Consider the following 106,616-nt stretch of genomic DNA (forward strand, 5'->3'; position numbering starts at 1 on the left):
TCATTACTGCCTGTCTCTTTGATTGGCATATTGGGACTGGTGACAGAGCCTGGTCTTTTGGAAACTTCTGAGCTAGGACCTTCATCTCCAAACCACTGTAACATATTTGATAACAACAGAAGAGTGACCCTGGCCTCCTGAAACCTCCTCGATTGTACCAAAGGGAGACTTGGCCTAAGGATTCTCATGGTCATTGACATCTATGAAATAAGGATAGTAGCTATCAATTCTGAAATGATGAAAAATAACCTTGTAAAGGAGAGAGTTGGATCTAACACTGGCCAGTATGAGTCAGATATATTCACTTCATTAAAGTGCCCTGCAAGGGTGAGTTGGCTTTTTAGATTCTATGAGCCCATCAGAATTCTGTCTCCGCTTGGGACTCTCCGACTGGACGGTGTTGGTACCAAAGCCCACAAATATGGTTTATATAGAGAAATCGATGATGTTAAGAAAGCAATTTTTTTCTAAGAAACATTTCAGAGAGCAGTAACATAAAATGGTGAACATGCCAAAGATATGAAAAATAAAGACTATTATTACAAGATGCAATGGCTCTGGATGTTTGCTTTTATGTGACAGATGTTTTCAAGCAAAGTCCAACACTGGCAGCTAGGATACACTTCTGATTTTAATTTGTGTTCTATCCCCTTTCTATATTGATATCTGCTTGCAACATCTGCAAAGGCTCTGGAACCTGAATTTGACAAGGGGGAAAGTGAAGAGCCCACTTTTGGAAGGCTTCCATTAAGTCCACGTAACAGACTGTTAACAAAAATCTTAAATAGCTATTCTAATCATCAACAGCAATCTTACACAAATTAAATTAGACCCAAAGGGCCCCATTAACTTTAAAATGCCTTACAGGCATGTAACATAAATTGAATCCCCCCACCCCTTGGAATAGAAATAGAGGATTGTTCAGTGTGAGTCAGATGCACAGTTAAAAAGCAAAAAAAAAATGTTAGCCTGCATGTTGGATTCATACTGGCATGGAGACAGGGTTTCATTTTCTTTATCAGGAAACCACACTTCTGTGAGTAGAAATTCAGTTAGACCATGGCCAGGCCTACTTGTTTACATGCAAAGTGGCTTGCTTTGGGAGAGGCAGGGTTTTCACAGATGGGATAGATCCCCTAATAGGCTCAAGTAATTCGTATTATTTAAAGAAAGGAGCCATATGTAAACTGGCATTAACATTAAAATAATGCCATGGCAGAGGGAAAGTTTCAACTAGAATTCTCAATTCAAACCCATCCATCAAGAAATAAGTTAGATGCATGATTTAAAGTGTAATTATCCCATGAATCAAGGCAAGATGCTTTTACAAATGTCTGCCCTTCTCTGTTTTAAATCTCCAAAAGTCTGTCCAGATATATTTCTTGAATTTTCATTCATCCCAAATCCTGGCCAGCAGGTTCATTATCTCTTCATCTGCTATAGTCTCCAAGTCTCACATGTGTTTGGTAGTTTTTCTTAGGTAACTTCCCTCTAGCTGCTTGGAACATGTGATTTCAACTCAAATCAATAGCTGTAAATGAGAAACCCAATTCATACTAAAGAATAGAAACCATTAAAATCACCAAACTACATTTTGATGGGCTTATTAGTTTGAGGAACACATGTCCTTGCAACTTCTAAAAAAGTATTAGACACCCATCTTTGTCCACAGCTTGATGTTTGGGTGCCCTCACATAAGACACTTGCTCCTTTCTCCCACCAGCCCCAACAGTGTATTAGAGTTATGGGAGATGCTCATTGTCTGGACAGTATTCATTTGCACCTTACAGAACCAAAGCACTTTTGAGAAACTCCCTCTTATTCCACAGATCTCATCAAATCACCAAGGATAGAACTTGATTAGTTTAAGCCAAAGGCCAGTCTCAATTCACTGAGATTAGGACAAGGGTGGACACTTTATCAGAGATGATACAAACACAATAGGAAAGGTGGTGGAATGAGAAGGGCATCATTAGCCTAGTGTGCACATATGATTGCACAAATGGTGTGGTTCTACATCGGGTACAGTCAGAGAAATGAAAAGTTGTGCTCCATTTGTGTACAATGAATCAAAATGCATTCTAATGTCATGCATAGCTAATTAGAACAAGTTAAAAAAAAAAAGATTCAAGGGCTGAGGGTGTCGCTCAGTGGTAGAGCTCTTGCCTAGCATGCATGAGGCCCTGGGTTCAGTCCTCAGCACAGGAAAAATTAAAAAAGGAAGATTTATATTTCATGTAAACCAGGAAGGATGACGCTCCCATTGCTACTGGCAGTTACACTGGGAGCACAAGGAGATCTCTGGAGTCCAGTTTGTATATATAAAGATTTTTATTGCTGATATCAGCTTGAGTCAGGGATTTTGGTTCCTTGCAGATTTTGATTCCTAGCCAACTAATTTTAGTGATTTCACAAGAATGTGTATTCCAATGTCTCTGAATTTTCCCTCAAATTCAGCCATTCGTCCACAAGGACTAGCCCAGAACAGGCTCTCAGTAATGGACAACATATGCATATGTTCACTAGCGCTGGGGAACCATGATTGACCCAAGAACATGTGCTCCACTCTCTTAGAATGGGTTATTTTCCAAGAGAAGTCTAGCTTCATGCCACTTAACTTTGCCTATCAAATAGGCCCTGATGTGCCCTAAAGTACCAGGCTGGGGTCAAGCTAGAACCCAGATTCATGAAGAAATGTGCTTTTATTTGTGTTTAAGCAAGTCAATTTTTTAAAAATCCAGCTTAATCCCCCCCTCCTTTTTTTTTCAGGTGAAACCTAGAATGGGGATGTGACTTGACCAAGGAAAGAATGGACTGAAGACAGGGACAGGAAGAGCCCAAGATTCTATGCTCAGTCTACTGCCCTGGTCCACTGAGGCCACAGGCTCCATTGCAGTGCCCTCTCCCAGCAGGGTGTGAACATTATATAAGCATTATATTGGGAATTTGGAATTAACCTGTTACTATTCCATAGTTTAGAGTTATCACTACTATATTATCCATGGTTCCCTTATGTGTTTCTAACTATTTCATGTGTGTGGATCTTCTTAAACTGGAATTATAAGCTTTTTAAGAATAAGCAATACTATTTTTCTTTCTTTTATTCATTCTATGGAGCATTTTTGTGCAGCATGGAGATTCAAAGCTCCCTTATACATGCTTATCAATTGGTGAATAAAAATAACTGGAATACAGGTGAAAGGGGGCCCTTCCCTGCACCCCTGCCCTCCCCACGCCTTTGTTGCCACTGGGTACCACTTGCTACTCATATTGGATGGGCTCTGGAGGACTGAGCACTAGGCTTTCTTGGTCTCTTCCACGGCTTGCTTTCTGTCTTGCTGTAGCTTGAGAGCAGAACAGCAATGATCTTCATACTCATAGAGTGGGAAGATGGAATCTCAAACTTCAAAGCACATCCATGATGCTGTAATTCCCTTCTAGTTCCAAGTAGGATAGAACCTATACTGACTCAGCAGAATTCTTGTTCTCTCAAGTCCCCAGGCAGCGCCAAGCGTCTTGTGCACACAGTTAGTTTTAATGTCTAATCTAAATGTCTCTGGCTGCAGCTCAAGACTCTTCTCTTTATTACAACCCTGAGTGAAAACAAAAACTAGGGCTTTCTTTGCTGAAAATCATGTCCTCACCACACAACTGTTCTTTTAAAAATATATTGACCAGCGGCTGGGCATGTGGCTCAAGCGGTAGCGCGCTCGCCTGGCACGCGTGAGGCCCAGGTTTGATCCTCAGCACCACATACAAACAAAGATGTTGTGTCCACCGAAAACTAAAAAATAAATAAAATATTTTTAAAAAATGTATTGACCAGCTTGTTTTCTTTACCAAGTTAAAGATGTGGTGACATTTTTTATATCTGGTCTCAGTTTTAAAATAAATGGCCATCTGTGGTGCTGATTATAAAGAGGCCAGTCCTTTAAACCTTCAAACATACAGAACATACAGAGAAATTTTGTTATATTTGCTTTGAACATTTTATTTTTAAAAATAAAGATATTATAGGGCTGGAGATATAGCTCAATTGGTAGAGTGCTTGCCTTGCATACACAAGGCCCTGGGTTCAATCCCCAGAACCACAAATAAAAAGAAGATATTATAGATATAGGTGATTCTGCCCTGATACCATTGCATGTTCCTCCTCCTCAAAGATAATGACTATTCTGGTGAACCTAGGTGCATATTCTTCCTGGCTAGTTTTAAAATTACATGTGTACGCACACATTTATAATATACATCAATCATATACTCTTATGACATGTACATGTCTGTTCTTATTGACATGAATTGCTCAATGTTATCATATCAATAAGCTTTTTGATTATTAACATCATTGCTTATTACTTGTCTATACATGTGCATATGATTATGTATGTATATGATATATACATATATTATTCACAGACTATATATTCATATGTTCCACTTATACTATGTACTATTTTTGAATGTTCATATTCTTTTCTACTAAATATGTATCTCTCTAGAATTTACTTATGTGTTGGAGTCCTTGTGACTCACTGGAACAGAGTGCCCAGCCGTCTCTGCCTGATTCTGGACCAACAGGCTCATAAATTCACATAGAACTGCCATGCCAACCCCAACTGACTGTGTTTCCTCTCCATTGACAGTCTATGAAGATGTTCCTCTTGCTTGATAATGGGAGAGATGTGCCTTTTCAACTTTTATGTCACGTCTACAAACGTTGCTTGTGTGGATTAGTGTGGGTAGGCAATCTTGAGCTGGCATGTCCTTTGTTTTGAATTGCCAAGAGGGGATGAAAGGAATGGTCTAATTTAGTTCTTCATTTAACAACTAGTAGGAACTTGGGCATTGAAGATGGGAGAGTCAAAGAATGATTGCCTCATTAAGATGAGCTGAGAATTGGTGGAATATCAACAAAATCTTGATGGTCGGGGAATTCTTGCTTGAACTTCACAGAGTATTTTGAAGGTTCAAAACCTTTGAATAAAGTAATCTTTATAAGCAAAAATAAATAACTTTAATTATGCATAAATTTTCCTTTTATAATTATTCTGAAACAATTATTCTTGATACCTAGATTTCAAAAAATTATGTATGTTCTATGAACAAGAACATACTGAGCTTTGATTATGTGCCCGTCACAGTATAAGGAGAAAAAAGACAAGATAGTTAGGGTCCGGTCCTTGTGGAGCTTATAGAAATTAACTAAATACGTGATCACAGGGCAGCTTTGCACAGCTGGGATAAGTGTTCCTCAGACACTTCCTTCCATTTTTTCCAGTCACAGACCTTACAATGTCTTTTTCAAGTCTGTGGTTACGTTTTAGCTGATGCGGCATAATTTTATATTTAAAATTTTTCTGATGTACTCAAATTCACCAATCTTCTACAGCTTTTTTCTTTTTGAGTCTTGTTTTAAATTCACAAAAAAGCTATATATGTACCTCCTTCTTTCCCTGCAGGCTCTCACTGAACATGTCACATCCCTTGAGAACCTTCTCCCCAGCCGCCATCATTCTGTGGTTCAGAGCAGCATCCCAGTTCAGGATACTTACCACAATTATTTACTTTTAAAAGTCTATCATCCCAACTACACTACGAACTCTACAGGGAGCCTGTCTATTTTACTTTCTGTCTAGTCTTTGCTGTCCTCAGCCCCTATACAATGCCTTGCTCATAGCTGAAACTTAGCAAATACTTACTGAATGAATATGAATAAGTGAACTAATAAGGGAGGACTTAAAAGGGAGAAGGCGATGCAGAGGGACCAATCTGTGCCAAGACCTTGAGGGTGGGAGGGATGTGGCACAGTGACCAAGTGGCTGCAGGTATCTACTCTATTTGTGATGACTGAGAATGCCAAATTGAGGATTTCTTTTTCTTTTTTTTCTTTTCTTTTTCTTTTCTTCTTCTTCTTTTTTTTTTTTTTTTTTTTGTATCAGGAATTGAACCCAGAGGCACTTAACCACTGAGCCATATCCCCAACGCTTTTCATTTTTATCAGTGAGACAGGATGTCACTAAGTTGTGTAGGGCCTTGCTAAGTTGCTGAGGCTGGCTTTGAATTTGAGATCCTCCTACCTCAGCCTCCCAAGCTGCTGGGACAAATTGAAGATTTTTCAATTTTTAGTTGGAAGGTGGTTGGAAGCCTCTGAAGGGGTTAAAGCAAAGAAGTAACTCTCTCCGTTTTTCATATTTAAAATGTTGTCCAATATGGCAGCCACTAGTTCCATATGGGTATTCAAATTCAAATTAATTGAAAATAAACTAAAGTGAACAATTCCTTTCTTGGTCACCACCATGTACTTTGCAAGTGTTCAAAAGCTCCCAGGTGGCTAGTGGCTCCCTTACTAAGAGACAGCCCAGATACAGAGAATAATGGGGACTGAGGCTGTGTAGAAAGTGGGTTGAAAGGATGATTCAGTGTATTATATGTAACACTTAAAACCATCCAGTGGTAAATCTCAGAACGTTTTGCAGCAACAACAAAAAAATAAAATAAAAAATTTTAAAAAACCTTTAAAGCTGTAATCTAGCTGTAAATAAATGTTGAGTTTTGAAAGGGCAGTTTAACCGAAAGTACCTATTCTAGTATACTCGTAAAACTGTGCTGCTCTCAAACACTTCTTTCTAAATTATTTTATTTTATTTTTTTAGTTGCGGATGGACCTTTATTTATTTTATTTTATATGTGGTGCTGAGAATCGAACCCAGTGCCTCACACATGCTAGGCAAATGCTCTACCACTGAGCCACCACAGCAGCCCCTGCTCTCAAACATTTTTAAAAACTCTCATAACATTTTGAGATGCAGTTCTAAAATTTGCACTGTTTTCTAAAAGCAAATCTATCTAGAGACTGGTCTGCAGATAATGAAGAAAAATCTACTTGCAAATTTACTCATTAAGGTCATGTCAATGCTTTAATGAACACATCAAACATTTGTTTATTTGTAGTAAAATCTCTGGCTGACTACCATAAATATTGGCTGTCTGTCAGAAATGATGTACCCAGATTTCACATGTTTTACATTTTCTAATAGTGACCCAGCCCACATGATATCTTTATATAATGACAGCTGTCGTGAAAGTGGGATATCTTATAATACACATTGGATTTTGATTAATGAACTAATGGTGGTTCCCTGTTTAAAGTCATTAGCCCTTACATGGTTTTTAGCCAAAGCACACTCAGAGTTGACAATGATTTTGATTATATTATCCACGTGTTAGGGCGTAGCCAAAATGACCACATTGCTTGTGGCAATGCCTTTTAAACTGCAGATCACAACTCAATACTAGGTTGTGAAATCAATTTAGTTAGTTTTATTAACTATTTAATAGATTAGAACAGCCCCCAAAATACCAGACTACATTGAACACAATGTGTAGATTGTGGTGTGTGAAATCTCTGTTTTAATTCTGGGTCTGCCGGAAGATGTACATTTCATTGTGTTCTACAGTGAAAATATTTTGAGAAACCCTTTGGGTGTTTCGTTGAAACTAAAATATTTTTTTTTCCTCTTGGACACATAATGTTCAAAGTGATTTTTTTTTTCAATAAATGATTATGCTCCTTTGCCCCTCCCTAGTCAGCCCATGATGGGTCCCATTTTAGTCCCATTGATGGGTACTGGGTCCTCACTTCTCCAGGCTCACCTCTTGCTCATTCCACAGCCTCCTTAGCTGACCTTGAACATACAAGGAAAGCAGCACCCATGAGCCCTTGCACTTCCTCTTCCCTCTCTCAGAACCCCTTCCTTCTGACATTCACATGTCTGACTCTTTCCTTCCTTCATATCTTTGCTCAGATGTTACCTTCTGTTTGGGGCCCACACTGACCATGTTCACCATATTTAAAATTATAACCTTCCTCATACACATGAACCCCCCTCCATTTCCTGTTGTATTTTTTTGATTGCATACCACTAACCACCTTCCACCATGCTCCAGAATTTATGTATTGTATGGATTGTTTCTCTCTCTCTCTCTACTGGATGTAAAATCCTGGAGGGCAGGTATTGTGTTTAGTTTACTGACTTAACCCTAGCCATCAGAACAGTGTCTGGCACAGACTAGGTGCCAATTCAGATTGGCCTAAATCATGAGGGAGAGAAAAGAGAGAGGGGGAGAGATTGGGGGGAGGAGAGACACATAAGTATTAAATACAAATTTATGGAATGTTCATTTTGCATTCTTAGGGTGTTTCCTGTCTTTTATCAAAAACTTCAAACTCTTTTTGAAAGTAGCTCCTCTATATTGCACCTTTGTCCTTCCAGGGCCCAGTCTTCATCTGGTTGTGTAAGACTAGAGCAAGATCTTCAATCAGTTCCTCTTAGGAAACCATCCTAGAGGAGTATATTGAAAGTTAAAAAACTGAGCCTCTGGTTATAATTTATAGTCTTAATACAGTGAGCCTAGGCAAAATCAGCAAAACATGTGCCTCTGCTGAACTTATTTATCCAATATAGAAAAAGGAAATATTAAAGGAGTTCAGAAGATAAATCTTGGTTTGATTGGTTTACAACATGAAACTAAGGGAGAAAAGTAACAGAATCCATGTAATGGGCCTGGATTCTCCCCCTCACCCGCAGCCGGAGCCAACCAGTTTGGTGAATAAAGTAAGGAGTTGGGTTGGCTCTGCTCCTAAGGAGGAGGATCATGTGCTTGGACATCTCATTTATTTCCCACTTGAAAATTTCCACTTGTTTAGAGAGAGAAGCTGCTCCCTGAAACTAAACTAGTCTATAGTTGCTGAGGTTGGCCTTGAACTTGTGACCCTCCTGTCTCAATCTCCCTAGTTGCTGGGATTACAGGCATGTACCACCACACCTGGTTTAATGTCGTCTATAGTGACTTTGTGTGAGGCCTTCCCAAAAGGTAGCTTGGGCCAGACTTTGTTAGAAGGAGCACTATGAAGTAGTTTCTGGTTTTGAATGAGAATTAGATTATTACTAAATAAATCACTTCTGGAAAAATGGTAGAAAATCACTTTTGAGTTGTATGGCTGCTGAAGGAATGTCATTTGTAGGATGGATCGCGATACATCTGATGTTAGAAGTTGGGGGAAAAAAAGGAGGCAATTTCAAGTAGATGGATATCATATTAATGTCAAACAAATGGAAAGACTCACAGAAGCTCAGCAGGGATGTCTAAAGATGTAACCCTTCCTTTTAACAGTGCCTTAATCTATGCTCATTTATTTCACATACTGTTAGAATTACATGAAAAAGTGAAAGCAATATTTTTTCCTTTCTCCATAAATTTATACTTCCTTTCCCCCAGTCTGTGCTGATAGTCTGAGTAATTTGAACATAAACTCAACTGTAAGAAGTTCCCTTTAGCTCAGGGTTTAATTCTGAATATTGCACCACAATTTGCTCATAATTCTTCTTCCTCCTCCTCCTCTTCTCTTTTTCTTTCTTCTCCTTTTCAAATCTTGAGATGCATTTGAGAAACCTGCCTGATTGGGATCACAAAGAAGACAATAAAGAGTTTGTGTCATTAGAGGCCTGTCATTTTTTAGTTAATTGAGTCACAATTTAGTTTATTGTTGGCAAAGCTATGAAATAAATATCGTGCTGAAGTCCAGTGCAATTCTTCCACATTTTAACTATTAAATCATTTTGAAATCTCTTTGGTTTCTTCCCAACTCCAGCAACAAAGGATGCTTGATTTGTTACACATTCTTCACCTCTGGTATGATCTTAATAAGAAATACTTATGTTACTCATTTGCTCTGGGCTTGAAGTTTTGATAAAGACATAAAAAAGGTATGCTTCATGTTCATGCTAAAAAATAGAAAAATCATAAGAACTTTTAAGGATAATCCTTGTATTAATTTAATTACATTTACAAAGACTTAGAGCTATTTGATGAACTAATGAAGTTTTTTTAGGCTGGTCGCTCTTGCGTAATCAAATTACAAGAGTCAACACGAAATTGGCTATTATCCTGTAGAAGTCACAATAATTCCTCTTTAAATATTTAACCAATATTTCTTATTTTTGCTTTGAACAAGACATTGTGAAACTCTCATATTACTGGAAAATGTTTTCATTTTTGACACTACATTAGTCATATTTAACAATTATAATTCCTGTTCTCAGATGCTCTATTATAATGGGTTAATAAAATATTGTGTCTTACTAGTATTTGAAGAGTCTTTTAATTATAGGGAAGATGCGCAGACATGGGTGCTTCAATGTTACCAAGCATTTCTCTCCTTATGCCTCTTAATTGTAAAGAGCATTGGTAAAAGTGAACAGGATATGCCAAAAGAGAACCAGGATGTTATTGTCTAGGTTCATAGGAAGAAGCACAGAGTAAAATGAAACTAGGAATTAATACTATTTCCATTGTCAAATTAAATATTAATGGAACAATTTTAGAAAATATATCTCAAAGTAGAAAAATGATTGAAGAGGAACCGTGGTTATATTTTAGTTGACAGTCTTTTATTTTATTAACTTTTTCTTTTAAGCTGTGAGCATAGTCACTATGCAAATTTGCATCTGGCTTCTGAAAAATAGATATTTAAATGCAAAACAGCCAATATTTTTAGTAATTCTCAATTTATTAACTTGTTAGCATTGCTTGAAAAAAAACACAATTCCAATGTATTGTGCTGTAGAAAATATTAAGAGCATATATAAAAACAAACTAAGTGAAAATAACTAAAACATCAGGATATTAAGATTATATGAAGTATGTGGTGATTGCCTAGCCTACCGTGCAGCAAAACATGTAATTATCTAGTAATCCAATTGATTTGAGTTTGGTAGCCTACCTGTACATAGAGTTCAGGCACAAAAGTGTACTATGGAGTTTGAATTGTCTGAGTTTTCTAACTACCTTGATTTTATATGAACATATATGTATTGTGTCTATCTGTATACACACATAAACACATATGCACATGGAAAAGTGTAAGCATAGTGACATAAGCTAAAAAATCTCTTTTGGTAGAGCAAGTTTGGTTTGAAACTCACTGCAGCGAAGGAGCATGCACACTTACTGAATCCTAGGCATCTCAGAAAGACATTAGAAAGAAACTTTATAGGATTGAAGCTCTGATTGGGCAGTTTGAGGGAAGGTCTGAGGAAGCAGGGATTCACTCTAGATTGGATGCTGTTAGAAAGCAGAGTGGTCTGAGAGCATTTCGATGGCTCTTACCCATAGTGAGTGCCACCCCTCACTCTGGTGAGGACAAAGCTGTGATTAGTTAACAGACAGCAGTCCTCATGTGGGCCAAGAAATAGGTTGCTTGGAATTTTATGGGTAACACAGTGACCTTATTTTTAATCTGTGCTTAGAAAAACTTATGAAGTGAACCTGCTTGGTCTTATTTTTTCAAGGTCTCAGAGTAGCTTTATCAGAGGTAGGTATTCTGAAATGGCTGAAGTCTGAGAGGAGAACCTAGTCATGAAAGTGAAGCCTGCTTCTAACATCCAAGGGATGGTCTTCATTCTTTCTCAATAGCTTCATCCTTATTCTGTAACTGGCAGACTTCATGATTATTGTGTGTCCATGTGTTAAATTGCCTCTTTTACTACAAGTATAATTCAGCTTCAAGTAGGTGTGTTAGCTCTCCATTGCTATGAAAAAATACCTGAGATAATGACTTTAAAAAGAAAAAATATTTATTTTGGTTCACAGTTTTAGAGGTTTTGATCCATAGTTGTTTGGCCCCATTGCCTTTGGGTCTGTGGTGAAGCAGAACATCATGGCAGGAAATGGTTATCAGAGGAAAGTTGCTTACTTCATGGAAGCTGGGAAGAAAAGAGCAAAATGAGGTCCCAATATTTCCTTGAAGGGCTCATTTCTGGTGACTTACTTCCTTTCATTAGGCCCTACCTTCTAAAAGTTCCTCCATCTTCCAATAGTGCCATCAGCTTTGGGACCAAGCTTTGAATGCATGAGCCTTTGGTGGACATTTAAGATCCAAACCACAGCAGTTGAATTAGAAAAGAAAGAACATGAAGATGATATTCTCCCCAGAAAAACAATTATTACTTATTGGTCCCCTGGCTAAAGAGTTGCCTTTTGGAGGGCTGATCGGCTTTCCATCTCACGCTTTAGGATCATGTTTGTTTTTTCCATTGTCATTAGAGGAGCATTTAGTAACAGGACAAAAACAAGATAGCAACTTTTTTTTCCCAATAAATTGGATTTTTTAAAATCTTATTTTGAAAGAAGTATTAACTTTTCAATAATCTATAGAAGAAAAAAAATTCTTCTACTACCTTTAGTTCTATTTCTCTCTGATCACCAGTAAGCATTGCTAAAGGTCATTTGACAGTTAACTATTCCCCTGCCCACAGTTCCTTCCCCACTAAAAAATTTAATCTATTGTTCCCTTTTTAAAAATTAGTGAATTGTATTTATATGTAACAGCGGGATTCGTTTTGACATACTCATAAATGCATAAAACATAGTTTGCTCCAATTCAATCCCCAGTACTTCCTCTTTTCCTCCGTTCCCCTCTCCCCCAACCCCTCCCTCTATTCTATTGGTCTTCTATTTTTTTAAATTTGCTCATTATAGTTACATATAAAATTAGAATGCATTGTGATATATTCATATATTCACAAATTATAATTTAGTCAACTTCATTCACCAGTTCTTCCCCTTTCCTTCCCCCATCCTTTCCTTTGGTCCCCCATCCCCTGTGCTTCTACTTTACTGATGTAAAGTAGAAAGATCCAAGGTCATCTATTTTTGTGAAATCCCCCTTTTTAAGTTCCTTTTTTTCCAACTTCCACATGAGAGAAAACTTGACTTCCTGAGTCTTGCTTATTTCACTAAGCATGATATTCTCCAGTTTCATCCATTTACTTGCCAATGACATAATTTCATTCTTTTTTCTGGCTGAGTAGAATTCCATTGTGTACGTACATATACCACATTCTCTTAATCCACTAGTCTATTGATGAGCACCTAGGCTGGTTCCATAACTTGCTATTGTGGATTGTGGTGCCATCAACCTCGGTATGCATGCATTTCTATAATATATTGATTTTTTTTCGAATACATATCAAGGGGTAGGATAGCTGGGTCATATGGGCCCATTCCTAGTCTTTTGAGGAAATACTGCTTTCCAAAGTGGTTATACTCATTTGGGGTCTTATCAACAATGTATAAATGTTTGTTTTCCCAGTAATTATCATTATTTGTATTCTTGATGATTGCCATTCTGCCTGAGGTGATTTTCATCTTCCTGATTGCTAAGGATGTTTAACCTTTTTACTATGTGTTTGTTGGCCATTTGTATTTCTTCTTTTGACTAGTCCCTCTTAAGATATTTGCCCAATTATTGTGTATTGGGTTTTTTGGTGTTAAGTTTTTGAGTTTTTTCCTATATTCTGGTTATTAATCCCAGCATTCAGACACATGTGATTCTACTCAGAGATATTAAGATTGCTGCTCCCTCTTATTCTCTGAAGAGTGACTTACTAGTCTCTTTGTATGTTAGTGTGACTAGTACAGACTAGTATAAAAATTCATTAATGGAGTATTTTATCACATACTGGATATAATCAGCTTGATCTTTTTTATAAAATCTGGGAATACCACAAGTTATTGACCATTGTCATGACTGCCCATCTGCAGTCTGTTGGCATAGATATTTATTAAAATAATATTTGCCCACCACATATGTGTCCATAGACATTGGGACAACAGAGAGGGAGGAAGGGAGGTTAAAGGTCCAGTCTTAGCTCAGATACTTTTTTTTTTTTTTTTTAAGAGAGAGAGAGAGAGGGAATTTTTTAATATTTATTTTTTAGTTTTCAGTGAACACAACATCTTTATTTTATTTTTATGTGGTGCTGAGGATCGAATCCAGCGCCCCGTGCATTCCAGGCGAGCGCATTACCTCTTGAGCCACATCCCCAGCCCAGCTCAGGTACTTTTTAGGTGTCCTATCATAATTATCCATTTCTCTGAACTATGTCCTTTGTACAATGTGGGTGACCACAGTAATACTTGACCTTAGGGCTGTTTCAAGAGTTGAAATAGTCAGAGATTAGTGTAGGGCTTGGCAATGAGTATTCAAAGAGAACCACTGTAAATTTTTGGAAGATAAAGTGGTGAGTTACTAGATGCTCTCTTTCCTTCAAGGAAGTAAGGGGCTCTTACTACCTCATGAGATCAACAGGAAGACCAAGACTTCTCACTTATTCTTGGGGTCATTGTTAGCAGGAGGGGAGAGGGGATATGGAAAAGGCATTATCTAAGTGACACTTGATGGATAAGTTAAAGCCATCCCAGTGGTGATGCATGGTAAGGGAGAACTAGCAAAGAGGTTAGTGGAGAGCTGGGGCCCTCAGCATTGGGAACACAATGTCAAGTGCTGGGTGGGACAGAAGGCAGAAACATAGGCGGTTCTTTGTGGCAGAATGTGGATAGAAGAGGACTGAGGTATGTGGGATTGTGGCTGCAGAGTCCAGCAAGGACCAGATCTTAAGGGTTGTGTTCAAAGCTTAGTACCTTGAACTTTACCTTGAGGATGACAGGGACCTAGAGTCAGTACACACACTACTACTGGTCTCCCTTTCAAGAAGGTACTTGATATGTATTAAGTGTGGGGGGCACTTTCTTAAGTCTGTTTTGTGCTGCTATAAAAGAATACCCAAGACTGAGTAATTCATAATGAACAAAAACTTATTTGGCTCTGGGATTCAGGAAGTTCGAAGTACAAAATAGGGGCTCAGCATCTGGTGAGGGCCTTTAAGCCCTCGTGATGTAAACACTTCCATCAGTCCCACTTCCCAACACTTTAACATTGGGAAGTACGTTTCCAACACATTCTTTTGGGGGGCGGGGTGTATTCAAATCATAACAAGAGACAAAAGAAATTATTTAGAGAAGGTGCAGAGAGTTCACTGTACTCTTATACCACATGAATGTGGCCCATGTGAACCTGGACCTTCTTTTATTTGATTTCTTCTTCCCTTCTTTTTTTTGTCTCATTCACCTCCACTTTAAAGACACCCATTTTTATGTTTTACACATGGCCTTAAATATGCATGTATCCTTGTAAAACATATAGTACTGGTTTTATGTATGTTTTAAATTTACCTACATAGTACTTTGCTATAAATAATTTCCTGCATCTATTTTTCCCCCCTTTGCTATATATAAAGCATTCATATTGTATAGGTGCATCTAGTTTGTGGCCGGTACTAATTTTTCAATTAAAAACTAATTTTTCAATTTTAACCTCCATTTCATGATCACGATTTCTTAAACATAATTTTTTCAAACTACTGCATAGTCCATATTGAAACATTATTTATAGTAAGTTTGAGATAATCTTAATATTGTACACTAGAGAATGGCTAACTTTAGATTAGTAGGGTGAGATCACATGCCTCCGTTAATAATGACAGTGCTGGATACAATGCAAAACATTTTTATGACAATGTTAAGTGAGAAAAGCAGACGAAATTGTCTTTATACTGTGAAAACAACCACATAAAAATACATTCTCAAACAGCCAACGGCTGGAAAGGATGAGAGAAAAATGAAACCAGCTACACATGGTGGAGTGAGGGAACCACGGGTAGCATTTCTCCCTTAGCTGTTTTAGTAATCACCATGGGGATTTGGGTTTAATACTACAGTGTCAGGGAAGGTCACAGCAGTACTAATCTGCTGTCTGTTCCAGAATCTGCATTAGGATGCCGTTCCTTTCCACTGGTGTCCTGCAAGTCAATTTGAGCTGCGTTTGTCAGCCTGTGAGAAACAAGCTTAAAGTTAAAAATATTTTCAAATGACTCAGTTAGATCCAAGTATCTTCAGGATTAAACAAGAAAAGCAAAATACATAAGAGTTATGCATATTATTCTCCCATTTGTGCAAAAAATAAACATGAACTTGTATTGGCAAGAGAAAATTCTGGAAAAACAAGGAAATGTTGGAGATCTGCAAGTGGGGCACACAAATATTTACTGCTTTCTAAAAACCCTGTGTCGGGTACTAATTTTTCAATTAAAAGTTTAACCCCCATTTCATGGTCACGACTTCTTAAACATAATTTTTTCATAAAAAGTCATTTTTAACTCTGTACAAAGAGTTCTTTAAAATAAAAAAAATCATATTTTGAGCCCCAAACTCTGCATTTTTTTTTTTTTTTTTTTTTTTTTTTGTGGTGCTGGGGATTGAATCCAGGGCCTTGTGCATGGCACTTTTTTTTTTTTTTTTTTTTAAGTGATGAGTGCAAGCCCGATTTGAGGGCTGTGGGGTGCATTATAAACCACCACGCACACAACATTCTGACTTTAATTCCAAAGCAGACCGAACTGATGTCAAGACACGTTCAACCAAGACTTAGAGGCCAAGTCCTGTGGGTTACAACAAGATTCGGATGTGTCAACTGTTGTCCTTAGAGAGCTGTTGCTCTAGGAGTCTCCCGGTCCCCAAAATGCGGCGGGCGTCGTCATTTGTCCTCCAGGCCCAACATTGCAGGGACCCTGGCAGCTGCACCACCTCGCAAGAGCGCCCTGACAGTCGGGCTGTGCGACTCCGCCCGCCGCCACAGCGTCCCCGGGTCGCCGCCCTCTCCGCCGCGTCACTTGTCCCTGGGGGGCGCGGCGAGCACCTACCACTGGTGGAGAAGCGCAGGGGAGAGGCGAGCGTCTCTTCCCCGGCCTCGCGCCGCCGATCCGGGCGCCTCGGCCTGGCGCTAAATTTAAAAACGAAGCGCGAGCGAGCGCAGTTTGGTCCCGGAAACGAAACCGAATTCTACCCGTGGGTCGTCTCCTGGGCTCGGCCAGTCCCTTAGCGCGCCGCGCCACCCGGAGTCGACCCTCCTCCCGCCATTTCCGGCGGGGCGCGGGGGCTGGGGCCTGTGGCTACGGGTTTGTGGCCGCGCGCGCGTCCCGGAGGAGGCGGGCGCCATGGCTACGCGCGTGGACTGCGGGGACGGGGCTCGCGCCCGGCAGCACGTATTCCTGGTTCCAGGTAAATGAGGCCGCCCGGCGCGGCAGCGGGCGGGGAGGGCGCGGGGACGCGCTCCTACTGCGGAACGACGGCCCGCTGTGCGCAAACTCCGCGCGCCAACTCCCGCGGCTCCCAACCCTGCCCAGGGGGCCGGAAGGACTTCTCCCTGACACCCCGCATCGCGTCTTGGTCACGTGTTATAGCCAGCCGCGGTTTTCAAACGCGGGAGTGACCAGGGACCCGCTCTGATCCTCCTGGATCCAGTGAGCTGGCGGGAGCTGACCCGGCCTGCAGAGGGCCAGTGGGTTCCAAGTCACTGTGCCTGCGGTACCCTGGAGGTTCCTGCACGTGACCCCAGTTGAGCAGCTGGAATAGCATCTTCCATCCTAGTGCATCGGAGACAGGGATCCAGTACGCCCCGAGTGGCCTCAGATACTGCTGTTTTTACTGGGCCTCTTACCTCGAACTGGCCTGGCATGGCCGAGCAAGAGGGAAGCTGGTTGGGGGTAATGGTTAGGCCAAGGATGGTCATAGCTCTGCAGGATAATGACCACAGTAGTCCCAGAGCCAGGTCCTTAGTCCTCTCTGTGCACGGTGACCAGACATCCAGGGTATGCAGGGAAGTGGGTGGAGGAGGGATGGAAGGGTGGATAGTCGGTGCCACAGGAAGAGGGACCCTTTAAGCGGCAGAGTAAATGCTGCATACAAATGCCACATACGTATGATAGTATAACTTTGGAAAGAAGGAAAGTCCCCTGTTCATTATATTTAATGTCGAGATTTAGACTAGCAAATGCATTGTATTTTTGCAGTAAGTATACACTGATATGACACAGTTACCCACTAATCTAGATTTTTTCTAAAATTACATGGCAGTATGTCAATATATTTTGCATATATGCTTAATTCTCCCACCCCTTTGTAAATAGTTATAATGTACATGCAGTAAAATATAGGGATTTTAACTGTAATTCACCCAACCTTTCATCTGTTGTGCCCCAAGTTAAGAAGTAGAACTTCTCTAGGTGCCTCCTCTAGATATCCACAGTTGTCTCTGTGCTGACCTCTCTCACCAGAGATTAGTTTTGCCTATTTGGATACTAGCGTACCCTTCCGTTTTTTGGCTTCTTTCACTCACCATTGTATCTATCAGATGTGCCTGTGTTGTGGGTACCAGTGCATTAGTTCTTTGGTTGGTTGGTTGTTTTTTTTCATTGCTGTTTCTGGTTCATGGTATAAATACCCATGCTATTTGTCTCCTTTACTGAGGATGACATTTGGTTTGTTTCCAGTTTGTAACTTGTATAAGTTGTACTTCTAACACTATATTTGTAAGGCCCTTGGTGGACATGGAGACTCATTTTTCTAGGGTATATACTTTGGAGTGGAATGGCTGGATCTAGGTACTTGCATATTTATTTGGCTTTAGTAGTCACTGCCAAATGGTTTTCCAAAGTGGTTATACCGATCTGCACTCCCACCAGCAGAGCACCAAAGTTACTGCTGCAAAATTCAGGATTTTAACTGAGTCTAGCAAAGGGTTAGATGTATATACATGCTTTTCATTTAAAAAAAGAAAGACAAAAAATCCTACTTTCATTTCACTTTTGTCACATCAGTACAATTAGATGTTTAGGATAAGAACTCTAATCTTTCAGAATCAAGTGCATTGTTATTAGTATGACACATGCAATTGCTGATAATAATTCGAATTTCTTATTTTGTTGTCTGTTTACTGAGTATTGACATTTTCATTCTTACAGTGTATTTGTGCCTTCATTATATTGGACACCCCCCCCCCATAATTAAATATTGAATGTATCCCTGAAGGTTGAAGATTTAAAATATCTACTGGTGAAGAATTTTGTCTCAGTTCCTGTTCAAAGATAAGATGTACTGTCACCTTTTAAGCACTGGGGAAGCTGAGCAACCGTTAGGGAACTGATGGTGCTGTGTGGTCAGGTGGGAGGAGAGGAGGAAGGCCTGGTTTCTGGAGCACTTAAAACTTGAGCTCCCTCCCTTCCTTCTTCCAGCTGGCCTTTAGTGCCACCTTCAGGCGCTGAGGGTACAAACAGTTTGATAGCTACAACTTGCCACAGTGGTTCTCAAATTTGGGGGCATCAGTCACCTGGGGGCCAGGCCTCACCTCCAGAAGTGCTGGGGCCTGAGAATGTGCATTTCTAATAATTTCCCAGGTGCTATGGCTGGTGGTCCAGGGATCCCCGCTGAGAACCACTTCAGTGAGGTCCAGCCCTTGGGAGCTAGATGGAGATATAGGAGTTCGAGCCTCAAGCTTAGAGCTGGTTTTGCAATGGGCCAGAGTTTACATAGTCATCAAGTATGCAGAAGTTCAGTGTACCAGGCCTGTCTTCATGCTGTTTGTTTTTTCCAGGAGATGGGGGACAGTGCAGTTAGTTATGCATCCAGGAGCAGGAAACTGTATACCCTTTGCTGAATGAGCATCTTAGCTACAGTGAGGTTAGACCCTTAATAAGGTCTTATGAAAATTTTCAAAAATTTTGGTAGAGACTGTGTGTATTCAGTTGTAGAAAACTTCTGGGATCTGGAGAACCTTTATGTATTGAACAGTGAGCACATTATCTACCAGAACAACAGAACTTTTAAGGAATTTGTCCATGAGGCAATATAAAGCCACCTAACCTTGTGATGACACATGTCCAACAGTTAGTTTGTATTTTCTGAGTTGACTATTGTACTGTTATATCATGAAGGAGATATTAAAAGTTGGACCTACGTTTGTTAGGTCCCTAGACTGCTGGCTGCACCTTATAGAAGAGCAGCCTGGAAGATACTCTCTGTCAGTAAACCTTTGCTTGAACTCAGAGCTGTGTCTCTCATGGATATCTGGGCCAGCTACCCTAACATCGTTGGCCTCTAATTTGCAGTTTTGGTGGGCAAAACTCAAATATCCCAGATAAAAGCTGGAACTTGGGAGGGATACTTGTAAGATATTCAGACTTAGCACCTGCATTTTAATAGGCAGGTGGAGACAGAACTGCTTCTCATTTCAGCAAAGGTAAGCACTTCTTTTAGTTCAAGGTGTTCTTAATGTTTCTCTACAATTATCTAGGCACACTAGGTTATTGGCAGTTGTAGTTTCTCTAAGAGAACGTTAACATCTCTGCTTTTAAGAACGTGTTAGAAGTTTTGCCCCTCTCTGCTTCCCTCAGAGTTTTATATTTTTAGTGTTTTTCTTTAGCCCAAGTTTTGTACACTCGTCAGTTCTATTAAGCTGGAATGGCCCAGGGGTGAGGATCAACTGGGAACACACTGGCTGAGTGGGACAGACAAGTTTATTATTGCTATTGTGGCTGAATCATTAACAGGATTCACCTCCCATTAAGTATTAAAACATTTGGAAAAACCCAATGTTTTTATGAGGAAAAATGGGAAGAACAGAAATTATTTCAAGACAATTTTTAAAAGCCCAGAATTTGGGCTGGGGATATAGCTCAGTTGGTAGAGTGCTTGCCTCACATGCACAAGGCCTTGGGTTCAATCCCCAGCACCACCACCAAAAAGAAAAAAAGCTAGAACTCATCTGGGTCTACTTAGCCTGATTAAAATTTCTACATGAGTCCCCTGAGTAAAAGGTTTCCAGGCCAAAATGGACTTCAGATCGAATCTTCACTTACAGTATTACTTTTCATAATGCTAAAGGACTTTCCCCCTTTATTTCATGAAAATAAATGTTAAAAGTTATTTTAGGAAAGGTTGTATGGGTCATTTCTCTACAAGTGAGGACTAGTTTCTTGTGGGTGGAAGATGGGTAAGTCTTTGAGAGAAAAGAATCCCAAGCCTGCCTACCTTAGACATTTCAAGTACAATAAGAGCTTTTTAATTGGGCATCACGATAACACAAATAGCAGTATCAGAGTTGCCTCTCCAAATGGAAAGCAAGAACAGAAGTGAAAGTATTGTGTGAACTCACCCTTTAGAGCTGTGCCCTCTTCAAAGATTAAAAAATAAATCAACTTTAAAAGCAAAGGTTAATTTCTTATGTAATGATGGTTGAAATTTATACTAACGCTGCTGTCTCTGATGGTCAGTCTTGTAGCTTTTGGTAAGCCCTGGAGAGACACATGTCTTGTTAGGGATGAGGGGAGAAAGAAAGTAAAAGTTTGTATGACAACAGGTAAACTACCATAAACCTCCTTGACTTTTCTATGATATTACAAAACAAAAAAAAACTTTTTCTCCTCTATTGCCTAAGGGTGGGCATATGTTAGAAAAGTTGAATCAGGTTTTTTGCCCTTTGTCAAAACTGTTTGCATATATGCGTGCATGTATATATGTTTGTGTTTAGAAATATGCCTTGTGGGCCGGAAGTTGCCCTTCCCTTGGCAGAGGTAGGAACCTGGCTAGTGCCAGTGCCGACTTCAGACAGCCCCTGGCTTCTTGGAAGATATGTCATTTACTCTGTATGGGTGTTTGGGTTTTCCAGTATGGAGTGTGTTTAACATTTTCCACAGGGATTCTAAGTCTGCCTTTGCCTTTAAAAAAAACATTTTTTGATAGGGCTCATCTGACCTAACTCAGATGGCCAGTGGATCTGCTCCCCTGGCTATGAGCATGTTCTGAAATGGATGGACTAAATCAGTTGCCAGTTGGTGTAATCAGGCTGTTCCTGGAACCTGATCGTGTCTTCTTAGTATTGTTCCAAAAGACCTGGCAGAAGAACTCATGGTTCCCACATATTTATCCTCCATGAGGAAAAAATTTATTAAGAAAAGTAGGGCTGGGGATGTGGCTCAAGTGGTAGCGCGCTCGCCTGGCATGCGTGCGGCCCGGGTTCGATCCTCAGCACCACATACCAACTAAGATGTTGTGTCCGCCGAGAACTAAAAAATAAATATTAAAATTCTCTCTCTCTCTTAAAAAAAAAAGAAAAGAAAAGTAAGTAGTGGGACTTCAGGAGTTCTCCCACATCCTCTGAGCTTTAACTGTGATGTTAAAAGCAAACAACTCTGGTGCTGGGATGTAGCTCAGTGATAGAGCATTTAGCTAGTATGCTGGTGGCTCTGGGTTCCATCCCAGAAAAAAAGCACAAAAACAACTTAATGCTTTCTAAAGCCTGGCTATAATAAAAGACACCTACAAACTAAATTTGTGCTATTTGGTAGCTCTATGTCCTTGAACTAATTGCTTCCTTATTGTGAAGTGTCTATTCCTCATTACTGCAGTGGGGAGACCAGAACCAGTCTAATGCAGTAGTTGTCTGTGGCTCAATTTACACCCATGTCCTCTCCAACTGAACTGGGCCTGGGATACAGTAGGTATTTGATAGGTATTTTCTGGAAGAAGGTCTCTCCTTCTATTTCTTCCTGCAGTATCTTTGCTTACACTGACCTTCCCCCCCCCCCCTGCTTTCCACTTCTATCCAAATTCTACCCATTCTTTAAGGCTTGGTTCAACTTCAGTTTCCACAGAGCCAAGCCATTTGCTGGACCCCACCTTCTCTCTGAATACCCACGGTGTTCTGTCTCCACGGAGCCCTGCCTGCTCTTCTTCACTTTCTCTGCCTGTCAAATTTCTGCTTCCTTTAAACCCAGCTCAAGGGTCACCTCCACCAGAAGCCTTCCCACTGGGCCTGTCTTCCTGTTAGTGTACAGGTTAGTGCTACCTCTGGTCACCTAACATCATCATGATTATCCATTGTCATTTTGTTTAAATATGTATTGAACACCTAACACATGCCAGGAGCCGCGGAGGGTCCAGGCGCGTTCTCTCTGAGCAGCCAGAAGCTTCTCAGTGGTGGGCCCTTTGGCCTTCAGCTTCAGACCACAGTCATTCCTGGTGCCTGTAAAGAGCAGAGCATGCCACTTAAAACTTCTGGACTTTTGTTCAGAACCTCCTTTGTGATTTTCTCTTCTAGGGATGACTTTGTTAAGTGGAATGGGCCACTGATGAAAAGTCACGTAAGGGACTCAGATCTGTATGTCCTGGTGCCTCTTTCATTATCTTCCCCTGAAACCGCTAGGCTGGAGTCTGGCCGAGTGCCTCCCACCAGAGCGAACACCATGAGGGCCCAAGTTTGCCAGGGCTCTGCAGTGATTGTCAGATTTACCTTGTTTTTAAACTTTTTGTTGTTGTTCTTTAAATATCAGTTTTTGTCTCATTAACTCTAATTTAGACATTTTTATTTGCCTACTATTTTTTAATTAACTTTTAAAAAATTAGAATGGTAGTACCCAGGATGGAAATTTTAGTAATGCAAAGAAAAATAAAGAAGGAAATAATTTGTCAATCTGCCACCCAGAAATAAAATACCAGTTATTTGTATGGAGATGTTTATTTCCATTTTTTTTGTGTGTTATTTGTATTACAAAAGGGATTTCAGTGTTTTAATTTTTTAAAATTTTTCTATTTTGGCCTTTCTTTCATTTTTTACTCTATTTACCTACAACAATACTAAAACACTCAGTGGAGTTGGGATTCTAGAATAGTGCTATATGGCACTGTTTACTTCTACATAGAATTAGAGAAAGCAGTTGCACTGATTTAATGAAGAACTGAGGGGTTGAATATTTTTCTGTTAATGACCTGTCCCTAAGGTCCCAGCTACTTGGGAAGCTACGGTGGGAGGATCACTTGAGCCCAGGAGTTTGAAACTAGCCTAGGTAACATAGTGAGACCCCTGTCTCAACAACAACAGCAACAGCAACACACACACACACACACACACATACACACACAATATTAAAAAGAAAAAGAAAAACTTGTAATATGAACAAAGCTGACAAAGAGAATTTGTATATCATACTTTGAATATTGAAGAGGAATGAGTTTATGTTCACACAGTAGATGATATACATTTGGAATATATTATCTTTAAAAATGGATAAAGATTGAAAATACAAATGGGTGCAGGAGAGATGAAGATAAACTCAGAGCCCTAATGGATACAATGGCAAACTACGATGTTTTCAAAGCCACCAAAATGGGTTGAATTTTTGAGGACAGCCTCCTGCATACCTTGCTCTGTGCACTGGGCATAAGCTGGAGGACTGTTTGGATAGTGCCCGAATCTGTCTTATATGAACTTCGTACTGTTTCTCCCTGTGGGGTCAGTGCATCTGGGTTGCATATGGCAAAGCCTGACTTGAACTCCTCCAGGAGTTCCTGAGCAGGTTCCCATTTTCCTAGGAAAGGCCAGCTGTGTGCTGGGGCAGGGCAATGGAGTGTGGAACATGTGAGGACATCTGGAAACAGGGTGTCATGGCAGCAGGAGGCCCTGGGTTTCTGCCTGATTGGTAACTTCCTCTGCTCAAACTAGCTTCCTCCACAGAGTGGAAAACAGGCTGCACCCTGTACCCAGGCCTCAGGTCTCCTGATGTGAAACTTTTCAAGACAGCCTTTTGACTGGGCCCCCTGTGATCCAGACATCCCCATCCTCCACCCGCTGTTGAATGTGGCTAGGAGGGTAGATTCCACCACGGGCACAAGGTGGGAGAGGAAGACAAAGGGGACTTGAGAGTGAGGTGCTTTTCTGGAAGAAAAGGATGGAAGGACAGCTCAAGAACTAGCTGCTGCCTTCCTTACCAGTGGGACTCAGAAGCCTTAGCCAGCATTTGGAACATCTCAGTTGTTGGCCCTCTCTCTGACGGGCGTATGCCTACATAGATGGCAGAGGTTTATTTGTATAGAGAATGGTTATGGTGAATTGGAATCTGACTGCAGCTTTTACAGTTATCCCTTGGTATTCAAGGGTGATTGGTTCTGGGACCTCCAAGATAACCAAAATCTGAAAGTGTTCAAATCCCTTTATATAGAATGGTGTAGTATTTGCATATAACCTAGGCAGTCTCCTTTACCTAAAATACCTAATATAATGTAGATACTATGTAAATAATCAATGTATTGCTTAGGGAATAATGACAAGGAAAGAAGTCTCTGTTCAGTATAGATTTTTCCATCAGAATATTTTTGATCCAGTGTTAGTAGAGTCCATAATGTGGAATCTGTGGATATGGAGAGCTGATTTTACTTGCCTTCATTTCCCCAAGGTTTATGTAATTTTTAGGAAACATCTCTTGTCTTTGGATCTTATATCTCTTATAACTCTGTGGTACACTTTCGTGTATGTTATTATAGTTGACCCTCACAGTGACCTTGGGTAGCAGTTCAGGCAAGCTTTATGTCACTGTTTTATATTATACATCAGGAACAAAGACTCAGAAGTCAAAGTGTCTGTCCAGGAGGCAGTAGGATTTCAGTGACACATCAGCTCTCTCAGGTTCTGTAGGACTCCTGCTTTACTCCATGGGCCATCCTACTGCCTGCAAGGTGGCATCCCAGCACCATGGCAGAGTTTGGGGACACGGAAGGGCTGAGGCTCCCTTTGCTCTGGGTTTGATGACCTGGGCTCAGGCACACCTCCTCTTCTGGAGCTGGCCCTTGCTGCTGTCAGATACCCCAATCAGGTCTGTTCTTTCTGCCTCTCCAGAATTTTCCTCCTTCTTAGATATTTCAAGCCCCATCTCTGTAAGTTGTTGGCATTTGTTGTTCTGAGCTAATTGTGAAACTGAATTTTATCACCAGCTTTTTCTCCAGTGCATTCTCCAGGCCATTCCTAGAACCTGGCTGTCAATAGGGGGTAGCCCTGAAAGATTGGAGGTTTTGTTTTTCATGGTCTTGGTGAAGGCCAACTTTTACTTTTTTTTCCCTAAAGCTTCAAAAGAAAGTTATATTTTGAGGAACCTATCATTTGGAAATCATTTTCCTAGTGTCTGCCTCTGTCCCCCACCTCCACCTTCTTTCTCTCTCTTCCTCCTCCCTCTCCCTCCCTCCTTCTGGATTTGCCTCTGTAGCCTTTGAAGAAATAGAGCCTCAAAGCTCAGAAAATGACCCATATCTCTTTGATGGTGGTGCTAACATCTTGGAAAGGGAAAGGCATACACTTATTACTGAAATTAGCATTCCTAGAATCTGTAAAGAATTTGAAAAGTGGGCTGATTTGTCTTGCATGCATTATCTTTGTGTGCTAGCGAAGTGTTTCCAAGGAAGGCTCTCTGGCAACCAGGCAGGAGAGAACCAGGGGGTCTGAATATGTTCCAGTGGTTAAACTTGAGCCATTTAGGACTCATATTACAAGAGCATGGGAGTGATAATCTCATTTTTTTTTTTTTATATTGGATCTTCTTTAAAAAGCTGAATAGACCTGATACGGTATCTAAAAAATGGAGCCAATGGTGCTTTGGTGTCTCTCCTTTCTTCTCCGTGTAACATAGGTGTGGGTTTCTCAGAGCTTATCTCTTATGTGCCAAAAATGAGACAGGATCTTGAACAAATGTCCATTGCTTCCAAGTCATAAAAGCACTTGGCAAAAAGGTGATTCTCTCTCTCCAGTCTCGTGTCTTTGAACTTTAAATAATACGAAGAAACTTGTCTTAAACAAGAGAGGGATAAAAAAGAGCTTCCAAGTTTTAAAAACTGGTTGATGAATGGCTTCATATCAACTGTGCAGCAGCCCATGCTGTATGGTCTGTAGGTGAGAAAGAATGGACTGTTTGGGCTTGTGAGAAACTACGCGACTAACTTTTCAAAATGACAGAGTGATTGGAGCAGGATGATAAATAGGTGGAAGTCTGCTGCCAGTTAATGGTAACGAGTGGGGCGTAACTGGATCTTTCCAAAGTCCATGAGAAGAAAATACTGTGAAATCCGTTAGGTATAAGGAACCAGAGTGGCAGGCTTGAGATGATTATGGAATTTGAAATGGCTAGCAAGACTGATATGTGCTTCTGATCTGTCTAAATTTTTATTTCTTTCCTTTTTTAGCAAAAAATACTTCTTAAGCTATTTATTAAGCTTGAGGGTGTACATCATCTTAAATAAGGAGAGTCAAAAGGCCAAAGCTTACTCTTAAAAATAGTGTGAATTCTCATTTTTTTCAGTACAATTTGAAGGAAGTGTTTCACAAGAATAAATATTTCTACATAAGAAAAGTTTGATTCTATAAGTATCAAGATTTGCTTGTATTATTTCTTATTGAACTTTTTATAAAACTGAACACATTATAGTTTTCAAGCACATTTCATGTGCAAAGAGCTATTGGGTACTTAACTATACATTTTCTTGTATTTTGTTTTGTTTTGTTTTGTTTTTTTACACACACACAATGTACATTGTTCTGGCTTTTTAAGCAAGATATGCTGATTCTAGTTTAAACTTTTCTAGGAAGGCTAATTGTTAGACCTTTAGGAACTCTTTGCTTGGAATTTGTATTTAACTTTTGGTCTTCAATTCCCTACCTGTTCTTTACTTTTTCATATAGTTGAGGGAAGGGAAACTGATTCTTAATGAATAATCATTCCATGTTCTAGGCACTTTCACATACATTTCATTTCAATCTAACAAAAACCTATATACTAATTATGATTGTGCCCGTTTTATAATTGAAACAACTGAGGCACAACAAATGTTGAGTATCTTGCCTGTGGTCTCACTGCTGTGTAAGAAGAGGTGCTGGGGGGTTTGGAAATGGCTCTGTCTGATCCATGGATCATTTTGTGCTAAGATTGTTGAAGAAATAGTTGCCAGTTAAAAACAGGTTTATAGATTATGGCCCTCTTGATTGATAGTCCCTCTTTCTTACTTTTCTGATTCTCTCTCATAACTTTAAAAAACAGGATTTTTTCTTCCTAAGTAATTTAGCAGTTACTCATCTGTGCTAGGTGCAGGTGAGAGAAAAGACATTAAAAAAAAAAAAAAGAATGCAGCTTCACCTGGTGAGTGAGGACTAGCCCATATTTAATATTTAAATGAAAACTCTTTAACTTTGATAGAACCTTTGACCTGTAGTCACAAATAATTTTGCACGGCTAAAAATACCAGGTACAAACTAAGGACTTAAATCAAAGGTCTTATAGTAGTACAGTTCTTTTTTTTCATACTAAGCCTTTAAAATGCAGTGAGAGTAAACCAACACCTCCATAAAAGCAATGAAAATCCTGACAAGGAGAGTTCAAAATCAACTTTTTTAGAACTCTTAAAATTAGCCAAAGACTTCCAACAGTCTAACGAGTGTTTACTCAAGAAAAGCTGCTGAAACTCATTAGGAACAGCAAGCAGGGTTTGTGGCATTGTTACTTGAACTACTCCCATTTTTCTCTGCTCAGTTCTATAGTAGCCTGGAACTGAGCAGAGAAAAGTAGCAGTCTTGCAAACATGGTACTTGTAAAAGCTAGCAATCTTTTTTTTTTTAAATTTTTTTATTTGTTATTAGTTGTCAGTGGATCTTTTTATTTATTTATATGCAATGCTGAGAATGAAAGCTTCACACATGCTAGGCAAGTGCTCAACCCCAAAGCTAGCAATCTTTCAGCTGTTGGACAGGATAGACCTGGTTTGAAGCTCTTCAAAAAGTCCCATTCCTGGAGCATTGTCCCTATTTGACCTGTCTCACAGTTCCCTAGAAAAGTCCCATTTGCAGGGCACAATTATTTGGCCTGACTTGGAGTTCAGAGTCTGTTCTTTGGGAAAAGCCCTATCCCTAGGACATTTGTCAGAAACAATCAGTGGCAATTATATAACATTGTAGCTTCTGATGGGACTGTAACAGTTGAGCAAATAATAACCTGGCCAAAAACTTAAAGAGAGAATATAGGGAATAAGATGTTCATAAGGGGCTTGGAAATCTCTGCCACATTCCTAGGGACTTAGAAGGCTACACCTGTATGTAGGGCTGTAGGTATCTGAGTGGGAATTGAATTTCCAGAACTGTCACATTTACTGTATCTGATTCAACATGTCCAGTTTAAAAACTCTATGAGACACACACACAAAGAGGAAAATATGGTCTATAAACAGAGGGGTAAAGTAGTCAATAGAAACTTTCCCTGAAGGGCCTGAGATGTTGGATTTATTCTATAAAGATTTTAATCAGCCAGGCACTGTCGCACATGCCTGTAATCCCAGTGACTTGGGAGGCGGAGGCAGGAAGATTGGGAGTTCAAAGCCAGCCTCAGCAAAAGTGAGGCATTAAGCAACTCAGTGAGACCTTGTCTCTAAATAAACTACACAATAGGGCTGGGGTGTGACTCAGTGGTTGAGTGCCCTTGAGTTCAATCCCTGGTACCACCCCCCCCCAAAAAAAAAGACTTTAATTAGGTATTATAAATATATTCAAAGAACTAAAGCAAACCATGTCTAAAGAATGAAAGTATGATAATGGAATTTTACCAAATAGAGGATGTTAAAAGAGAAAGATTATAAAAGAATATGTCAATTCTGGAGTTGAAAAGTATAGTAACTAAAATGAAAAACTCACCAGTGCTTTCAGTAGCAGATTTGAGCTGGTAGAGAAAGGAATCAGAAAACTTGGACATAATTGAAATTATCCAGACTAAAGAATGGGGGTGGGTTGGGGGGAAGCATAACCGCATTATCCTAGGGACTTATAGGACACTATCAAGCATACCAGTATATGCTTAATGGAACCTGAGGTGAGTGGGGGGAATATTTGAAAAATTTATGACCAAACACTTTCCAAATTTGATTTAAAAAATCACTTGCTATCTAAATAGGATAAACTCAAGGAGCTCTAGGCCTACATGCATCATAGTGGGACTGTCAAAAGAGACAAAAGAAGAAAATGACTCATCAAGTTGAAGCTATCCTCAAACTAAGAGCTGACTTCTCATTGAAAACCAGAGTCGAGAAGTAAGTAGGGTGACATACTCAAGATGCTGAAAGGAAAAGATTCTCAACCAAGAATTCTATATCCGTCTAATCCTTCAAAAATGAGGAAGAAACTAAGTTGTTCCCCGATAAACAAAAATAAAAATTCATTACAAGCAGGCATGTCCTAATATAGCAGTGATTAAATATGAATGCATTATACATGTAAGAGGCATAAGAGAGAGAGAAAAACCATCCCACAAAGAATCAAGAGGAGTTCTTCAGATTGAATGGAAAAGACACCAGATGGTTACTTAGATTCACAGGAAGAGTGAAGAACACTGGTAAAGATAACTGTAAATGGGTACATACCATATGAAAATAGAATTTGTATAAAAGTATAAATGCATTTTTGTTTGTAACTCTTCCATCTAATAGACACCTATATAAAGCAATAAATACAGAACTGTGTCAATGGGTATACACTGTATGTATGATAATAATAGCTCAAAGCAGCAGGAAGGAAAAGGAATATATTTCAGGAACGTTTCTAAATACTGTTAAGCTAAATTAGTATTAATCTGAACTACATTGTTTTAAGTTAAAATGCTAATTAAGATTCCCAGAACAACCACTAAGAAAACAACTTTCCCCAAAATAAAGAAAGGAATTCAAATGGTGCCCTAGAAAGTATCTAATAAATATAAAAGAAGGCAGTAATTTAAGAGTAGAGGAACAATTACAGAATGTATAGAAACAAAAGAGATAGATGGCAGACATAAATCCTACTTTTTCAGTAATTATATTGAATGGGAATGCATTAAACACTCCTATTAAAAAGCAAAGATTTGTAGAATCAGGGGTGGGGGTCTATGCTCCAGCTGTATGCTATTTATAAGACACATGGTTTAGATTCAAACAGGTTGAAAGTAAAAGGATGAAAAAGATATTCCATGCAAACAGTAGCTCAAGGAGAGCTGGAATGGCCATACTAATATCAGAGGAAAAAGAGTTTAAGACAAAAAGAGATACATTGGGCAGGAGCTTGGTTTCCCAGCTAGCTGCCCAGTGCCTGACCTGGTAGCATAAAATTGGTAGAATAAGAAGGTCCAGTAAGAGGGTGCTGTTTCATGGCTCAGTGTTTGTTTTTTTTTTAGCACCTGATATTTACCCTGTCCTGCCATGAGTGTGAATGAGAAGGCAGTTTAGTGAGGGCAGGTGTGGCATTTGGTAATTGTCCAGTCATGAGGTTCAGGATGCTAACGGGTGTCAAGGAACCAGGGCATGGTAGTTGCCATCCATTCACGTGAGCTGCTTGTTGCCAGGGTATTTTGATTGTGCAAGGTGAAATTTTTATCTAATGACTTTTTTTTCCGTGTTTAGTGAAATATTTATATTTAAAACCTGCATTTTATGTAAAATCACTCAATTTTCAAAAATTGTTATTAAATCAAGTTTTAAAAAATGAGCATATCAAAGAAAACCAATCTCTCAGTCTAATGATTGTCTCTTTGTTGATTGTTTCCTTTGATACAGTGTCATTTGTCTGTTTTTGGTTTTGTTGCCTGTGCGTTTGGGTTCACATCCAAAATAATCTTTGATCAGAGCAAAAACTCTATTGTTTTCTTCTAGTAGTTTCATAGTTCAAGTCTTACATTTAAGTCTTTAATCCATTTTGAGTTGACCTTATATATTAAGAGATAGGGGTGGGTGTAGTTTCATTCTTTTGCCTGTGTATATCCAGTTTTCCCAACACCATTTATTGAAGATACTGTCCTTTTCCCAGCATATGTTCGTGACTCCTTTGTCAAAAATAGGTTGGCTGCATGTTCTCATTTATGTGGAAGCTAAAAAATATTGATCTCCTAGAAACAGAGAGTAGAATTGTGGTTCCCAGAAACTGAGGGGTGGGGTGGGTAAGGAGAGGTTTTTAGTGGGATGCATAATTACCATTAGATAAGATAAAGCATTTTTATAGCACAGTAAGGTGCCAACATTAACAATAATTTATTGTGTATTTTAAAATAGCTCAAAATATTTGAGGTGACAGGAATGCTAATTACCCTGATTTGATCGGCAAACATTGTATACATATATCAAAATATCATACTCTGTGTAGCCCATAAATATGTATAATTATTGAGTATCAATTAAAAAAAATTCTCTGCATTGGTTTTGGCCCAGGAGCTAGCTAAAGATTTAGTTGGTAAAGTGAATATATAATTCCCTTGACCCCTTAATTATAAAAGCAGAGAACTAAGCAATTCCAAGGCATAGGAAGCCTTGCCAGACCTCCCCATCTAGATCTTCTATCATAAGGTTTCATTTTCCTTGTATTTTTTTTTTCTTGGTTTCAGTGATTATTTGATTTTAAACCCGTTTCTTTCATGGGATTTGCATGAGCTCCATATGGATAGGGGCTGGGTCAATTTTTACTTGTCAATAATGGATGGATTAATAAGTGACATAAGGAACGTACTTTGAAATGTTTTCTCTAGTGAAGAGGGGCAAACCACCTGAGTACAGCATCTCAGAAACAGAAAAGCAAGTTGTTTTGTCTGCGCCATGTGAGAGAAGATCCCAAAGCATATTTCAGAGAACATTGGTATTTGCAGCATAATACATTAGTGTCCGTGTTTATTTGTAGTTAGTAATTTCAGAAGTTCTTATAGCTTTGCGTTTTAGGCTATAACTAATCCTCTGGTCTTACTGCTTTTCTTGGGAAAAATAAAGACACTACTACCCTTGGAGAATTGTTAGAAATACATTTTTTAGACTTTTAGTATTTAAATTTTTTGATTAGTGTAGGCTCTGGAGGAATGGGGAAAACTGAAGGAGAATGTGTCAGGTTCACTAGATCCAGTAACTTTGGAAAAAAAAAAAGAAACAGAAAGTCAACAATAATTCATCAAGTTAAAATTGAAAAGTCTATGTTATAGTGAAGCAAGATATATTGCTAACACAGAAAGAGGTCACCTGGATCTTAAGATATATATGAAGGTTCATGATGCTGGGGGTGAGTTGGATGAGAATCAGCAGGAGGGGAAGGAAGGAAAACTACTCTTTAGTTTTTTGGAAAAATATTAAACAGTGCTCTACTTTATCTGGAAATAAGTTACAGAAAGGAAAATCTTAAAAGATTCTTAAAATTAAATCTGTATGGTTCCATTTATATAATATTGTTAAAATGGCAAAATGAATAGAGAAAACAGATCAATGGTGGGGGGGGGGCGGACAGAGTAGAGTTTTTGCTTTGTGCATTTTGAAGCCTTGTATTGGGTGCATATTTAGAAGTGTTATGTCCTCTGAGCTAATCCCTTCTATCATTATAAACTGGCCTTCTTTATCCCTGGTAATAGTCTTCTGTTATCAATTTAGTCACTTTCCTTTGGTTGGTATTAGCATGATAAGCACAATATAATCTTCCTTTTACTTTTATTCTACTTGTGTCTGTGACTCAAGTGTGTTTCTTGCAAGCAGCATACAGTTTTATCTCACCTTTTTAAATCCAGGCTGACCGTATCTGCGTTTAGTTGGGATGTTTAGACCAGGCTCATTGAATGTGATTGTTGATATGGTTGGGGGTGAGTCTATCCTCCTGCTATTTGTTTCATCTGTTCTTTGTGCCTTTTACTCTTTTTCTACCTTCTTTTAGATTAAATATGTATTTTTTAAGTTCTATTTCATCTCCTTTGTTGTCTTATTAGTAATAGCATTTTTTGTTTTTGTTTTATGTTTGTGATTGCCTTTGAGTTTATTGTACACACATTTAAATCATCATATCTGCCTTCAAGTGATTTGATATTTGATATCAAGCGATATTCTACCACTTCACACATGGTATAAGAGGAGTATCCTTATGTTTCTTCCCTCCTGGCCTTGATACTATCGTTGTCAAAGATTTTATGCATACATATGTTATAAACCCCACAGTAAATTGTTCTTTTTGTTTAAAGAGTAATCTTTAAAGACTATTATTTATTTACCTCTGCAGTTACCATTACTCACTTTCCTGGTTTCTTTGTTTAGATTCTGATTTTCATCTGGTATCATAGTCTTTGCCAGAGGATTCTTTTAGCATTCCTTGTAGTGTGGGTATGTTGCTGATTTCCTTCAGGTCTTATACTCCTGAAAAAGTCTATTTTCTAACCTTGATTTTCAGGGGAGTTTTTATGGGATTGCGGTGTTTTATTTGAGTACTTTGCAGATGTTTCTCCATTGTCTTTAAGTTTGCATTGTTTTCATAAAAAAATTGCTGTCATTCCTTGTTTTGGTCTTCTGTACAAAATATGTCTTTTTTCCCTCTTTGACTGCTTTTAGGATTTTTCTTTTTATTGCTGTTTCAAACTACTAATTATGATGTATAGTTTTATTCTGGTTCTTTTGTGGTTGAAATCACTGAGCTTCTTGGATGTGTGTGGTTACAATTTTCATAATTTGGAAACATTTCAGGCATACTTTCTTCAAATATTTTTTTGTTCTCCTTTCTCCTCTCTTTTGAAAACTTTAATTAGGTGTAATTAGGTGTATATTAGCTGTTTATTATGATAAGTGCTTGAATTTGTCCCATAGGTCACTGATCCTCCTCTTTTAAAAATTTTCTTTGTGTGTTTTCATTTTAGACTTTGTTTCTCTGTCTTCAAATTCATTAATCTTCTGCCATTAATCCTATCTGATGTATTTTTCATCTCTAAAAAATCAGTTTGGTTTTTTAAAAAAATCTCCTATCTATACTTAACTTTTTGTGCATGAGAAATGCTGTTTCCAATGCCTTTGTAAATTCTCATTCGTGGTGTATAATATCAGTACCCCTCTTTCAATAATTGAGGTTTTTGTTCCACACCATCAGCCATATTTTTTTCACTTTGTTGAATGAATTTGATTCAGTGTCAGGCATTGTGAATTTTACCTTTTTCGGTTTCTATAAATACTCTTCCCAAACAGATAAATTAAAACTCCCCAAAATTCCACTGCAACTCCTGGAGAAACCAGTCATCAGCTTATAAGCGATAAATTAAGTTAAAATTTAGGAAGGAAAACAGTGAAGTAGGTAAAGTAAGAAGCAGATCAAGCATCTCTTAATTTGATGACCCCCATTTCTTTTCAGAATATTTAAAAGATGCTTCAAAGAAGACGAAAAGTGGCCTGATGTTTGTAAAATTGGTTAACCCTTGTTCAGGTGAGCTCTCCCTCCCTTCCTGTTCCTCAGATGCTGGTGTCCTGAATATCCTTCTCCCTGTGGCTGGTGTGACTGACGACTGGTGTGACTGACGATGAGTGCATGGACGCATTAGGTACTGGTGCGTCTTCTTCCCAAACAGCTTTTAAAGTTAAGATGGCATCATGAGGTCACAAAAGCAAGCTGATGACATTTCCTAGTTTTCCCAGATAATTTCCCCTCGACATTTTTTGAAAAATTTCTTCTTATAGCTTTAATCCACAGAACTTTAAGGTCATCAGAAATGTTGGCAAAACAAAAAAGTAGCATGTTTGAGTTCTTTCTGAAAACAGATGAATTTTCTTTGGGTTTCTTAAGCCAACTTTTCTTAGTAGTTATTCAATGTTAGCCTTCATTTATATTCATTTTATATTACAAAGTAAAATAAACAACCAAAGTAAAAAAGCAGAAGGCTTTTACTTGACATTCCAAGATTTTGATTAGTTTCATTTTTAACTGTACTTCCCTTATTTTATTCCTACCAAAAAGTAGTGCATTGTTTTTTCTCCTGTCAGGGATGATTTTCATTTTAATTAAAAGTATTGTATATTGAAGAGACTCATATTTTCTTGGATATCAGTTTTATTTTAACTTTACATTCAGCATATTTTCAGTTTTATCTTCTGATTTTTTAGGCAAAAATATTAAAATATTCTGTATGTATGTAGTATAGTGTTATTGGTGGTGCTTTTTTGAGTAGATACCTGATTCTTAGCAGATGAGAGCATTCTCCTGGTGCCCATAATGCTGGATAGTGAAATGAGGGAAAGCAAACGGGTAGTGCCTTATTGTTGGAGAGACGTGATCAATAGAAGCAACAAGAGAGGTGAAAAAATTCATGACTTCCTCCAATGTTCTTTTCCCTAAAATGAAATTGAATGTAATTGGTGTCATATTTAAGCCTAAGTTGAGGAGAGAAATGTTTGTTCAAGAAAAGTTTGGGGTAGCAGTACAAATTCTAAAGCATTTAACAAAAGCCAGATTTCTTCTAAAAATTTGGTTTTGTCTAATTATCATAGGAATAGAGGAACAAATGTTCTTATTTGCTACACTGGCAAGAAAAAATAAAGGCCAACATTTGATGAGCACATACCATATGCTAAGTACTGTGTTATTTATGTGTTCTGGGTTTATTTAAAAAACTGAGATAAGTGCAATATTGCCCCATTTTACAGATGTAGAAGGAGAGGCACAAAAAGGTTTATGTAATTTCCCTAAGAGCACATGCCCAGCTCTTGGTGGAGACAAGTTCAGGCTCAGGGTTCTTGACTCCAGAGATGGTACTCCAGTTGGAAAGATTTTTTTTTCTTCTTTTCATTAGTTGAAGAGATCAAACATGAATATATGAATGGGCTCCCACCCTCTTTTGAGAAATAAACGAAAATCCTTTCAGCTTCTCAGTTGAGTGGGGCTTTAATCACTCCCCATATCTTGAAGCATATCCTTGTCTTCCCTATTTGGATTGACTTGTGGGGTAAGAGAACTTGGTTCCTGTCTTGATCCCTGTGTGCCTGGGGTTGGGGGGAGCACATGTTGCCCTGGAGACAGGGACCCATGTAGCAGCTCAGACCATCTAGCTGAACTCTTAGGGTTTGCTAATTTAGTTATGGCTTTCCTTCTCTCTGATCTGATGCAGAAAGTCTTTGTAGTGGTTAAGATAAAAAACTTACACTTTTGCTTTTTTGGATTTAAGTTCAGTAAAGATTATAGAGCTGGAAAATAAGCACTTGCATATAAGAGCTCTAAGATTTTTCTGGGAGTCAGTGTGTATAGGATGTATCTATGTATGTTTACGCTCATATTAGCAGCAGTCCTCAGAACTGTAGGGCAATATTTTGATATGTGTATGAGTGGTGTGTGTGTGTGTGTGTGTGTGTGTGTGTGTGTGTGTGTGTAAGAGAGAGAGAGAGAGAGAGAGAGAGAGAGAGAGAAAACTTACATATAAAAACCAGATTTGTCTTATAGGGGAAGGAGCCATTTACTTGTTCAATATGTGTCTACACCAGCTGTTTGAAATCAAAGTTTTCAAGGAAAAGCACCACTCTTGGTTTATAAATCAGTCAGTTCAATCAGGTAAGTGACTAATGTGAATATTTTCCAGTAACTAAGTATGGACTCTTGTTTTTCCACTCTTCACACCTGGCTTTATGGGTCCATCCACCTGGTTGGGAGTCTGGTCAGTGGCATATCCTTCCTTGGCAGCAGAGTAGGGCTTAATCAAAGAGAAGGGAAAGATTATTAGTTGTGTCTTTTTATATATATATATTTTTAATGTTTTAGTTTTTAGTTGTAGGTGGACACAATATCTCTATTTCATTTTTATGTGGTGCTGAGGATTGAACCCAGTGCCTCACGTGTGCTAGGCAAGCGCTGTACACTGAGCCCCCAACCCCAGCCCCTATTACTTGTGTCTTTGATGCTAGGAAAGTTTAAACTAACCAGTGTTGTCTCCTAAAACACTACCATATCCTCAGGCAGAAGTTAGATTGCCTTTGTACCATGGAGTGCCTATCTCATTGACTGTAGACTTTCTTTTGAGGATCTTCAAATTTTTAACATAATTTCTTTGAAACTGGATACTGGTATAGCTTCTAGATACTAGAATATAGCTACCTTAAAAAAAATACTTTTCATATAAATTACTGTCCCCCTGTGTTACTCAGGTTTCCATTACTGTAATGAATACCTGAGATAATCAGCTCATAAAAAGAGAAGGTTTATTTTGGCTCGATTTTGGAAGTTTCCATCCATGATTGGTTGGCCCTGTTGCTTTGGGGCCTTTGACAAGGCAGAACATCATGGTAATAGCATGTGACAAAACTGCTCAGCTCATGGACAGAAACAAAAGAGAAACAAAACAGCTCCCTTTGAGGGAACACCCGCAATAACCCAAGACTGCCCACAAGTCCCCTGGAAGGCCCTGTGATTTCCCAGTAGTGGCACTCTGGGGATCAAGCCTTTAACACATGGCCTTTAGGGGACATTGCAGATTCAAACAATAGGATGCCCCTCCCCCCCCCACACACACACCTCACCACCAAGCTCTAGATTCAGAGGGAGAAAGGGTACCAAGAGAGCTGTGTTCTGACCCCTGTTCTGGGGCAGGTTGGGGTCCGGCAGTGGTTGGGTATATGAGACATTGTGCATTTCCTCTGCCCACTTTCATTGCTTTTTTTTTTTTTTTTTACCCCTAATTACTTATTTTTAGTTATACATGAAAATAGAATTTATTTTGACATAATTATAGAAGCATGAAATACAGTTTGTTCTAATTCAGTCCCCAGGCCTTCCGCTCCCTTCCTCCCCCATCTTGTTCACCTCCCTCTACTCCATTGATCTTTCTGCCTTTTACTTATAGTCTTTTTTTTTTTTCTTTTTTTAAACTAATGTCTTCGAAATTCACATGGTGAGATTCACTGTGGTGTATTCATATATGTACACAGGAAAGTTAGGTCAGAGTCATTCCACTGTCTTTCCCTATCCCATCCTTTCTCCCTTCCTTTCATTCTCATTTGTTGACTCCACTGATCTTTATTCTATTCTTTTTTTTTTTTTTAAATCCCTCTCAACTTATTTTGGATTAGCTTCCACATAGCAGAGAAAGCATTTGACCTTTAGGGACTGGCTTATTTCACTTAGCCTGATAGTCTCCAGTTCCATCCATTTACTGGCAAATGCCATAAAGTCATTTTTTTTTTATGGCTGACTAATACTCCATTGTATATATATACCATTTTCTTTATCCATTCATCTGTTAAAGGGCACTTAGGTTGGTTCCCTAGTTTGGCTGTTATGAATTGTGCTTCTGTAAAGATTGAAGTGGCTGTGTCACTGTTGTATGTTCATTTTAAATTTTTTAGATATAAACCAAGGAGTGGGATAGTGCATCTAATAGTGGTTCCATTCCTAGTTTTTTGAGGAATCTCCATACTGCTTTTCAGAGTAATTTGCACCAATTTGCAGTCCCACCAACAGTGTGTGAGTGTACCTTTTCCCCCACATGCTCACTAACATTTATTGTTACTTCTATTCTTGATAATGGCCATTCTGATTGGAGTGAGATGGAATCTCAGTGTAGTTTTAATTTGCATTGTTCTAATTTCTAGAGATATTGAACATTTTTTCATATATTTGTTGACCATTAGTATATCTCCTTTTGAGCAGTGTCTGTTTAGTTCCTTTGCCTATTTATTGATTGTGTTGGTTTTTTTTTTGTGTGTGTGTGTGTTAGTTTTTTTTTTAGTTCTTTGTATATCCTGGATATTAATGCTCTGAAGAGCAGGTAGCAAAGATTTTCTCCCATTCGAGCTTTCTCTGCACACTCTTGATTGCTGTGAAAAAGCTTTTTAATTTGATGCCATACCATTTACTGATTTACTTCTTGCACTTTAGTAGTCTTGTTAAGGAAGTCAGTTTCTGAGCTGACGTGTTAGAGTGTTAGGCCTGCATTTTCTTCTAGCAGGTCCAAGATACCTGGTCTAATTCCTAGGTGTTTGATCCAATTTGAATCGAATTTTTGTGCAGGGTAAGAGATGGGGTTAAATTTCATTGTGCTACATATGAATTTCCAGTTTTTCCAACACCATTTGTTAATAGGTTATTTTTTCACCAATGTATGTTTTTGGCACCTTTGTCTAGTATGAGATAACTGTATTTATGTGGGTTTGTCTCTGTCTTCTGGTCTGTTCCATTGCTCTTCGTGCCTGTTTGGGTACTCTGACTGCTTTTTAAGAGTGCTTTCTGTTGGCTCTGTGTTGCCACTGAGTGCTAGGATATACAGGCCATTTTTGTCCACCTTCTAAGACATTCCCAAAAAAGGATTTGTTGCTTTGGTTAGTTTTGCATACCTATTTCCATGAGGAAATTGAAGCAGTTTTTAATTGAGAAAATGCAATGGTAGTTATGTGTAGCCTAGAGGGTGGAAAGTACAACCTTTTCATTGTTGTTGTTGTGTATGTTCATCTGGCAGTATGTGAGAGTTAGGGTTTCTAATGTAACACACTTGCTGTCAAATGTAGGTGAGAGACACAAAACACAGGAAAATATTGGGCAGCAGTGATTGCTCATCTATCTTGGACTGTCTGAGTTGGTACTCACTTTTTTCTTTCTTTTATTTTTAATAGACTTTTTTTTTCTTTACAAAAAATTTATCTTCACATCAAAGGTACATGCATTTTTTTTTTTTTTTTACCATTGTCTTCTTTTTAAACTTAATTCTAAAGAAAAGAACTGTTTTTAAGAATAGCCACCAAGATGTTACTGTTTGATCTGGAAACCTGTTTCTAATTTCCTCATATAATGGATACCTCATATAAGGTTAGCTTAAAACTTATTATTTTCATGAGCTTTCACTTTTCAAAATAATTAAATAGTGTCATAATATAAAACTGCTTCTTTGAATTTTTTGTTCCGTATCATGAAAGGACATGGGGAAAATTTACTATGAATTTTTTTCCTTACTATGAAATGGATTCTCATATATATATATATATATATGTGTGTGCATGTGTGTAGATATATGTGTATGTATATATACATATATATAAATCCTTACCTTAAATTATAAATATGTATATTTATATATATTTTTGATCTAAACTATAAATATATATTCATGGTTTAGGATTAGGATTTCTTGTCTTTATAGGTAGGTTGCTCAATTAGAAAATAAATGTAAGTACATATGTTTCCTGAAACCAAAATAAAACACTTGGGCAGGGGTAAGTGAATCGTTTATTGTTTTGAATTTGTTTATTTTGATGAAAATACCTCCTCCAAAGCAGTTCTGTGGAAGGGCGGAGGGGGTTGTATGGGATCCTTGGAGGGGAGTTCAACAGAGGAAAGAGAAGCAGGAGCCTTTTTGGTGATTGCCTGTTTCCTTCAGCCAGAGAGTGGGATTTTGGGTTTGTTCAAGCCGATTGCTACCCTTTTTTCTTTTGCTTTGGGGGCAGGGTTATTGGATCTGGGTTAGTGAAGTGCCTGATGAGCTTTGAGCCCCCAGGCCCAGAAGAAGCTGTCCCAAGAGAATAACAGTGCTTTCCCAGGGCTTCCTTTTCAAAAGCACAGGAAATTACTTTTTACTGCAGCTTTATAGATAGACTTATATGAGTTTCCCCACGTTTGCCTGGTTTAGGTTCCCTCTGTGCTACCCCCACCTCTACTTTCTTTGGGGATGGAAGGCTTTATAAAATATGAATTCTGAAAAAGAAATGGAAAGTTAAAATCAGATTTCAGTGTCTTAGCTCCGTTCTTCACACAGGGATTTGCAACTTTTTGAAGTAAAATCTGGTGGAGCACATTCTGCCTTTTGAGACTGTTTGAACATGAAAGAAGCAAGATTTAAGGTAGAGATGTAAAGATGATAAGAAATTTGTGAAATCTGTGATTTGAAAAAAATGACAGCCTTCCAATTTGGGCATTTCTTGCCACTTGTGCACTAAGGCTTGGTAAGATGCGTGTTACTAGATCAGTAAATTTCTTTGACCTGTATAAGAAGACCTTTTGGATTGGGGATTTCACATGTATTTGTCAGTAAATGATTCTCACCTTGAGGTCAGCAGGAATTCACCAGCTTGCCTTCCTGAGCCCTACTGTTCTTTTAACCTCTAGGAGGTCTCCTGCACTTCACCACACCCATGGACCCCCTGTTTTTGCTCCTCCACTACCTCATACTGGCCAACAAACAGGTGAGTTTCTCAGTGGGGGTCATCTACAATGATCTCCATCTTCCTGCTCTCCTTTTCAAATGTAGATTCCCTGCACTTCCAATTTAATTTGGTAATTGTGGAGGGTGTATATCCTGTGTGCTAGGACAGGTCAGAGCACCCCCACACAGGCCTAGAAGCAGCGCTGCAATCCTGATCCAGTTTGATATTAGCTTGCCCATCACTTTTGCATTGTTAGCTCACAGTGCTATGTGCTTTACTGGTTGATAAAGCCTGACACTGAAAACATTTATCATTAAGTGCCCAGATACACATAAAAATTGACTACCAGCTTTAGGAGAAGAAATAGGAACATATCTAATAAAAGCTTATTGAGGAAGATATAGTTGAGACTTAAGAAATTCCAGATAGATAAAATTTACCCTTGTAATAGAAAGACGGAGGAAATATTAGTTTCAACCTAAAGTTCTGAAACATTTTGGTCTCATAATATGTTCACACTTATTAAGGGTTCCCCAAAGCTTATGTTTTTATGAGCTCTAATTATCAATATTTACTATATTAGGAATTAAAACTGACATAAATAACACATTTTTAATGAAACAAACAACAAAATTTAATAAGGCATGTGGCAGTGTTTTTAATGGCTGGTTAAAAGAAGATCACTGAATTCTCATATCTGTTTACACATTCAGCCTGTTTATGGTTTTGGTGGAAGTGTGTGAAGAATATGTGGCCTCACACAGAGATAAAATCAGAACAGGAAGGAAAGGGCATAGTAGCCTTTTAAGATAATTGTGGATATTTTTCTTTGATATTACTTCAAAAATCAATAAGGAGTAGTTTCTTTTTTTTTTTAAAGAGAGAGAATTTTTTTAATGTTTATTTTTTGGTTTTCAGTGGACACAACATCTTTATTTTATTTTTATGTGGTGCTGAGGATGGAACCCAGTGCCCCACGCATGCCAGGCGAGCGCGCTACCGCTTGAGCCACATCCCCAGCCCCAGGAGTAGTTTCTTAAAGGTTTGTCATAAAGTGGAATCTGAACCCTTGTCAGTGATCCTTCCATGCTGTCTTACATTAAAATCCACTGGTTTGTTTTTCACTTAGCATGGATCTTTTTTTATAACATCATGTTTTGGTTTATTTGAAAAATATTGGTTCATTGAGTTATATAAATCTTCCAAATGTTAATCCATCCCAGTTTATACATACCCACCCTTTGTAAATGTCTTACTTCAATTTGGTTGCTGTAACACCTGAAAGTGGATAATTTTATAAGCAAAAGAGGTTTACTTTGGTTTAGGGTTCTCAAGGCTGGGAATTCAAAGAACATGGCACAGGTCAAGGTCTTATGTTCCTTCAACTCATGGTGAAAATAGAAAGGCAAACATATTTGCAGAAGAAAGAACATGAGGGATAAACTTGCTCTTGTAATAACTAATCTAATCCTTTGAACTCACTCATGTGAGAAAGGATTAATCTGTTCATGAGGGCTCCACCCCCAAACAGCTCCCATGAGCCCCAATGGCAAGCAGATTCCATATTCATATCATATCAGTTACTACCATAAAAAAAAATCCTTGAAGTATTGAGAAGCTGTGATATGGGAGATACAAGTTTTCCACAGTTCTGATTTTTGCCTGAAAGTTCAAGTTTTATTATAGGCTACAAGTACTTTCTTTCCCTTGAAGTGATGAACTGCATCGCTCATGTTCTTCTGCTCAATACCTGAGTCCAAACTGACTTATAGTGGGTTTTCAAGTATAAGTAATATCCATGAGTAAATGGTTAGTTTTGTAATTAGTAAAGCTAAGAAGAATTAAACTTAACTGAGAAGAATAGTGGTCTGGATTCTTTGTGTGTGTGTGTGTGTGTGTGTGTGTGTGTGTGTGTTTTCTGGATTCTTAGGGTCTACAGTTTTCTTCTTTTGGTACCCAGGCTTTATGGACTTAACTAGCTGAGCCTGGCTTAGCCTGAGTGCACCTTCATTTACGTATCCCTCTAGCATTCTCTCTCTCTCTCTCTCTCTCTCTCTCTCATTCTTCTCTTAATTTGGAAGCATTATCTGACAGCACTAACAGGAGTGGATTTACTTTTGAATTTTTCTTTAAGTGGCTGGGTTTTCTTTCTTCAGCTGTGGAATGAGGATGGAGAGGCCGAGGAATGTTCTGGGCCCATCTGGGCTTGTTCCAGGCCTGTGTGATGGTCGGGACTCCTGCCCTGGGGCTCTTCTTCAAGTTGAGTGGTTGGACCAGCCCTGGGCAATCACTATTATCTTTGCAAGTTTCTGTGGCTTCACGCACTTTCCTAGAATTCTGTTCCTTGTTTCGTATGGTGACTGTACCCCTGGGGTAGGGTGCTTGCTGCTTGGAAACCAAGTGCTCAAAAGAGCTTCTTACAGGGAGCCCTGCATCAGTCCTAGAACCTGTCCCCATTTAGGGGTTTCTTAGATGGAACAGAGGCTCTGAACTAAGTTGAAGGGACAGACCATGAGATACGTCTTTTTCTCTTTTCGTGTGTGTTTTGGCTGGGATGCTTGCATTCTAACTGACCAAAGTATTTTTTCCAGGGAAAGTTTCAGCCTCTAGATCAGGTGGTGGTGGATGATGCATTTCCGAATTGTGTCTTGTTGCTGAAACTTCCTGAACTTGAGAAAGTACTTCACCACGTGACAGAGGAAAAAGGTATGGTATGTGGGCCTTGGAAGTCAGGCAGAAAGACTGGGCCTTTCTCAGAACATGTAGCTGCTTAAAGCCCCTAGCTGTAATGCCCATTCTGTGTCAGTGGAAGACAAAGTGTTACTCAGATGGGCTTCCAGTCGACAGTACCCCTCCTGGCTCCCATCGGATTGTTCATTCTCTGGAATTATGCCCACTGAAATCTTCTGGCCTCTTCCACAGTCAGGAATCACAAACATGGCTTTAGTCTCAGTTCTTTGAAGTAGCTTTGTGACTAAAGGCAAGTCAACTGCTTTCTGCTTCAGAGTTTTCATTTGTTAAATTATATAAAACGACTGTTAGTGATCCAAGGGTACTAATTTGAGTACCCAATGAGAAGCAAACGTTGAATATTAGTGCTGGGCTTTGGGGACAAATAAGACACTGTCCCTTCCCTGACTTTTCTTTGAATCTGATGGGGCAAGCAGCAAGCAGGGCAGTGACAGGACAGGTGATAGAAGTAACCGTGTATTTCCTGGGGATGCACAGGCCTGGTCTGGGTTGGGTGGGGTGCAGGTGGGTGAATACCGTGTTGCTTTCCAGGGGGAGGTGACCTAAGTGGAGTCCCGAGGAATGAGTCAGAGCAGCAGTAAAGCAAAGGCATGGATATATGGAAAAGGTTGTCCTGTTTAGGTGGTTCCATGAAATTCATCGCATCTGGGAGGGTTTGGAGCTGTAAGGAATGGGGCAGGAATGCTGGGCACGGGTTCAGATGGGAGGGAACGTTGTATGCATCTGGTGGTGGCCCATCTCTGAACTTTTCACCAAGATAGTGCTACCGTGTGGAGAATGTATTCAAGAAGCCAAGGCTAGGTCCACAGGGGCTGTTGCAGTGATCTAGACAGAATATCATGAGAGCCTGAGCTTAGGAGGAACTGCAATTTAGGGGGAAACCAGCCACATCAGGTGACTGAATGGTGGTCAGGGAAAAGAAAGAGTAAGAATGGCTTCTAGGTTTATGTCTTGACCCAGAGGATGTACAGTGCTGGCATCCTGGAGGCAGGGAACAGGGGCTGGAGGAGCAGGCGGGGGAACAAAGAGGTGAATTCTAGATATTACTCTTGAGTTTTGAGAAGAGGAGGTGAGGCATTGTGTGTCAGGTTAAACAAGTTTTGTGTTTTAATGGGTTAAAAAACACTATACACACTTAGCATCAGGGTTTCAAATAATCATCCATGTAGTTTCAGGGTTAATCTGGAAATATAACTTGAGAACCAGAACAACAGGCCAAGAGGCTGTGGCCATCTGGGGTCGTAGATGGTTTGTTAACAATGGCAGTTCTTCTGGGACCAAGAAAGTGGTGATTCCAAAAAGTGTAAGCTTACAGTGGGAAGGGGAAAGCCTCACTGGTTGCATTTCATGTTTGAGAGGCTACTGATTCTTACTTGGCCATGCTTGGGGATCCAGTTTGGATCTGAGGGCTGCTTGGAGCCAACATTTTATCAAAGCAGCCCCATCAAAGGCGTTCCTGATGCCGAGCTTGGCAGGGGACAGCATCTTTTTGTGGGTGACAAATGAAGTAGATCATAACCATTTTTGTAGACCATAAAGTAATAAAGAAAATAGAATTACAAGTCATTTTAATTTTTGTTACTTTAACATGAGTTGAAGATGCAGTGACGTTATTATCCAGGATTCTGCCATGGGCTGTGTAAAAGCAGTCAACTTAAAGCAATACCCAGAAACAAGATTCTGAAACAGTATCCATGCCTCTGCGTTTGTTCACGTTCTCCCAGCCTGGGCATTTGCTGCGTCGCTGTGTGGACTTATGTCCCAATCTCTGTCTCTTCTCAACTTTGCCTGACTTTTAAAAGATTAGCACTTCCATTTTCCAAAGTGGCCATATTATTAGCCTTTATATAAGTAAGTAAGTCAGATTTCTAAAGTCCCAGTCCTCAAGTTTTTCTTTCTTTGTTATTAAGTGATGGTAACGGAAAGCAAAATATTTTCAGATTAAATGTCCTACAGTAAAAGATACGTGCAGTGCCTTAGAGGTTTGGCAGTTTACTTATAATCCAATTCTACCTTTAATGAATTGCATTTTATAAATTTGAAATAATGGAAAGTTTAAAAGCAAAACCAAAATAAAATTTAAGAATAGGGAGGAAAAATTAAAAAGAAGTGAGATTCTTCATGCCTCATCCATCAGAATACTTGAGTATAAGCAACCCTACAACATTTGCTTCATCCCTTCATCCAAAATATAAATATATGAAATATTTTTCTTTATGTGAGGTCTGTGTACAGGTCAATGTACTCAGATGAATGTCTTTTTCCATGAAGATCAGCAGGGGAAAGCCCAGCATTCTGAGGTTTACCACTGGTTGTTATAGGCTGTCCACAGAGAGAAGGGTAGAGGATCTGCACTACAGCAGGAGGTGGGTGCTTATGGTTTTCCATATGTTACTTAATCATCGCAGTAAGGCCCTTTCATTGTTATTACAATCTGCATTTTTTAAAATGAGGAAACTGAGTGTTAGAGAGTTAAGTAACTTGCCTGACATCACAGAACATGAAGTAGCAGAAGCAGGATTAAAGAAAAGCTTATGTATGTATTAATAAATTAAAGAACTGACAGTGACACTTGCTGTTCTTTCTTAGAGCTGTGAAGTACTTCCAGGATACTCTATTAGTCTTTAGAGAGTGTCTCTTGTAAAAATAGAAAACACATTTTTCTTTTAAAATCTTTGTATCCCCTCTTAATGATTTTGCTTTGTATGGCAAAAAGATAAGAAAGGAGACAGAACTGGAATCGCTTAAGGAGCAGACAGTCCTCATCTTATTTTCACGCACTGTCCTCCAGGTCATCATAGTGATTGTATTGAGGACTGGCTGCTTAAAGATTGGATCTATTAGGTTTGTTTGTGTTCCCCCGGATAAATAAGCCCAGCCACTGCTGCTGGTGCTCTAAACGATGAAGGCCGTGACCTTAGCCTTGCCTGCTTCATTAGTAATGGAAAGGCTCTACTTGCTCGCTCTAGGGCCCAGAGCACGTTTCTTGCCAAAGAAGCTCACATTCAGTGGAGAGATGACACGGGAGAGGACTAATACGGGGTCATGGACTTTGCCTTGAACGTAACACTCTGCTTCATGTTGCAAGCCAGAGCTGCATTGCACTGTCTGATGCAATTAATGGGAAGAGCCAGGAAAACTTACCTGATTAAAATTCCCCAAGTGCAGTTGCCAAGTTTCTATCCCCAGAAGACAGAGGAGAAGAGGCGGGCTGAGTTTCTCAGTTATGGAAAACATTGAGAAAGCAGAAGTGAAAATCTGCTCTAGGCAGTTTTGTTCAACAATACATCAGGGAAATTCAGGTTTGTGAACTGATTACCCAATTGCTGAACATGTTATTTAATTGTAGAGTCATTTTTATTCCATCTTTATTTTGTAAACCCAGTATTTCCAGATGTTTGAGGCTTGTTTTATAAGCACCAGACACATAAGGGAAAAAACCCATCCAGTGTGTGCACATACTGTCCAGCTTTCTAACTCTCACAAATATTAAGTTTAGGACACAGATGAACATGCTATGCTATTTTTCATAATTATAGGCTGCCTTGGTCTTCATGAATATCTGAGATCTCCTTGTTTTTAGAAATTTATAAATTTCAAAATTAAGATGTAGTTTATACACTGGATCTGTGTAGTATTCTGGGACATAGTGATCATCTTAGGGAATATTTTATTTAGAAATAGATTTATAATTTAAAAACTTCTTGGAAAGAAAAATCCAGGTCTAGCTTCATTAATGAATTCTACTCTACTTTAAGAAAGAAATAATATTCAAAGATACAGTACTTGTTGAATACCTTTCAGGTGAGGAAGGAGTTTTATGAAATGCAAATTGTGATACAGAATAAAAATTGTTACAAAAAAGAAAATTGGACCAATATTCTTTGCCTTCACAGACTGAAAAATCCTTAACCAAAATACTAGAAAATCCAATATGTAAGACCCAAGTGAGTCTTATTACAAAAATGCAAAGTTGGTTGGGCATTAGAAAAATCAATTAGATAATTCACAAATTTACATATTACTAAAGAAAAGTGCATGGTCATCTCAATGGATGCAGAAAAGGTGTTTGACAAAATTCAGGCAGGAAGTAAATTCCCAGCGAATTAGGAATAGAAGGTACTTCCTTCACGTGGTCAAGGGCATCTGTGGCAGACTTCTGACATCATCACTGTGAAAAACTGAACCTGCCTTTCCCCTGGAACTGGAAAAAGGGAAAGGCACAGAGATGGGACAGTGAGTAGTAAAACTGTCCTTGTTCATGGACAATATCATCATGTAGGTAAGTCCATGGGAATCTACCAAAAACAAAAGTTCCTAGAACTTATTAAGCAAGGTTTCAGAATACAAGTTCAACATACAAACATCAGTTTTATTCTATGTATAGTCATTAATCACTTCACTGGGGGGTATGTTCTGAGAAATGTGCCATTAGCCTATTTCATTTTTGCATGAACATCGTAGAGCGCAAATTACATAAACAGGTGGTGTAGCCTGCTGTACACTTGGGCTACTGGTATACCCTGCTGATTCCAGGCTACAAATCTGTACACCATGTTACTGTAGTGACTGCTGTAAGCAGTAGTAACAGGATGTAAGTATTGGTATATAGAAATATAAATCAAGTACAGTAAAAATATAGTATAAATTTTTTAAAACTGTTAGACCTCTACCAGGCACTAACTCTGCATGGAACTTGCAGGCCTAGAGGGTGGTCTGGGTGAGTCAGTGAATCAGTGAATGGTGACTGAATGTGAAAACCTAGGACCTCCCTGTACATTGTTGAGACTTTACTGATATTGTGCACTTAGGCTACGCTAAATTTATTTTTAAATCATTTTATTTTTTCAATAATATATTAGTCTTAGCTTACTGTAACTACTTTATAAACTTCTTAATTTTTTAACTTTTTACTTATAATATCTTAAAATACAAACCTATCATATAGCCTCAAAAAAAAAAAAGGATCTTTCTTTGCATCCTTGTTCTGTGAACTTTCTTTAGTTGTTGTTCTTGTTCTTTTCTTCTTTTTTAATTATGTTAAAAAATTAAGATGCAGGCACACTAGCGTAGGCTTACTTAGGGTCATGATCATCGGTATCACTTTCTGCCACCTCTACATTTGGGCCCAGTGGAATTTCTTCAGGGGCATAACACAGATTGCCAATCTCCTGTGATAGCAGTCCTTTTGGAATCCCTCTAAAGGACTTGCCTGTGGCTATGTACAGTTAACTTTTTTTTTCTTTTTTAAAACAATCCAGAATACACTAAAATAACAATAAAACGGATGAATCTCACAGAAATTTTGTTGAGCAAAAGAAGATGAACACAAAAAAGTACACACTATATGATTCCATTTCTAAGAAGTTTCAGAATAAAGCAAGAATCAATCTATAAAGATAGCTCAGTGGTTCCCCAGTGGTCTGGGGAGGGCTGGGAGAATTGATTACATAAAGGTTCAAGGGAACTTATGGACATGATGAGTACATGACTGCATTTATTTCTCAACACGCGTCCTGTTGCTTAAAGTGGGTATGTTCATTATATAAATAAAGTTGATTTTTTAAAAAAATGTACTTACTAATCCAGCATTAGAAGCCAGGCCTCCTGATTTTTGATTCAGTAATTTTTTTTTCCTCCCCCATGTCAAGATAAGGTTGACTCCCTCATTCTCCACACTTCCCGTCGCCTTGGGATCAGGTGCTGTAGTGTGGGAGGCAAGCAGACTGGGCAGCCAGGAGGCTAGTTTGGGAAGATGACCAGTTTAGTTTCAGACATGTTGAGCCTTGGCTCAGGGCTTTATGTTTGCTATTTGCTAGCTGAGCTTGTTTAAAGTCTTGTTGAACTAGATATAAAGCCTCTCCAGGAGAACGGTGCAGTTGACCTTGGAGAAGGGCAAAGGAGAGCTGGAAAAAGATTTAGAGAAATCATCAGAGAAAACCAAAGGAAAGCAGTTTTGTGGCTACCCTTCTGGAGAGGTCTTTCCCACAGAGATTAGGGAGGACAGAAGTTCCTAGGGGAGCATGTAGACCTCATTGTCCTTGGTAAAATGAGCATCAGATCCATAGCTGAAAGGTCAGCTTGGATGGGAATGCAGTGCCGCTTCTTAATTGCTAGTGACTTTGGACAATTTACTTTAGGTCACTCAAACCTGGTTTTCTGCAATGAGTACAAATAAAGCTTTTCATTTGAAATCCATTCTGCCCATCAATGAGAAAATGTATGTGAAGAGCCTGAATAAATGTTAGTTTTCTGACACATAATTGACAAATATCAACTGTCATCATTTTTGCTTAGCTGATATCAACTATTTCCTATTTGGCAGACATGGTGCCATAGGATTTGTAGGGACTATTCCATTGCACATTCAAAATAACCCTTACTTTACACCTTGAGAAAGCAGGTTTTGAGAATGAAGTGGCTTCTCGAGGTAACAACATATGCTGGGGTTTGCATGAGCCCTGGAAGTATGTATGGCTTAGTCTGTATTCTTGATTTCTTCTGAGAGACCATTTCCAAGAGGGACAGGAGAGGTCTGCCTAGGTGATTCGGGGAATGTGAGCCAAGAACAAAAACTATGTAAGTGGTAGTTCTTTTAGCATTTTGGAGGTAGGTAAAGAGCAGAGACAGGTGGGATTTCTTAGGACAGACTTGAGCACTGAATTTTGTTACTGAGTCTTGATGCAGGTGGTGAATGGAACTTCTAAAGGCCATTCAACAGTGTACACTTATTGGGTGAGCTGTGTCCTGTTAAATTTCCCCTGATGTCCTGATGGGATACTGTCTCCAGGGAAACTGAATCCAGTCTTGCTTCTGCAGTGGGCTGTTTTTCTAGGCTGTCCTGACTCCAGGAGAGCAGAAATCCTCTTACTTCTGATGGAATGTCATTTGCAACTGTCCCTCCTTCAGTGACACATACTCAGGAGACAGGTGCAAAGGTTCAGCTCCCACTCCATCTTCATATTGACCACTACAGGCAGAAATGGGGAGGAAATGCACAGAGACTAGGGCAGGGGTCTTTCAGCCTTTCTTCCATTCAAACCATTTGGATTGCAGAAAACTACCCCTGAATAAGCAGTTTCCATTTCCCGTGATAGGGAGGGGAGGAAGGGGATGTGTCATGCTGTATAGCTCACAGATGGTGGGTCTGCACTGGCCTTAAGGTTTCTAGTAGCCATAAAAATGACTCCTATATGGTCATAAAGGAGGCTGGAGCGGAAGTGCTGCCCTGGGTAACCACACAGGAAGAAGAAATCCCACGGACTAAACGTGTAATGGAGGAAATCCTAGTTTAATGACATAGCGTATGAAGCTAGGTGGATTGTGAGGGGAAGTATAATTTCTAACAGTCAGAACTTTTATATCCATAAAGGGCCAAGTTGAGCCTACCATAAATCTAAATTCTCCTGAAATATCTATGACTATATTAGTAATACATTAAAAGATGGATATATCCATTGCTGCACCAATTCCACCAGGGCAGCACTGAGTAGTTAAGATGTTTTTGTTTCTTTTGCCCCTGAACATGGACCTTCACAGGCATCTGCCTGATTTTAGTGTTTTTATTCACCCCCCCCCCCCGCCCCCACAGGTTTTTTATTTTAGAAAGGAAAGTCTTTCTTTGAAAACATTGAGGTGAACTTAAAATTAATTCAGAAAAATTGAGATTATTTAGCATGTTAGATTGCTGCGTTTTAAAAATTTCCTTTTCTACAGTGTTGTTTGTATAACTTGAGGGTTTTAAAAGTTCATATTCATTCTGTGATGACATCACTTCTGAGGTACCTAAACTCTGGGAGTTTTTAAAAAAATGTCTCAAGTATGTTCTCCGGTTTATAGGTTGGGCTTTTTAACAATGTATTATGAAAAATTTTAAATTATTGTATATGATGTTACCTTGAGCTTTTTTGTTTGTTTGTTTTGTTTTTTAACTCACTGTACTAAGGTTTTTTTCCCCCCATTAATCCAGAAATAGGCAACAAGAAATATTACAAGTATAGCAAAGAGAAGACATTGAAGTGGCTGGAAAAAAAGGTATAGTACCTCTCTAGTGTCTTGTGATTAAAAAAAAAAAAACTTTATATAGGCAATAAAATTGAATCCAAAGACCATCCTATATGTGTAGTGAAAATGACAAAACTGTATAAAGATATCCAAGACTGAAAAGAAACTTGGTATTTTTTTTGACCTGAATCCTCATTTCTTCCTGGTCCTAAATGAAAGAGTTTCTTGCTGTTGATTAGTACAGGTTTGAATCTTCCAAGCCTGACAGTGCCAGGCCTGAGGCTCTTCACTGCTGTTAGCTGCACAGGTATCTCCAGGGTGGTGTTGCTCACATAACCAGGCAAGAGATGGCAGGAGAAAGCTGTTCAAACTTAGAGAAAGTTAGTCCACTCTAAGTGTCCAAATGTTGAAGAAGGATCATCTTCTAGGCAAACTGTATGTCTTAGTGATTTTGACCAAATATAAGGTCCAGGGCAGTATTTTTAAAATTGATTTAGAACATCACAACCAGTATTTCTCTTGGAATGGAGCAGGACAGAATGAATTAGGACAGGACAGAATGGGTTCATATATATATAGCCCAGAGTACGAGTAAATATTAAGGATGACTCTATGAAATGTATACTTGTATATGTGTTTGATCTTAAATTGCTGGATATTTCTTACTGTGGGTTGTAGTTAAAAAAAAAAAATCTCTGCCACTGGTCTAAGGAAAGTATCATTACTTTCACATGGATTAAGAATCTTAGTTTTTGCAAGATCAGTGCGTACCAGTAGTTGTAATTCTGTTTCCTGAGGTTCCCTTGGATCTTACATGTGAAAGCCATACTCGTTTGTCACACTATATCACTGAGCACATTGGAGTCTGGAAACATGCAAATGAACACTGTAGAATCAGTCAGGCTCCTATTGTACAAAGTAACAAAAATTTAGTAAGTGCCATCATGTTCCACTTGTCATGTGCTATATCATAGCATATTGTATATAGGTGAAAATGCTGAGCAAAATCTTAGCATTTCATTTTTGCTTTTAGCAAGTGATAATGATATGACCACAAAGTGAAGTTTATGCTTATTGGGAAATTTTATATTTTTTGTTCTGTTTAGAAATTGCTAATATAGAAACTTTGTACCGGGTTCTATTCTAAGGGTTCTACATGCATTAACTCACTCACAGCAGTCAAATGGGGTGGATATTCTTTTTGCCTATTGCACAGATAGAAGCACAGAGAGGTTGAGTGATTGGTCACAGAGCAAATCAAAGCAGCCTGTTTCCAGAGTCAGTGCTTCAGTCACCACCTTATGTTGCTTCTCATATTGCGTAGGCTCAGGAAGTCTACGTACTGAGATCATCCAGAAATGTATCTGCCCTCAGCCTCTCTCCAAGTGTGTAATATTTGGTGGAGATATTGCTAGGTTCTCAAATACTTATTCATAGATCTTAAGTGGATTGAGGGCCATCTGGAAAGTCATGCATTTCTAAAGTTCTGTTGAAGATTCCTCCAATTTCTGCCCTGTGTTTGCTTCCTAGGTTAAACAAACTGTGGCAGCATTAAAAACCAGTAATGTCACTGTCAGTGCTCGGGTGCAGTCATCTGCATTTTTCTCTGGTAACCAGGTTTTGAGTGACAAGGAAGGTAAGTAAACCACTTCATCAGAAATAATTTTTGTCTGAAAAAAATTTTTTTTTTGTCTGGAGTAAGTTGCTTATGTGCAAATGCATATCTGAGAATTTAAAAATCTTTAATGTCACTGAAGCATCATTCTTGCCAGTGTTTTTCATAGATTAGGGCAATTGTACATCCTATTTCAGAATCAAAGGCTGTTTCTAACAGATCAGTTCTCTCACTGAGTGGCACTTGAATCATTCATTCAGCAAATAAGTATTTTGCACCAACAGTAATAGCAACCCTGAGAAGCCTGGCTGTCATTTCTTAAGGGTATGTTAGGTGCCAGACCCTTGGCTAGGTTGCAGGATACAAACATTGTCTCCTGATCACCCCAGGAAGTCCCATGAGAATCAAGGTTCAGTCCACAGTTACCCACCAGCAAGCAAATGGCAAAACGGTGCTACTCGTGGAGCTTCTCTCACTCTCAAGCCCATGCTTTTACCATTTTTCTTGTACCTTTCCTCTGGCTCAGGGTTTCTAATGGGCTGCTTCTTTTTGCATCTTACTGCCATAAAGCATAATTCCTAAGGTAGCTTTAAATGTTTTGATTTTAGATGAAAATTGACTCACTTAGCAATTTTCTTAGGTTATTAAGGTACTACATTATTTTGCTTTTTCCAGTATAGTGTGTGTATGTGTGCATTGTTTAAAAATAAAAACAATTATATAGTGCAATTAACATTCTGAAAGGGTGAGACAGAAATTATTCTGACCTTCAGCTTCAGGATTCTGTGTTCCCTTGTTCTGGCTATACAATTTTCAATACCTGACTTTAGCCATTAAAAAAAAATTAATATGAGGAATAGGGACCTTTTTGTGATGGATTATTCAGACGGTCTTTGATATGCAGAAATCTGTTTTACAACTCATTACTTATTGACATAGCTGGCCACTGCCATTTTGGGGGTGGTGAACAGCATGCTTGCCATACCAAATTCATGAACTGTCAGTGTCTTTAATTGGCCTTAACAGAAGAGGAGGAAGTAGTGAATCACAAGGGGAGATGGATGGAGAGTTGACCAATGAAACCATATATATGTGGTTTATTTATTTTTCTTTTTTCTTTTTCTTTCTTCTTCTTCTTTTTTTTTTTTTTTTTTTTTTTTTTGTAGAAGAAGGGATATTAGAGAGTTTTATAGACAGGTCTTCTTACTTTAAAAATTGACAACTATAGTCTCAGAGAGATGGATGGTTTATTCTAGCTGATAAATAAGGTCTTGTGCTCTGAGTCCAGGGATTTCACCAAGACTCTACATCTAAGTTTCTTGGCATGGCTGTATTGCTGGTTAGTGTTCCAGCCATAAAGTTAGCTTTACATACTTTTAGATCTTTAGCTTGGGGTGTGGTACCAAAAGCAGAGAGAATGAATGACCTGTAAACTGACTTTCTTAAAATAGTTTTCTTTGTCTCTTCATGACTAACTGGATAAATTACTAGCCCAGAACCCTGAGCACATTTTAAGAAGGGTCCAATGATAACTTTGTGTTCTACATCAGCCATGAAAGTCTTCTACTAAAGATTTTCAAGATCAGGTAACTACCAGACTGCAGTCATTTACTAAGTAATACTGGGGTATATTGTTGCCTTATTTTGAAGGCAGAAAAGAAGGAAAGCAAGAAAGCAAGTAAACATCTCTGCAGCAGACCCGGCCTTTGCTTTTTGACAGTTCATCTCCCCCTGTGGTCATTCCATCTCCTGATTAAGTTTGATTGCCCCACATAATCTGCTCACAGTGCCGAATTAAAGAGTGGCATTTGGAAACAGATTTTATTGGCTGTTTTTAATCAATGGCAGAGCTGCATTTTAGTACTATGACTTCAGATACCCTGAACTAATATTATATTCTGCTGTGTGAGTTGTGTTTCAGGTTTTAAAAGGCATTTTCTTTGGAAGTATATAGTGTTCAAAGTATATGTAGTGTTCTTATGAAGCAAATACCTAATAGAGAAAAATCATGTTATTTTATTTACCTTAAATGAATATTATCACTACTATTCAATGATTATATTTGTTATTTGGAGCAGATTTAGAAGAGATTAGCCTTAGAAAAAAGAGACATTAATATTTAACATTATCACATCTGATTTTTAAATTTTATTTGTATTCAAAGGCTTCAACCAACAAAGCAACCCTGAGTTTTTGCTTTTCCTGTCCTTAATTTAGTACATGTCTACTATGTTATATTATCACATCTTTGGTATCATGCTATATCATATATCATCATCACATCTCTGCTCTGACACATCGTATTAGTATCGCTATTTACCAACAAGGAATCCGAGGCTAGAGCCTAATGAGTTTCCTAAATCTATATAGTCCAAGAATTTGAACTATGGTCAATTTGACTCTAAAATCACTGCAATTATTCCTAATTGTTTTATTTCACTCTCTTTCATTTATTTCAGAGGATTACATTCGTTATGCCCATGGTCTGATATCTGATTATATCCCTAAAGAATTAAGTGATGACTTATCCAAATATCTAAAGTAAGTGTTGGTATAGTCCTAATGAACAAGGACTTTGTGCTTCTTGGTTTCCCCAGCAATAGGTTTCTCTGTGGCATATGATATCACTGTGTGATAAGAGATTATTCTTGAGCTTTATCTTATACTGTATGCATTGGGGAGGATATTTTTGAAAATATTTTTTTAGTTGTCAGTGGACCTTTATTTTATTTATTGATACATGGTGCTGAGAATTGAACCCAGTGCCTCACACATGCTAGGCAAGCACTCTACCACTGAGCCACAACCCCAGCCCTGGAGAGGATTTTTAATAGACATTGAATGGAACAAATTGATTTGGTAGAAACTGATTGCAGCAACGAGTGAGTTTAGAGATTAGAATTTTTGTTTTTTGTATTAGAGGACAAATGTGTTTAAAGTTTTATCCCCAGTGAGACTTAACTAACTTGATTTTTGTGATCATTTAAAGAGAAAGAGATAGGAAAGGAAAGGGTAGATGGCATGGAGAATATTTTTGAAAATTGTATTTAAAAGTTTTATACCATTTCACTACCATTAAATGTTCACCAACTACCTTTATAATGCTGAGTACTTCAAATTGAAAGTCACGTGGAAAATAATCTCTGTCCTTCAGAGATGGAAGAACAGTTTTTAATATTTATTTTTTAGTTGTAGTTGGTTGGACACAATACCTTTATTTTATGTGGTGCTGAGGATTGAACCCAGGGCCTCGAACATGCTAGGCGAGCGCTCTACCACTGAGCCACAACCCCTAAAGATCTTTAATATAATATATAGACCATACTTTTGTTGAAAAGTATGTGCTTATTTTCAAGATTTTAGCCATTATTAAGAGCTTATGTTTATGATGATTTAATAGCTTTTCCCAATCCTTATTAAATCCTTTTGCTTCTTTAATCCATGAAAGGGAATAATATGGTTATTTTAAAAAAAAATCCATAATAGATAATAATAGATAGAGTTGTTGTTTTCAGCAAATTCCACAGATCCTGCTTTAAAAACAGTAGTGGAAATTGGTCCCTATAGTAGTTAAAGCATATTGAAAGCTTGTTTTAAATTGATAACCATCCTTCTGTTTAACATTTCCTTGGATTTCTTAGCTGCTTGTTTTGTATTCCATTATTTGTTTATTTTTTTTTTCTTTCCCTAAAATTTCAAGTTTGATTTAAAGACTTTGGAAGACAGAGCATGCCAGTTAAACTTCTTTTTAATGGGAGAAAAGTTTGTGTGGCTTTTGTCAACAGTTATAATGCTATTCACTTTTAAATAAATGGTAGCATCATAATTTATGAAGAAAAAACACTCCAGTGCCAAAACTCTAATCTGTGGAGGCCAACAAAAACCCACTGTGTTTCAACAAATGGGTTTAGTGTTTTTCTGTTTTTCTGTTTAAACAGTTTTAATATGAAGGATTAAGTAGCAAAATGAGGATGCATTAATTTAGAGAGATTCCATTCTTTACTTTGAGGGGATTGAACAGGAGGATCTATAGTGGCAAAGCTATATGAAAAGCAGGACTCTCTTAAGTCTTAAGTTGGCCCAGTTTCTATTTGCCTTTCAATGAAAACTCATGGCTGTGATCTTTCTTAACTTCTTTAGGCTTCCAGAACCTTCAGCTCCATTGCCAAACCCTCCATCAAAGGTAAGGAACTGGGACCATTTTTTTTTTTTTTTTAGTTTAATTTGTTCTATATATTAAAGCATACAAAATCCATCTCTCATGGAGTGGTGCAATATGGAATATATATTATTCTGGGTTCTCCATGAGTATTTTTAATTATTGTAGATTTTACCCAAAGTGAAAACCAAGTTCATTTTAGAAGGCACCTCTATAAAAATATTATAGATATATAATTAAAATGAAGCCTTCTTGAGTAGGCTAAGCCATTTAATTACTTTCATTAGTGACCCAGAACCATACAACTAAAACTCATTTTGCCAAATCTAATTAAAAATAGCCCAGAGGCACATCGAGCATGAGTTTTGTAACTCAAAGATGAATAAGGATGACCATGTTTCTATTCTGAATCTGAAATGATTAACAAAATTAGTTGTAGTTGCCATCTGTTATTGAGAATCCTCCTTTTCCAAACATCCTCAAACAGCTCTCCCTAGCTCCTCTATAGCTTGTGTTTATTTCCTAGATTCATAGGCTAGAAAAGCCAATCATAACCCATGCCTAAACTGTAGCATCCCTTAGTCTAGGCCAGATCTCAGATGAGTAAGTGTTGCTCTGAGGCAGGGGAATAAACACATGCACTGTTGTGGATGAGCTCATTCTCCAGCCAGCAGAGGACTTGAAGTTTTGAGCATGTGCAGTAGACACCTCACAGACACAAGACAGCTTTCCTTCCCCCCTGCATTCATTGCTTGGCCTTCAAGGTAGTCAGCGTGCTCAGGAATTTTCTCCTATCAAGTCCTATTTGGAGGTGGGGTTAGCAGTTTAAAAAGCTGCTTTTGTTGAGCTTTCTTTGATTTTTAGAAAAGGACTGAAAATTGAAAGTACATCAGTGTTCATTTGGGGTCACATTCAGCAGTTGTCAAAGAAGGTGCATCTTTTGCTTCCTTTGAAGAAGAGCACTGGGCAGAAGTCAGTTGCTGTAAGATCTAAGGACATCCTAGGTCAGACACATGCTTCTTCCAGTTACGTAGTTAATCTCTGACAGTATCCGGGGGATAAAGAGTAAAATAATAGGTGCTCTGAAAGTGTTTGTTTCTTATTTTTCTACCTCAAAAAGTAAAGCGTATTTCTTTCTCCCACATGTCTATCTTCCTTAGAAACTTAGATGTAATTCATGAATTGATATAAACTTAGCCTTGAAAGTGCTAGCCTTTGATATCTTTTAGAATAATATATCTCATAAGTTTATTCTTCTCCGTTCCAGTTTTCTGTTTTTTAATTTCCAAAATTTAAGTCATTTGTGGTCTTGTCATTTTTGATTTAGATCTAGGGTCAGCAAACTTTTTCTGTAAAGGATATATAATAAATGTTAGGCTCCCAGCATAGACAGTCTCTGTTACAGCACAGGGGCTGTGTTGTTGGAGGGCAGAAACAGCTATAGACAATACGCAAGTGATGAGTATGGCTAGGTTCCAATAAAATTTTATTTATGAAATCGAGGGCCAGCTGGATTTGGCCTGTGGGCCATAGTTTGCCAAACTCTGATTTGGATTTCTTCATCTTGTCCTTTCTGCACCTCAGCCTTATCTCCTAGATGAAGCATGCACATTACAAACTATACTGGATAATGTATCATAGTTGAAACAAGCATAGACTATATCTTCTACTAGCTTTCCCGTCGGGGCCAAGGGTTTGATTGATTTTTTTTATAGGAGTATATGTGATCATTTTCAGGAAATACCTCCCAGCAGCCACCAGGCATCCTTGTATCAGTTGTAATGCAAGCATGGAGTCTGCATCTAAATTTTTTTGGCCTCATTTTCCCTTACTGTCACATCTCTGCTTTTGTTGAGCTCAGCCCCCTACCCTCATCCCCTGCAATCTTTTGAATTTGTCACTATCAACTGACAAAGTTGGATGTAATCAGTGTGTGGAGATGTTCCCAAGTTCCCTTTTTGCACATTTTTTGTAATAGTGAGAAGACCAGGCCTAACATAAATCTTCACGTTAGTCTAGTGTTTGTTCCTCTCTTCCCAGAATTGTACCCATTTAGTCACATCCTTGGTACTGTCTTTCTGAGCTACTTTACCATTTCTGCTGAAGCATCTTCCCACTCCATAGTGATTTGGTCTTTTAAATAACAAAAATTTATCAATAAATTTTCCCCCCAATGTGTTCAACATGTGCTAGAAATAACATGTGCAGAGATGTACCACAATAATTTTTATTTTTTTATAAGAAGAACTTATAACCGGTATATTGTTTGGATGTGAGCTTTTAAAACACACAATTCAAATCATTTTGCTTATTAAATTAAATGTTTTATAATCAGATGGAAGTGAGGTAGGTAAATTGAGGGGTACAGAGAGTACTAAGTCTCAACAAAGGAATGCCTCTGAAACCACTGACATGTTATAGAACAAGCAACTCATGAGCAAAACTACCTGCATTCTGTCACCTTAAGCCCTCACCACCACTTACTGATTAGCCAATAAAACAACAGCTAAGACACCATGGCAGGATAGCTCCAATGCAGCCAGAGGAACACACAACTCCTTGTAGCGTGCACATCAGGAACTTTGACCAAGATGTGACCAGACCCTCTTCCCCAACCGCATCTCCCATTGTAATAGTAAAACCCAGATGGGAAGAGATATGAGTCTACTTGCATTTCCCACATTCCCTTATACCCACAGATATGTAATGATGGCTCAGTATGATAGTAATGTTGTCCTTATAAGCAGGAAGACTTTCCTCAGGCTCTCTGCAATCTCCTGTACTCCCATTCCTGTGTGTGTGTGTGTGTGTGTACTTTCCCTTTTTAATAAATCTTTTGTTTTGTTACCCACCAAATGCATCCTTAAGTTATTTTCTGTGACATTGTCGTGTAATCTGCAAGATCAAGGTAGAGGTCTCCTTCACTACTGGAGATCTCTTGGACCTCTGTGCAGTAAACATTGTTCTGGTAAGCCAGATAGGAGGTAAAATGACACAACCGACCCCTAGTGAGTGACCTGACATGCTTTTCTTGCAGTCTTAAAAAAGTTGAACTGATTTTTTTCTCATCCTGTTCCATTTTCATGAGCCACAGAACATAATCTCAACTTGCCTGATTGTGGCTCTCCTTTTCAGAACTAGTTCGTAATATGAAGCAGGTGCAAGGACCACGCAGGTGACTCCTAACACCAATCTTTGGGTTTAGGAAGTACCGTGCCAAGCTGAATGGGAGTTCTTTGGCACGTCTCTCTCTCTCTCTTTCTCTCTCTCTCTCTCTCTCTCTCTCTCTCTCTCTCTCTCTCTCGTTCTTTTTCTGCCTCTGAAATGTCTTCAGATTCCTTCCCTCTTTAGGGAAACATGAGTGTCAGATCATAAAGATGTCAAAGTTCACGTGGGGAGACACTCATAAGGGCCGATCACTCAGTGTCTTCAGCACCCTCACGTTTCATAAAACAAGTAAGTCACACCTGAGGCACAGCAGAGGAAATTGGCCTTGGCATGACAGCCTCAGAAGCAACCTCCAAAATCAACACAGTAATCCAAACCCTGCAGAACCTTACATAGTGCAGAGGATGGCAGGCAATCTCCCTTCCAGCCTTGCTCTTTATATTTCTTCTTTTTTTCCCCTTTGCTGTGGAAATCTTGGTTCCTGCATTGTTTCCAGGCACTGGTAAATTTCCTCTTTGGTGCTCTGCTGCCCTTTTACAGTGCCTCCATCACTGCTGCTTGCTGTGTTCATCTAGTACTAATTATCCTCTGTGTGATCTGGGATTTGAGCGACCCTCCTTTAAGGCCTTCTTTGATTCTTTTTCATAATCTTTCCAACTGCCAAACTCCTTTGTACCAGCAGTCCAGATGTTTTGTTCCCCCTTTGGTATAAGTGCAGATCCCAGAATCACTTGTTTTGGGATCATAATGTAAATGCTGTTCATATGCTCTGGGCTTATGGGAGAGATGTGGATTATGAGATTTGAAATTGCTCACAAGGATCCTATGGTCATTTTAAGCCTTATCCTTGATAGGGCTCATTGGGGGCAATAAAAGGAGAGTGGACCATTTTTCATCATTAAAGACATCCTCAGACCTCTGTAGACTTTTTTTTTTTTTTTGGGTACAGGATTAATCCCAGTGGTGCTCAGCTACTGAGCCACATTCACAGCCCATTTTATATATTTTTTAATTTGAGACAGGGTGTCCCTAAGTTGCTTTGAACTGGTGATCCTCTTGCCTCAGCCTCCTAAACCACTGGGATTACAGGCATGCAGACCCATACCTGGCCTCTGGAGTCCTTTCTGTCTCTTCTCATATAGGGCCTCAGGCAGGCTTGAAGAATCCGGGGGCTCCAGGGATAACTAGAAGCACAGGTGTCAGTTGGAGGCAAGAATGCCTAACTTTTCTGTTGTAAGACACCAGTTAAAATGACATAAGGTCATACCTGTGGACAGGACTTTGTTTATTTCAATTTCTCTTTTCTTTTTCCAGAACAGAGAGGCACATTCATCACTAAACAAGATAATGTCAGCTCTCCAAATGGATAATACCACATCTGTGCCCGCCAATTCTCCTTTGGGCTGCATCTTAAATAATTGGGATGCTTTTAAGGCTGACAGTCTAAATAAAAGCAGACTAACTTTTCTCTGCAACATGGCATGGCCTCAATACAAATTGGAAAGTAGGGAGATTTGGCCAGAAAATGGGACCTTAAAATTGAACACTATCTTGCAGCCAGATCTCTTTTGCAAACAAGAGGAAAAATGGACAGAAGTACCTTATGTCCAGGCCTTTATGGTCTTATACCGGGACCCAAAACTTAAGGGTCTCTGTAAAATACACAGTGACCATTTTCCTTTAACTAAAATCCAGGAAGAAAGTGCTCCCCTAGAGGATGCACTTTTGAGTGGTGGCCCTAATATGCCACGTGGGCCCTCCCCATTAAAAGCCTGCCACTCTCCCCAGACTGTGATCCCATGGGTTTCTCAGCCCAATCTGCCCCATCTGGTCTACCTGTCAGCCCACCTTCTCATCAACTCTCAAACCCCCCTCTATCCAAGGGGAGCGGCCCTACAGGGGAGTGCTGAGAACCTTATCCCTTCATGGGGGCCCCCAGCTCTCCAGTCTTCATCTACTTGAGGAAGTCTCAAATGGAGAAGGGGAAATCATGGGAGTATATGATCATTTTGTTCTGTCAAACTTGGCTCAATGCAAACAGAAGTTAGGAAGTTTTTCAGAGGATCCAAACCAATTTATAGAAGAATTTCAGGCCCTGACTTTAATCTCAGTTGGTCTGACCTACATGTAGTGTTGTCCACCTGCTGCACTCTTGAAGGAAAGGATAGTATTTTGTATGAAGCTCAGGCACATGCAGGTGGCCTGACTGTAACCAACCACTAGGGGATATAGCCATACCCCGTGAGGACCCTAACTGGAATCATCAACCAGAACACATCAGCCTTGTTAGGCGTAACCACATGATAACTTGTCTTATCGAAGGATGAAAAAGTATAAGGAAAAGGAAAAATGTGGTAATTTTGGAAGGTAAAACAGGAAAAAGATGAAAATCCTTTATTGTTTTTAAATCAGCTGAGGCCTTCCAGAAATATTCTTCTGTTGATCCTGACTCTGTGGATGGGCAAGTCGTATTAGGGATACTTTTCATCTACCAGTCAACCCCATACATCAAAAAAGAGATTCAAAAGAAGGCCTTGAACCAGTTCTTGTCCTTGAAGGAGCTGAAAGATTTGGCCCATCTGGCATTCCACAGAGAAAGAAAGGAAGAGTTTAGGAGGTCCCAGAGGGGATGGCAGCAGGCTAGAGAACAAGCCCAACTAATTGCATTTGGTATGAGAAGCACCTTGCAATCTCAAGGTGACCCTAGAGGCAGATGTAGCCCAAAGGGGAAAAACTGGAGACCTGACAGTTGTTTCAGTTATGGAGAATCTGGACGCTGGAGGAAAAATTGTCCTAAATGGTGACCGCTTCAACCTGGTTTTGTCCCCTGTGTCATGGGGGAAAAACAATGGAGTGAGACTGCCCTTGCCTCCAAAGGGAAGCGGGGATGGACATCCTCTCCTATGATGACTGCCCTTGAGGACTGAATGTATCCAAGGTTTCATATTGTCCCCATTGGCCAGCTGGATTTCCCTCAGGAAGAGTCTCAGGTGACTCTTGACATGGCAGGTAAAAAAAATATGGGATATGGGGACTTCATATTTTGCCTTACTTGAACCTCTTACACTACTTTATAATCAAACCTGTTTTGTGATTGGTCTTGACAGAATCTCTAAAAAAGATTTGTATCTCTGACTTACAGATTTGGAGAACTAATTATGACTCAAGCCTTCCTGGTTTTCCCAGAAAGCCCCACTCCCCTGTTAGGTTAGAAATTCTTAGGCTCCCTGTATGTAACTCTTCATTTAGCACCTAAACAGTCACCTCCCCCTTCATTGGGGCATTGATAACATTGAAATATCTAGAAAGAGATTGGAGTTCTGCCTGTGGATGCTTTGACTAAAATAATTCCTCAAGTTTGAGACATTCAGATATCAGGAAAGGCAATAAATGCCCAGACAATCTTAATTTTTCCAAAAGACCCCAAAACATAGCTCCGTAAACAATAGTTCTCTAGCAGCCTGAGGCCTGCCAAGGGTTCCAACCCCTTATCTCTATTTTAAGCATGGTATCTCAGAGCATGTCATACTCCGATTCTCTCAGTGTTAAACCTAACGGGGAATGTCGACTGGTGATTAGTATGCTACCAATTGGATATAGAGATTGAGAATAAGATGGCTAGCATCAAGTGGAACTCAGTGGTTGTGTGGCACTAACCTATGGGCCATGGCTTCCCCTTTGGTGGTTGGTTAGATGTACCCTAGGATATCCCTGGATCATAGATGTTGGATTAAAACCACAGGTGAGCCTACTAATCTCCCAGATTTTCATGAAAGATGGTCACAAATTGTTCTTTACTGATATGACCATTTAGCTTCCATCTTTGTACTCCAGATATGGCTGGAAGATGTAACGTGGCACATAGACGCCTTTAAATTTTACTCAAAGAACTTTCAATGACAGCGTGGTATCCCCATGTTGGATTAATCCTATTAAGTATTGAGGTAGCCTTAATGAGAAAAGCAGTGCTCCAGAATCATATGGCATTTGACATCTTAATAACTGCCCAATCAGGGGCCTATGCCATTATTAAAACCGATGTTGTGTATGTATCCCTAATAATTGAGGCAGCATTACTTTAGCCCTGCAAGCTCTGCATGCCCAGGTAAAGGTGATGGCTGAAGATTCTGCCCTTAGCCTAAATGCTTGGTTCTCTGGGCGGAATAAAGGAAATTGCTAGGAAAAATTATTAATATTCCTTATGACCCTCATAAGTGTTGGGTTGCTTTTGTGCCATGGATTATTTTGTTGCTTTGGGATACTACCTCAACTATCTACTTGTTTTCCTAGGCAGGTAGCCAGAATGATGGTGGTGAATGGATTTCGACATTTTCCAGCAACTGAGACTAGAGACTTTAGATCCCTGGATAGGTAGCGATGACATCCCATTCCAGCTTGAAGCAGCTATAGAAGATAGACCACCTTCCTTCTGCAACCCATTAAGAATAGGGATCTAAGTCTGGTGCAAGAGATAAGATAGGTAAATTGGGGAGTACAGAGAGTACTGAGTCTCAACAAAGGAATGCCTGTGAAACCATTGACTACAGAACAACAACTTGTGAGCAGACCTACCTGTGTTCTGTTGCCTTAAGCCCTCACCACCACTTACTAATTAGCCAATAAAACAGTGGCTATGACACCATGACTGGATAGCTCCTAGGCAGCCAGAGGAACACACAACTCCTTGTAGCATGCACATCTTTGACCAAGACGTGACCAGACCTCCCACTGTAGTAGTTTTAACCCACATGGGAGGAGATACGAGCTGCTAATCAAGTGACTGGTTTCTACTTGGACTTCCCACATTCCCTCCTATCCACAGATACGTGATGATCACTCAGCATATAATAGAGTAACGTTGGCAGCATAAGGAGGGAGGCTTGCCTCGGGCTCCCTTCCTGCACTTCCATTCCTGTGTGTGTACTTTCGCTTTTTAATAAATCTCTTGCGCTGTTATCTTACATCTGTTATGTTCTTAAATTATTTTCTGTAACATGGTCAAGAACCTGGAAGATGCAAGTAGAGATCTCTGCTCCTATAGATCTCAGATTCCTGTATGATGACAGAAGTACTTTTATTTATTTTAAGTTCTAGCCATGGATATTTTTTATTTGAATCATCAGAGAAGTGAATAATGTCCTAATGTTTATAATGACATCTGTGTTAGAAACATTGCACCACAGATAAGGAACACAAACATCCTCCTGACCTTGTGCTCTTTGAGTTTTGAAAATAATAACCTTCAGCATCGTGAGCCACAAGAAGACACCTTTCCAGTAAAAATATACATAGCCTGACCTCCCTTCACTGTCTCAATTTAAACAAACATGTATTAAGAAAGTTGCATGTATCCATGCGCTTTGTAGTGGTAGGTAGTTCATATGTGGTGAAGTAGCCTATTTTTTCCCCTCTGCAATATGTTTGGGGGGTAGCTTTGTAGAATGTGGCTTTCAGTGTGGCATATTTATACATGCACATAACATGATTTCATCATTTTCACCCACTCTTCACTCCTGTTCGCCCCGCCCCCGCATCTCCCCCACTCTTCACTCCTGTTCGCCCCGCCCCCCATCCCGTCTTTATCCCTATTGGCCTCTCTTCTACTTTCATGATGTTTCTTTGTTTTTCCTTTTTCCTTATTACCTTCTATACTTGAGAGAAAACATACAACCCTTGACTTTCTGAGTCTGGCTTATTTCACTCAATATGGTGCTTTTCCATTTCCATCCATTTTCCTGAAAATGACATAACTCCTTATGACTGAATAAATCACTGTTGTATATATAAACCACATATTCTTCATCCACTCCTCTGTTGATGGATACCTTGGCTGATTCCATAACGTGACAATTGTGGATTGTGCTGTGATAAACATGGGTATGCCTCTGTCTCTAAAGTATGCTGACTTTAATTCTTTTGGATAAATACCAAGAGTGTATCATAGTTCTATTTTTAGTTGGTTGAGGAACCTCCATACTGATTTTCTTGGTGGCTGTACTAGTGCACATTTCCCAGCTTCCTCGCTGGCATTTAATATAATTTGGATTCTTGATTATTACCATTCTGACTGGAATGAGATGGGATCTGGATAGTTTTGATTTGCATTTCCCAAATGACTAAAGATGTTCAACGTTTTTTTTTTCCATAGAATTGTTGGTCATTTGTACTTCTTTGGAGAAGTGTCTGTTCAATTAATTGGCCCAATTATTGACTGGGTTATTTGGTTTGGGGTGTTGAAGATTTTAGTTCTTTTTTTTCCTATTATTTATTTTATTTTTAATTACTTTTTAAAAAATTTACATGACAGCAGAATGCATTACAATTCTTATTACACATATAGAGCACAATTTTTTATATCTCTGGTTGTATACAAAGTATATTCACACCAATTCGTGTCTTCATACATGTACTTTGGATAATAATGTCCATCACATTCCACCATCATTTCTAACCCCATGCCCCCTGAATTTTTAAGTTATTTATGTATTCTATATTAGGTGTCTATTGGAAGAGTAGCTAGCAAAGATTTTCTCCCATTCTGTGGGTTGGTTTTCTTTGCTGTAGATGATGCCTTCCCACTTATTGATTCTTGCTATTACTTCCTGAGATATAGGAGTCCTATTGAGGGAGTTATTGCCTGTGCCTATATGTTGAAGTGTTTCTCCTGTTTTCTTGTAATGGTTGCACAGTTCCTACTCTTATACTTAGGTCTTTGGTTCATTTTGTGTTAACATTTATACAGAGCAAGAGAGAGGGATCTAGTTTCATTCTTCTGCATATGGATATCCAGTTTTTCTAGCACTTTCTGTTGAAAGAAGCTCTCTGTTCTTAAAAGTATGTTTTTGGAAACTTTGTCAAAGATCAAATGACTGTAGCCATGTATGTGGGTTTGTTTCTGTATCTTCTATTCTGACCCATTTGCCTATGTGCCTGTTTTATGCTGGTACTGTTGTTTTAGTTACTATGTCTCTGTAGTATAGTAACTACCCCCACTATCTTCTCATATGAGAGAAAAAACAACCAATTTTTTTTAATATTTATTTTTTAGTAGTAGTTGGACACAATACCTTTATTTTATTTTATTTTTATGTAGTGCTGAGGATTGAACTCAGGGCCGCTGAGCCACAGCCACAGCTCCAACACAACCAATTTTTCAACCACCATTTCAAAGCTATTTGAAATCTGATAATGTGATACCTCCCGCAATCTTTAAGATTGCATTGGCTATTATGGATCTTTTGCTTTTCCGTGTGAATATTAAAAATGGTTTGTCAAGGTCTGTGAAGTATATTGCTGGTATTTTTATGAGAAGTGCATTGAGTATGTAGATTACTTTTGAATAAGGACATTTTAATGTTACTAATTTTACCTATCCATGAATATGGGGAACATGGGAGGTCTTTCCATCTAATAGTGTTTTCTATTTTCATTGTTCTATGATTTTTATTGTAGAGGTCTTTCACCTTGTTAAATTTATGCCTAAGTGTTTGGGGGTTTTATTGTTGTTGTTGGTGGTGGTTTGTGTGTGTGTGTGTGTGTGTGTGTGTGTGTGTGTGTGTGTGTGTATGTGTGTGTGTGTGTATGTGTTAAGCTCTTGTGAATGGAATTGTTTTTCTGATTTTTTTTCTCAACAGATTCATTATTGGTATATAGAAAAGATATTGATTTTTTTTATGTTGATTTGTTTTATACTGATTCTTTGCTGAATTTGTTCATTAGCTAAAGAAGTCTTCTTGAACCTTTAGGGACTTCTTAGTATTGGATCATATCATCTGCAAATAGGGATAATCTGACTTCTTTCTTATTTGTGTCCCTTTTAGTTCAATTTCTTGCCTAATTTCTATGGCTAAAATTTCAAGTTCTATATTGAATAAGAGTGGTGAGAGTGTACATCAATGTCTTGTTCCTGACTTCAGAGGAAGTGCATTCTACAAAAAAAAAAAAAAGTTTTTTATGGTTTTTCCCCATTCAGAATGATATTGACTTTAGGTTTGTTACATGTAGCCTTTATGATGTTGAGCTAAGTTCCTTCTACCACTAGTTTTTTCAGGGTTTTTGTTATGAAGGAGTATTTAATTTTGTGGAAGGCTTATTCTGCGTCATCAAGATGATCGTGTGATTTTTGTCCTTGGTTGGTTCTATTTATATGGTTATTGGTGATGTTTATTGATTTGCAAAAGTTATAACAGATTTGCATCCAACTTGATCATAATGGATCGTCTTTTTGATGGATTATTGAATTCAATTTGCTCGTATAATAAAATGAATTCAGTTGGCTCATATAATAAAATGAATTCAGTTTGCTTGTATAATAAAATAAGTATTTTTGTGTCTATGTTCATCAAAGATATTGATCTGTAAATTTCTTTCTTTAATGTGTCCTGATCTGGTTTTGATATCTGGGTGAGAATAGCCTCAGGGAATGGGTTTTAAAGCATTTCCTCCCTTTCTATTCCATGAAATAATTTGAGGAGCATTGATGTTAGTTCTTTAAAGATCTGGTAAAAATTCAGTTGTGAATTCGTCTCATCCTGGGCTTTTCTTGTTGGGAGATATTTTATTACTGCCTCAAACTCATTGCTTGTTATTTTTTTTTTTTTTAAAGAGAGAATGAGAGAGGAGAGAGAGAGAGAGAGAGAGAATTTTTAATATTTATTTTTCAGTTCTCGGCGGACACAACATCTTTGTTTGTATGTGGTGCTGAGGATCGAACCCGGGCCGCATGCATGCCAGGCGAGCGCGCTACCGCTTGAGCCACATCCCCAGCCCTTTACATATCCTTTTGAGTCAACTCTTGTAGGTTGTGTTTCTCAAAATTTATTCATTTCTTCTAGAGTTTCTATTTTATTGGAACATAAGTTTTCAAAATAGTCCCTGACGATCCTCCGGATTTCAATTGTGTCTATTATAATATTCCCATTTTTGTCTCTAATTTTGTTAATTTGTCTCTTTGCTCTGTCTTTTAGTTAGTTTGGCTAAGGGCTTATCAGTCTTGTTTCTCCTTTCAAAGAATCAACCATGTTTTGTTGATTATTTGTATTGTTCTTTTAATCTCTATTTCATTAATTTCAGCTTAGATCTTTGTTATTTCTTTTCTTCTACTAGTTTATTCTTGTTTTCTAAGACCTTGAGTTGCATCATTAGGTTATTTAAGATCTCTCTCTCTCCCTCTCCCTCCCTCCCTCTCTCTCTCTCTAAATGTAGGCACTCATAACTATAAATTTCTCTCTTAGATCTGCCTTTAGTGTATCCCATAGATTCTGGTGTGTTGTGTTTTTATTTGCTTCTAAAGTTTTTTTAAAATTTCTCTCCTGATTTCTTCAATGACTCACTCATCATCCAAAAGTGCATTGTTCAGCTGAGTATGGTGTCACACACCTGTAATCCTAGTGATTTAAGAGGCTGAGACAGGAGGATTACAAGTTCAAAGCTAGCCTCAGCAATTTAGCAAGGCCTTCAACAATTTAGCAAGATCTTGTCTCAAAATAAAAAATGTTGTAAAAATGGGTATAGCTCAGTGGTTAAGCACCCCTGGGTTCAATCCCTGGTACCAAAAAGCCAAAAAACAAGAAACAACAACAAAAGTGCATTATTCATTCTCTCTGTATTTATGTAGTTCTGTATCTTTTCTGGCTATTAATTTATAATTGCATCCTATTATGATTTGAAAAGATACAGGGGATTACTTCATTCCTTTTGTATTTGCTCAGATCACTTAATGGCTTAATATACATATATATATATTATCAATTTTGGAGAAAGTTCTGAGTGAATGAAAAGAAAGTATATTCATTGTCATTGGATGGAATATTCAGTAGGGGTCTGTTAAGTCCATTTCATTTATAGAATAGTTTAAATCTATTGTGTTTTTACTCCTTTATCCCCCTGTCTGAATGACCTATTAGTAAGAATGGTATATTTGATGTTTGTTTTATGAAATAGGATGCACAAACATCTAAGGCTTAAATATTTATGATCATTATATCTTCTTGTTACAATTGTTCCCTTACCAATGTGTAATGACTTTCTTTCCTCTTCTCAATATTCAGCGTGAAGCCTGCTTTGTCTGATATGAGAGAGAGTAGCTACTTTTTTGCTTTTGAATTCTACTTGCATGGAATCTCATATTTCAGCCTTTCACTTTCAGTCTGTGAAGGATTTTGTCTGTGAGGTGTGTTTCTTGGAGATAACTTATATTTGAGTTTAACCCAATCTGCCAATCTGTCTTTTTTTTTTTTTAAGAGAGAGTGAGGAGAGAGAGAGAGAGAGAGAGAGAGAGAGAGAGAGAGAGAGAGAGAGAGAATTTTAATATTTTATTTCTTAGTTTTCGGCAGACACAATATCTTTGTTTGTATGTGGTGCTGAGGATTGAACCCGGGCCGCCGCATGCCAGACGGGCGCACTACCGCTTGAGCCATATCCCCAGCCCAGCCAATCTGTCTTTTAATCAGAATTAAGACCATTTACCTTCAGTATTATTATGGAGAAGTATGTGTAACTTCCTGTCATTTGCTTTATTTCTAATATTTGAATCATTCTTAATTCTCATTTGTTTATCTCTTCTGCTAGTGAAATATATTCTTTCCCAAGCTCTCTTGGTTATTTTTATCTTTATCTTCTATGTGTAGTATTCCTGTAAGCTGTTTCTGCGGTGCTGGCTTGATCATAGATTCCTTTAGTTTATGCTTATATTGGAAGGTTTTTATGTCTCCTTCAATTCTGAACAGTAGCTTTCCTGGATATAGTAGTCCAGGTTGGCAGTTATTGTCTTTTAGGACTTGAAATGTATAATTTCATATCCTTTTCAACCTTAGATTTTCTTCTGAGGAATCTGTTTTCTCATGGGTTTGACTTTATAAATGACTTGGTGCTTCTGTCTTGCAGCTCTTTTTTTTTTTTAATTGTACAAAGACACAATACTCTTATTTATTTATTTTTATGTGGTGCTGAAGATCAAACCTAGTTCCTCACACGTGCTAGCCAGGCACTCTACCACTGAGCTACAACCCCAGCCCTCTTTTGCAACTTTTGAGATTGATTCTTTGTTCTGAATTTTTTTTTACATTATAACTATGTTGTAGAGGGGTCCTTTTCTGTTCCTATATGGAGTTGTAAATGCTTTCAGTATCTGTGTGTCCATCTCATACCCAAAATTAGGACAATTTTCTGCTGTTATTTCACTGTATAAGTTTTCTATACCATTTGTCTGTCTCTACTTTCTTTAAGACCTATGAGTCTTTAAGTTCGGCCTTTTAACACTGTCCCAAAATTCTCATATATTCTATCTGTAGTTTTTCTTTTTTCTTTATTACTGTTTGAGTGTTCTAATTCATCTGCCTAGTCTTTGGGCCCTCATAGTCTTTCTTCTGCTTAGTCTTTTGTTAAGACTCACTATTGATATTTTTTTTTCTTTTTTGATTTGATTTATTGAGTTTTATTTGCAAGGTTTGTTCAGTTCTTTTTCAGAGTATCTATTGAAATGCATTTTTCTTTCCTATATTTACTTCCTTAGCTCATTCCTTAGTTCTTCTTTTAATTCTCTGATCATTTGTATAATGATCAGCTTTTTAAATTCTTTGTCTCTTTAACTTTTCATCAGTACTTTTTTCCCCCTCTGTTTAATTGTGAGCTGAATAGTTCAAGGACACTTATGCGTATTTGTCTCTTTTTTTCTCATTTCTAGCATTTTTTGAAGATGATTATTTTTCATGGCTCTATCTTTTCAGGGCTAGGATTTTTAATTAGTATATTTCAGTTTTGTTTTGTATTTTTCTATTTTTATTTAGTATGTTTTTTATTTTAGATATTTTTTTCTCTCACTTATCTATTTCCCATAATTTTCTTTCTCTTTTCTTCAGCTAACAGCCAACCTCTCTGGTTCTCTCTTTCACTCTTCCTTTAATTTTTAAATTCTATTTTCTCACCTCCTCTTTCAGAATCATGACATTCTACATCTCTTCTGTTCTCTCCCCACTCACCACTCAAAATTGTAAATCTTTTCACAAATTTACTGTTTTCATGTGGGCAATAACTGATCACATCATTTCTGTTTATTGTTACAGTTAACATTGTAGATGTCATAGTTTGAACTATTTGGTTTAATACTGTATATTTTTGGCTTTGGTTATTGTTATTATTTGCCTCCCCCTAAACTATGAGGTTCTAGAAACCTCCAGGGACACTATAAATCCACAGGGTAGAAACTCTACTACCTCGGATCCATACTTTTAGATGAGTAGACACACAAACAATATGAAAAAAACAAGGGACCAAATCACCTCATACAAACAAATAATTCAATAACAGAGTCCATTGACACCACAGTGGAAGAAATATCAGAGAAGGAGTTTAGAAAGGATGATGTAAGGAGCGAAATCAGAAAATATAGGATGAGGTAAGGAGCGAAATCAGAAAATATAGGAAGTGAAAGATCACTTCAATAAAGAGAAATTCTGGGGGGAAAAAATCAAATGGAAATCCTCAAAATGAAAAAAATCAATAAACCAAATAAAAAATTCAGTGGAAAGCATCACCAACAGACTAGATCACTTGGAAGATAGAATTTCAGGCAATGAAGACAAAATATATAATCTTGAAAATAAATGACCATGGAGAAAAGATATTAAAAGACCATGAACAGAACTTCCAAAAAATATGGGATAACATGAAAAGACCAAATATAAGATTTATCAGGATAGGTGAAGGCTCAGAGATGCAGACCAAAGGAATGCACAATCTTTTCAATAAAATAATATCTGAATGTTTCCCAAGACTTAAGAATGAAATGTAAAAATCAATAAAGGAGGCTTACAGAGCCCAAAATACACAAAATTACACCAGACCCATACCAAGGCACATTATTATGAAGATGCCTAATATACAAAATAAAGACAGAATATTAAAGGCTAAAAGAAAAAAAAACAGGTTACATTAAGAGGTAAATGAGTCCATTTTTTAGCTGATTTCTCAACCCAGAATCTAGAAGCTAGGAAGTCTTAGAATAATATATACTAAGCTCTGAAAGAAATTAATGTCAACCAAGAATACTCTATCCAGCAAATTTAGCTTCAGAATTGATGATAAAATAGCAACCTTCCATGATCAAACAATAGTTTAAAAATTTTGCAACTAGAAAGCCTGCACTACAAAATATAATAAAAATATTTAATGAAAAATACAGTTGAAAAGCAGCAAAGGGAGGAACTACTAGAAGAATAGTCAAAGGATAAACTAATTCAAGTTAAGAACCAGAAATCAGAATGACAGAATAAATCATTTTTCAATAATAACATTGACTATCAATAGTCTAAACTCATCAATCAAAAGACATAGACTAGTAGATTGGATTAAAAACAATACCCAACAATATGCTGTCACCAAGACTCAAAAATATCTACAGACTGAAAGTGCAGGATGGGAAAATAACATTCACATAGATACTGTAAACAAGCAGGGGTTTCTGTCGTCAGATAAAGTGGACTTCAAGCCAAAGTAAATAAGAAGGGAGACAAAGAAGTTTATTTTTTACTGCTTAATGGAATTATACACCAACAAGATATAATAATTGTAAATATTTATGCCCCAAACAATGCAACATCTATACACATCAACAAACCCTTCTCAATTTCAAGAATAAATAGACAATAATACTTGGTAACTTGAACACTCTTTCTCACCACTGGATAGATCCTCCAAACAAACACCAAATAAAGAAACTATAGAACTAAAAAATACAGTTAATAATTTAGACTTTTCAGGCACATATAGAATATTTTATTCATCAATGACTGAATACATTTTCTTCTCAGCAGCACACAGATCCTTCTCTAAAATAGACTATATTAGGCCACAAAGCAACTCTTTGCAAATAAAAAAATAGAGATAATACCTTGCATTCTATCAGTCAAAATGGAATGAAATTAGAAAACAACAATAAAATAAAAAATAGAAGCTACTCTAACACGTGGAGACTAAATAATTTGCTGTTGAATGACCATAAGAAATCAGAGGTAAAATGTAAAAAAATACTTAGAAGTAAATGAGAATAGTGACACAACATATCAAAATCTCTGGAACATTATGAACGAGGTTCTAAGAGGAAAGTTCATTGCATTGAGTTCATTCATTAAAAGAATAGAAAGTCACCAAACAAATAACCTAACATTATATCTCTAAGCTCTAGAAAAAGAAGAACAAATCAACATCAATAGCAAAAGAGGATGGATCATAATTAAAATCAGAGCTGAAATCCATGAAATTGAAAAGAAGAAGAAGAAAACAATACAAAAAAATCAACAAAACAAAAACTTGGTTCTTTCAAAAAACAAATAAAAATGATAACTCTTAGCCAGGCTAACTAAGAAAATGAGGAGGAAAAATTCAAATTACTATAATCCACAATGGAAAAGGAAATATCACAATGGGCACTACAGAAATACATACAATTATCAAACTATTTTGAACATTTATACTCCAATAAAACAGAAAAGTTTGAAGTCATTAATAGATTTCTGGAGACATATGACCTACCCAAATTGAATCAGGAATACACAGAAAATGTAAATAGATCAATTTCAAACAATGAAATTGAAGACATTATCAATAGCCTACTAACAAAGAAAAATCCAGGACCAGGGCTGGGGTTGTGGCTCAACGGTAGAGCGCTCGCTTCGCACCTGTGAGACCCTGGGTTCAATCCTCAGCACCACATACAAAAATAACAAGTAAAATAAAGGTGTTGTGTCCAACTACAACTAAAAAATAAATATATATATATATATATAAAAACAGGACCAGGCAGATTTTCAGCTTAGTTCTACTAGACCTAACTTTAAAGAACTAACACCAAGCCTCCTCAAATTATTCCATGAAAGAGAAAAGGTAGGAACCCTCCCAAACTCATTCTGTGAAACTAGTATCACCCTGATACCAAAACTAGACAAAGAAAGAAAGCTTCAGACAAATTCCCTGATGAATATGGATGCAAAAATTCTTATAAAACACTAATAAAGCACATACAAAAACATTTAAAAGGTATACCATGATCAAGTGGGTTTCATCCCAAGGATGCAAGTTTGATTCAACAAATAGAAATCAATAAATATAATTCACCACATCAATAGATTCACAGACAAGGATCACACAATTATCTCAATAGAAAAGCATTTAACAAATACAACATCAATTTATGTTCAAAACACTAGAAAAACTAGGTATAGTAGGAATATATTTCAACATTGTAAAAGATATATACATTAAACCCAAGGCTAACATATTTCTAAATGGAAAAAAGTTTAAAACATTCCTTCTAAAAACTAGAACAAGACAGGGATGCCCTCTTTCACCACTTCTATTCAACATAGTCCTTGAAACTCAAGCCAGAAAAATTAGACAAAAGAAATTAAAGAAATACAAATAGGAAAAGGAGAGCTCAAACTATCCCTGTTTGCCCACAACATGATCCTATATTTAGAAGACCCAAAAAACTCTACCCCAGAACTTCTAGAACTCATAAACAAATGTAGCAGAATATAAGATTAACACCTATAAGTCAATTGCATTCCTATACTAATGATAATCAACCAAAAGAGAATTTAGGAAAACTATCCCATTCACAATAGCTTCAGAAAATAAAATATTTGGGAATCTATCTAGCAAAAGAGGTGAAAGACCACTATTAAAAGTAAAGAAAGAAATTAAGACCTTAGAAGATGGAAAGATCTCCCATATTCATGGTTAGAATAAATATTGTCAAAATGGCCATACTACCAAAAGTGCTATATAGATTTAATGCAATTCCTATAAAATTTCAATGATGTTCTTCATAGAAATAAAAAAGGCAGTCATGAAATTCATTTAGAAAGATAAGAGGCCCAGAATAGTGAAAGCAATCCTTAGCAAAAAAAGTGAAACAGAAGACATCACAATGCCAGACCTTAAATTATACTACAGAGCTATAGTAGTCAAAACAGCATGATTTCGCACAAAAAACATACATGAAGATCAGTGGAACAGAATAGAAGACAGAGACAAACCTATATATATAAATTCAGGTATCATTAGACAAAGGCACCATAAACATACATTGGAAAAAAGATAGTCTCTTCAACAAATGGTGCTGGAAAAAGTGGAAATCCATATGAAACAGAATGAAATTTAACCTCTCTCTCTCATCCTGCACAAAACTCAAAGTGGATCAAGGGCATAAGCATTAGATCAGAGACCCTGAACCTAATAGAAGAAAATGTAGGCCCAATATTCTGTTATGCTGATGTAGGAACTGACTTCCTCAACAAGACTCCTAAAGCTCAAGAAGTAAAGAATCAATAAATGGGATGGTATCAAACTAGAAAACTTATTCACAGCAGAGGAAACAATCAAGAGTGTGCAGAGAGAACCTACAGAATGGGAGAAAATCTTTGCCACCTGCCTCTCAGAACATTAACATCTATATATTAAGAACTCTAAAAAGTTACCACCAAAAATCCCCACAAATAACCCAATCAATTAATGGACAAATAAACTGAAGAGGTACTTTACCGAAGAAATACTAATGGCCAACAATTTATGAAAAAAATGTTCAACATCTCGAGCAAGTAGAGAAATGTAAAATAAAACCATACTGAGATTTCATCTCACTCCAGACAGAATGGCATTGGTCAAGAATACAAATAGCAATAATTGTTGGTGAGGATGTGGGGGAAAGAGTATACTCATACATTGCTGGTGGGACTGGAAATTTGTACAACCATTATGGGAAGAAAGCAGTATGGAAGAAAGCAGGAAACTGGGAATGGATACCACTCCTCGGTATAGAGCCAAAGAATTTAAAATCAGCATACTTCGGTGACACATCCACATCAACATTTATAGCAGTTCAATTCATAATAGCTAAGCTATAGAACTAACCTAGGTGCCCTTTAACAGATGAATGGATAAAGAAAATGTGGAATACCCTATATAATGGAATATTACTCAATTATCAAAAAAAAAATGACTTTTACCAGTAAATGGATGGATCTAGAGACTATCATGCTAAGTGAATAGCAAGTCCCCAAAAAACAAATGTTGAATGTTCTCTTTGATATATGGATGCTAACTCACAATGGGGGTGGGGGGAGGGACTTCAAGTTCAGTGGATTAGACAAAGGTTAATGAAGAAAAGCAAACTTTTTACCAGACTCAATCTCATCTCTCTTGTTCTGATTCCCATCCCAAATACACACCCAACCTGTTTGTCCCTAATTAAGAAGCTTAGACCACCAGTTTCAAAGGGAATATGAAGACAGGGGAATGAATCAGACATTACTTTCCAATGTTCATATATGAATACACCACAGTGACTCTCCACATCATGTGCAACCACAAGAATGGGATCCTACTTAGGATATACTCCATGCATATATCATATGTGAAAATACACTATTGTCAGGTATATCTAAAAAGAACAATTAAAAATGGGGATGAAAAGAAGAAATGAGAGAAAGAAAGAAAAAAAGAGAAAGGAAGAAAATTAAAATGATAAAGAAGAGATTGAGAACAAATCTAATTCATTGATAAAAATATTTAAAGTTAGAACTATAAAAACCCAATAATGGATAACAACAAAATTGACCAAGAAAGTGAATGTAAAAATAAATATAAAAAGATTAAAGTTTTTCACAGTTCCCGTTGGCCATTCAGTTGGTTCCTTCTCAACTCTGGCTCAAGGAGCCCCAACCTGTATGCTGGGCTCCGCCTCTCCTTGCCTACCAGCAAGCAAACATTGAGGAAGCGTAGTGTTCTCAGAGCTAAATTTACGTAGCCCTGGTTTTTGTCTCAGAGGAAAGGATGGGCTTGGCTACAGTATGTGTGTGAACTGGTCTGGATTATCTGGCACTGCACATCCTGAATGTCTCAAAATGTGTGTGTGTGTGTTTGTGGGTGAAAGTGTCCAGCTTACAGTGGCGACTTTGGGGGTGCTGGGGTGTGCTGTAAGCAGCAAGCTTTTCACCAGACCCAGTCTCATCTCTTCCTCTCTTCCATTCTGAATCTCATCCCCAGTCCACACCCCACCGGTTTGTTTGCCTCTTGTTACCCAGCTTAGACACCAATTTCAAAGGGAACACTGCTCCACCTTGTGCTTCTCAGAGCTGTCAGCAGGTCAGTGCCACAGTCTCCCTCCTGATCCCAGCTTGAGACTCAAGGTAGGTGCCCGCTGACCCAGTGAAAGAAAAGCAGTGGCCATTGGGTTATGAAGACAGAAAAAAAACACAGAAGTTGTGATCTCTGGCATAGTTCATCTGGACAATGAAGCCCCTTTCCCAGTTGTCACTGAAATTCTGGGGCAACCTCATCCCCATACTGGCTCCCTTTGCAGACTCAAAATCTCCTTTCTGCCAAGACTCCATGTTTGCCTGAGTCTGCACTTTTTGAATCATGAGGGTTTGCTTAGCTCGACAGAGGAGCTCTCCTCCCTGGTGCACACCGTTTCTTTGATCAATCCTCTTATTCCAAGAACCAGTATTTCTGGGTTTCACCTGGTGACTGCTGACTCACTGGTTGCACCTCAGGGGTTTCCCTCAGCTCTCCCACCTCATCCTGCAGCTGCAATCTCAAAAGCAGCCACTGTTCACTGGGTCCCTCAAGTCTGTCATTTGTTGAGTCCCCTCAGGGTCTTTGTTCCTGTTCTTCCTTCTGCTGAGAATCAGTGGTCTTGCTTTTGACAGCTGATTTGCTTTAGGTTGCTGTGTGGTCAAGAGAAGATTTTCCCACAGTATGTGATATAGTCTCAGGATGCTCATCTGTTCTTTACAGCAAAGAATTTAAGAATTTCGTTTAGTTTTACCCCCCTGTGTGGTTCATGTGGTGGCATATGTTAGCACTAAACTAATACAGTTCATTGCTTAGGAAAAGCAGGGATGTGAAGAATGAAGCTGATGATAAGTCTGTTTGCCTAGGGGAGAACCATGTTGGCTTGTACCCATATGGTATCTCCACAAAGAGCTTGAAGACATGCAGTGGTCTTGTACAGTCAATCCACCATGTCAAACATGACTTGTCTGCCCAGCTTTGCACCTTTTACCATAAGCATGACATGCTTTCTTTTCTTCTTCTTCTTTTTTTTTTTTTTTTTAATGGTCATTAAGGTCACAGTCTAGCTCCTGACAGAATTTTCACACGCATTGCTGCAAAACACCCATGTGAAAGGCAAAAATATTTAGGGAAGGTTCAGCTTAGCTGCATTGGACCTAATGGGAAGAACACTTGTATAAAAATAGAAATCTCACCCCACATCCTCTAGTAGACTCTAAAGCTATTCATTTCGCTTCCCTCTCCTGCTGCTTGTTGTGCAGTTGTTCTTGTGTGGATAAGATAATTATATTGAAAGGAAGTAAGGAGATAAAGCTTTGCAACTATGGTAATAATAGAATAATACTGCTCCTGTATTCCTCAGTGGATATTAATCAGCCTAGGAGGAGACAGAAGCCTAGTTACAATTGGATGTCTGATCCATTTTAAAGGAATTCTTGTCTTTGACATTCATGCATTGTGTTTAGCCCCAGACTGTCCTTGAAGTCTTATGCCACCTAGGTTCTCACTGTACCTGGCACACACAAAGTGAGAGTTTGCTTCTATTGCTACACTGGATGAGAGATTGAGTCTTGTATCTACCTAATCCCATCACCCCAGCTACTTCTTGGAAGTGGTACGTGGCTTAGTTCACTAGACAGTTGTCAAAATGTAGGAAGTTTGTAAAAAGCAAATCCATTGCCAGGTCCATGCTCCATTTGTCCAGTGTGAGTCTAAATTGCACATTTGTTTGTTTTTAATGCATCATATTAGTGGCAAGGTGACATTTGACACCACTTCACTGCTCTAACATTGCAGAAACTAAAGTTATCAGATGAGCCTGTAGAAGCAAAAGAAGATTACACTAAGTTTAACACAAAAGATTTCAAGACTGAAAAGGTACGTGTCCAGGTGTAGTGACATATTATACATTTGCAATGGGTGACCTGTATAGACATCAGAAACAATTGCACACTTGATTGTGATTAGTTTTTGAATATGGAAAATTATTAATTTGCATCTCTGTGGCTTAATTTATTCAAAATTGTGCATGACAATGAAAATGTTAAGCAATTTAAACTTCTTACAAAACAGAGAAGAACAATATGCTTGGCAAGAATGTGCCTACACTTAGCCATGTGTTCATAGAGCGATGGGTGGTAAGGGAAGAAGCCTCTACAGGTAAATTTTTGGTCAATCTTACTGCCCAGAATCTTCCCAGAAATTATGATAATAAAAATTTTTAATAACTCGACCATTCAGCATTTACCCATAAATGTTATTTGGGTAACATCTCGTACTAAGTTTTATCTGACACATGCATTATAAATAACATGTAGCTTTTAAAATTGGCATTATAATGCTTACATAGTTTTTGGTTCTGCCCTTTTCATTTATCATTGTGTTGTGAAAATGTTCACATATCATTAAACACTCTTTGAAGTTTTGATCATCCTTTCATATCCAATCATGAGTGTTAATTTACTTTATCATATGGAATATAATGTAATCCATCCCCTGGTCTTGTATTTATGGGTTACTTCTGGCTTTTAAATTTCAGGAGTTTTGTTTGTTTTAATGAAGTGATAGACATTTACAGTCTATATCAGTTTATTTTATGAGACACAATTTAAAACTAAGAGTAAATGCTTAGAGAACATGAACTCTTTCATAAAATATATAGCTAAATTGTTTTCTAAAGATGTAACAAAAATCTGTAATCCCAAACATGGTTGCCAATGACTGTTTATCTAGCATTCTGGATAGCATTATTTTTATTTTGAAAATATTTGCCTGTCAAGTTTCTTTAACTGGAAAGACTTGTTTTCCCAATTGTTTATCGTTAATTTACAATTTTTACAAAGGTCAGTTGTGTCCCTTTCCTTTTTTCATGTTGGAATAATAATGTTTTCTGTTGATTTGTAAGAACTTATTCTAAATTGAGATTATTAACACTTTTTATGACACAGGGTACAGATAAATTTTCCAGAATGTTTTTAACCTTTTCATTTGATTTTTTAGTTGTTTTAAGTTTTTTCTGAAGAATGTATGTTTCCTTTTCCCTATTGTTTCTATGTTTAACTTTCATTTAGATTTTAACAATGGATAGTCCCCTTAGAGTTTATGTGTCACTTATTAAGGCATAAATACCCAGAACAACTTGTCTGGACGAGATGGCCACTTTTCAGTATCCAGTCAAGAATTAAGCCTCCTATGTGATGTGTGATAGAACGTGGGAAGCCAGATTGCAGGAATCATATGCTGTGCCTTTGAACTTATCTTACAGTTCCAGGGAGATAGATGATTTTTTTTTCTTTACTGGTTCCCATTATTTATACTTCTTTTCAACAAATTTTGATGCATTGCAGTAAAATTAGCTGCTATTTACCATCTTCTAGAGCTTTTTAAAGGACATAGGTCAGGTGAAAGGGGAGAACAATACAGTAACCACGAAAGAGAGAAAAATTTAAAGGGCAGAGTTATTTGGAGTCAGCTTTTTGGAGAGTATTTCTTTGTTGAAGAAGTACTTTTCAGTACTAGTTGAAGACCAGTGGATGTTTTGTAATACAGGTCATCTTTTGAATATAATAGATTGTGCTTGGTTTCCCATAGAGCAAATGAATAAAATCAGATGGTAAGTTGATGTGAATTATTCATCATGTGGTAATATAAGGCTGTAATTCCTTCCTCTGACAATCTCTGCCTGTGTCAGTTCTATTGTTTGTGTTATTGCACTAATGCACCCTCCAGAATTATTCCCCTTGCAGTAGATCATTGGCTGTAACCGTCCACTCCTTAGAAGGCAGCAGTCTTATCTTAACATATTCTGTGTCTGAATTATGAATAGATATCCAAATTTTATTCATTCTCTTGGGAAGCATGTTAATAGCAGAGCTTTCCTCCCTTGACGAACCTTGAGACATACACAATATTGTCTGATTTGCATGCATGACTTACTAATGTTATATTCATAACATATATTTCTCTCTTATTTTCAAAAACAGAAAACAAGCAAAATGACTGCAGCTCAGAAGGCTTTGGCTAAAGTTGACAAGAGTGGAATGAAAAGTATTGATGCCTTTTTTGGTGCAAAAAATTCTAAAAAAATTGGAAACCTTCAAAACTCTAAAAAATAAAGCCTAATAAAGCAAAAAGCATCTTTTCTTTTTATGTGTTCCATTTTCATTCTTCCTCCATGCCGCGGTACTTCCTGATCCTTGATTACCACCTTTTGGAGAAACATGGCAATGTTCAGGTTCTCTTGAACATTTTTTAGGATTTGATATTTGTGTCTCTGAACAAAATACGGGAAAGTTATTGTGTGGTTTCATGACAGTGGCCTTTGGTGTCTTTGAGAAAGTAATCAAGTGAACAGAATTTAACATGTAGCATCACAGTGCCCTCTGCTAACTGACCTATGACAATATTTGAGTTGTTGTTATTTTATGTAATTTTGCTACACAGTAGCTTTAACAACATGGTTTTCAGTATCCTGAGAGAAACTAGCTAACAAAACTGTCAGGTAAATTGCTACTTTTTTATTTTTACTTAAGTATTTATTTTTATGTTGTGCTGAGGATCAAACCCAGGCCCTCACATGTGCATGGCAAGCCCTCTACCGCTGAGCTACAACCCCAGCCCCTATAACCTCAATTTTTGTAACATAATTTTGTGAGATTTTTCCCAGGCTACTAGGTATTTTTCACAAACATGATTTTTAAATGACAATATCCTTTTTAATTATTCAACATTTGATTATTTAATAAATATCCTTACATTTCTTTACATATGTTCATGTTTTGAAGAATCAGATTGTATGTAAATATTTGTTTAGATATTTTATTGCTTCCTTAGAATAGATTTTTAGATGTGAGTTTACTGGTTCAAAAATAAGTTTTTCAAATATATACTTATGGAAATATATTCTTAAAAAGTTGTCAGAAATTTGCACTCTAACAAATGGTGGATGGGACATTTGTACATACATATAATCTGATCGGTTTAATTCCCTACTAACTCCCCTTTCCTCTCCTCCTCTCTTCCCCTGAGCCCCTGCCTCTATCTACTCTATTTTCATAAGATCTCCTTTTTTTTACATTTTAATCTCAAGCTTCCATATATGAGAGAAAACATGACCCTTGACTTTCTGTGTCTGGCTTAATATAATTTTGCTTAATATAATGCTCTCCAGTTCCAACCTTCTTCCTGAAAATGACATAATTTTGTTCCTTTATAACCAAATAACTCTCCTTTGTGTTATAAGCACCACATTTTCTTTGTCCAGTCATCTGTTGGCGGACACCTAGATTGATTCCATACTTGGCTAGTGTGAATTGTGCTGTGATAAACATGGGTATGCATGTGTCTCTCAAGGATGCTGGTTTTAATTGTTATGTAAAGACGTTGAGAAGTGTTTTAGCCATTTTGTTAGATGGTTCCATTCTTAATCTTTTGATGATTTCCATGGTGGTTGTTTCTATTTCTGAAAAGATTATCAGAGGTAAAATTGCCTAGCACTGGAGTCTTTTTTATTGTTGTTTACTGTAGCTTTCTTTAAACAGGAAGAATTTCTTACCTGTTCCTTTGTCTTATTTGACATTTTTTAAGAATACAAGCCACTTTTCTTGGTATAATATTTCTCACTTTGGGGTTGTCTAACTTTCCTCTTGATTAAATCCAAACTATACACTTGAGACACCTACAGAAGGAGTGTGTGTCTTTCTTACTGTACTATCAGGAGTCACAGTTTGCTCCATACCAATCTTGTTGACTTCCTCACTCAGAGTGGTGTGCATAAGCTTATTCACTGTAAATTATTATTGATTATGTTTGTAATTAATTAGTATTTGGGGGTAAATATCCTGAAACTCTTAAATATCCTATTCTACATCAAATGTTGGCTCACTATTTTTAGGATCTACCAATGATTTTTCTAACTCTAGCATGTCTTCTGCATTGGTTGGCATCCTTTGGTAATGAAGAGCCTTCCCTTCTCCACTTATTTATTCACTAATGGTTTTATATCAATATGAGTTTTTAGATTTTAATTTTATCTAGGGAGTTATAGTAGTAGTAGTAGTAGTAGTAGTAGTAGTAGTAGTAGTAGTAGTCGTAATTTTGATGTTCAAATTGTACCAAAATGGCTAGAAGGAGACCCTTTAAGCTTGCTCCTACATCTTTTTAATGTTTTTATTGTTCTTTAGTACTTTCTTATTTCTGCAGCAGGGAATTCCAGGCTCTTTTTGCACTTTCCCTATCCAAAGCCTGAATCAGCCTTTTTTCCAAGGAGCCCTATTCCTTTAATTGGAGAATGGTGTTTAGAAACCAACATCATGGCAGTAGCTGTGCCATTACTGGTACAACATTGCTTAGTGTCCAAAGCCAGAAAGTGTGTGTGTGCATGCGTACATATATAACAGTGTACTCATATCAACATTTCTAGAGCAGTTTATCAACAGCTATGTATATGTGTGATAGTTTGTAGATTCACTTTATCAGGGTAAAGAAGCTTTTTTCTATTTCTACTACTGTGAGAGTTTGTATCATAAATAGTTATTGACTTTTGTCAAATAATTTTCATATCTGTTGAGATGATCAGAATTTTCCCCTTTTTGGTACTAGGGATTGAATGGGGGTGGTTACTACTGAGCCATATCCTCAGCCCTTTTAATTTTTTATTTTGAGACAGGTTCTCACTAAGTTGTTTAAGGCCTTGTAAGTTGCTGAGGCTAACCTCGAAAGTGTGATCATCCCGCCTCAGCCTCCCAAATTGCTGGGATTATAGTCATGTGCCACCCTGCCTGACAGTTTTCCTTTAATAAAGGAGTACCTTTTAATATTTGAATTATAATGATTTTTTAAATTTATTTTTTAGTTGTAGTTGGACACAATACCTTTATTTTATTTATTTTTTTGCGGTGCTAAGGATCGAACACAGGGCCTTGCACGTGCTAGGCGAGTGCTCTACCGCTGAAGCCACAACCCCAGCCCCATAATGATTGTTTAATGTTAAACTAACCTTGCATTCCTAGACTAGACCCTATTTGGTCATAGTGCACTATTCTTTTCATTAACAGTTGGGTTTTTATTACTAATATTTTGTTATGGATTTTTATATCTTCTGTTAATAAATATTGGTTTGTATGGTTAATAAATATTGCTTTGTATTGGTTGTAATGATTTTATTTGATTTTGATATCAGTAAAACCAGCCTTATAAAATGAGTGGGGAAATACCTTTACATAACCTATCTTTTAAAGACATTGTGTGAGATTCATTTTGTTTCTTACCTTATGTGTTGAGCAGAATTAACTTGTGAAGATGGTACTGAGGGTCCGATTAAATAGGGGAAGAATATAAGTAGTCTGGGGAGTGTGGAGAGTGTCAGGAGAGACTTGCACGTGTATATTCAGTTAGTCTTATGGGCCAGAGAGAATGTAATTCGGGTTCTTTGGATCTCAGTGGCATCCTTTTGGCTGCAGGGGCCAGGGCTTTGGGGTACATTCTGCTTTTGTTCTTAGCATGAAAACTTGCTGGAAGCTAAGATGCAGAAATAAAGAACAGATGAGCAGGACAATGATTAGTACTGTTTCAGATTTGTCAGGTTTATAGGAGCAGCTGTTAGAGGAAGAAACTGTTTCAAAGCCATTTGGGCCAGTAATTTTCTTTCTGGGAAAGTTTTTAATTACTATTCCAATTTTTGTAGTCAAAATAGAGCTATTCCAGTCTTCTCCTTTTTCTTGCGCCAGTTTTGGTAATTTATATGTTTTAAGAAATGTCTATATTTCATGTCAGTTGTCAAATTTCTTGGCATAAATATTGTCATAATATAGTAACAGGAAAAGCATATTTTATATTATCCTCTTACTGTTTGTGTTTTCATAACGATGTTTCTTTTTTCATACCTGATATTTGTCATTTGTGTCTTTTTGGTTTTTTTCATTAGCTCAAGCAAAGCTTACCAATTCCTTTTATCCATTTGAAGAACCATTTTCTTCTGGCTTTCATCATGTCTGATAAGACATCTGTTTTAATTCTTACATTTCTCCTACTTCCTATAATGTATCCTAACAGTTTCCAGCATGTTGGTGTGGTTTTCTTGATATTCTTTGGGAGTCAGTTAAGCTTCTTGTATCTTTGAGTTTATAGTTTTCAACAAATTTGGAAAACTTCTGGCCAACATTTCTTCAGATATTTTTCAGTTATTTTCCCTCCTTCCTCTCCACTTCCTCGGTTTCTGGGACCCCAGTTACATGTACACTGGGCCTCTTGATAGCAGTCCTGACATGGAACTTCTGATTTTTTTTTCCTTGTTCCATTTGTAGACAGAGATTTCTCTTAATGTATTTTCAAGTTTATTTTGGATATAGGATTTCATTTTCCATTAACCTCCAGTAGTGAATTTTTATTTCAAATATTATAATTTTTGGTTCTAGTTGTTCTATTTGGACCTTTTTTTTTTATGTCTTCTCACTTTTCTGCTCATATATTTGTGTTTTCCTTTAGATACTTTATAGCTTTTTAGGTAGCTACATAGTTGTCTGTTAGTTGGTCATTTCTGTGTCGATTTGTTTCTTTCTCTCCCTTTATTATTATTTCTTACTTTGAAATAACTTTAGACTTATAGAAAAGTTGCAAGAATACTAAAGAGAATCTACCCTCCCCTTGGCTTCCCCCAATATTAACCCTTTACATAACCACAGTACAATTATCAAAACCAGGGAATTTAGCTAACTCATGACCTTATTGGAATTTCACCTATCTTTATACTAATGTCACTTGTTTGTTCCAGAATCCAATCCGTGATCTCAAAGTGTATTTAGTTGTCATATCTCCTCAGTATTTTCTGACTTATGAGTCTTTTAATATTTCTTTGTCTTTCAGTGACCTTGACACTTTTGAGAGTATTGATTGGTTGTTTTATAAAAATGATTGTCAATTTTTTAGATAGTTAGGAACTGTGCTAATATGCTGTTTCTCGTGTAATCATTTCATAGCACTACTAACAACCAATAGTAACAGACACTGGATAACATTGATGTGCTTGGCACTGATCTACACACTTTGCACGTAATAACTTGTTTAATCCCTATGGTGGCAGGACGAGGTGTGATAGGAGCCAGAATAGTGACACCAACCCAGAGAGCAAAGGACAAAAGGAAAGGCCACTGAAACATTTGCATTATCATCCTTATTGGAGGTCAGCTCCTAGCAGCAGGGACTATTCAAGTTTGCACGTTTCACAATGCTAGGCACATATACGATAAGCAGAAGATTGAACAACTTAACCAGTATCCTCACTAGCTGAGAGGACTGTTTTTTCCTAAGGGACAAAGTCAAGATCTTTATCCACTGTGGCCTTTCAGAGCGCCTAAGCTATTTTCTGCCCTTTATTTTGGTCTTAAATACACCGCACTCCCCACCACACTGGTGCCTTTGTATGACCAATTTATTTCTATCTCTTCTCCATCTCTTCTCATGATTTGTTCTGTCTTGTCATTATCACCCCAAAATCAGAGAAGCAACCCTAACCCTCCTTGCCTGCCTCCGCCATGCTCCTACTCAGACACCCTCCATCCCATTTTCCTGCCTTCCTCTCTCCAGAGACCCCTGCCTGTCTACTGCACAAATACACACTCAGCTGGGGATAGCAGACAGAGGTGGGTGTTGCATTAGGGATTTAACCTGCTGCTGAATTCATCACTGAATACCCAGGCCAGTATTCTGCAGTACATTGAAGTTCTCAACAGCCTCCTGGCTGAAACTTGAACTTCAGGGTTCATACTGTGAATGGATTTTCTGTGGTGCTCTAGTATTTGAAGTCCAAGGATGACGTATTCATAAACTCATGCAAAACTTTCATGGGCCTTAAAGTTATATGCTAATGATTCTGGTCATTAAGTGAAATAGAATGATTAATCTCTCTGGATCAAGAGCTGTGAATTAGACAACACTTGCTACAGTCATTTTACTTGTATGTCCCAAGACTCACAGCCAAGACATTATATCCATATGTGACTGTGCCAATGCTAATAAATTTGCTTTCACGTGGCATTTAGATTTCTGTAGAGCCCACAACCTCAATTATTAAAGTTTGAGAATATATGTGAGTTTATAAAATCCTTGTCTTCCCAGGAGTTTTAAACAGGAGCTTACATCATGGCTTAGCCACAAATTAAATGGGAATTTGGGAAATAAGCAACTTTGTTTTCTTGCATATTTGACTTCACCTTTGTGTTAGTCCGCTTTTCATTTCTGTGAGCAAAATACCTGACAGGAACAACTTAGGACAGCAAAACTGTATTTTGACTCATGGTTTCAGAAGTCTTAATCCATGGTTGGCCACCTTCATTGCTGTGAGTCCAAGGTGAGGTAGAACCCCATGGCAGAAGGGCATGGCGGAGAAATGCTGCTCAGCTCATGGCAGCCCAGAAGCAGAAAGAGAAGGAGGAGCCAGATGGACAAGATGTAATCCAAAAGGACCTGTCCCCAATGACCTACTTTGAGTCACATCCTGCCTGCACACCCTGCCTGCCTACAGTTGGCACCCTCTACAGTAGTCCTTTCAAATTACTAGTCCATCAACTGAATTAATCACCAATTAGCTTACAGCTGTCATGATTTCATCATTTTACCTCTGAACATGAACACAGGAGCTTTGTGGGCACACCTCCTAACTAAACCATAGCAACCTCTGACACCAAGATGAAGATCTGATCTTAACTGCAATGTTCAACATTAATCAAGAGTTGGATAATGCTTGAAAAATGAAAAACGAAAGATGTTACACATGCCAGGTGCCACATGGGGAAATAATATTAAGAACAAATCAATCTGGGCTTATATGAAAGCGTGTGTGGGTAGTATGAATCTACCATACATGTACACCTGTGCGCATACATGTATAACCTTCCCTTCTTTCAAACTTTTAAAGGAATTTCAAATAAGAGTCATTTTGTACTTTTTATACCAAACATTAGGATACTTTAGCTTACTCAAGTTCTTTGGCCCCTTTTTTTTCTTGCATCATTTATTATTATTATTATTATTATTATTATTATTATTATGAGTTTGGGAAAGCTTCAAAAAAATTCTGCAAACTATAAAACCACTTGCACACACACACCAAGGCTTCTATTGTTTTCATCAGACCATACATGTTTTTGAAACTGATCCCAGATTACCTACATTCTTTCCTTTTGTATGTCTCTAATATCTTCAGTTTAATTTTTCCTTGTATTCTCAGTCCTCAGCTCTTTTGATCTTTCAAGGTTTATACTTTGATTCCACACTCCCAGGGAGATTCTTCTCTGTTGGTTTAAGGCAGATGTCAAGGGGAATTTGTCCCTCGTTGTTTTTGGTCTATTTCATACTGTCTACATGTAGACATTATGTATCTTTTTGGAGGGGACCTTCATAGGACATGAAGGCAATCTGGAAGTAGGACCGTAGACATGTCCATTTACTTACTAAATGTAATGTTTTATTCCGACTTGTGACAACAGTACACATATCTTAAATCTTAAGGGTAAATGAAGTGAAAAAGAGACTTTAAATGAGTGACACCATATTTCAGTACCAAAAGGACTGCTGAATTTAAAGTAGCTGAATTATTCCTGGTTGAGTCTCCATCCTGCCTTAACTCTGAGCTTTGGCCAAATCACTGGTATTGCTGGCCTGCAGCCACCTGCTCTGTGACATGGTATTAACTCACAAAGCCATCTTATGACCTTTCCTACAATCGCTGGTTCTTGGGGTGCCTCTCGCCTGGGAGGAAGGTATTTTTAGAGTGAGCATTCATGAGATGGGACAGTGCACGCAGCACTTCCCTAAGCCCCTTGGAAAGATCATCTGTTTTGCTGGAAGAAAGTCTGAAGGGAATACACCAAATACTGATCATAATAGTCTCTGTGTGTTTATTTTTCTTGCCTTCAGTTTCCAAAGAGCACAATTACTGGAAAGTAATCACAAAGCACGGATGCTTTGTAATTTTTAAAGCACCTTTCCTAGGATTTTATGTCCTCAATCCATATAGAAATGTGGCACATTTTACAGTCGAACAAGGTGAGACCAACTTATGTGCCCAAGATCACTCAGCTAACAAATAAGGAGCCAGAACTTGAACTTGGGACCTCTGACTGCCGGACTTTCCAACACCCCAGACTCCCTTTCCCCAGAGGCCTTTCCCTAGATGGCTGCCACATCCTAGGAAGTCCATCATCACTAAATGTTTTGGTCAACTTTCACTCCTGTGACTAAAAGGCCCGACCAGAACAATTGTAGGGGAGGAAAGGTTTATTTGAGAACTCACAGTTTCAGAGGTCTTAATCCATAGAAGGCCAACTCCATTCCTCAGGGCTGGACATGAGGCTGGACATCATGGAGCAAGAGTGTGGCAGGGGGAAGCAGCTCACACGGTGATCAGAAAGCAGAGAGACTCCATTTGCCAGATACATAGCCATGCCCTCCATGAACCACTTCCTCCAGCCACACCCCACCTGCCTCCAGTTACCACTCAGTGAATCCCACCAGGGATTAATTCACTGATTAGGTTAAGACTCCTATAACCCAATCATTTCTCCTACACCTTCTTGCATTGTCTCACGCGTGAGCTTTGGGGGAACACCTCTCATACAAACCATAACACCAGATTGAAAGGACAGCTTCTTCATATAGCTTAGGGATTGACCCTCTTTCCCTGTTCTTAAGCCGGTCTAATTTGACTAGCCATCTTGTATCACAAAGGGGTATTTCTCCCAATCACTCCAAAATTCAGAGATCCTGGGAGTTAGATGCATGATGCAACAAAGCCTCTCCCTTGGAAGAGAGCCCAGGCCCAGGGAGGCAGGAGGGCGTTGTCTTAGTGTAGTTGGAAGATGTCCTGTGGCTTTGATCTTGTCTGAATAATCAGAACTGAGCTGATTTTTGTACCTCTTTATAAACTCCTCAGGTTTCGGCATTCCTTGGGGCCATAGACCCAATCAAAAGGTTTTCTCGCAATGTGCAACAGTATTTTACGTCTTTCACAGCAATCTCTGATCTGTATTTAAATTAATCTTTACAACTCTTCAAGGTACACAAGAAAAGGGTTGGTACCCTTGTTGTACAGGTGGTTACAGTCTTCCAGACTGTAGGTGCCAGAGCCCGGGGGTCCTCCCTGCTCCCTGCAGCCCAGGCTGCTTTCCCTTTGGTTTTTACCCAAGGTTCTTATTCATGTTTGTATAGGTTATGGCCATTCATCCTTGAGTAGGCTGTCCTAATTACAAATCTCATTTTAAGAAAGGAAAAAACTCAGATTTATTCTGCTTCATCTTCTAGCTGTATTCTTAATGAATTGGCAGAGTGGCAAGCCAGAATTTAAGTTCTTAGCTGGTGCATTTACATGTCCAATCATTCCTTCAGCTGTCAGCTTTTTAGCGGTTACTGTACTTTCATTCATAAATGTCATTTTGATGATCGGACCCTAATCAAGCCCTTGTGAGAAGGGAGCAGGCACCCAATGAGATTTACACAAGGAATCAGAGCATCTTCATAAACAATAAAGGGAATGTTACGTTACACGTAGGTTTTGATCAGAATGTGTATAAAATTAAAGTTGTGTTGTTAGTTCTTGCTAAAGAAAAAAAGAAGCCAAGGAATAAGCTTAGATCCTTTCGTTCCTCTGAGAATTTGCACGGAGCACCTGCTACATGCCAAATGTTCTAGGTACTGAATATGAAGCTGTCAACATGGCAGACAAAAATCCCTGTTCTGCGAAGTTTCGGTTCCAGGGTGGGTGGTCGGATGGTGTATCAGGTAGTGTGGGGGCTCTGGGAAAAGCTGAGCAGGTTAAGGACAGGGTCTGGGGAGAGGGAGTCAAGCAAGGCTTTGCTGCCTTTGTATCTTATCCACCTTATAACATAGAAATCTGATTTCCATCCACATTTTTTTTTCATGACTTACAGTTCCACAATGAATTATTTTTAACATTGTAGTAAAGAAATTTAAAAACACAACTTTTGTAATTATACTTGTTCAATTACATTCTTCAGAGAAACATTAGGGATTTCTAAGTCTACCATAAGTCAATGTCCCTCTATTTTGTTAGATATTGGAGTCTACATAATGCTTCATTCTTTTTAAAACAGGATCTGAAAAATAAGAGCCAAAAAGATAAAAAAGGTTTAAGAATCATTCATCTCAGAAGCTTATGTTCATGTTATTTTTTGTGTATATGTATTTTTTTTTCTAAAATGATGGTTTAGGCTCCAGAAGTTTGAGTGATGCTAACATTATTTTATATTTTTTACATTATTTTATAATGCCTTTGAACACTGTGGGAAGAAAAAAAATGTGCTCCTTGGCCAGTTGTCTGGGAGCCTGATATTAGCCCTAGGGTGACATCACCAGTGCCGGTCACCATGGGAACCCTGTGCTGCACCTGAGGGCCTCTCTTGGAAGGGAAAATGCACAGCTACCAACTCAGTACTAAACCAGTCTGCCTTGCTCCTCTGTTCTAGAGACTGCAGATGGTGCGCGAGTTATCAGGTGACTATTTTCTTTTCCTTTTAGATGGCAGCGCGAAGAGTGAAAAGAGGCAAGTGACACAGTTCCACGTGAGGCTTGGCTGCTTCCTGTACAACTTCAGACACCCCCCAAGAGCTAAGACTTTGTCTCCCACCTTTCTAGAAAACCACCAGTTGCCAATAGATGCATCTTAAGGGGCCAATGATGAAAGCTTCATTTATTTGATCAATAACAGGCAATGACATTTGCCCTCAAGATGGAGGCATCCCCAGAGTGGATTTGAGGAATTCAAGCCACCTCACCTCTGCCCAGGCCTATCCTCACAACAGTGTGGCTCTTTCCAGTATAGTGCATCACATATCAAAATGTGGAGGGTACAACTCTTTTTCACGGTCATTTCTTAGGCCTCTGACCACATCGGCTTGTTCCACTTGGGTCAGATCAGCATGTTTAGGTGTGTACGTGGTGATGGAAACACTGGATTCTACACTAGGAGCACTAGCAAACCAGGTTTCAACCCTTTCTTTAAATACTTACCCAAAACCTGACCTTTCCTTACTCCTTACCAACTTGGCAGCTTTTGGTTCAGAACAATATCTAAACATGTGCATTTTATGATGGCCTAGAGTTATGGAGTCATAAACATTGCTTCATTTTTAAAAGATTTGTTTGGTATGTGTATTATTATTTTCTTAGAGCAAGGGCATAGGATATGAGAGGAAGAGAGAAGTCAATGCCAAAAAGTAATTTAGTGGAAAATTCTAGTGCCTAGAATGAGTTTCAGGAGGAGGGGGTGGGGTGTGCAAACGTGTCTTGGGGTTCAAGCAGGCTCATTCACTAGATGTGCAAAAGGAATGGGGTTGCTACGGTTCAGTTCATCTTCCTGTATTCTAATGGGACCCCCATTTTGCAGGAAATAATTCTTTTCTGAATTTCTGACTCCATCAGTTTAGTTGAATGTAGTCTGGCAAGGAGTCTATATTTTTTCAATGCTTCCTTTCATATGTTGAAAATTTTCCATTTACCTCAAGGAACTTTTAACATTCCTGGGCTTCCATAGTTGAGAAGCAATCTTCCTCTCCAGAACCCCAGCTCCAAAAAGTCAATGTAGAATTCTGGCTTCCAGGAGGGGGCGCTCTATAAAAAGAGCAGCTTGAAACCCAGGCTGTTTAGGGTAAGGATCAAGAACCTGATGTGTGGTTCTGCACATAGCTGAGGAGTTTAAAATGTGGCTTTTCCCACCCTCTTCTTGTACAGTCCACATACTGTCATTGGAGGTTAGTGTACATTTTGGCCCAAAGCAATTGCCAACTCCACGGTGCTCCGGCTTAGTACGTTCTGTGTCTGAGCAAGTCATTTATCCTCTCAGAACTTTATCCCAGGGACAGAAAGCCTCCTAATATAATAGCTGTCAGATGCAGGTGGACCCCTGTCCTTATCTCTCCTTCCTCTGGAGAGACTTACTGCTGGTAGATTTCTGGATGGACTCCATGGTCCCCTAAGTATAAGGCTCCCCCAGTTTCTGAAAGACATCTCTTTCTACCACTGTCTTCACTTACCAACCATGTGTTTGACCCTCTGCTTCTGTGCCTTCCTCCCCTCTCCCCAGTCTCTCTTATCGTCTCCATGCACACACTCCAAAACCACTGGACCTGACAATGCCCAGGTGGTCACTAGAAGCCCTGCTCTTTTACTTGTGCCCCAAGTTCACATTCCATTGGCCTCTGAACTTTGAAAAACTACCAACACTTCAAATTCAACACAATTTAAATGACAAAAATTTGTGTCATTTTTTTTTCATTGGAGAAGTAATTCATGACACATTGCAACTAAAAGAAAAAGCAAAAGGGACCAGCCCTGCTCAGGCCCCTGTTGCTAACTGCATTCTTGGCCCTAGATCAGGTTCTTTTCTTAGCTACCCAATCCAATGTCCATTGTCTGTCCTTCTTCTAACTAGCAGTACTAGAGTTACTGCGTCTGCAATTCACTTTGTCATTTTACTTCAGAATCAAATCCTATTGAGTCGTCCTTCAGAAATGTCTCGTGGGAAAATTAAAATTATAACAGATATAAAACCCTAGCCCTCTCTCAAGTCCTTTCCTCTCCACGCCCACTGCCTCCAAAAGGAAGCCGCTCCAGCTGGATGGCCAGCTCCCTGGAGTGCAGAGACCATATGGCTCAGGTCTCAAATAGAGCCTTGCCCACAGCGATGAGCACGCGGTGTGGGCCCCACGCTCAGAGCGTGAGTCACGATGGACACAGCCAGATCCTCTTTCCCACAACTTGTCAAGGACTTTTAGAAAGCAGTCGTGCTCAGAGCTAGACAGGAAGTGGGAAACGGGCACTGCTGGCCAGGCTATAAAAAGGCCCGACTTCTGGAGGCCAACTTGGAAATAAGTGTCAACAGCCTGGAGATTCTGCTCCCCCGAGCCTCGGCAATACCCACTGCTAAAAGAACAGTCTCAGGAAGAATCATAAATGTGTGCAAAGAGTGAGCTACAAGAACGTTCATCGTGGGATTGTTAAAATAGCAAATAATGGGGAGGAACAACCCTGAAATGGGAGGGCTGAGAAAATTTGTGTTTAAAATTCAGTTCTGAAAATACAAGGACCCTCCTCTCCCTTTTGCCTCCCTTCATGCCTTCTTTTCTTCCTTCCTTCCATTTTCTCCCTCTTTCCCTTGCCCAAACTTGCTCGGTTCTTCCCTTTCTCTTTTTTCCTTCCTCTTTCTTGCTGTGTCTCTTTCCCTCCCTCTTTTAGCAAGTTTCTATGATAAACATGTATTACTATTGCATTAATACAAAAACGATCTTAAAATTCTGTGTTAAGTCATATCATTAGTTCCTTAAAATTTTTTCTCTTATGATTATCATCTTTTGAAAAGGGTTGTGTCTCATTTAGTAAGTTTTTTGGAGAATCAAATAGTACATTTCACTATTCTAGGTTTTGTATTCAAGTGGGAGATTAGTAAATAATAAAAGGATGCTTAGCTACCAATAGTCAAATAGTGGTTCTTCTTCCATCCCCATACCTTCAAAGGTTTCAGATACCTACTATAGGATTCCCTGATCTCTTCCCCCTTATCTAGTCAAAAATATATGATTTGTTTTTAATGGTGTGTTTGGGACATGAACATGGATGCTGAAATCAATTAATTTTGCTTTGAAGGTCTCCTTAGAGCCCTAGAAATAATTGCAGATACTCTAGGGAATATCACAACCAGGCCTGAGAGTGACTATTCTGATCCACAAAACTGAGGAGACATGAAAACATTCAACCAACTGAGGAGAGCACAAAAAGAGAATGTTTCAAATTAGCTCATGATCAGCTTTTATAGTTTTCCCCTTAGCAGACAGTAACTACTAATCAGCTTTCTGTCGCTGTGACACAATAGCTGAGATAAGCACCTTAGAAGAAAGATAGGTTCATTTTGGTTTGTAGTTTCAGAGGTTTTGGTCCATGGTCACTTTGGTCTTATTGCTTTGGGCCTGTGAGGGCACAGTACATCATGGTGGAGGTGTGAGGCCTAGGAGGCCTGTTCATCAGAGAGAAAGACAGGAAGTTGCTTAAAGTACACAGACACCAATGATCTAACTTCCTTCCATTAGGCCCCACCCCCTAAAGGCTCCATCACCTCCCAATTGCACCACAGGCTAGTGGCCAAGCCACTAAAACATGGGTCTTAGGGGGACATTCCAGGCCCAAACCATAACCTTAGCCAAAGTGCTCAACTTCATAGCAAGAACTATAGATTCAATTCCTAAGCACTAGTAATAAATTTTTCCAAAAAATTTTATTGAAATGAATCAATATGGAGTGTTGGTGGTTTAGTTGTCTAGGCCACTTCTAGAATCATGTAAAATTATAGGATCCTACCTTAGTGTCTATCATTCCACCCTCATCTTTTTCCTGATTTGATAACTTAATGAAGGAGATTATAGAACTTTATTATTGCTGAGGCATTTTTAGGAGACTGAGACACGTTTTTCTTTGTGTCATTATTGCCAAAAGGCCAGGCAGGTATCCTGTGAAAAGGCAAAAGGGCGGTGGCAGAGTCGGTGGGCTGTGCTAAATTCAATAAAGTTCTTTCCTGATTGACTTTGGAGCACAAATATTAACAGCCACTATAAATGCTAGAAATGCCCACTCTTTTCAGCATCCGTCACTGTGTTTTACTACCGAATCCTTTGTCCCTTTAAGCGTCTTGATAAACCAATGTTCTATAACCCTTTGGGGACCTCCCTGGCACCTCCCTTGTATACATGCTAGCACAAGTGATAGTCACAATATTTAGAATAGCTTTTTATCAACAGCACAGCCCAAGACAAACCAGTCTGTCATTGCACCCTTGACCTCCCCTTCATGGGACTATCGGAGACATTGTTCTATTTGTAGGTCTAACAATTAGATTAATGTTTATCTCCCAGTTACACAGAGCTTTGTGAAGGCAGGGTCCATTTTAGTGTCCTTTTATTGCAGATGATTATCATGGCAGGCCACGGGTAGGATCCTTAGAAAGGTCTGCTTGCAAAGTTGGTCTTCAGCTGGCGTCTGGTAAACAGTTCCTCACACTGAAATGAAATACTGATAAGATCAGAGTGACTCTCTGTACCCTTCCTGTTGGGATAAGCAGCATGGTTTATGCTGACCATGTGCTTTCCTTCTGGGGTCTAAAATTTTGGTACAAGGCAAACAGAGAGTGCCTACAACCAGCAGCCCCCAAAATGGCCTTAGGCATGGAGTCTACAATGGGCTTCCCTGGGCAGAAGTATCACAGGCATGACACTGAATTGTCACTCACCTACAGGCACTCTGCCTGGCCCTCACGGGAGGGAGAGAGCTTAAGGAAACCTGTGCATGGATTCCCCAGACACTGCCCCAGTCCTTTTCCCATCTGGCTAGGCATCCCCACCGCATCACTGGAATTAATTTTAGCTGTGAACACGACTTTGTATTGCAACTCCTTATAGCACATGCTTGGCGATGGGAGTGTCTTGAGGACCCTCCACATACCACATGTCCCCACCACCATGCCCAGCATTTGGCATTTAGTAAGTGGCTTACTACATGTTTTCTGAAATGGAAATGACTCGGAGAGCGAGGACCGAATCTGTCCTCTGAAAAATTCTCAAGCAAACCAAGAAGTAAGTACTATAATGCATCGACGACATCCTGAGTTCCCCAAAGGAGAATGTACATCCTCTGGAAAGGGCGGAGTTAAAATATGGTTCTGAATATTTAGCTCAGGCAAAGCCTTTCTCGTGAAGATGGACTCCCTGTCTTTGAAGGGGCAGCGGGAAGAGTAGAGCTGGCGCTTCACCGGTGTGGAGGCCACTTCCCCAGCTTGCCGTCACCTCCCTCCATACCATGTGTTGGCACTGTTGGTCAATTTGGTCCCCGAGAGTGACACTTCAGTCTGGGTGATGAGGGCAAAGAGAGCAAGTGCTTCTCCACACGGCTGCACATTGGGAAGGGTCTGGAAAACTTGAGGAGATCCCGATGCGGGGGCCCACCCCTAGACATGCCGCCATCACTGGTTTGAGGGGTGGTCCAGATGTCCATTGGCATTCCCTCCTGACACCATGCCATCCTTTCCTCCCCCACCCCATCTTTGACCATCAGACTTCACAAGGTGAGGTCCACCCTTCCACCAAGCCCCGTTTATTCTTACTTTCTAAATGCTTCATAAATTTTCAATTTTCTAGTTTCCGAGTGTTAAGGTTTGGATATGAGGTGTGGCCCCCAAAATCTCATGTGTTAAGGCGGCACGTTCAGAGCTGAAATGATTAGATCATGAGAGTTGAAACCTGATCCGTGAATTAGTCCAGTTGATGGATTAATAGATCAAAAGGACGACTCTACAAAGCGGTAACTGTAGGCTGGTGGGCATGGGGGTGTGACCTTGGAGGTTATATATGCTCCTCATGCACGTGCGCGTGCTCGCGCGCTCTCTCTCTCTCTCTCTCTCTCTCTCTCTCTCTCTCTCTCTCTCTCTCTCTCTCTCCCTCCTTCTTCTCTGTCATGAGTTGAGCAGCTTTCCTCTGCCATGACCTTCTGCTACGAATTTTACCTCACCTCAGACCCAGAGCAGTGGAGCCAGCTGAACATAAGCTACACCTCTGCAAACAAGAGCCCCAAATAAACATGATCCTCCTCTAAGTTGTTCTTGTCGGGTGTTTTGTTCCCAGCGATGATGGGAGGACTGACACACCTAGTTCACAGTCAGTAAGCAGGCACCCTGTTCTGCACCCTGTTCTGCAACTGCCTAAGAAGACCAGAGCAACTGGGGACAAGCTCAAAGTCACACTCAAGGACATCACTGTGGTATAGAACAGACCTCAATGACCAATCGTCTACATTATCAGTTGACTTGGAAAATATACACTTCACTTTCATATAAAATGAAGTTAGTTGATTTATTTTGAATATTTGGTAATGGCTGGTTGTCATGACAAGGATGCACGTCATCCACTCTGAAGGGGAAGCCCTCTCGGCCAGTGAAGGTAAATCCATTCATCTGCCAGAGTTGCTGGGTGTCGACAGGCAGGGCTCCATGGAGAGGGTGGACCTAGGCTGGAGCACATGGAGGTGCCACCTAAGACAAGGCCAAGGAAGGGAAGAGAAGGCACAGTCTGTTCACATCCCGCCTTCCTGTCCCTCAGAGTCAGAAGCAGTGAGAATTCAGACAGGAGGCCTCCTCGGCTATTTGGGTTTAGAGAATCTCAATGGGATTTATTTTCACCTTTTCTCTACCTGGTGCTGGAGTCTAAAGGTATCATGAAAATTCCAATTTAAATTGGGTGAGAACTACAAGAGCTGGCAAAGAGGCCAGCAGGGACACACCCTGGAAGGGCAGCAATTATACGGGGCTCTGGGGCTGGACAAGTCCAGGCAGGACAAGTGCAAAGTCAGGAGACTTCTTTCACCCAGGAGAGTGTCAGCTTCCCAAGCCAATCAAGTTTGGGCCTTTGTTCACACTGGGACCAGGGACAGCTTATCACTGAATGCAAACTAATCATTTTTCTGCTCATTTATTTTCTCAGTTACACTCTTCAATACACATATGTACCTTTCCAATGAATAAAGACTCATAAAAAGGGTGGCGTTGTTTATGACTATAGCAGAGTGGCCCCCACTTTCCTTTGCCAACAGGTTTATAAGGGCCAAGGAAGTTCAAAAGGTAAAAAGAATTTCCAAGCAATGTAGTTTTGGCATGCTTTTTTACTACTTTTTTTAAAATAGGAAGGCTATTTGCGTTGGCTTCATTACTGAGCATGACAAGTGGTAAATTGTAACACCTTATTTTTTTTAAAGTGAACAAAAGTACCCATGGGTGTTTTTGTTTTTGTTTGTTTGTTTCAAGGAAATGATCTGGGTAAAGATTCCTTGGCTCTTCAAAGGATATCAATTCGGTCTACTTAAAAAATGAAAAATAGTTTGTCTGCAATTATTTTATTAAAGTTTTAGTAAACAAATATCCTCCTATTTGGAGTGTGGTTTCCAGAGCGCTGTCCTGAGCAGGCTGAACGCACTCACCCTTCGCAGAGCCTGGATCTGATTACCAGGAAGTTGTAAAAGAGTGATCCAGTCCTTTTAATTACCTCTCCTCTTTTTATTCCAAGACCCTTAACTTCTCCCCAAGCCAAGAATTCCAAGTCTAAATTCCACCACGAGGGATTCATCTCTTGGAGTTAAACCTTGGGTTGTCCACTTTGCCTTAAGTCTTTTGCAATCCTCTCATTAAACCCATGCAATGGGAAAACGAGGTCCAGAGGAATTAGATGAGTTGCTCAAGTGATAGGCAAAGACATAGGCTAAATTCATAGAAAGCCTGGTGTTAAAATAATTGTCATGAAGATGGGTGGAAGGCAGGGGGACAGAGGGCAGTGATGGCTAGAAACATGAACACTGCTGGTGGATTTCAGGCAGGAGGGGCCTGCACACCTCTGCATGTCCCTCTGGGAAAGAACTCTCAGCTACAGACCCAGAAAGACCAGGATTTCAATTCTGGCTCTGCCATCTTGAGTACGTCCTTTAATCTCTTTGCACATGTGGTGTCTCCCCAAAGCTTCAGAAGGAGAAATGATTAGATTTTGAGAGCCAGAACCTGATCAGCCCATCCCACTTTGAATGGACTAACTGGGTGGTAATTCTAGGTAGGTGAGGTGCGGCTGGAGGAAGTGAGGTCACTGGGGGTGTGCCCTTGGCCTGTACTCCTGGCTCCACCCTCTCTCTCTCTGCTTCCTGGCCACCAAAGCAGAGCAACTTTCCTCCACTGCACCCTTCTGCTGGGATGTTCTGCCTCATCTTTGGCTTACAGCAACAGAGTCAGCTGACCATGGACTGAGGTCTATGAAACTGGGAGCCAAAGTAAACTTTTCCTCCTCTAAGTGATTCTTGTCAGGTGTTTTCGTCAGAGCAATGAAAAGCTAACTAATACACTCTCAGAGTCATTTTCTATGATCCTAAAATGGAGCTCATAATAACCCCTATCTTCCAAGATTATGGACAGAACCAGGCACATAGTAATTGCTCAATTCAAGTTACTTCTCTTTCTATTCCAAGGCCCTTAACTTCTCCACGAGCCAAGAATTCCAAACCTAAATTCCACCACCAGGGATTCAACTCTTAGAGTTAAACCTGGGGTTGTCCACTTTGCCTTAAGTCTTTAGCAATCCTCTCATTAAACCCATGCAATGGGAAAATGAGGTCCAGAGGAAATAGATAGTTGCTCAAGTGATAGGCAAAGACAGTACTTCGAACACTGTAAATCCATCCAAAATATCCATATGCTCTGGAAGGTGAATCCCATATTGTTTTCCTATACAAGATTTTTGAAATCAGCTGCCTCCAGCCCTTTAGACTATGCACATTGAAATTTAAAAATGTTCACACCCATGTTTCTGTTTGGAAATGGATGTAGGAAGTCTGTCCTTCCCCTTCTCTTCCTTGAGATTTTTTAAAGATGAAATGAAAATTAAAAATTTCATTTTTGGCAAAACTAGGAGGCAGTTAAAAAACACAAACAACAACTAGAAACACAAAGCAGGGAGCACTGAGGAGACAGAAGAAGGGAGATCACATGGCTGCAGAATCACACCATGTCAGCAAATGCACACTTGTAAACAGGGAGGGGCGAGGCAAGGAGCTGATTCTAAGCCCCACGTTTACACCAGAGAGAGCAGCATACACACCAGGGTAGCAAGAACTCCCCGGCACCCAATTCCGTCATGAAAAGTAGAGACGATGGGATATAAATATTGCTGACACCAAGATGAAATCATTTTTGTTGGACCCAGACAAAACTGGAGCCGGGAAATGAAGGAGGAGAGTTCCTGCCTGCCTGTCTGAGATAATGATTATCTCAAGGACGTTCTAAACCCCAGGAGAAATTCTTGCACATTCTATATACACCCCATGTTTTGCACGCCTCGCACGTCTGCACAGATTTCTGTAACAGAGTTTATCTTTAATATTCTTTAAGACTGCAGCAATCCAGATAAAACGTCCTTGACAGAATACTGGTCCAAGAATGGCACTCCACCAAGAAGCTGAAGCCAAGTTCTTTATATATATAAATGTACAAAATATATGTGAAATGCATATTAAAACATTATATAAAATTTATATGAAATACCCAGCACCTACTATGACATCTACAATACTGATTACCACAAAAACGAACGGTGGGGGCTGGGGCGGTAGCTCAGTAGTAGAGCATTTGCCACGCACATGTGAGGCACTGGGTTTGATCCTCAGCACCACATAAAAATAAAGAAAGATATTGTGTCCATACAACTAAAAAAAATATTTTTTAAAAAATTTAAAAAAACAAAAAAAAACGAATTGTGGGATCAGCAATCGCCAAAGCTAATGCCAACTTCTGCCTCAAGTCTCCAAGTCCTTTGGCTGCTGTATTGAAGCAGCTTACTTGACTTTCTTTTTGCTAATACAAACCTCCTCTAGCCCCTACCTCCTTGAGTGTGCAAGTAGTTTACAGCGACATGTGTGTTCCCATTGCAATGCACTCCCATATAAACTTATGAATCTTTGGAGAATCTCACTCTGTTATTTAGTTTGATGGTGTTAAAAAAAAAAAAAGTTACATGTACATACCACATTTGCAGGGAAGGTTCTATCTCCGTGCCAGCAAGAAAGAAGAGACATTGCTTTTGCGGAACTTCATAGGTTCCCCTCTGTACTGATAAGGGAGAAATAGACCAAAAACTCACATGCAAAACTTGGTTCACAAAGAAAATTCCTAGATGTGCTCCTGCAAATATCTACCCATCCCCACTCCAAACCTTGACTGCCTCAAAAGTGAGAAATCAAAAAGTGCCAACTCAATTTGTTTCAAAGATGCAAGACATTAAAAAAGAAAAAAATTCAGGAAAAATGGTAGATAAAATATGGCCAGAAAGCAGTCGAAAATGGAGTATTTAACTGCAAACACACATTATTTAATGACACTGTGACCTCTAAAATGCTTGAGCACAAAGCAGAGGTGTAGGAGTCCGTGGAAGCAATAGAAAGGCAAGAGATGAGATTGGAACTAGTGAGGTTGCAAAGTAGACATGGGAGAAAAAGTAAGCCATCAAAGAAATAAGCATGCAATTAAAGGTGTGAGGGAGGAAAGGATGATAAGGAAAGCACAGAGCTGTGTGAGCGGGCAGGGCTGAATCAGTTCGGGACTGACCGACCATCTCTCTCCACATTGACTTTAAACATGGCTAGCTTGGGCTTCCTCATGAAACCATGGTGTCAGGGGGTCAGACTTCTTTCCTAACACCTTGCTGCACCAGGAGCAAGTGTGCCCAGAGGCTGGGGGAGGAAACAACCACTCCTTGTGCCTGAACTGGCACAGCCTCTCACTCACATTGGATTCTGGAGGTTGAACTAACCACTAAGGGTGGTGCACACTCAAGGGAGGGGAACTAGGGGAACTAGAACCTACCTGTCAAAAAGAAGAGGAGCGGGCTGGGGATGTGGCTCAAGCAGTAGCGTGTGGCATGCGTGTGGCCCGGGTTCGATCCTCAGCACCATATACCAACAAAGATGTTGTGTCCGCCGAAAACTAGAAAATAAATATTGAAAAAATGCTCTCTCTCTCCCTCTCTCTCTCACACTCTCTCTTAAAAAAAAAAAAAGAAGAAGAAGAAGAGGAGGAGGAGCTAAGAATTGGAAGCCATATTTCTTGTAGCATAGAATGCAAAAATACACAGTTGAAAAAAAGAACAAGGAAGATTTCTACACACTAACATGGAGAAAGTGAGACTTTATTATTAAATGAAAACAGTTGAGTGCAGAACAGTACAAACAATCAAGTAAGGGAGCTGCCTCCTCCCATCCTGTAGTTTCTCATTCCTCAGCTTCAGTTACCCAGAGTCAATTGTGGTTCAAAAATATTTAATAGAGGGGCTGGGCTGTTGGCTCAGTGGTAGAGTGCTTGCATAGCATGTGTGAGGTACTGGGTTCGATTCTCAGCACCACACATAGATAAATGAATAAAGGTCCATCAAAACTAAAAAATAAATTTAAAAAATTATTCAATGGAAAAATTTCAGAAGTAAATAGCTTCTAAGTTTGTTTGTTTGATACCAGGGATTGCACCCAGGGGTGATTAACCACTGAGCAACCTACCCACTCCTTTTTAGTATTTTATTTTGAGACAGGGTCTCACTTAGCTGCTGAGGCTGGCTTTGAACTTGCAATTCTCCTGCCTCAGTCTCCTGAGCCTCTGGGATTACAGTCATACGTCATTGAGTCCTGCAGTTTTAAACTCTATGCTATTCTGAGTAGCCCAATGAAATATCTCACCATTCTGCCCTGTCCTGCCAGGGACATGAGTCACTCTCTTGTCCAGGGAATCCATGCTATATACACTACCCACCCATTAGTCACTTAGTCATTTTAGTTATCATGTCTACTCTTGCAGTATCACAATGCTTGTGTTCAAGTAGCCCTTATTTTACTTAATAACAGCCTGAAAGGATCATGATGTCAATTCAGATATGCCAAAGAGAAGCTCTGAATGCTTCTTTTAAGTGAAAAGGTATGTATGTATAGGAAAAATCAAAGTATGCATAAGTGTCTGTACTAGCCATGGTTCAGCATCTGCTAAGGATATTAAAATGTATCTGTCATGGATAAAGGGGTAACCACTATATCTTTTGAGTAAGAAAATTAGAAATGGGGAATAAGAATACCTATGTATGTCTTCTATTTTCATAATGAAAATATGAGCAAATCAATAAAAATTATTATTGCCAGTGAACAATGGTGAATAGGGATGAGGGTAGGAGTGAGAACACTTAATATGTGCCTTTTTAATCTTTTCATCTTTTAAAATGAAATAATATTTGCATCTTAAAAACCCCAAAGATTCTCCAACTTGCTCATTTCCTCGGGGTGATGAAGTTATTTGGAGAAGTAATGCTGGGTCCTGTTTTTACAATTTCACTGGTTTCCAAGGAATCTTACATTTTGCAACCAGAGTAATAAAAATTAGCCTAGAAAACGGTCCATTTGGTCATATGTTTAGTTACAGCTAATGGCCCCACTGGTAATATGGCCTGTAAATTAATTGCCATATTTGTGTTTGCCTGAGGGTATGGAAAGCAATTTATGTCCCTTTATTGTCAAATCAAAATTACCATTTAACATGCAATTTAAAATGTTGAAAGTGTCAAAACAGAAGATCAGCCAGTGGTGTGCTGTCTCATGAAATCTATTTATTAAATATTCACGAGTTCTGCAAGCCATTTGTTAAACCACTGGTAACTTAAAAATCAGCCATGGTGGCAGACGCAAGTACATAAACAAAATAATTCCAGGTTGTGATGCATGCATTGAATGGAAAACACTGCAGAGAGAGTGAGAGGGGAGTGCTCACATATACCATGTGATCAGGCAATGTGG

General features: G+C 38.7%; 1 protein-coding gene and 1 long non-coding RNA gene across 2 annotated transcripts; one reads left to right on the forward strand and one right to left on the reverse strand.

Annotated features, from left to right (window-relative positions):
- Window positions 1-15,421: 15,421 nt before the first annotated feature.
- Window positions 15,422-16,723, reverse strand: LOC144365159 (uncharacterized). Its single transcript, XR_013423397.1, has 2 exons — window positions 16,602-16,723; window positions 15,422-15,732 (listed from the first exon to the last, which is right to left on the reverse strand). It is a non-coding gene; the product is annotated as an uncharacterized LOC144365159 (long non-coding RNA).
- Rnaseh2b (ribonuclease H2 subunit B) lies at window positions 16,618-83,357 on the forward strand. The gene is given in 12 exon segments (XM_078016053.1): window positions 16,618-16,959; window positions 34,688-34,759; window positions 36,764-36,871; window positions 41,408-41,484; window positions 44,037-44,151; window positions 52,166-52,230; window positions 53,731-53,836; window positions 56,275-56,356; window positions 57,956-57,998; window positions 81,012-81,092; window positions 83,198-83,287; window positions 83,289-83,357. Coding segments are annotated over 12 exon segments (951 nt in total). The 5' UTR covers window positions 16,618-16,895; the 3' UTR covers window positions 83,337-83,357.
- The last annotated feature ends 23,259 nt before the right edge of the window (window positions 83,358-106,616 follow it).

Source organism: Ictidomys tridecemlineatus, chromosome 6 (genome assembly GCF_052094955.1).
Source record: "Ictidomys tridecemlineatus isolate mIctTri1 chromosome 6, mIctTri1.hap1, whole genome shotgun sequence".
Classification (NCBI taxonomy): domain Eukaryota; kingdom Metazoa; phylum Chordata; class Mammalia; order Rodentia; family Sciuridae; genus Ictidomys; species Ictidomys tridecemlineatus.